Source organism: Primulina huaijiensis, chromosome 10 (genome assembly GCF_012295235.1).
Source record: "Primulina huaijiensis isolate GDHJ02 chromosome 10, ASM1229523v2, whole genome shotgun sequence".
Taxonomy (NCBI): Eukaryota; Viridiplantae; Streptophyta; class Magnoliopsida; order Lamiales; family Gesneriaceae; genus Primulina; species Primulina huaijiensis.
Genome location: NC_133315.1, coordinates 14,734,622 through 14,878,800, shown reverse-complemented (window position 1 = coordinate 14,878,800; position 144,179 = coordinate 14,734,622). Strand labels below are relative to the sequence as shown.

At 34.4% G+C, this 144,179-nt stretch overlaps 12 protein-coding genes and 1 pseudogene across 15 annotated transcripts; 2 read left to right on the top strand and 11 right to left on the bottom strand.

Annotated features, from left to right (window-relative positions):
• Positions 1-7,862: 7,862 nt before the first annotated feature.
• LOC140986193 (delta(8)-fatty-acid desaturase-like) lies at positions 7,863-9,908 on the top strand. The gene has a single exon (XM_073454254.1). The coding sequence runs from the start codon at positions 8,150-8,152 to the stop codon at positions 9,497-9,499; it is 1,350 nt and encodes a 449-aa protein (XP_073310355.1). The 5' UTR covers positions 7,863-8,149; the 3' UTR covers positions 9,500-9,908.
• On the bottom strand, positions 9,284-11,261 carry LOC140986194 (uncharacterized). The gene is made up of 2 exons (XM_073454255.1): positions 10,708-11,261; positions 9,284-10,346 (listed from the first exon to the last, which is right to left on the bottom strand). Exons 1-2 carry the CDS (start codon positions 11,052-11,054, stop codon positions 9,860-9,862), a joined length of 834 nt encoding a protein of 277 aa, XP_073310356.1. The 5' UTR covers positions 11,055-11,261; the 3' UTR covers positions 9,284-9,859.
• A 901-nt stretch (positions 11,262-12,162) lies between these two features.
• LOC140986081 (uncharacterized) lies at positions 12,163-20,240 on the bottom strand. Its single transcript, XM_073454068.1, has 14 exons — positions 19,471-20,240; positions 19,234-19,320; positions 18,621-18,730; positions 18,341-18,391; positions 17,558-17,729; positions 16,360-16,668; positions 15,811-16,014; positions 15,114-15,599; positions 14,800-15,000; positions 14,255-14,443; positions 13,786-13,949; positions 13,202-13,354; positions 13,040-13,118; positions 12,163-12,620 (listed from the first exon to the last, which is right to left on the bottom strand). Exons 1-14 carry the CDS (start codon positions 19,930-19,932, stop codon positions 12,177-12,179), a joined length of 3,111 nt encoding a protein of 1,036 aa, XP_073310169.1. The 5' UTR covers positions 19,933-20,240; the 3' UTR covers positions 12,163-12,176.
• Positions 20,241-33,035: 12,795 nt separating this feature from the next.
• LOC140985778 (disease resistance protein RPM1-like) lies at positions 33,036-35,884 on the bottom strand. Its single transcript, XM_073453702.1, has one exon. The coding sequence runs from the start codon at positions 35,882-35,884 to the stop codon at positions 33,110-33,112; it is 2,775 nt and encodes a 924-aa protein (XP_073309803.1). The 3' UTR covers positions 33,036-33,109.
• Positions 35,885-71,066: 35,182 nt separating this feature from the next.
• LOC140985779 (disease resistance protein RPM1-like) lies at positions 71,067-74,881 on the bottom strand. 2 transcript variants are annotated; one of them, XM_073453703.1, is made up of 2 exons: positions 74,750-74,881; positions 71,067-73,881 (listed from the first exon to the last, which is right to left on the bottom strand). In XM_073453703.1, exon 2 carries the CDS (start codon positions 73,835-73,837, stop codon positions 71,117-71,119), a length of 2,721 nt encoding a protein of 906 aa, XP_073309804.1. In that variant the 5' UTR covers positions 73,838-73,881; positions 74,750-74,881; the 3' UTR covers positions 71,067-71,116. The 2 variants fall into 2 exon arrangements, with proteins under 2 accessions (XP_073309804.1, XP_073309805.1); XM_073453704.1 differs by lacking the exon at positions 74,750-74,881 and adding an exon at positions 74,656-74,674.
• A 1,087-nt stretch (positions 74,882-75,968) lies between these two features.
• On the bottom strand, positions 75,969-76,802 carry LOC140985918 (uncharacterized). The gene has a single exon (XM_073453862.1). The coding sequence runs from the start codon at positions 76,800-76,802 to the stop codon at positions 75,969-75,971; it is 834 nt and encodes a 277-aa protein (XP_073309963.1).
• An 18-nt stretch (positions 76,803-76,820) lies between these two features.
• On the bottom strand, positions 76,821-77,315 carry LOC140985917 (uncharacterized). Its single transcript, XM_073453861.1, has one exon. It carries the CDS (start codon positions 77,313-77,315, stop codon positions 76,821-76,823), a length of 495 nt encoding a protein of 164 aa, XP_073309962.1.
• A 9,642-nt stretch (positions 77,316-86,957) lies between these two features.
• On the bottom strand, positions 86,958-88,384 carry LOC140986524 (flavonoid 3',5'-methyltransferase-like). 2 transcript variants are annotated; one of them, XM_073454805.1, is made up of 5 exons: positions 88,283-88,384; positions 87,884-87,969; positions 87,655-87,799; positions 87,419-87,550; positions 86,958-87,334 (listed from the first exon to the last, which is right to left on the bottom strand). In XM_073454805.1, the coding sequence occupies exons 1-5, from the start codon at positions 88,331-88,333 to the stop codon at positions 86,981-86,983; spliced, it is 768 nt and encodes a 255-aa protein (XP_073310906.1). In that variant the 5' UTR covers positions 88,334-88,384; the 3' UTR covers positions 86,958-86,980. The 2 variants fall into 2 exon arrangements, with proteins under 2 accessions (XP_073310906.1, XP_073310907.1); XM_073454806.1 differs by lacking the exon at positions 87,419-87,550.
• Positions 88,385-107,569: 19,185 nt separating this feature from the next.
• On the top strand, positions 107,570-110,931 carry LOC140986910 (large ribosomal subunit protein uL5c). The gene is made up of 3 exons (XM_073455312.1): positions 107,570-107,895; positions 108,092-108,292; positions 110,455-110,931. Exons 1-3 carry the CDS (start codon positions 107,659-107,661, stop codon positions 110,800-110,802), a joined length of 786 nt encoding a protein of 261 aa, XP_073311413.1. The 5' UTR covers positions 107,570-107,658; the 3' UTR covers positions 110,803-110,931.
• Positions 110,932-111,025: 94 nt separating this feature from the next.
• On the bottom strand, positions 111,026-119,541 carry LOC140986909 (mitogen-activated protein kinase homolog MMK2). Its single transcript, XM_073455311.1, has 6 exons — positions 119,099-119,541; positions 118,443-118,572; positions 112,964-113,101; positions 112,240-112,572; positions 111,838-112,021; positions 111,026-111,498 (listed from the first exon to the last, which is right to left on the bottom strand). The coding sequence occupies exons 1-6, from the start codon at positions 119,263-119,265 to the stop codon at positions 111,326-111,328; spliced, it is 1,125 nt and encodes a 374-aa protein (XP_073311412.1). The 5' UTR covers positions 119,266-119,541; the 3' UTR covers positions 111,026-111,325.
• A 1,654-nt stretch (positions 119,542-121,195) lies between these two features.
• LOC140986089 (probable serine/threonine-protein kinase At1g01540) lies at positions 121,196-123,424 on the bottom strand. 2 transcript variants are annotated; one of them, XM_073454079.1, is made up of 5 exons: positions 122,864-123,424; positions 122,518-122,624; positions 122,373-122,468; positions 122,060-122,189; positions 121,196-121,939 (listed from the first exon to the last, which is right to left on the bottom strand). In XM_073454079.1, exons 2-5 carry the CDS (start codon positions 122,544-122,546, stop codon positions 121,838-121,840), a joined length of 357 nt encoding a protein of 118 aa, XP_073310180.1. In that variant the 5' UTR covers positions 122,547-122,624; positions 122,864-123,424; the 3' UTR covers positions 121,196-121,837. The 2 variants fall into 2 exon arrangements, 1 of the variants encoding a protein (XP_073310180.1); XR_012176896.1 differs by having other exon boundaries at positions 122,060-122,624; positions 122,931-123,424.
• Positions 123,425-124,941: 1,517 nt separating this feature from the next.
• Positions 124,942-133,724, bottom strand: LOC140986088 (CAAX prenyl protease 1 homolog). The gene is made up of 14 exons (XM_073454076.1): positions 133,591-133,724; positions 132,858-133,005; positions 132,670-132,754; positions 132,477-132,572; positions 132,317-132,382; positions 132,128-132,226; positions 131,793-131,906; positions 131,551-131,661; positions 129,258-129,320; positions 126,775-126,867; positions 126,226-126,339; positions 126,000-126,071; positions 125,822-125,887; positions 124,942-125,295 (listed from the first exon to the last, which is right to left on the bottom strand). The coding sequence occupies exons 1-14, from the start codon at positions 133,619-133,621 to the stop codon at positions 125,179-125,181; spliced, it is 1,275 nt and encodes a 424-aa protein (XP_073310177.1). The 5' UTR covers positions 133,622-133,724; the 3' UTR covers positions 124,942-125,178.
• Positions 133,725-137,908: 4,184 nt separating this feature from the next.
• On the bottom strand, positions 137,909-143,281 carry LOC140985916 (cyclin-dependent kinase F-4-like; annotated as a pseudogene).
• Between the last annotated feature and the right edge of the window lie 898 nt (positions 143,282-144,179).

The following is a 144,179-nucleotide window of genomic DNA, read 5'->3' as shown; positions in this document are numbered from 1 at the left end:
CCAACTCCTCCTGTCTGTTGGGAAAAAGATGTTGTAGCTGAACCTCAAACAGTTTTCCTTAGCGATACTGAAGAGGAGGCTCAAGATTTTACCTGGGTGGTCGGCCTTTCCCTTTCTCCTTCCAACTAGGTCTCCACAGAGTAGCCCCAACCCAGCCCCCAGGAGCACGGGGTAACCTTTTCTTAGATGGGGTTTTCTCTGCAGGGTATGGATCGTGAAGAGCATAACTTCCCTTGCTAAGGAGGCCTATCACCTGGGCCTAGGTCGCAATCACAAGTTGTTTGAGGGGACTACCAGAGCTTTTTCGGTAAGTTTCTTTGCCTCTGACTTCAACTTTTATTTTCTTAGCAATTTTTCTAACTTAACTTTTGTTCACGAATGGCCTTCGAATGCTTGTAGCTGCCTATTAAGAGGTCGCTTCCATGACCAAAAGAGAAGCGAGCGGAGCCCGAGTCGCCAGTGAGCTCCACCAATAAGTCAAAGGTGAGTTAGAACATGCCCGACTATTGCACGAAGAGAATGTGATTGGGCTAAGGGGTGACCTCGAAAGTTGCCTATCAGCAATTAGAGGTGGCCCAGACGAGTCGAAAAAGGTCCAGGTGGAGGTCGAGGCTTTTTGTGATAGGGCAGACATTCTGAGGGCTGAGCTTCAAGCCTCATAAATGTGAGTCCGGGCTATGACCGAGGAAGCAAATACTTCAAGATCTCGGGCCGATGAAGTGGTAGCTGCCCTGGCGGCCCAGCAGAAGTCCAAGGAGGAGTGACGGGCTTTTTTTTTATCCTATTTCCTGAGTTCCAAAAGGTCGTGGATAAGAAAGTCTACTCCTACTTTGTGACTGCCTGTGATAAATTTCCGAAACAGTTCGAAAAAGTCGACCTCGTTCCTAGGGAAAGGATGATTTTCCGGATCTAGACAAGGCTATAGCCTTCCTCCCAGCTAACACTGAAAAGGACTGAGGAGGTTACAGATTCCGAGGGGCCAGAGTGGATTAAGTTTTTTTTACTTCTATATTTTGGCCTTAAGGCCGTGGTTTGTAATTTTCTTCAATTGTATCAATGAAATTTTCTTCCTTTATTTTGTTTTTATTTTCCTTCGAGTCTTTAAACTGATAAGCAGACCGAACTCAAACAAGAACCCACTACTAAGAGAAAAAATATTCTAAGTGTGGAGAAGTAGTCAGGGTTTCAAGTTTGGATTTGATGTAATCCGAACATCGAATTAAATAGCCAGATGTTTTCCCAAAAATTTCTAAGTGTTTTAGAAAATAACGGGGTTAATTCTGAACACTAAGTAAGTATTACTCAAAAATTCTTAAAAGGCCCAGTATCCTCCTGATTTAGATGAGACAAAGTGTCGGGGTTTTGTAACTCTCGGGCTTTAGATAGGAAGCTGGAGCCTCATGCTTTCTGGGACTATATAAGATATAGTGTTGGGGCCTCGTAACACCTGAGCTTTAAATAGGAATTTGGGGCCTCATGCCTTACGGGCATATGTAAGATATAGCGTTGAGGCCTCGTAACACCCGAGCTTTAGATAGGAAGCCATTGCCTCATGTCTCCCGAGCTTATGTAAGATATAGTGTTGGGGCCTCCTAAATCCCTAGATTTATATAGGAAGTCAAGACCTCATGCCTCCCGGGACTATGTAGGATTCCATATGTATTGAAACAAAGAAAACAAACTTCATTTATATATACTTGGATGATCAGTACAATTTATGAATAATATTATTAAATGAAAGCGTTCCAGAGCCTTTTGAGGGATCGTCCCTGGCCATCCTCTAGATATAATGATCCTGAAATGAATTTTCGGATTACTCTATAAAGTCATTCCCGTTGAGCTTCTAGTTTCCCAACGTCTCCGGCTAGGTTAGCTTTCTTTAAGACAAGATCACCAATCTGAAAATCCAGGGGTCGGACCCACTTGTTGTAGGTTCGCATGACTTTGCTTCGATAGGCCTCTTTTTGTATGACAGTCATTTCTCTTCTTTCTTCCACATGTTCTCACTCTTCAGTCCGGGCTTCATTATTTCCTTCTGGGTAGACTTCTACTCGGGCTGAAGTTTTCCCTATCTCGGTAGGTAACACCGACTTGTGCCATATACCAAATTGAGAAGCGTTTCCCCTGTGGCAATCCGAGGAGTAGTTCGATAGGCCCATAGAACACTTGATATTTCTTCAACCCAATTTTTCTAGACTTCTTGCAGCCTGGCTCTTAAGGCTTACCATTAGCTTGTGGGTAGGCAACCGAAATAAAGGACGAAAGTTGACAGCCTGATGTGAGGAGATAAAGATTAGCTTGTGGGTAGGCAATCAAAGTAAAGGACTGTGCAATCTTCTTCTCCTCATATAATGCTGTCAACTTTCTTCCTTGAAACTACCGACCATTGTTAGATATCAATTTCCTTAGTAGTCCAAACTAGCACACTATATTTTTCCATAAGAATTTCAACACCTCTTCTTCTGTGATTTTGGCAAGGGGCTCGCCCTCCACTCACTTGGAGAAATAATCTATTGCGACCAACAGTAACTTTTTTTGTGCCCGGGCTATCGGAAAATGTCTCACAATATTCAAGCCCCATTGATCGAAATGACAGGTTGCTTGAATAGGTTTCATAGCTAAGATACAGCTGTAATGAAAATTGGCATGTCATTGGCATCCTTCACGTGATCAGATCATTTGGACAGCATCTGAGTTCATAGTAGGCCACCAAAATCCAGCTAACAATACTTTACGAGTTAGTGTCACAGCCCCATATGGTCCCCAAAACGCCTTTTATGAATTTCTTTAAGTACATACTTGGCCTCCTCCCTGGCCAAGCATTTGAGTATTGGGCCTTGATAGGATTTTCGATATAACACTCCATTCAACACCACAAATCGAGGGGCTTGTCTTTTGATTTTTTGAATTTGGCCAGGATCCTGAGGAAACTTAGCAATCAGGATATATTTGAGCATGGGAGTTATCCATATGTCTTTCCGGTGAACCAACGAACACATTTCTATCATAGATATGAGCTCGAATTGATGAATAATACTGATTTCCTTCACCTCGGTTAAAGAGGATGCCATTTTGGCCAAGGTATCGACTTCTGTATTATTTTCTCTCGGAATCTACACTCCAGTCGGTAAAGCTTTTTGACAACTCTTGAATAGCCCTTAGATATTTCATCAATCTTTCTTCCGTGACTTCATAATATCATTTCATCTGTTGAGTAACCAACTGTGAATCTGAGTAAATGATGACCTGGGTGGCTCTTGCTTCCCGAGCTGCTTTCATCCCTGTTAGAACAGATTCATATTCAGCTTCATTATTCGAAGCTCGGAAATCCAAGCTTACGATAATCTTAATCTTCTCCCCACTTGGAGAGATTAGAATAACTCATGCACCACTACCTTCCTTTCTGGCGGTACCATCCAAAAATATCATCCACACTTCTTCCTGCCTGAGCTGAGTCATCTCGGTCAGGAAGTCTGACAAGGCTTGAGCTTTAATAGCAGTCCTTGGCCGGTACTCAATATCGTACTCCCTTAGCTCCATCGTCAATTTTACCAATCTCACTGAGATATCTGGGATGGTAATGATTCTTCCGACTGGACTGTTGGTGATGATATTAAAAGGATGAGATAAGAAGTAAGGTTTTAACTTTCTCGTGGTGTAATACTAGGGCCAGGACTACATTCTCAAGCTTAGTATATCTCGACTTGGGTCCTCTAAAGGCATGATTGACATTGTAGCCAGACTTCTGATCAGATTCTTTATCTCGGATAAGGACTGAGTAGACAACATGCTCAGTCACAGACAGGTAAACCCATTAATTCTCTGCTGGCTCGGGCTTTAGCAAGATAGGTAGCCCGACCATATGACTTTTCAGACCTTGGAAAGCTTGTTCAGAATTATCATATCATCCAAATTTCTGAGACTCTCATCATCCCATCCAAATTTATGGGACTTTCTCAATACTTTAAAGAAGGGATAACTATGATGTCCCGATCTAGAAATGAATCGAGACAAGGCAGTGATCATTCCTGTAAGTTTCTGCACTTCCTTAACAGATTTAGGGGAAGTCATTTCCAGGATAGCTCTTACCTTCTCCGGGTTGACCTCAATTCCCCTCTCTGTGACCATGAAACCAAGAAATTTTCCACTCTTAAGCCCAAAAATACACTTGACTTACTTGATTTAATTTAACTTCTTATTCTCTAAGAGTCGAGAATATCTTCATAGTAATGATGACCTTGTTTTCAGTGTCCAGCTATTACTCATGATCAAACGGCCGCCCATGACCTGCCCACTGTCACTACTGACAACTCATACTATCACCAGTTTTATTACATCGTCTCTACGTGCGCTGACTGAAATATTAATGATTTCGAGGCATAATGATCCATACACGTGGGCCAAGATCGAGGCATGTCCCGAGATGCTCGGGCAATGGTCATGATGTGAAGACACAGACAGGTTCCTTGATCCATTATCCTAGTCTTCTTATATCGTCCAGGCTAAGCTGGGAGCCCGAGTTTGTTTGAGTATGTGCTGGTCTAATCCACTTCTCTAGTTGCTGCATGCCAGAAGTAGTTTATATAAGAACATTATCTTTACCCGAGCTTGTCTTCTATCTGAGTCTGAAGATGATCCGGACTCTTTCCTGGGCATCAACCCCACTTAATTTCAAAACTTATTCATTAACCCATTAGATTTTCGGAAAATTATTTTTTTTTAAAAATATTAATTTTTGAATATAACTAATATTATAAATTAATTTTGAAAATATCAAATATAATAAAAATACATGACACAAATATAATAAAAACACATAAAAAACTATAAGATATATGAATGATCAAGATTGAAAAACTAACACAATATATTATTTTGGGAGATCGATTTTTTATTATAAATTTTGTTTCATATAAAACTGAGAGGGAAAGAAAAATTATTGGATCCGGCCCTTCATATTTCACAGACCAAACCTCGACAAAATACAGCTGATGACGACTTATTCCACAAAAACACAGCAGCATCGTGATTATTATCGTACAAGAACATAGAAATAAGTAGCCAAGTTGTGTCACTTGCACATGCAGTCAACGTGCATTATGCGATGCTGTGTCATGATTCAAAAGTTGGCACATCGCGGGGCCATGCATTCTCAACTACTACACAAACCGAAATTAAAGTTGATGGATTATCAAATGGGGATGTGATCAAGATTGTTGGATTTTTCCGAAAATCGGAATCAGAAAACGCAGTGTAATTTAAAATTTATAGTTCAAGACTCTCGAATATGATAATCGAATCTATCTGCATTCTATTCAGGGGTACTCGACCTGTTGTTAAACAAAGTCTATAAATATATAGAGTCTAGGTCACACCAATTTCATTCTAAATTAATTTTTTCCGTATTGAACAATGTCGATACAACATATGTATTTGTTTGAAATATATATAGTCCGAATAAAATTGCTTGAGTATTCGGTATATCGCTTTGCCTCTTATTTTTCAGACTTACTAATACATGTATTTGTTTGAAATATTATTTAAACAATTGTTAGTGGGGCGCCGAAAGGTTTTTCGTCACGATCACTCCGACGCTCAAATCAATCAAGTATTTACACAAAGAAAAGTGCAATATAGAGAATATATGATGAGTGTTCGTGGAAAATGTTAAGTATATAATGGTGACATTGTTATCAGTGATCCGCTATTCCTCATGATCAAGTGGTTGTCCATGCCATATCCTTCTGACACTATCATTGCTGACAACTCATATTGTTCATAGTCTTATCAGATCATCCTAATTACATGTATTGAATAACATGTCAATGATTTCGGAGTAAAGCCTTCCATACCCATGGGCCCAGGATTGACGCCTGTTCCAAAGTGTGTGTGCAGTGACTTCAATGTGAGGATACAGACAGGATCTCCGATTCAGTAAGTCTTCTTATAATGTTTGGGCTAAGATAAAAGTTCGGGCTTGTTCATGATTAGCTTCTCTTGTTTTTGCAAACTCAAAGATAATCAATAAAAGAATGTTTTTTTTACTTGATCTTGTTTTTATTCAACTTCCCTTACCATCCCGATCTATCTTCTACCACGACTCGAGCACTATATATCTTGGTTTTATCACAAGAAAATGTCTGAATTAAATATAATTTAGTCAATCGGAATATAAAATGTATTAATTAGTATAAGTAATCATGCATGTAGATGCCTAGACGACAAAAGAATAGATAGGTACACACGATGCCTGCGGTGGATGGATCACAGGTTTCCCTCTTGGATCGGACTACGAGTGCAGAGTTTTGTTGGTACCTATTCAGAANTTAAAACAGGGTAGTGTTATGTTACAAAAGCACTTGAGAAAGTCTTTTTTAGAAATTAAAATTTAATGAATTTTTGTCTTTAACTTCTAGTTTTTTTAAAATTTAAAATAAAAATACTTTTTAATATATATTGGGGAAGTTGGTGAAAAATCCCCAATCAAAACATTTTTTTTGGTTCACTCCCTACCCACAAAATTGTGGTACTATATCATACAAATTGTGGTACACTTCATGTGGAAATGTGGTACTAAAAAAGTATCCATGAACTGAACACAAAAAAAAAACGACGGCTGGAGACTGAAGGCCAATTTCCCGACATTCGCTTCTGGGTTTTTTTTTAAAAAAATAAAATCATTTAAAAATTTAGACTTATTTAAATGTTTTTTAAACTACTTCTTCTGTATCCAAACTGACTCTTAGTTTATGAAAGTTGTTAAGAACCATCTTTTTATTTGTAAAAAATATTTTTACAGAAATGTTTTATAATTAATTAATTCAAAAGAAACCCAATTTATATGCTAAATAACATGTCACTCGTATCATCCCAAAAATGGAAATCTCCCCAAAAATTTTAAGCCATAATTCAGAAAAAATAAATTAAGTCGGTCCACGTGACGGTGACAGGGTGCGCACATGGCTCGTTCCGATTCACATGCTTAGGAAGTCTCGGATGTACGTCCACGAACATGCCGTTGGTGCTCGAATCCCGTCGCGCGTCTGAGCTCAATTCCTTAGCAACCGGCCTAAATAGGATTTTGATTTCTAATGAATTTGGCCACAGAGAGGGATATTTTATTTTTTAACTTCGATCAACTCTTTTTTTAAGAAGATGATCTCTTCAAATATATTTCAAATACACTTACTTGAGGAGGTCATTATTTTTAAAAAAAAAGAGTTGACCGAGGTTACTTAAACAAATTTCTCTGCTCGTTGTATTTCTAATCATAGTGAGTCGAATTCAAGTCTATGTTTTCGAGTACCGTACCTATTGGTCTATGATCCATAAATGGTGTTTCCCCACTCCATTATATCCAATTTCATATCTCACGGATCAATATCGTGAGACGAATATTTTATTTGAGTTATCTATTAAAAAAATATTATTATTTATTTTTTATTATAAATATTGACATAACTGAAATCTGTATATGTGAAACTATTTCATTAAAGACATACTGTTTTTATATACAACGGATTAAGATAATAATCATATCCGATTTGGTAATCATTATAGAAAAGGTAAAATAATTTTAAAAATCGATATTTTAGATAAGATGGAAAAAATTCTTATTAAAGTGTATTCATATATACTTGAGCCAAATTCTAGGAGATTTAATGGAATTTACCTTTATGACAAAATTAATTAGTCAAATATGGTATTAATATTTATAATTTAAGAAAGAGTAAATGACTTTTTATTTTAGTATTAATAATGAAGAAAAAATGTGAACCTAAAAATTGTGTGAACCTTAGCAAACATCTTTCAACGAGGGGAGTACAAGAATTCTAGAAATACACCCACCAGTTCACCGAATAACACGCCGTAACAAGGATCCTATTAACATAAACTTCGGTTTTGAAAATACCAAGAACTGTTCAGAATAAAATCAATTCTCAAATCCAAGGAAAACACAGAGAGAGGGAGAGAGAGAGTACACGAAATCGAAGCCCCTCTTTAAAGGGGTTCTTTTGGTTTAACCAGCCGCCCCGTTTTCTTGATTCACATTTTGAAAGGGGTTGGTTTTCGGGGTTGAATCTTGAATTTCTTTTCTTTTTGTGTTCGCGCATCGTTTGATCTATTATTTCTTGTTTTTTTGTCAACAATGGGGGAAGATATCAAGAAGAAATACATAGCATCTGATGAATTGAAGAAGCACAACAAGCCTGATGATCTCTGGATTTCAATCCAGGGAAAAGTGTACAACGTGACAGAGTGGGCTAAGGAGCATCCTGGCGGAGATGTCCCGCTATTGAATCTGGCTGGACAGGATGTGACTGATGCATTCATCGCATTTCATCCAGGTACAGCATGGAAATACCTCGACAGGTTCTTTACAGGGTATCACCTCGAAGATTTCCAGGTTTCCGAGGTTTCCAGAGATTATAGAAGCCTGGTTTCCAGGTTCTCGAAATCCGGGATGTTCGATAAGAAAGGGCATGGGGTGATCTATTCCCTTTGTTTTGTTGCCTTGATGCTTTCTGCTTCTGTTTATGGTGTTGTGTGCTCCGGTAATTTCTGGGTTCATATGCTTTCTGGAGCATTGTTGGGATTTTCTTGGGTTCAGGTGGCCTACTTGGGTCATGATTCTGGTCACTATAACATAATGACAAGCAAAGGATTTAATAAAATGGCGCAGATCCTCACCGGGAATTGCCTCACCGGCATCAGTATTGCGTGGTGGAAATGGACTCACAATGCCCACCACGTCTCTTGCAACAGTCTTGATCATGATCCAGACCTACAGCATTTGCCTGTCTTTGCAGTGTCCTCGACCCTATTTAAATCGTTGACTTCGCGTTTCTACGGGAGAAAACTAACATTCGATTCCCTGTCAAGATTTCTTGTAAGCTACCAGCATTTCACATTCTATCCGGTTATGTGCGGTGCAAGAGTCAATCTTTATCTACAGACTTTTTTGCTCTTGTTTTCAAAGCGAAAAGTGCCTGACAGGGCGACTAACATAATCGGCATCCTTGTTTTCTGGACATGGTTCCCTCTTCTGGTTTCATGTTTGCCTAGTTGGAACGAAAGGGTGCTGTTTGTCATGGCAAGCTTTTGTGTCACCTCGATTCAACATGTACAATTCTGTCTGAACCATTTTGCAGCAAATGTGTATGTTGGAGCCCCCAAGGGGAATGACTGGTTCGAGAAACAGACAAACGGGACGATTGATATCTCGTGTTCATCTAAGATGGATTGGTTCTTCGGTGGGCTACAATTCCAACTCGAGCACCACCTGTTCCCTAGGCTGCCTAGGTGCCATTTGAGGAGTATTTCACCTCTAGTGCAGGATCTATGCAAGAAGCATAACTTGCCCTACACAAGCTTGTCCTTCTACGAGGCCAACATGTGGACACTAAAGACATTAAGGACTGCTGCTCTTGAGGCTCGGGATTTCTCGTCCCCGGTTCCAAAAAATCTGCTTTGGGAGGCTGTCAACACTCATGGATGAAGAATGTGATCTTTACCCAATTTTTCCGCTTGTTATTTCATCGTTTATTAGGTTTAATTACTAGGCTTTGAATATGATATAAACTCTGCGTTTTCAATTACAAGTTTCAATTTATGATTTCCCAATATTTTTTTTGTTTAATAAATAAAATTATCGTTTAGTCATGCAATTGATACTTGGCCTTGCAGAAAATTTGCATTCTATATTATTCTATATTATGCAGTAAAGCTCGGAGTTTATGAGCTCCAGCAGGAATAGACTACATGCATATTTGATACATTTCAAAATCCTATGTGAAGTCTCAGCTCCATTCTGTCATAGTCATAACCAAAACTCACATACAAGCTTCATGTTCCTCCACTATCTTTCGGTCTTGGATCTCAAAGAACTGGTAAGAACCGAGGTAAAGTAACACTTGATCACCAAAAACTTCTGCAATGGCACAACATTTTTCATTCGATTGGATGAAAACTCGAAATAAGTAGGCTTAGGAGTCGAGGGGCAGCCAATGGATTGAATCAACTGCTCCAACGCTAGGACATGAGACTTTTGTGGGCCGTTTAGAGCGATGTTGTGAACCTTGTGCTCATAGATCTTTCCATACTTGTCAAGCTTGTATTCTGAGGTACCATCAAAACGGCTACGGCTCTCCCATGGCATGCGGGGGATGCCTTGAACGATCCAACGTACCATTATCATGTTCTCAGAAGGCTGCCACACACTTACGATGTCAACCCACAAGGCCCTAAAGAATATCCTTCCGTGAAATCTTAAAGCCCAGAAGATCAATTTGTAGTTTTCTATACCAGCAAATGTGTTGAATGGATCCTTGAAAACAATATCATCCCTACGTAAGGAAGAAAAAGATAAATGAAGACACAGCCCAATAAATCTTAGGCTTATGGAATTGTATTTCAAAACCTCATATTTTCACGTTTCGTGCATTTTTTGAAAAGGATCTTGAATACAATTTGGCCTCGTCTCCTTATTCATAGCAGTATAATTGACTTCCAAAACCAACATGGCATGATTTTGTCACGACAGATGATCAAAACACCACCAATATAAGTTCAAAAGCACTGAATTTCGACAAAAAGTAAACAACAGATCATCCCTTTCTTCCATTTTCAATGCATTAACAGATAAAGTTCACAGATATACCGAACGATAAGCAACCATAGACCCAATCAAGAACAACAAATCAAAACCTGTAGATATCAAAGCTGAGTTCTTTGTAGAAAAGCTCGGGAAACTCCTCCCGGAGTGTCCGAATCGCGTAACCGGTATTGACATGATAGTTCCGTCTTTCCTCTTCTTCTTCTTCCCCCTCACTCTTCCTCAAAGAAAATGGCGCAGTTTCGCTCTGCTTCACATTTTCCAGGTAAATACCCTTCAAATTCAAAATCTCGGTGGAACCCTTTTCCAAATCCTTAACTTTGGAAGAAACCCTGAACCTTAAATCGCTCCTCCTGATTCCAGCAGCCATTATCGACTGATTTTCTCGTCGAACTCCAGCAAGCGACAGGATTTCCGGCGAGGTGATTAACAGAGCCATTCGTTGATATCGGATCAAAGAAAGGGATTAAAAAATCTTTGGAAAATTACTCGAAAAAAGCCATTCTTCACGAAAATTAGGATCGGTGTCTCTGCGAAGCGAATATTCGTAGGAGTGAAGAGGGCTGGCTTTGTCTCGTTGCACTTGGAAAATTCGAAGAATCATTAGTGGGTAGTGAAGCAGAGGGATGACTGGATAAGCTTCTGTTTTATTACAGAGAAATTATTTGGTTAAACAAAAACTAATTGTTTGTCATTCTAAAATTCTATTATAGTTTGATTAATTGAATATTTTTCATCAAACTAAACTATATGATACTTTAAAATAATCGAAACCTTGGAATCCACTGCCGCTATTTTTGATGAATTCTAAGTAAATTTAAAAAATCAATACAATAGTAAACTAAAAAATAAGATGATAGAAAAAAATTGAACCTCTCAGTAAAAACTATCATATGTTTCACAAAAATTCTTGTGAGACGGTCTCACGGATCAATTTCGTGATACGGACATCTTATTTGGGTCATCCATAAAAAAGTATTACTTTTTATACAAAGAGTATTACTTTTTATTGTGAATATCGATAGGGTTGACTCATCTCACATATAAATATTCGTGATACCGTGTCACAAAAGACTTACTACATATCCTATCACCCAAACTATCGTTACGACCATGAGTCCTCCGTTGAATAATTGATTTTAAAAAGTAACAAAAGGTTTTAAAAAAAGCGAATGAATGATTTGTTTAAAAAATAAATAGAATTGTAATTAAAAAAAATTAAATTAAAGTCGCTTAATGTCAAAATTGATATTAGAAAATTGATTTCAATGGATGAATATATCAAAGAAAATAATTATATATATTGGAACAAGCAAAGTTTTCAAATCAAACAATAGATTAGACAACAAATCTTAAAATCAAGAGTTAGCTCATTTACATAAACACTTACAGTCATCTACCCTTTTACAATTCGACATCATATAACAAATAAATAAGAAAAGAATTGGTATACAACTAAAAGACCTCAACAATTCACAGGATTTCAGACAAATAATTCCAGGCATCCATTTTTTTGTAGAAGTTGTAAATCAGATGAAAGTTCTAAAAAAAAAAGTTAGTGCTATCTCAAAAGCTCGGCCGCAAGAATCGTCGTGTTCGTATCCTCTATCGAAGGCTTCACGTATTTTCCGATCACTTTCTGGTGAGTCCGTTTCCGTATTCGTTGAATTTTATCTTTACTATATTGCCTTTTCTTTTCTCTCTCTTTGTTTCTTAAGCTCCTCTCCTTTCCATACATACCGTTCCAGAAAACTTCACCGGTTGATGGCCACAGCCACCGTCTTCTGGAAGGGTCAGAATCAAACTCCTCGGCCAAGTCCTCATCCATGCTCCTGAGAGTATTGAAGTTGAACCATTTGACCCACATTCGACCCCTCCGGTTTTTCAGCCTGTGTTGTTCTTGCATAACACCCGTCTCAGGGTTTATGTACACCATTTTTCTTGCACTATGGTATGCCCATACATTAATGAGTAACTCAAGCAAGCGAGAGTAGCAATGCTTGTCCTGCCAACCAACCAGAGTGAAAAGACGAGAGTTTAACTCACCATATCTAATCTCATATTAGAAACTCAGTAGCTGATAAAATCGTCTAATGACGATCAGGTCTCACAGATTTCATGCATTTAGGATCAAGTAAGATTCCTTTTCATCATTTTTTAAGGGGCGCCTTAGAACGATAGTACACCACGGGGTTTCCAAACTTCGCTTCCCTATATGTTATTTGTCTTATAGCATTAGGTCATGGACTCATGGCCATCCCACAGGGTATATTAAGTATTCAGTGATCCATAGTATCGTTCCTGGATGAGTTTTCCCGTGATTTTGAGAATTAAAATATACATATAGGGGTCCGGCCATATGCCTCACTTCTTTTTGATGAATCTTATAAAAAAACCAAAAACCCATTGCAATGGAAGAGTTACCTTGGATAAACTTAGATAACAATGACCAGTCTTCTGGTGCTCATCATAGAATATTGCATCTAGCGAATCAACAAACATTCTGGTAGCAAAAGTATCATATTAAGAATCTTAGTTGCAACGAAAGAGGATAGCATTATCGAGGCATGAGGAAAAAGTTTAAACCTTGAAAACATAACAAACTCCAAGAAGGACTTAGTTGGTAAAGACCAGCAATGCATGACAGACCAGATCCCATCTTCTGCAGACATTGGGGGAAGAGAACTCGAGTTGTGCTTGATGCCGTACATCTTTTTCAGAGCCTCAGAAAAAGCGAACCTAAAAGCTCAATAAGAAAATAAATCAGGTCTTTATCATCCTTCCCAAGAAAATATGAAATACTTTGACATGTAAATTGAGTGTTAACCAAAGGTGGTGGTAATGTTTCAACATAAATATATCAAACCACGCAATAACCCAAATATACTGTTTGACTGCTCCAGCACATGGGCAATAGAGAGAAGGAGGGGTGGGTGGGTTTGCGTATGTGAACCAACAACGTGGAATGGAAGTGATATAAAACAAGATATCATGTTTCTGCTCAGACTCCTAGCCTCGTCAGCATCCGTACACAAGTAAACTAGCCCAAAATACTCGAGTGCAGAATGACTGGTTATCTACTCAAGACCTTGCAAAACAATCGTGTTCTCCACTACCATTTGAGGGTGGGAATGTTGACAAAATACGAGTAAAAGGGATTCAACTCTTACTGGCAATTCCCAGCATTTATGGCATCACAAAATGACCAGAAATCATGTTTCAATGGGTTCCTAAGGTCCGTGTCCATAGAGGCCCAGAAGTAAAGAGTGTCTCCATGTCTTCGGGCTTCAATTGCATCCAACAATGATCTTTCAGCTGCCTTTGACAAAGATTTCTGCGAAATTCCCCATGTGAGAAACAGAGCAACAGTCTTCAAATTACACAAGTCCTGTGTTCCTTTTAGTATTCTAAATTGTTATGCATCATAAGCAAATAAATTACATAAGCAAACGGCACAGTGGAAAGGATTACAAGATTTTATGCATTCTTCCTTCATTTGGTCATCATGAATATGTGTGTGTGTGTGTGTGTGTGTGTGTGTGTGTCCTTTTCTATCAGTTAATAAAAAGGGGATCAACTTGAGAAAAAACTAGTAATTATATGACTAGATGGAAATAAAGGAAGTAATTTCATCCACACCATTTTTGCTGTCGCTCTCCACGACTGAAATCCTATCCAAGCATTTTTATGTATTCTGTCAATCCGATTAGCAATAGCAAAAATGGCTCCATAGTCCCCCAGTACAGATCGATAATAAGCATTATTTAATAGAGGAAGACGCGAAGGTCCATCTATATCATCCGCTCCGTGTCTTCGGCCTTTTGTAGACTGCAATAACCAAATTTATGGATTATTGTCAGGAAGTACCGTACAATATCAAAAGTTAGAGAAAGGGGAAATAAAAAAATCCCACAAATTGTCATCATAAGCAATAAATATTGATGTGGAATGAATCATATATGTGACAGCAAAAATAAGGCCTGAGTTCCAAATTACATACAACAGAATAAGCAAAGAAAATTGTGGTACAAATAGAAGAAATAACTTGGGGGGAATGACAATTGTAAGGATTAAAACAAAAGAGTCAATACGCAAACAAATACAGATTAATCAAATTTACACACAAAAACACTTCATTAACCAACTTATGGAAATTGGTCTAGTCCCAGAGGTGCAGAACTCACCATCCCCAGCCCTCTATACAGGGAAGTCCGGTGCAAAAATGGCCAGGTTCCTTCACCGAAATAAGGCTCATAAATACATAATGGTTGACCCGTCCTTTCAAGTTCACCTTCATCTCTTTCATGCAATGTCCGGTCAACCCTTCTAGTGCTTCGGTATACTTCATCCCATGTTCCCTGAGGTTGATCAGTTCTATCCTTCAACTGCATAAATATAAAAAAATGAAATGTATTGCCAGGAAATAAAAGTAGAATAATAAGTCGTATGTTTTCTTATTTTTAAGCTCATAAATAGAGACAAAAACCAAAATAAAAACCTCTTCATCCTCTCTTCTTTTTCTCATGTTGGCCATTTCAATATATTTATGCTCTTCCCAGATGCTATACAAGAATGTATCGTTTGTTGTAATAGAAGCCATCATGTTCTCTTTATGGGTATGATTGAATTGCTTCTCAATCTTGTCTAAAACTTCGTGTATTATACTGGTCTCATTTGGAGAATGGGTATCTGCAATAGATTCAAAATAATGCCACTGCCATTCAGCTTTCAATTTAGCCGGAATATCTTCGGCAGCATGTGATATGGAAACTTCAGATGGGAGCACGAGAATATTTTCCAAAAGTGAAGCATATCCTTCCACACTTTCTGGAACCATCATGTTTTTAGCTGTTTGTTTACCGACTGATGCAGCACTTCGAGCTAGAAGAGAGAGTTTTCCATTTGAAACCATTTGAAACATAATCTGTGTCAGAACCTTTATATCCTCCTTTGGAAAAAGATAGCCATTCACCCTGTTGCAAACCTAGAGTTGTAGCCAATTTAATTAGTGGGTCACTACGAAAGTAGAATAAGACGAGGCAATAGGCATATTCATAAAATTCCATCAAGCTTTTTAAAGTAGTAATTGAACAAATGGTAACAAGAGATAGAAGAGACGTAATCAAGAAATGTCTTGACCTATTAATGAACAGCCAAAGTGGACAACATGCAAAAAAAGATGCCAAAATACCTACATATTTACGGATCATTGATAGATCTGGGGCGATTATGGGCTTCTCAAAAGACATGGCTTTTAACAAAATCTCTGGAAAAGACTGCTCTTCACGGAAGGATCCGTAGATCACAAGATCAGCATCACTTATTATGTTGTCTATTTCTTGATTAATAGAAACATGCTTCACTGTGTCCTTTGGATATCTCAAGCTTAGAGCAATGGTCTGTGGAAACACATTGATGAAGAGGTAAGAAACAGAAAAACATGCACCTGCATTTCACACTATTTGCACAGTACTTATGCGCCCTTATAAAAAATAAATAACAAATAGAACATTCAGAATCTATTTCTTTTAGAAAAATATGGTAGGATATTCCGATGATATAATGCACACATTTTCATATGCTCTTTCATCAAACCATTAGGGTTGATAAAATTTCAGTCTAAGAAAGGTTATCTGTGCCAAACAACATGAGAACAGGGAAGTACAGGTCAAATCTGTACAGTCTCAATAGTGCTATTCTAGTATATATCATGAACACTTCAAATTGAGGATAAAACGTTCTACCTCCACGGCACTACTGAAGTTATTGGAGGAATCCCCAGCCAAGATGATGATTTTAATACGAGAACCAGAATCACTGAATTCTGAAAGAACAGGAAGTAAAGCCTGTAAAACAAGTGCATGTTCCAGCCATAGACCCCCATACAGTATCTGAGTTCCCACTACGGCAACAACAAAATCAACGGCTCCATACCCCATCATCAGGCGTGGGCTTACTTTAGAGGACACCATTGGCTTATCAGCTTTCCATGGTTCTGCAGGAGAACCAGGAATGACAAAGAAGTTTCCAGGATCACATACCGAATATGCCACCTACATTGTGTAAGTTAAAGAACAGTCAGCATGACTCTACTGAACATTTTGATGGAATACAAACTTTAAAAGAAAAAAATGGAAATCGGAACTATTCTCAGAATCCTAATGACGGCTTTAAAGCTTAAATGTTTTAGATAAACACAGAAAAGAATACTCCAATATCTTCAGAAATTAAGTGAATGATGCAAAATCAAATGCAAGGACAAACATAGGAATACTGCATCTTTACATAAATGGTCAATCAGTGCACTGCCTCGCATTTTTGGTTTAAACATAAAGAAATTTCTCCTTTATATATGTTTAGCTACTATCATTTATATTTCTATACATTTATTTCGGGCTTTGGCAAACCATGTTCTGAAATTCAATGTGTACTGAAATCCAGAACGGAAATTTGAAAGGAAAACTGATTCATTTCATAAAAATAGTTCAAGCAATGCTCAAACTACAGTGGTTTTTTGAGAGAGAAATATGACATGGATGTTCAGAGAAAAAGGAAGGGAAAACAGTATGGAGAAAGAAGAGAAAGGGACATAAACAACTTTCAATCCTTTGATTTTCTGTTTGGTTTCATTTGTTTAAGCAAACCAATGGGTAACTACATTGTTTCACAAAATGTGAATAAATTCTGACACGGTGACAAACCTTGGTCGTTTCTCTTCCACTTGATATTTTATACTTCGATCTAGTTAACATGGCAGATTCCAAATTCTCAAAAATTAAAACCATTGTAATTCCAAATGCAACTAAACTATCTTTCTGTACTAGGAAGGAGCAACAGAGAAGTGTTTACTATTTGATTAATTGAATTTGGATGAACGATATGTATACAAGCATGCGAAACTATGATGAATAACATTGCATTGAGAAGAAAATCAGTGCATACTGGCAAAACATAATTTGGGAAGATAACAACGGTGGCCCGGCTGAATACTTTTTTCCAATTATCAACCAACTCGCTCTGGCCATTAGCAAAGTATTGTCTCAACCGAGCAGCAAGTGTTTGTTCATGGATAGTCCATATGAGAGGTACATTTCTAAAAGGTTCCTGCATAAGACTGTTAAGTAAAAGTAAAATCTTTCATTTTATTGGAAAAGAATATTGTCAACAGCTAAAGGCAAGCTATTATACATGGTAAATATAAAGAAAGAAAGAAGACAAGTGATTGTCAACAAGATTGGATTTTGTAAACATAGGATATAGTCTAATCTGTAGATTCTCTTCAACATCATAAAAATAAAACACATTGAGAGACACCAGCTAGTTGATGATTTTTATTGTATGTTTGTATGTGTGTCGTGGGAGGGGGAAAGAAAGAGAGAGACTTGAAGATTAATAGAGAGACAGACTGATGTGGTTCATTCTTGCTGTTTCTCAGTATTATTTTATCTTTGAATATCAAGAAACACAAAAGTCAAAAAAATGCTAACAGGGGCATTTATAACCAACAAGGTCATGAAATCTATTACGTGTGCAATAACAAAAATCATATATGGATTATCTTATTACTTTCGAGTTGAATGGTGAAATGATCAAAATCTTCAATGACTCAAAACATCATTTAACGAGAGGCGAGAATGTTCAGCTTCATAATAAAATAAATGCAAAGGTAACGAGTTGCTAATTAGATGATTTGAGGGGTTGTCTAAATGAAGTGATGGGGCTCACCAAGATAAAACGGAGACAGTTTTCAGAGAATTCACGAGTACCCCATCGTAGCTGCAAAGCATGAGAAAAAAATCAGAATACATATCACCTCACTGTTTCACTTGTTCCTTAAAACAACTGTTTTGTTCTTTCTTGGGAGTATCACCCTAAAGATTTATAGGCCTGAACCAATATCAGTTCCATTGGCTAATAAATACTTGATACTCAGCCATCTTTAACAACTGAAACACAAAATTGATATGAAATGCATCTATCTTAAAATCAAGAATGCGGTGCATACTTTAGCCAATCTATACTAAACTTCACATTCTCATCTGTCGAGATGACGCTGAGAGGAAGTCCTCGGTCTCTCCAAATAGCTTGTACAGGACCATCTTCTAGTGAGAATACCTGAAAATACCAAATATAAATAAATCCGAGGCAAAGTATACTAACTTTGAGTTCTAAACACCATCACTTGCTAAAATTCTAGAGAAAAATGCATAAAATTGTGACAAAAAATTTCTTTGAGCCTTCAAGAATAATGCTACTAGCGAGCTCGGTAAAAGTTAGCTAAAAAGTTGAATAAATGACAATTCACAACTTTGAATACTGTTACATGTCACCATATGTACACTTGTCCTGAGTTCATACAATTGGCATGCAAACATGTTGGTCATCTGCAATCCATCTTCTCATAAAACACTTAAATTTTGAATAATAACCTCAATCAAATGCATAATAATGCAGTCCATCGAAAGCCAAAAGAAAAGAAAGAAACAAGACAATCAGAAACTAAAAGACAAAATTCCAAAAAGCTCAACCAGAACCAAGAACTGTCCTGTCTCCTCTCCTTAAATGAATTGCAATCAATGATCACCTCAATTTCATGTTAACAAACATAAGTATTTCACCTCGATTTCGTATCCAATCTCCCGCAACGCAGCAGCAACAGTGACCATTAGAATCTGATATGGATCAACCGACAGATCTGCAAAAACCTACGAGCACAAATCAAGACACTCAATTAGCAATGCTACTCCCGCCATAATCTATATTACTGCTAGCAAAAAAATTATGAAGCTATTCAGCAAATCCTATGTGAAATGAGACTCAAACAAACAAAAAATTTAGAATAATGAAATGCTTACCAGCGCAAGCTTCGGTTTTCTGTATCCAAATCTCATAACTTTTCTTGAAGCAACAGTCAGGTTGACTTCATGGACTTCCTTCTGAAACTTACCGACGATTCTTGAAGGTTCAAATCTTATATCTTCGCCAAAATCCAACTCTTTCACAAACGAAAAGTCCCCATAATTCACACCCCCATTTTGCCTAAACAAACCATGGATTTTATGAGACTTTTCAACCTCCGTCACAGAGCCAGGCAAGAAGAGCATTTGGAAGAGGAACACAACGAAGAAGAAAACAGCAACTGTGCAAATCCACAGTAAATAGTCAATCTTCTTGAAAAGTACAAGTCTTGCAAATCTTGATCTGGGCCTGTGCCCCAAAAATCCATTGCTCTGAACATGATTACTACCCCTTCCAGATGAAGAGCGCACGAAATGCTGATCCCTCTTCAATGGCAGTCCACTTTCAAGTGAACCCATTTAAACTCCCATCAAGAAAGCTATAAAACTTCAATCTTTTACAAAAAACAATAGCAATATGTACATTTATCTATCTACGCAAAGTGGAAGGACTTCTCTCTCAGGAAAATGGTAAAAGGAACTTAAATACGATACATATAATCATTCAAATGGTTAAAAATAAGAGCTGTATAGATCACTAAAGTGACGTTCTATTAAATTTGTTCTTTCTCTATTAAATTTGTTATCTACTAATGAATTCAAGAAAATGCTTGCGAGGTTTCTTGGTAGAGAGAGAAAGAGAGACGGCTAAGCAGATGACAAAGAAGGTAAAAAGATTGAATTGAGGGCATGCGTCTGCCGCAATGACGTGGTAATTGTCGTCATTTATTGTCAACAACAAATTCACGCGCAGTCTTAATGTAAAGAAGATTTCTAAATAATGTTTTACAGATTTATTTGAGATTTGGTTCAACTAAAACTTAATTTTAGTTTCCTTTGGTTCTAAAATCGATTGTTTTCGTTCTGAAACTAACAATTTTGATTCAAACAAAATTAGGAACCAAAGCCACTGTGTAGATTTGATTTCGTTTCTTGATGGTTTTAGTATTCTTCTAAATTTTAACAGTTTGTTTTCAAACGGTCGAACTCATGAAATAATTAAAATAATTAAAATTTATTCTTTAAAATTTTATTACAAAAATATTATGAGTTGACTATGTGTGAATCTGCTGGAGGGATCGAGATGGATATGTATCATCGATCATACTTCAATGCTTCAGTAACCAAATATCGTTTTGTTATGCTCTTTATATATATATTTCACTCTTACTTCTCGGTTTTTAATTAAAAGGTTTATGCGAAAGGAAATCAAATTAAGTGAAGATGTCATTCTTTTTTTGTGGAGCCATTTCACCACTAATTCCGAATCAATTTCAAACATGATCTTCTTGTCGCTTCGGTTACATGCTAGTTCAAGCCCCTGAAGAACATCCAATAGCTCAGGAACCGAACTCCGAGTTCTTGGTTTTAGTTCGGTCTGCCCGTCACAAAGTTCAGATTTAGAATTGAAACCCAAAATAAATTTTACTTAAAGAGTTAAGGTTTGATTCATGATTCGAAAAGAACCATAATTGATTCTAACACTGGAGCACGAATGCATGTATTTAATGTGTGTGTGTGTGTGTATATATATATATATATACACACACATATAAATCGATTTTTTTGTATAAGTACTTTTTTTAAAAAATAGAAATTAAATTTGTAAAATTAAAAATCAAATCTAAAATTTTCTGAATTTTAATAAGTTTTCTTATTAAAAAAATTACATATATTTAATTTGTCATACCAACAAATAAAAATTAAGGAGTATTTTGGATATTTTAAAAAAAATAATCATGACTCTATTTTTTTATTTGGCTCGCACTTAATATATAATATAAGATAATATTTATGTAAAAAAGTATTATATATTTTAGCCTGATTTATTTTGATTTAATAGTTTCTGGTGTTTTTTTTATTTTTTCAATAAAATTTATTTTATTTTTTTCTTGTATTTTTGAGATAATTCAGCATTATATCTCTTTTTTTTACTTATTTCTGTTTTGTCCCTCAAGATTCTAATGTGTCTATTATATCCCTCATATTTTTAATTTTACCCAGTTATGTCCTCAAGACCTAAATATTTTCACTTTATTCTCAAAATAACTTTGGTTAACAAAAATTGAAATCGAGTCTCGAAATGGTATAAGAACCTAGGTTGAACAATTCAGACATACTTTATTATTATTAGTATGTAACTTAAATGTTTGATGAGGATATATTTATAAAAAAATTATGGATTTGAACATATGTTCGATATTTATTATTTTCAGGTTTTATTCCAATATTTTGGAATATTTGAAATAAAGAAATCTAACCAATGTTAGATATCAGGAGTAACTAGGAACTGATTAGATTACTAAAGTAATACATAATTCAAAATATTAGATTTCTAGAAATAGATTACTCTATACTCTTGGGAGATCTTAGAGAATCCAAATGAAGATATAAAACCATGGCAACAAATTATACTATGTACCATGAAAAATTGAAGAAATCCTTGAAAAACAAGAAGAAATTCTTGAAACATTGAAATATATTCAAACAAGGATTCAAACTCTAAAACAACAACTCAGTTATAGCAATAAGATCGAGGGATGAAGGTTATCATCATCCTTTGGTATCATTATTGCATTAAAAAGGGAAGACCAAAGTAGTAAAAAAAAACTTTTAACCGACGACGATAAAATGATCAGTCTCATCAAATTTGTCTCGGAAAAAACAATGGATGAAAACTATATAAAAGATTGGTCTAGATGATCTCCTAGACTTAGCAGATGCTTTTGCAAACTTCAAGGTCGTAGATCTGAATATGAACACAATTGAGGGAGACCAATCCCTAATTAACAAAATGCCTTCTCAAGAACTGTCGAGGGAAAGTGTGAGATCATATGATACAAACACGGGATGACTCCAAAACAATTTTTAGGTTCGTAGAGAAACATACCCAGCGAGAACAAGGTCAAGGAGGAATCAAATTCCCTTGCACCAAACATCTTATGGGAAGAATGTTTTAGAACCTATACATCCTTATGGGATTATTCTCGACATTGATATATTGGACTACGAAAACAAAGATTATATCATAAATTATTGTACATTGGCCATGAGAATCACAGCAGGAATACTTGATTTGAACATGGAATGATTTATTAAACTTTTAAAAACGAGTCTTATTGGATCAGTCAAAATCATCTGAGAAATGACTTCGGCAGAGATCAAAGAGACGGTTCTAGTTTGAGAATATCTTAACGAGATATCTGGAAGAATTATTACTCTATTTAAAATAAAATTTGTAGGGGTAGATTGTTTCAATAGTCGAGAAACAGAGAAGAAATATAAATATACTTAAGCTCTATATATTATTTAATTACATTATATTTGTTTAGTGGATGAATACATTATATTATTCACTATATATAGATAAAATTCAGGAGTCGAAAAAAATACATCAATACAACTTTTCTTCACCAAATGTCAAGTCACTAAAGAGAAATGCTAATAATAGAATACATCATTTGCAATTCAAATATTCTGGCTAGAAGAGTCTCGTTTCTTAAAGGAAATTCGGCAGAATGGTGTCATTTGACAGCATTACAAAAGAACTACAAAATATTAAGGGGTATTAACAAACATACTCCCTTATTTTGTAGAGAAAATGATCTTTCAATAAATTTCATAAAATTAAACCACAAAGGCAGAAAATGAAGAGCTTTAGATTTCATTCTTATGGAACAAGTGGAAAATGTGGAAGTAGTTTTTAAAAACCAAGAACAATATGATTTTTTTTTTAAAAAAAAGACAGATCTCACAAATCTGGACAAATAAGTAAACCATCAAGAAGTAGGACGTCGTCCTAAGATTTTTACTGCATAAATTTTTTTTGTTGATGTGTAACCTTATGACTTCTACATCTAATAAATGTCCATTATTTCTATTTGCTAAGAAATTTTCTTTGAAATTTGATAATACACAGGTTAAAGTTTTATTGAAAAATAGAATTAAGTCTAAACTCGAAAAGACTAGACTATTAACATAGAAAACTTTACGTCAAATTTATATATTTGATATTGCTATTATTAAATCTCATGAAAATATTCTTGCATATTTTCTAACAAGAGATTGATACGCTGATGTCGATGTCATGAAAATACAGAGCAACTTGAGATAACACCTTGAGATGCTTCAAAACAAGTTCAATAAGTTTGCCCTAAATGTAGAAATTTTAGGTAGGCTACAACAAGTTGATAAGAGTACTGTCTCTGATCGAATTACATGTTGTTTATATGATTATACTCAGTTACGGTCTGTATTCCTCCAGGCTATTGAGAAACCACTGGCTACTCAAAATAAGAGTTTTCAAATACATAACTTTTTATTGGAGCAGAGGATTCAAGTACCCCCAAGCACATGTGTTAAGTCAAGATCATTTTTAGATGAATTGACTCAAGGAAAAACCGATGCTTCATATCCTTATCTCGAGTTATCAAATCAACCATTCATCTCGGATATTGAAGAGAGGGAGATCAACCTTATATATCAAACAAACAAAGGAAAATCTAAGTTTGATACTAATTAGTTTACAATTTCTCCATTCTATATATATCAGCTGAACCGGGAAAAATTGAAAAATAAAACAGGAATCAACACAGCTATAGCCTACATATCGGGTTGACATAGTAGGAAAATATTCAAGGATGAGGATGAAACCTAATGCCTATCCTAAGGAGGTAAAGACATGATATGATTTTGGGGTTCTTGCCTCAGTCTATACCACAACACCTAGATTCTCATAAATATCCGCTCAATCAAAATGAATCCAGGAAACTGATTCTGAATTGGAGCTTAAGAAGTTGATAAACTGTTATGAATTTTTCGGTTCCACGTAGGATGAATTCAGCATATCTCAAACCCAAATTAGCAACGATGATTCCAGCAGACCCAAAATCAGCGGTGATGAATTCAGCAGAGATCGAGAAAAGTGGTCAGCAAGACAGAAATGACCGTTTTAATATCAGAAAATGTCCAAAATCTTTCTCAATGTTTATATTTTTGTATCTAGCATATATATCATTCATGAAGCCAATAAATATAATATTTTGAAGATTAAATACAAGCTTTTGAAGGAGATTCAAAACATGGGTAGCCTGTCTGAAGAAAATTAAATAGAATAAGAGCAAGCCTAAGTGTGAGGATATACATAGATATATATACACTGTAAAGGATTAAATCATCACACACACATCACTCACACAAAAGATAGTTGAACTTCAATGAATATTTGAGTGATAGTCTTTACACAAAGACGTAAAAAATTATATTTATAGTCTTGATATAATAAAATTAAATATTATCAATGTTCAATATTTAAATAATCGAACTATTGTAGCTCAATATTTGTCTTCCACCGATCCTAACATAGTGCTGATCAAAGTTTATACAAAACTGCTAAACTTGATCTAATTGAACCCCACCACACCGCTGTTTAATTGTTTCACCAAAACTGTGATTGATCAAACCGCACCATGTAATATGGTTTGGTGGCAATTTTAATGAAAAATCGCACTGACCTATGACATAATTAAAATAATTAATTTTTTAAAATTATTTAACATACAATTTTATATTACTCATTTTATATCTAACATAAACCAATTTGTTAACAAAATAAAATTTTATTAGATTTAGAAACATTCTTAGTACAATTCTAATAAAAGTTTATTAGAATTTCAAAAGGGAAGACTTTTGAAATTATGACATCCATAAAAAAATGATCTTGCATTACATAGTTTATTTTAATTTCAATAGATTGATTTAAATTTGACATTAGTCTATATAATAAAAATAATGCTAAATTATTATTTATAACCAGTTTTTGCTTTTATTATGATCATTATTTAACGAAAAGATAGAATTTTAACCATCGAAAGACTAAAAACATTTATTCATTGTTTAGTTGATCTTTTAGATAACTTTAATTTTAAGATGACTATCAATCTAATATTTGCGCCTTGATTGTGGTAGTGAAATTGATTATTTTTCATAGCAAGATTTATGGAAAAAAATATGCCTATTAATAAATAATAATGATCGAAAATGGGCAAAAACTTGTATGAGACGGTCTCACGGATCGTATTTTGTGAGACGGATCTTTATTTGGGTCATCCATGAAAAAGTATTACTTTTTATGCTAAGAGTATTACTTTTTATTGTGAATATCGATAGAGTTGACCCGTCTCACAGATGAGGATCCGTGAGACGGTCTCACATGAGACCCACTCTCGAAACTCTCGAAAATGAAGCTAATATCATAGTGTAATATTAAATATTTGTTTCTATGTATAATTAAATGTGTCGCTCCATTTATTTATTGATAAAATTTGACATGATCTAACATCATTTTTGTATGATTTGGATTTTGGACTACATTTTTTATTTGAAATCATTCTAACTTCATATAATATTTTTATATCAATTTAAATATTTTGGTTCTACTGTATTAATAAATCAAATTTTGTTTATACCTAGCAACCATTCTTTGTTTATTGAAAAAACAACCAAAAGTATGCTATCACACATCTAATTTTACATAAAAATCGCTATTAAAAACATTTTTGAAACCGAACTGTACACAACAATTCGGTTTGAATTTAGTATGAGATCCGTCAAATCGTATCTTGATCACCCTAACTATAACTATTCATATACCCCATGAATTCTTACATAATAGAAAATGCCAAGTGAAAATCATTTCCAATTATTAAGTTAAAATGTCAATTTCATGGCATAAATAAAAGAGGAAAAATTGTGACTCAGAAAAATTTTTTTGATATATTTTTTTAAAAAAAGCGTATATGTTGTCAAAATAATTGTTTTTAAGAAAGTTGAATTGAAAATATCTTATTTGAATGTTTTCGAAGGACGTTGTCAAAATAATTGTTTTTAAAAAAGTTCAGATTTATGGATGTTCAGAGACTTCAAATGATATTACGTCACCTCTTCTACCACCTCTTGTAGGATTCACTAGAAGAATTTGATTTATACAACTACTTGTATAAACCCACTCAGCTTAGGAATTACCCTACTGCCTAACTGAACTCCTAGTCTAGACTGAAGGCATCACCTTCCAGCCAACACTTGTTTAACGTCTATGCGTTAAAGACTACATAAACAAGTTTTACGTCTTTGTACAAGACTCACTCAACTGATCTTTTAAGCTCTACTCTCTGATATATGTGAGTGATTGTGTATGGGTGTGTGAGAACTTAACAATGAATACAACACGAAAGTGTTCTCACACACTGAGGGAAATAAGCTTCTAATCTAAGCTGATATAACTTTGGAGTGTTCCCTCGACTGGGCTAATTGCTTCCTTATAAGCTGTTATGCAATATGTGTGCCCTCTCCTGTTTTTCCACACAATGTATATTCTTCTTCCGCTTCGAGTCTTAACTGATCTTCATCTTCTATGTATAGGCGAGACTTGACCGTACAGTAAGACTCAATAATTGTATCCGTTACATTTTGAATCCGTTCCTTGAATTGTGTTTTATCTTTTATTGACTCTGGAACGTTTTGTCTTTAAGCTCTGATGCAACGTTTATAATTGTACATTGATCGTACAATTGATTTGTACCTTTGTGCACAGTTGGATTCCACTTATATTAGTTGTCGTGTTCCGCAACTGGTCGGTTCCTAACTGATGTTCTGAACTGGTCAGTTGAATTGGTCTTGCGCTGGTGTAGTGAAATCAGTTGGCTCGTCAGCTGAACTGATTTCGCTGATTCAGTTGAACTGGTTGGTTGAGCTCTTCATCAGCTGGTCGGGCTTCTGAAGGTCTTCTGCTGAATCCCAAGCCTTAGCAATGGTGACTTTCAGTGAGAAGGACAAATGCAAAGCATCAGTAGTAACTGTTCTTCGATACATCAGTTGAACTGGTTCAGTTCGGTCAATCAGTTGGTAATTTCAGTTTGCGTTTTCGATAGCTTCAGTTAAGTTACTGCGCACTTAGGTAAATTTGTTAGTAACAAAATAACAAGTTTTGTTAACATCAAAATCAAGCAAGATTGCGAACATAGAATGTTCCAACAAGTATGCAGTTGAAGAATTCATTGTTGAATTGGAACAGAAAACTGAGACTGGATCCCAAGTCTTAGCAATGGTGACTTTCAGTGAGAAGGACAAAGGCAAAGCACCAGTAGTAACCGAACCTCTCTCTACTGAAATCTCAATTGCTACTGACATTATGATCGAACAAATTCAGTCCAGTTTGCACAATCTTATATCAACAGTTTTGGAAGTCAAACCCACTCAATTAATGCATACGCTGAGATTTAATTCCATCAAAGAACATACCATGAAGGATCTGAAGAAGATCACCAAGGACATAACTGATATGTTCTTTGCCGTTGACAAACTGAAGAAAGATAGAGTCACGGTACCAGCTTTGTTCCAAACCCAGGATATGCTCATCAACAGAATTGACTTTGTGCATACAAGTTTGTCCCAGAGAATGGACGCAATGCAAGACAAATGCTTAATGCAATATCTAAAGACAGTTCAGAACTCCTTCTTGTCTCTCACACGGCGGGTGTTGACAAAAAAGGGAAAGATGAACAAAAGCTAAGTCAAGATAAAGGTGGTACTTCTAAGAAAAGGACTGAACATCCAACTGATCAAGGACCAGCGGATAAGAAAGCTAAGAAATGATGTATAGTCCGATCAGTTTGACAGTTTAACAGTTCATTTGATCTTTATTCTTATTATGTACGAATCTGTACATTTCTATTGAATATTATTTTATCTACTATCAGTTCTCGTATTCTAAGTTTTGTCAAACACCAAAAAAGAGGAAATTATTAGAATTTCGGAATTTGACAAATAAAGTATTGTAGTTTGCAGAACTGATCAGCTAACCTGAAACCACTCAACTGAAGTAATTCTAACTGAAGCTACCTAAACTGAAGTTGTCTGAATTGAAGATCAATGAGTTAAATGATCGGATGCAATCGAACTGAACAAAGTTAACTGAATATGTAAAGCCAACTGAACTATTAGTTATAACTGAACATGACGACTTAAGTCAATTCAATTGATCAGTCAAATAGTCGAACTCCTGATCAATTTTACACATCATCAGTTAGCTCAGCTGTCAACGACAAATCGTATGCAGTAGACTGCAACTAACAGAAAGAGCGCCGCATAGTAGATTGCAACATCGTACTATTTTCATAAGGATGTTGACACACTCAGAAAGGACGAATAAACAGATATGTATCAATTAATGCATTCAATGTATTGTTGGGAGCAAAGCCTATATATAGCTGAGGAGTTCAGTAAGAAGAAGATCGATTCAAGAGATTTTTGATTAAAAATTTTCGAAAGAGTGAACAAGTGAACTATTCAGTTACTCAGAGATCAGTTGAGATATTTACAAAAGCTCACACTTCACAGATATATTCATAGCATTCAGGCTATCATTTGAGCGAAAACACTAGCATATTACATTGTTGTAATCGATCTTTTAAGATTAGTTGTGCTACGAAAAATAATCAGTTTATGTACTGATAAGTTGTAAGAAACTAAGATTTTCATTTTAACAGTGTTTAAGTCCAAACCGAAGTGGGTTATTACAGTTTCTGTAATCAATCAAAATATTTTAGTGAAAACATATCCTTGTGATAGAAGAGGTGACGTAAGAGTGTTTGAAATCCCTGAACATCCATAAAAATCATTGTGTTCAGTATTTCAGTTATTCTTTAAGTATTCAATCTATCAATTAGTTTATTTCCGCAGTTCAACTAGTTAACTGACTGATATCGACAACAAGATTCTTGAGTCAGTTTTTTACCAAACTGATTCACTATTTTTAAAAGAGTCCAAAAATCCACGAGTGTTTATTCAACCCCCCTTCTAAACACTCTGACCCATCAAACCGATCCTAACAGATGTTTTAATCATACGATGCCAATGAACTTTTTGAGTGTCATAACTAAAAATTTTAAACTTCCGCTGCACCTTGGGTGCGAGAAAACGGTACTGCAACATTGGTATAAGAGTCAGTCTTTCTCAATCGTATGAATTTTTTTGTTAAAAACGTGTTGAGAATTTTATTTCTAACCGTGTTTGAAATTCCAGAAAAATTAAAGCCCTGAAATTTTTGTAAATTAAATATGAATAAGTTCATTTTATAGTTTTTTATTACATGGATTTAAGCTGATATATTAAGATGTGATATACATAGTTATAAGAATTTTCAAATTCAATTGATTCACAATGATTTTTCATAAGAAATACAAACTCAAATAATGAAAATTTGGATTCATAATTATTTTAAATATGATATAAAAATAATAGTTGGAAATTTTTTTGACCTTTTAGTTGCAAAATAAAGTGATAAATGCATGTAGGTGCACTATTTCATTGTGACAATTATAACTTCCTTTAGATATCTCATTTCTCACTCAATGATCAAACTCTGTTTATTTCTTATTTTGATGATCGACAAATCCAATACTTCATTGAAATGTTTTTGTTAATAATACTTATATGAGTTTTATTGTGTATTTCTTCAATTTGAAAACAATCAATTTTAATACAATATACAACAATATCTGAAAACTGAAGAATGCTTCTAAATTTAAAAATCGAGTAACGTGTAAGTGACCAATTCAAAACTAAAAGTTGATGCAACTTGTTTCTTCTAGTTTTACAATCGAATAATGAAGGGCCAAACATTTGCCGCTTTACCAAAAGATATAGCTGATGGCAACGATACAAGTCAAATCTTTTAAACCATACAACAGCTCAAGCGCCTACCCAACAGAGACAATTATTGTACCCAACAATATCTCTCCTAATAATTGCAATCACTGAGAATCAAACTCGTGACTTTGCCTCTGATATCAATTATAAGATCGAGCGTATTGTTTTACCAAAAGTTATAGATGATGGTAATGGTACAAGTCAAATTTTTTAAATAGGAGGACATCTCAAGCACAACAATTCAATTATTATACAAAACATGATCAATTATTGTACCCAACAAATAAGTTTATGCAAATAATTTTTTTTTTATCATACAAATTTATAAGACATCTGGGTAAAATATATAGTTGATATTATACATAAGTAGAAAAAAAAATCATTTTCATCTATTTGATAATTTATATTTTAAAATAAAAAAAATCAGAAAAAATAGCATGTTGACAAAATCGGAAGTCCAAATTGATAATTGAATTAATACATTCCTCCCCATCATTAAATTCTACTATTTAATTTAAATATATTTAACATGTTTATCCAACTAAATATATTCAGAGAATTGTTTATATAATTCAATGAAAAAGTCGAATTACACCAGTTTTTGATTCTGAATAACGATCACATTATTTTTACATTACAATGATAAATAAACTATTATTTTTAGTTTATCATCATAGTCTTTATCTCAATAAACACATTTTCAAATATTGGATGTTAAATTTAATATAGATATTAGATAATCACAGTGTTAATATAACAATTTTTTTTATCATTGCCAATACATTATTTTTTCTATCTTCAAATGTATTAATCTATTTATTGTTGTATACAAAGTATAATAATTATTTGATTAATTGATCACATTTAAGCTTAGGTGTTTAGAAAAAATTAGCCACAATGCATGAACTCTCACTTTGTGCAATGACAAAACATAAGATGAGTTAACTACTTATCAAGTGAGATACTTATATATATGAGTTTCATTCAGCTTAGCACATTATATTTTTTTTTATTAACTCACTTATCCTTCATTTTTACTTTATTAACGTCGCAGTGTGGCAGTCAACCAGTATGACTCATTCAAACATTAGCCTTTGATTTTTTTAGTAAATAGTGACCACCACTCTCACCAAATTCAATTTTTAGAAGTCGATATTAGTAATTTATAAGTAATAGAAAATTATTTAATTTTTATTTCCTATCTTTTGTTTAATTGTTTAATTTTTTATGTTCTACCTAATTAATTTTTAGAATTTTTATTGATTTTTTTTAATCAAGATTAGAAATGTTTCACGCATACAATATAGACATAAACTAATATATTTTAAAATATTAATATTGAAGTATCAAATAAATATATTGATAATTATTTAAGAACTTTTTTAAAAAATATATACAACATACAGATTTAAAAATTAACATACTAATAAGTAATTGTGATGAATATCATATGAAACAAATTGTGTTAGTCCAAAAAGATCTGATTATTGTAAATGAATCTTTCTTAATTAATTAGAAGATTTTCAGAACATGTGCTGAATTACTTAGAATGTTTTCAATATAGTATGTTGATAATTGTTTTTCCGCATGAATTAGTGATTGAGTCTTTATGAACATTTAAAAAAATTCGTTGTTATAGTAACAATGTCTTATTATTTAATATACTAAATGAAACAAATTATCAATATAAAAAACTAATCAGGAAATTCAATTAGTTTGATTGACACGCTATTTAGTTTGCTGATTTAATATATGTTAAATCCACAATAACTGAGTTTGACAAGCATTCTTGTAGAATAAACATAATTACAATAGATTACTTGATTGTATTTGTAATGAAATTTTGTATATTTCATATATGCTTGATTTATTTCATTTATAAGGTTGAAATTTTATATATTATGATATATAAGATTTGTTGTATATCTTAACATCGATAAATTCACTAAAAATTTATTGATTTATATTTTAATTCTCGCTACCACATAATTCTGGTTTCCAGACATTGTGTATTCATTTGCTTGAATTTATTATTCTTTATTTTTCGAAGACCCATAATATGTCAAACATGAAAATGAATATTAATTTAAAGAGATGATAATATTTATATATTGTAATAACGTGTTTAACCCTCACTATACTGATAAAAATAACTTAAAATTAATATGTTTAAAAACATATCGTCAGGAAGCCAAAAACAAAATGTTAACTTTAATACTCAATTTTCAGAGACTAAAAAAATATCTCAATGACCCACAATTTTTAAACAAGATAGTAACATCACAATTATAAATCAAGACGATATTTTCCCCTCTATATGATGAATTTATGATTGAAAATCGATAATATTAGATATATAGATATTTAATATAAACATGTGCGGGCTCATTTAGACCTACCTTTAAATGAGCTGTGTGGGTCAAACCGAAGGACCCAACACAAATTGACGGCTTTAATCACAATTATTTTTTACCGTATTTTATTCAAATAATTTATAAATATAAACCACAAAAAAAAGTTGGTTGCAAAAAATTTTTATTTAAACACATACATTCTAGCCAACGGTCACAAGTAAAAAGATTTAAAAATCAGAATTTTTTTATAAAAAAATATATCACAATAAAATTTTTGACCATATTTTATTAAAATAATTTTTAAATATAAACATTTGCAAAACATATTTTTTAGCATGCATAAGCTATACCCAACATCACAAATACAATAAACGAAAACATGAAGGAAAAAAACAATTAATTAGACAAAAAAAAAATCACAATTATATAATAATAATAGATTTTTGAACACTGAAATATAAGATAGATACATTGTTTCACAACTTGAGCTGCTTTGGTTTCAATCCATCCTTTTCCCAAATCTCAACTCTGGGGACATGCGCAAGCTTCCACTCATGCCCTCCTCTGTGTTTCTGATCAGCAACTCTCCCATTGAATTTCTCCGACATATTCCAGATAAACGCATACTGAAGATCCCTCAGATGCTCGATTCCCTCCGGCAATTCCTCCATTCGTTTACAATCTTCTAAGTCCAATCGTACCAGGCGAGGCATGGAATCCTTCTCCACTCTCACACATCTCAACCCTCTTAAATTCCCTAGAGACAATCTTTCAAGCTTCTGAAATTTTCTGCCCTTGAAAATCAATTCTTCGCCTTCATATGCAAACATACCAATCTGTAGGCATACCATGTTGGGCAAATCTCCAAGGTTTTCTAATGGATCCTCTCTTAGTCTACTCCCCCATAATCGTAGTACAGTAAGCCCATGAAGCGAATATGCCCACCGAGGAAGCTTCTCCAAACGGCCGTAGAGACAAATTATACAAAGAAATGGCAAAGGTAGAGAAGACAAAGAGTGATCCAAATCAATCACCTCATCCTCAATGGATGAAATGTGAAGCGCCCGCAGGTTGGTAAGATTCACTAGCGACAAGCAAAGATCCATTCCATCTTCTCTTCTCAGCTTTGTGATGCCTAACCTTCGGAGTTGAGTTAGCTTCCCTACTTGTTGCACTATTTTAATGCCATCCGCTTCGTCTGCATCTATCCAACGAAGAGTTTGCAAGGATGTCAAATAAGATCCTATTTCATATGGCGCCTTACAGCCCTGTACAGGAAATGTGACTGGATTTGTGCTGTAGGACGTTCCTACTAGGATATGCCGAAGTTTGCTAAGCTTCAGAATCTCAACGGGGAATTCGGTCACTTGGGTTTGGTCGAGATATAATGTCTCTAGGTTTTGAAGATTTCGCATTGATTTTGGAATGACAGAGATATTTGTTCCGCTTAAGTTGAGATATTTGAGGTGATATAGTTTGAATACATCATTTGGGATGCTATCTATTGGAGCTTTTCTTAGACTCAATACCTTCAATATTCTGCAATGCCCCAAAACCTCATGGAAGACGAGTACTGATTCTGCATATTCTGAAAAATCCAACCAAAACAAAGAGCGAAGATACTTTACATTGTATGTCCCTTTAGATCTACTATGAATTGCCATGCGTCGGATCTTATCAGGACGTGTCATGTCCCCTTCGCCAGTTCCTGTAAACAGATTTTGTTCTCTAGATTTCAAAATGATGTATTCTCGTAGAATGTCATGGATACGAAACGATAGTGGGGCTCCATCGAGAGATGTTTCTGCTACCCCAATTAGACTTCTGTTGTGAAGCTCATTAAGATAGGCCTCTGCCATTTTTTCCTGTGTCTTTCCATCTTTTGGCTCCACAAAACCTTCTGCTATCCATATACGAATTAACTCCAACTTTGTGAGCAAATAATCTTCTGGAAAGATGCTCAAGTATAAGAAGCATGCTTTGAGATAGTATGGTAAGTCATAATAACTGAGAGACAGTAGTTTGTTCAATCTTTTGAGATAGTCTCCCTGTAATTCAAGACCAATGGTGCGCTCAAATATTTTCCAATCTTCAAAATTATTGTTCTTGGTTGCGAGGAGCCCACCAATCACAACAATTGCAAGCGGCAAGCCCTCGCATCTCTTTAAGATGCTTTTCGAGATTTCGTTTAAATAGGAAGGACATGAGTTTCGTGGAAATGCCTTTCTGTAAAACAATTTTTCCGAATTTTCAGCAGTCAAAGGAGCTAAATTATACAAATGGCCACCGGTCTCGATACAAGCAGCATTGCCTATGTTGTATAAGCGAGTCGTGATGATGATGCGGCCACGAGCATTATTTCTTGGAAATGAATACCTGATGGATTCCCATACATCGACTTTCCAAACATCATCTAGGACAATCATGTAAGTTTTATCCTTGAGAAACTTATAAACATGTTCTTTCATTCCGTCGCCATTCATTGCTTCCAGATTTTCTGGTGGTTGTAGCTTGGCTTCGCTAGTAAGCTGGTTAATCATGTCCCGCAAAAGACGATCTAAGTCGATATTCTCTGAAACAGTAACCCACACATGGCAATCGAAATTGGCGTTTACTGATGAATCATCATAGATCTTTTTAACAAGGGTTGTTTTCCCCAACCCACCCATGCCAACCACTGAAATGACCATAAGCCCATCATCAGTCTGCTTAAGCCACTCGACAAGCTGTTTCTTTGGTTCTTCAATGCCCACAACCTCCTCTTCTTCCAATAGAAGCGCATCACCTCGTGTGTCATACGTTTTACTGCTACTGCTTGACTCTTGATTCTTGAAACCATAAATGTCTTTGAATCTCAGTTGAGTCTTGGCAACATTTTCCATTCTTAACTTGATTTTTCGGAATTCAGATGCAATTTGATGGCGAAGTATCAATTTTTTTACCGAGGCATACATCTTCTTGACGTATCGTTTGTATCCATCTGCATCACAATGTAAATGGGCTAGTTTGAGCATGTATCTTTCGAGGACATCTTCAGTGTCATAAGTGATCTCGCGCACTTTCTTGACCCATTCTTTTAGTTGGGGATCAGTTTCTTCTTTCTCATCAGCAGCTCGAAGGAATGCCCTCATCTGTCCCAATTCATCTCGAATATACACGGCATTGTCTCCGATCCCTTCAAGCAATTCTTGCTCCTGTTGGAGGAAGAGAGTAAGCTGATTGAAGAGAAACGATGCCGCACTCTCTGCCATTTTTATTCATTCAAGTCCTCGTATATATGTACGTTGTTGTTATGCTGCAAGATACAAAGATTAAATGATATTTAATCAACACCTTTAAAAGATGCGACTTTAAAAATATGATTCATTTCCTAAGGTTACACTGCTCCATATCGGTCAATGAGGTGTCACTCATTTGTTTAATGTGATGAAAAACCTCATTTTTAGGGACGACTGATGGGCAAGATAGCATATCAAAACTATATACTTTTGAAATCCAAGCTTATTTCACGCAAATTAAAGAGAAAGTATGGAATTGACATTCAACAATTCAATATTCTGCCGAGAAATTAAGTTGCTAGCTTAGTATATAAATTTTAATTGAAATTTGTTTTATATTTCTACTATTTACAAATTTTTAAAATTTTAATTTTTTAAATTTAATTAAAAAATGCTTAATAATGTTATTCTTCTTTTTTTTAAAAAAATATGAGAAACGAGGCAGAAATATAATTTACAAGGTTGAATTTGGATGAATAAATATATTTATATTGTTAACAGTGAAACAATTAACGAAATATTAAATCTATACCCTATTTATTTACGCACTAATTACACTAAATAAAATAGAATTCAAATGCGTCAATTGTAGGGTGAAATTGAAATATATCATAATTAACATGAAACAATATAAAATATATAAAATAGAGTTTGAAATTTATGGTCTTGCTTCTCTAAAAGCTATAAAAATAGCTTTGAATATATTTGACAAACTAAAAGTTTGGGCATGAATGTAAGTAATGAAAACAGAGAAGCTATTATATATCAATGTATATATTAAATATATGATCATGTAACATATATAAGTAACAACCATAAATGTTATAAGAACATAAATAGTGATATGATAACACGGAAAAAATATATATTCATGTAGAAGAATTACACGAATCAAATGGAAAAATGTGTGTGTATATATATATATATTTAAAAAAATAATAATAAGAATATAGTACAACAAATTAGAATATGGTAGGCTAAAATTTTTAGGACATAATACAAATTGACACAAGGGTGCATAAATTAAACTACAAATAATGAACTGATCAGTTTCTACTATCAAATGAAGGTAACTTCAGTGGTGGAGTAGAGGACTCACCTGATGCAGTCGTCTGTGTGAAAAAATTGAAGATCGAACTGTNTATAAGAAGAATTATACCTCAAACTATGAGATCCATTGTTGTTATTGTTTCTTTCTTGGAAAATAAAATTGTGTGGAGGAGAAAGGGCAAGGATTATAAGAAGAAAAGAGACCTCAACTTTAAGCTAGCTGGAGGATCGGAGTTGACCATGCTTTCAAGTCTTTTTTTAAGTTTGGAATTGTCATCGTGGAAATTTCCTAATTTTAAATTTGACTAATAATATCAGCACAAATATATATATATGAGCACAAATATGTTTGATTTATCAAATGTACTTAAAAGTTAAATCTAATACTTCTGGAGAAATTCTGAAGAGAACATTAGGGAGAAGAGTGATCGATATATGGAGGCTAAAACCCGGAGCACAAGCCCGTAACAAACAAGAAATGATTTAAGAAAATATATTATAATTATGGCTAGATTTGTTGTGAAGACCGAGATTTGCAGTACCCTAATTTCGAAACCGACAACTTTTTTAACTAAGAATTTTCACTCATTTTGTAATTTTGCACCACATTTTTTTGAAATTCATTCAGTCGCCATTAACCTCATTTTTTCGAAAATTTAAAAGGGTACATTTGACCACTTCTTGCCACATGGTATATATTGTGACAATCCCATTCAAGAGGCTGATTATGACCATAAGATAAATAATTGAGTTGGAAGCAACCACGACCCTAGTCTGAATTTTAGATTAATGGTACGTGTACTGTCTCAATTTAGACTTTTGAGGCCTGACTCTCAAGCTCTGATCTTGTTCATTGATGGTATGAGTGTGTATATAAATACTAATATTTAAGGTCCAAAACACACAACTCGTCATATATTATCTACAGCGAGTTGAAGTACTCAAAAAAGTTCAAATCAGAGAAAATTAGAATACTTACAATCATTCAATGGCTAAAGATAATTGTGAAGGCCACGGATTTTGTAAGCATGCAAGACTGCATGCATATGTTCCGAAAATTCGAAGACATAAAAGCAAGCGACTTTAGTCCCCATAGCTTGTTGAAAACTCTTCAAAACGAGACACGGATCTAGTGTCTCTATCTGACAGCATGCTAGTTGGAACTTCATGTAATCGTACGATATTATTCATGTATAAGATGGCTAGTTTTTCCAGACCATAGCTCATGTAGACTGGTAAGAAGTACACAAATTTGGTGAGTCTATCTACAATTACTCATATACCATCATGACTAAACCGACTGCAAATTCCATGGAAAGATGTTCCGATTTTCATTCTGGGATTTCCAATGGTTGAAGAAGTTCATCAGGTATTTGATGTTCATCTTTGACTTGTTGGCACATGTGACACTTAGAGACAAATTTTGCAACGTTGTCTTTCATTCAACTCCACTAGAAGTTTTTCTTCAAGTGTCTGTACATCTTGGTACTACCGAGGTGGACTGAAAATGGTGACTTGTGTGTCTCAGACATCACTTCTTGTAGAAGATTATCAATGTCAGGTACACATAATCATCCTTTATCCCCATGACAATCTGTCTGGAGATCTGATGGTTTTCATTCTTTGATTTGTCCTTTCAATTTCATCAAGACGGGGTCTCGATCTTGACTCATCTCGATTTGTATCCACATACTTATTATATTTTTTATCATGTTAATCAATGTATAGAAACATCATTTTTGAGAAAACTTTAATATTTGGTATTATAGTCCTGATGCCTTGAATAGATGTGTTTTTCATTTTTTCTGAAAATCTGATTTCATGAACTTTTCGAATTTTTTTCTCTCTTTTTTTTGAATGTTTGTGTAAAAAGCTTGAATTTCGTGTTGGTCCTACTTGCGGTAATTTGAGATAATAAACTCGAAAATAAAGAATAAACTGGACTCCTAGATTTACGTTGAAAACCCCTAAAAATTATTATGGTAAAAACCACGGACAAGATGAAAAGAATTCCACTATATATTTTACGATGTACAACTCACTCATTGTGTTTCCAAAGAGAACACACACTCTCTTAATACAGGCGAACAAAAAACCTCACAAATATTATAGAACTAAGCACTTGAATGCTATAGGATGAGATAAAACTCGAAGAAGGGATGATTTCAGAATGAAGGGGGGAGCTCTATTTATAGAGCCTCTTGTCCGTGTGAAGACGCCTTTTATACGCATATTCCGTCTTCTAAATTATTAGTCAAACAACCCACGTTTTTGCCACCAAGATTATTAAATATAGTGTGCCACCTTTGGCCTCACATATTGCCGACATTTCTCCCACTTTGAGATTTGATTGATAATTAAACACATCTCCACACATCCTTTTAATCTTGCCATTACCTGCTGCTTACGTTTCTGCTAGGCCACTTGAGGATCTACACCACTCAAACTTATCAGTGTTCACTGGCTTGGTCATAAAATCAGCTATGTTACCTTTTGTATTAATTTTCTGCATATCCACACTTCCTTCTTCTACTACTTCCCGCACAAAATGAAATTGTACTCCATGTGTTTTGTCCTAGAATGAAAGGCTATATTCCTTGCGATGTGCAAGACACTTTGACTGTCACAAAACAAAGAAACCTTCTCTTGTTTTTGCCCGATCTCCTCCAATAACCTTTTAATCCATATTGCCTCCTTGCAAGCTTGAGTAGCTGTCATGTATTCTGCCTCCGTTGTAAATAACACCACAACTGTTTGCAGTTTTGAAACCTAGTTTATAACTCCTCTTGTAAGCGTAAACACATAACCAGTAGTAGATTTCCTTTTATCAGGATCACCTGCATAACCTGAATCGACATAGTCCTTGAGTGTAAAATCTGATCCTCCATAACATAATGCAGCATTTGATGTACCCTTAATATATCTAAGGATTCTTTTAACAATGCTCTAATGCTCTCGTCCGGGATTGGCCATATACCAACTAATTGCTCCCACTGCTTGAGCAATGTCCGGTCTTGTACAGATCATGGCGAACATCAAACTTCCCACTGCTGATGCATATGGTACTCAAGACATCTCTATCCTCTCTGCTTCATTGCTAGGGCACATATCGGAGGATAACTTGAAGTTAACAAGAAGAATGGTAGATATTGGCTTACTATCTTGCATGTTGAAGCGTTGCAAAACTTTCTTCAAATAATTTTTCTGGGAAAGTCAAATCTTTCTGTTACTTCTGTCTCGATGAACTTGCATCCCTAGAATCTTGTTTGCTGGTCCCAAGTCCTTCATAACAAATTTCCTAGCCAACTTTTCCTTCAATCCTTGTACATGATCTTTGTTGGGGCCTGCTACCAACATGTCATTCACATACAACAGCAAAATTATATAATAATCATCAGACCTCTTGAAATATGTACAAGGGTTGCACTCAGTCTATTGTATCCAAGGCTCATGATATAGGAATCAAATCTCTTGTACCAGCACCTCGGCGCATGTTTGAGACCGTACAGAGATTTGTTCAACTTGCAAACTAAGTTCTCTTTGCCTTTTTCTAAAAATCTTTCTGGCTGGAGCATATAGATTTCTTCTTCAATATCTCCATGAAGAAACGTCATTTTTACATCTAGCTGTTCTAGATATAGGTCAAACACCGCACACAAAGTCAACACTACTCTGACTGTTGTAAGCCGAACCACATGAGAAAATATCTCATTGAAGTCAATGCCTTCTTTCTGAGCATATCTTTTTACCACCAATCTAGCACGATACCTCCACTTGGTTATTGTCATCACGCTTGATCTTATAGACTCATCTGTTACCAATGGCTTTCCTCCTAGTGGTAGTGTAACAAGATCCCAAGTTTTATTTCCGTCTAATGCCTCCAACTCTTCTTGCATTGCTATCATCCACAATGATACATCTGAGCTTTGAGTAGCCTCGTAGAAACTCGATGGCTCATCATCATATAATAATAGACAATATGCAATATTGCTTTCAGTGAAATAATCTGAAAGCCAATTTGGTGGTCTTCTGTCTCGAGTTGACTGCATCACATTGGAAACCTCAGATTCAAAATGTTCTTGTTCTTCGTGCTCTGGTACTGCTTCACAAGAAATTTGACCTTCGCCTGTCTTATTCTATACCTGAAATATAGTAGTTTCTGAATTCAGTGTGCATTTGTCTCCCTTTACTTTATCTTCATCGAAAATAACATCTCTTCTGATGACAAACTTGTGAACATTAGGATCCCACAAGCGAAACCCCTTAACTCCATCAGCATAGCCCAAGAAGATATATTTTCTAAATTTTGAATCCAACTTCGATCTTTCTTGCTCATTGTACAGAACGTACACAGGACTTCCAAATGTATGCAAATGAGAATAGTCTGTCGGTTTCCCGGTCCACATCTCCATCGAAGTCTTCAGATAAATCGCCACTGAAGGAGAACAATTGATAATATAACAAGCGGTTTTGACTGCTTTTAGGGGTGTTCAAACTTCGGATAAAACCGAAAAAACCGAAAATTCAAACCGAAAAAACCGAACACCGAACCAAACCGAAAGCCGAATTTTATAATTCGGATATAAATGTTAAAACCAAAGTTTATTTGGTTCTGTTTCGGATTATATATGTCAAAACCGAACAAATCGAAAAAACCGAAATTTCATTAAATTAATAAATTTTTTTATATTTTTATTTATATTTGATATGATATTTCGTGAATGAAAAACCATTTTGAATAACTTTTAGATGATTGTTGTTTGTTTAATTAATTTAGATCTTATATTTAAATATTTTACTAAGAAAACAGGTAGAAAGTTAACATATTATATTTTACAATATATTTATATTATTAATTTAAATAATTATACCAAAATCGAATTAACCGACCGAAATAACCGAACCGTTTTTGTAGAAAACCAAACCAAACCAAAGAAAAATGGTTTGGATATCGGATTATATATTTCTAAAACCGAAAACCGAAATAAAAAACCGAAAACCAAACCGAACCGACCGATGAACACCCCTAACTGCTTCCGCCCAAAATAACTTGTCTAGACCCGCAGTCCTCAACATAGCTCTTGTTCTGTCCAACAAGGTTTTATTCATCCGCTCCGTCACTCCATTCTGTTGAGGTGTGTAAGCCGTCGTAAACTGTCTTTTGACGCCCGAATGTTGACAATATGCATCAAATTTGTCACTGGTATATTCTCCTCCATTGTCAGTCCTCAAACACTTGATTTTCTTTTCTGAATCAAGTTCAACCCGCGATCTAAAATCTTTGAAGATCTGGAAAACATCTGATTTCTTCTTAATCGAATACACCCAACATCTCCTAGAGAAATCATCAATGAACAAGACAAAGTATCTCGCTCCTCCTAGGATACAACCGGTGCTTGCCAAACATCTGAATGAATCAGCTCCAATATGCTTTTTCTCCTGGCAGTAGAAGTGGCAAACTTTAATCTGTGTTGTTTACTGGTAACACAGTGCTCACAAAAGGGTAGTGACACTTTTGTAAGTCCTGGCAGCAGCTTCCGTTCTGAGAGAATTTTCAACCCACGTTCTGACATATGCCCGAGCTTTTTATGTCATTACACTGTTAATTCTTCTCATTAACCAATTGATACAACAGCTAGTTTTGCCTCTTTGTGTGTTTCTCCCAAAAGTACACACAGATTTGCAGCAACTTTTTCCGCCTTCATAACTACAAGCGCACCCTTCACAATTTTCATTATCCCGTTCTCGATACGTGTTTTGCACCCGATATCATCCAATTGCCCCCAAGAAAAAAAGATTCTTCGTCAGTCTTTTCACATGTCGTACCTCCTGTATGGTGCGAATTGTGCCATCAAACATTTTAATTTTGATATTACCGACCCCAGCGATTTCCAAGGCATGATCATTTCTCATAAATACAGATCCTCCTGAGACTGGTTCAAATGATCAAACCATTCTCTTCGAGACATCATGTACCACGTCGCTCCTGAATCCATAATCCATGTGTCACAAAATTTGTGTCTGCCTTCTGCAACAGTTGCTGCTTCGCTGAATAATATTTCACCACCGCCTGAAGTATTGGCCACATTTCCTTGAGAACTTTTATCAATACTCGTACACTCTTTCTTGAAGTGCCCTTTACCGCCACATTTAAAACAGTAAATATTTTTCTTCTTACTTCTCGACTTAAATCTACCTCGTCTTTGGCTCCCACTGGAATCACGACCCATAAATCTTCCTCTTATCATCGGTAAAGCCTATGCCTGCTTAGAAGTTACCAACCTATCTTCTTTATTCTTGCGTCGACTTTCTTTTCCGAGAATCGCAGTTAAGACATCGTCGAATTTTAGAAACCCATAAGAATATTGTTGGTAATGTTGATGATAAGTTGATCATATGAATCTGGTAGAGTTTGAAGTAGAAGCTCCGCACATCCATTTTCTCCTATTTTATGCACTATGGAAGTGAGTTGAGAAATAGAGTATTTAGTGTGTTGATATGATCGGTCATCGATGAGGATTCCGCCATCCGAAGAGTATAAAGCCTTCTCTTTAAGAAAATCATGTTGTGTAACGACTTAACCTCGTACATCTTTGTCAGAGTATCCCAGATAACTTTTGCTATTTTTATCTCAGATATACTTGACAATACTTCGTCTGCTATAGCCAAGTGTAAATTGGCAACAACATTATCATTCATCTCATTCCACTTTCCATCATCCGTAATTTCCACTGGTCTATCTCCAATAGCCGCGAAGCAATTTTTCTTTCTTAAAACTATTTGTATCTTTATTTTCCACAGCTTAAAATTGCTTCCGTCGAACTTTGTTATTTCGTACATGCCCGCCATTATGTCTACAAGTAGACTGGGCAAAATTAATCCAACCTTAATAAAAAAATCTAAAAAAAAAACTTTTCTGATGTAGAAGATCAGTCTAGGCTGCAACCACATAGTATATTCAGAATTTTAAGAAATTTTAAACCAAGGCTCTGATATCACTTGCGGTAATTTGAGATAATAAACTCGAAAATAAAGAACAAACTGGACACCGAGATTTATGTGGAAAACTCCTAAAAATTATTAAGGTAAAAATCACGGACAAGATGAAAAGAATTCGACTATAATATTTTGCAGTGTACAACTCACTCGCTGTGTTTCCAAAGATAACACACACTCTCTTAATACAAGAGAACAAAACACCTCATAAATATTATAGAACTAAGCACTTGAATGTTATAGGATGAGAGAAAACTCGAAGAAGGGATGATTTCAGAATGAAGGGTGAACTCTATTTATAGAGCTCTTTGTCTGTGTGAAGAGGCATCTTCCGTCTTCTGAATTATTAGTCAAACAACCCACGTTTTTGCCATTAAGATTATTAAATAGAGTCTACCACCTTTATCCCCACCTATTGCCGATATTTCGAATATCATAATATCAAGTAATTTACTTAAGATTTTTTTGAATATAATTGGTAAGAGAACTTTGTTATCGGTTCAAGTTTAGTTCTACGAAGTTCACTGTTAAATCTTAAAGTCTTGAAGTTGGAACTTTGTTTCTGAAATGAGCAAAAAATTATAAGAGTATAAATGAGATGTAACTGGTTTATGATACTGAGAGATTGAAGAACATGGTTGAATTTTATGTACAAGCACACGAGAATTCGATAAGCTCTTTCAATTTTTCAAAGATTTTAAGAAATGAAGATAAACACAAGTTGTCGGCAATATTTTTAGATTTTTACGAATTTTATATATTATAAAATGTAATTAAAGAGTGTTGGGCATTGAAAAATCCAATTCCTCCAATTAATTGTTCTGCCCAATGCTCAAATAACATGAAGTGTGTCCATTCCATGTTAAAATGGAAGACTACTTTAATCTCATTTTTTAAATTTTATATATTATAAAATTTAAATGGAAGGGACAACCCAACCACTTCAAATTGGCACGATTACGGTCTGAAAATTGCCATGAAAAGTTGCCTGAATTTCCGCTGTTTTGGATTGATTTTGCTTGATTATTTCGGATCAAGTACCCACAGCAGAGGGTCCTATGTACTATTAAAAAAACTTATTTTTTTTAAAATTGGTATTTTTATATTTTAATTATTTCAAAATCAAAATCAAAATCAAAATCAAAATTATATTTTTTGTTACAAATATGTGATTAATAAAATTTTAACTTCTAAATAAAAAATCAACAAGATAAAAAAAGGAGAAAATAGTTTTTTTTTTTTAAAAAAAAACTATAATATTAAAAAATTGAATGTACCGTCGTTTTTTCTTGTTTGTTCGAAATCACATATTTGTAACAAAAAAATTAAATTTTTATAAAAAAAAAGAGTTGAAAAAATTATAAAAGAAAAAAATAATAAGAGAGACGTCATTTTACCCCACAATATATATTTGTAACCAAAAATAAAATTTAAACTTTAAATTGGATTATTAATCACATATTTTAATATAAAAAATATAATTTGATTTTGAAATAATTAAAATATAAAAATACCAATTTTTTTTTTAAAAAAATAAGTTTTTTTTAATAGTGCATAGCACCCTTTGCTGTGGGGTTCCCCACAGCAGAGGATCTTGATCCGATTATTTCCATTAAGGCTCCGAGTTTTGGCATCAGAAACATTTGGTGTAACGATCATGAGCCATTAGGCTGAACCAACAAAGGCCTCGGCCCATACCCACGCACCATTACTGGTCATGGGTCGTTAGGATGGTCCATGCCCATGCACCGCCATTCATAGAATTCTCCACACCAGGATGGTGGAGTGATACTTCCCCAAGTCTCGAACTCATGACCTCCTGGCATAAGTACATAGTTCAAAGAGACTTGGCTAGCCCAACTGGTACCAACACTTCGGAATCTAGGTACTTAAGCCTGGAGGTCATGGGTTCAAGTGTTGGGCAATTCGAAAGAAACCACTTTTCAGGATTGAGATATTCTATGAGTTGCGGTGTATGGGTCCATGCTCGACCATCTTAACGACCCATGACCAGTAGTGGTGCGTGGGTATGGGCCGAGGCCTTTGTTGGTTTAACCTAATGGCCCATGATCGTTACATTTGGAGTTAAGACCAATACTTTCTAATGGTATTAAGTGAGATTAAAATAAGTGTTGAATTTGAAATATTCTAAAAATATTGGAAATAATTTTCGATTGAAAATAATGATAATAATAATTTTTATTTGGAATTTTATTTTAAAATTTCAAGTTAAATTCAATTTCCAATGCATGTTTAGAAATTAATTTTGCATGTTATATATTACGTCGAATATTACGAATATTTATTTGATATGGACATGCAAATTTAATATTATGATTGCATTTACTTTTGAAATTTTAAATCCAAAGTATGATCCTATGGAGTTCTTCACATATTAGTTTGTTAGCGATAGGTTTTAGAGCCCACTAATCTTTTTGGAAACACTGCTGTGTCTAAGGAGTTTGATTTTTGAAGAGATTTTAGTCCTACCAATCTTTCGTGAGAGTATTATTGAAAGTGTTTGATACCCCAGGGATTAGCCCATCCAAATGAAGCTCACACCGGATCATGGCCCCCGACCCATCACTAGCCATGGTAGAAGGTCCATGATAGGTCCATGTATTCTCCTATAAATATCAAGTTTGAGTGTCCAACTCATTCATATTCACTATATTATTTTTCAGCAGCGTCCTCAGCTGGTTTCCTCCTATATCCTCAGTCTCTGACTTGAGCGTCGGAGGGGCTATGTCGGGACACCCTCCCGGCCCCCTTCTAACGGTCTTCTTCGTGATTTCAGGCTCAGGGCAAATTCGAAGCCTGCGTCTGGACTAGTGTCACTTACTGGAATCGGACCCTAAATTTTCAGTGAATATTTGTTGATTGTGTTATTAAATAATTATTATATAAAAGTAAGAGGAAAAAAAGAAAAATGAAAGCCATTTTAGAACTAGCTAGAGTTCTTTTTTAAAATCATTTTTAGCCTATGTGATACGCCTCCAAAGAGTAAGTCCATCTCCGATACGGATAAGAGCCAATTAAATACGAGAATCCTAAGCCAAGAAATCATTAAACTCGACTGGTGGTCTGCATGCCCTCGTATTAATCCACTATTCCATCCAACATTTCATCGGATTCCACGAGTTCTTGCCTCCAAGACCTCAAATGATTCTTCGTGATAGTTTCTGTATTTAACTTTATCAACATCCAAAAATGCAAAATTAAATGGCTCATCCTCATAATGCATGCATTTTCAATTTCAGTTTTAATAAATACGTAATTTTAATGTATAAATATCTTAATTCATATAATGTTTAATACAACAAATTATTTTTTACATTATCATGTGATGTGAACGCGCTGCAATAGATGAGCCGGGTAAGGGGCTCCAACGGATCAAATCAATAATTTATAGTGTTTGGGAATTTGAGTGGAGATAATGACTGCAATAGCACCTGCGTACAAGAAAAAGAACTCGTGAATGGGCGCCGGAGGAGTTTCCGGCGTAGCCACTCCGATGTTAAAGTCAGCAGGTTTTCAGATGAACACAAGCAATATTTAAGAGAAAATATGTATGCTTGAAAATAAAGATTTCAGAATTTGTAAATGACATTAATATCAGCTATTTATAGTAGAAAATGGGTAGGTACCTCGTTTCCCTTGCCACCTACTAAGTATGGCAAGTCAACTGCTCATACCATAGCTTCTGATGACTTTTAGGACACTCCAAGCACAAGTGGTTCTGACAGATTAGACGGCCTATATCAATCACATTCGAGTGTGGTGCAATTCTCGAGGTGGCCTGGGTAGTAAGGTACCCGGCTGGTTGTCCGAAGGCCCGGGCTTTTGGGTAATTACCCAGGAGGATAAAAAGTGCCCGGGTTTTCAAGAAAGTATCATGTTCGTTGGCTCTAATCTGGGTTATGCAACTAGCTTCCCGGGTCATTCATGACCCGGATCCTTATGGGGTATCATCATGCAACAAGTTGCTTGAGAACCATGTCGGCTTCAGATTCAGGATTTTGTGTGCCGCGTTTGCCTTTTGGATAAATGGCAACCTTGTCTCAATTGCTTCGCATCTATGCCAATTACTACTGTCTAAAAATAATAATATATATTAAGAAATATTAGTATGTCTTCATAATATTTTTGCTTTATAAGTAAGAAATGTAGAGATCCGACATACATTTCAATCGTGGTGAAGGGCAAGAGCAGACGATAGAACGAGTAGCCGGTAAAGACTCCAATTTTGATAGTATTTTTTGTGTTCATAATTTTCGACGACATTGATATAAACAATCTCTCGTGTGATGGTGCATTCATCATGCTCCTATCAATTTGTTTGCTAGAATAGTGATTTTTTTTTTTTTTTACATTTTTAGGCATATTTTATCGAGAAAATAAAATATTCTATAACACGACATTATATTTGTCGACAGTGGTCGTTCTTGTTTCTTTGAGTTGTTCATGCTCCCTAAGATATGAACTTGTCCCCAAAATGTACTGCTTTTGAAAGAAACGGTTCAGTAATTGTTTCTCAACCAGCTAAACACGACTCGACCAATGAAAAATAGTTTTTCAAGTGCTGAAGGATCTGACTAGACTAGTGAGTTAGTATATATTCACTTGCGTAGTATTTTAATAAACCCTGCAGATGTATAAATAAGTCAAATAATAAGCAGCTGTAAATAAAGAACATAAAATATGTAGAAGTTCGAAATTAAGATTTTTGTACATCTCTCCTTTTTCTACACTCAATGAAGAAAATTACTAAATGACTTTAGTTATGGATGACAATGAACACATACTCATATTAAACTCGTCCCGAACAGTGAAGTGGGTTGAAATGGGTCCTAGGTTCGAGGCGAATTTGACCCAATGAAGTGGGTCGGAATGGGTCCTGCTATTTAGTGAACCCATCCCGGATCCATCCCGCCTATTATATATTATCTCTATATTTATATAAGTATACATGCATGATTTAATTATATTTTTTATTATATTGAAAGATAAATACATTAATTCCTAATTTTATTCGCAATACTCTATCATTGAAATAAATGTATATTATTATGATATTTTAATATAAAAATATATAATTACGAAAAAAATTGTATTAGTTGAATATAAAATAATAAATTTTAATTGTGATAAATTTTTTTGATACTAAATATTATTAACATAAAGATGCAAAATAAATTTTATGATTTATTAATTTTTAAATGTTTTATTATTATGTAATGACTACCATTAATATTTTTTTTTAAATGAAAAAATTTATCATGTCCAACCTTTATTGGACTTATTAGGTAGTGAGGCAGGTTTAAAGTGGGGCGAGGTGGGACCCAAGTTTGTCAAAACTCATCTAAGACTTGTTTTGTTTTTATTTATAACTTTGGTTTTACACAACTTTGTAAAAACTAAATTCAATTTTGACTTATCCAATGCATTAATAGAAACTCTTAATATCCTCTACTACACATATACAAACATCAATTATCTATTGAAGACTAGGTTGAGACATAAACAAAACATAACTATCTTGAACACAATCTTCTTCAGTCTTGTATAGTGCCTTTATATGCTTGACCTCTTTCGACGGTCAAAACTTTATCAACGATCACCTGTACTGGTATCCAACATAAAAGTAAGTTGTTTTTTGTCTTCTTTTCCTTTGTAGTCGCCTAAATTAATGCTCATTGGCATGTATTTAAAACTTGAATTTAACAGCTTGTAAAAAATTGATTCATTAGACAAAAAAAAAACATGCACGTATTTTCGTTTCATTAGGAGATATTATTGAACAATTGGAGACATCGACTATTATGCATTAATTGGTCAAATGATTTTCTGAATTGTTTGGTTGTAGGCAAACAGACTGACTTGATGTGCAAGCATACCAACTAAAAACCAATATGTAGTTTGAGCTCTTTAAGTAGTCCAGCTTGAGACTTGGGAGCGGCTTGATCTTATAAAAAGACGTGCATCCTGACTTTAGAATAGCTAGTTGGAGGAAAATGCAGTCCAACAAGAATCTTGAGGATCAGGCAGTCCAGTTTGAAACCTATGAGTGCAAGAAAATAGCAGTTGCACCGTGGTGATATCCCGGAAAGAGGGAAGAACCCGTGTCATCCTAGGACTCGGGCAGGAGGACAGATCCAAGAGTGAAAGTTAGGTAAGGCAAAAGCCAACTTGGGTAAGGGAAGGCGTGGTAAGAACCAACTCGTGGAAAGGAAGTGCTCTTTATAAGCCATCAATGGGTTTGTGACATCAGGGAAGCTGACGGAACTAGAGCATATTCAAGAGAGCCCGGACGCTCAGCTTAGCCCGGGCAATGTAATGAGACTTAGAGGACTAGGGATCCTTTCTGTGTCCTTGCACAATGATCATTGATCGAGCATTCCTAGACAAGTTTTGATCTTGGGCTCATTGGTGTGGAGGTCCATACTCCGAAATCATTGACATGTCATTTAGCGCACGTAGGGTAATGTGACAAGACCAGAAGCACATGAGTTGTCAGGTGTAACAGTGTCAGAAGACAGGGCATAGGGAGCCATCATGTCATGAGGAGTGGTTGTGCACTGAAAACAATATTATCATTGACTTCCCCCTATAAATACACATGTTTACTCAATCATGAAACATTCTATCCCACAAAAATATTTGTTACACAATTACTCGATATACATTCTCTATATTGAATTTTTCTTTGCGGAAGACACTTGACTGATTTGATCGTCGAAGTGATCATGCTGAAAACACTTCTGGCGCCCCGCTAACGTTCTTTGCATTTAAAGTGCGCCGATCTTTCTTCCCGGTGATCATCTGTTCGAACGATCATATACCCGAGAAGAATTACTCGGCCAGTTAATCGCCCACGCAACTCACCTGATTTACCCGGCCATCGTTAGACCAGGCTCTGAAACAATCGATGTTGTTTGGTATCACTAAAACTGAAGCATTTCAATCTAACACCAAATATTATGCATTTCAATCGATTTTTAGTCTTATATGGTTCCATCAACGGTTTTTTATTTTTAGGAACCGAAGCCGTTGATTTTAATATTTATGGTTAATATATAAACAAGCAAGTACAAAACCAATAAAATTAATGAATTTATTACACTTGAAAGATCCAAATTAAGATCTAATAATCATAGTTTACCTTCTTAAATTTCATATTATTTGGTAGCATAACACAATATGATATTCCTAATTCAGTAAACAAAAAAATAATTTTGGAGAAAAAAATAATGGCATAACCAGAGTTTAGAAACAGAGAAAAAAATAAATAAAATTTTCTGGTAAGTAAAATTTAATATTTTATTATTTTAAATTTTATTTCAGTAAAAAAATTAAATAATGTAAAAAAAATGATATTATTTTAAAAAAAATTTGCTAAGCAAAAGCCCGCTTTGCCCATGTTTATGTATTTTCTTTATATCTTTTAGATTGATATTACATGTACATCTATATTTGTATATCAATTTGTACAACACAAAAAATCCAATACAAAAATTTAATTTGTCAAAATCTCACTATATATTGAATACAAAATCTCGCAATATAACAGTATAATTTCGCGATATAGTGGTTGTAAATATCGCTGCAACGATATATTGCTTGTATCTTTAGTATTATTCTGTATTTTAACACAAAAATTTTATGAGACGGTTTCACGAGTCAATTTTGTGATACTGATCTCTTATTTAAGTTATCCATGAAAAAATATTACTTATTATTATAAATATGATCATGACTGACATGTATTTTAAATCATTAAATGTGAAACCTTGGGATATATATAACTTGGTTGAAAATTTTCTTGTTCAAAAGAAAATTGTATGATAATATTTTTATTAATGAACTAAAACAATCATTTTTCCTTATGCCCAATTAAAGTTCTCCAAAATTTGTGGATAATTAGATGCGTATTATCCATGGACGATATTTTATTACATGGGCTATCCGATTTAGTATTCACTTGCTAGCATCTCATTCATCAAAATTTGTAAGGAAAAGTGTTTGAAGAAACTTTTAGGAAGGATTTCGTAGATTTAGCTAGGTGGAAGCGTTATGAGGCATTTGTGAATTCCAGTTTTAGCTTCAATTTCTGTAATTTTTTACAAAAGTTAGATGTAAGATTGCCATGTTTTTTTTTCCTCTTTTTATTTTTGTTAATAGTTTGAAGTTACAATTTGACACTTGAATCTTTAAAAAATTTATCACATTCCACAATTATTCTTAATTTTTATAAATATTTTTCGAGATTTTTAAAATGCTAAATTTGATTTATATATCAGTTTTTAAAGTTTCGAATGAAACTCCTAAAATTCCAACCATGTTTTATTTTACAAACATTTATTTTTTTGCATTTCCAGAATTTTTTTTACATATTTTTGTGAATTTATACAAAATTTTAAATTATTTGATACCAAATATTCAAAATCTAATGATAATTATATAAATATATTGACAATGATGTGTGTACCAAAATTTAGATAATTAAAAAGATAAATGTTATATAGATTAAAGATATTATTGTCATTTTACTAAAAATTAAATTTGGAATCAATTTTTCTAAAAAAAAAACTCAAATTTTAGCTTATATTAAGTTTAAACTTTTATTTCCAAACACTTCCTACTTTCGCTTCTCACCTACTTCAAGAAAATCTTTAAAAAAATCATTTCAAAATAAGTAAAAACTCTCCCAAACATTATGTTATTAAACTTTTGTTATCGTAAATTTAAATCAAATATTAAAAGTTCTCACTAATTTCTATATATATATATAAACCCTCTTAAACCATGATGTGATCAAATCTAAAGAATGATCACCAAAGTTTTTTCTCTACATGGTTGGTGACTATATATATATGCCTTGCTTTCGATAGATATTTAGCAATATTGAATCATTCATGTTCTAAGGCAAAAAATATCTTTACTTTCATCTTTTAGTCATTGAAACTCTGCCTTTTTTTTTTTGTGACAAAAACATAGATTATGCATCAATAAAAGTCATTGAAACGATGAAAATAGTAATTCACACAAGAAAATTGCAGATAAAATAGTTTTGCCCAACACAAAAACTCCTGTGAGACGATCTCATATGACAATTTTGTGAAACATATACTCTATATGGGTCACATACGAAAAAATATTACTTTTTGTGTCAAATATATTAATTTTTATTGTAAATATAGACATGATTGCCCGTCTCACGAATAAATATCTGTGAGACCGTCTTATGAAAGACCTGCTCTTTGCACAATTATCTAGGCTTAGAATTTCTCTGACGTATTCACAAATTCCGACATGCTGAAGATTGCTTAAATGGTCGATGCCCTCCGGCGACTCCTCCATTTGTTCACAATCCCATAAATCCAATCGTACCAGGCGAGGCATGGAATCCATATTCTCCACTCTCACACTCTCACACATCTCAATTCCCCTAGCAACAATCTTTCAAGCTTTTGAAATTTTCTGCAACTGAAATTGTCGGATCAATCAATGATGTAATTATTGATTTTATGCTAAAATAATCTCAACTAAATTGATAGAATAATCTTGTTCTTTTAGTGAGGTAGAATATGATTAATAAATTATTTTGATTAATCATGACTTTGATTATATCAAAGTAATTTATTAGAGCTTCATTTAATTGGTATGATACGATAATCCTTTAATTTATGAAAAAGAGATAATACCGTATATATCTTTGTTTTGTTATTATTTTATCTTTCTATACTACTTTATATATAACGTACTATGGTAGAAAATTTTCACCACATACAAGAATACAACAGTCTCGAGTTTGAGAGAACATCGGAGAAGGCTTGAAGGTATGAAGCTTGAAGTGCAGATCCGTTGCAACCAACAGATAGTTAAAGCACAATTCAAGGATAATCTTTATTCCTTTATGTGTTGTAATTAATTAATCCGTGTTAAACATGTAGAATGATCATGATTATGTTGTTTCAGATTATTAGAATCACATGAAACTAATTTTGTTATTCAATTTTCTCGATTTTGGCTAACATATGGTATCAGAGACACGACTTTTGATATTGTCTCGCGTATTTCGAATTAATTTGTTATTTTAAACATGCTTCTAGTTTACATCGATGTTAGATTTATGTGATTCTGGTTTGAATGAATTAATTTATTTTGAACAGTTTATGGCCCTATTTTTGGTGAAATTGTAACCAAGGGGGTGAGTTACGACTCCATGTATCCTCTTGTTTATTATCATGCAATTTTTGATGTAATTATTTGAAACTGGAGTTTTCTTCCAATGTTTCGAAGTGCTGGAGGACTTGAATGTAATTACGTAACAAGCCATGAGGACCAAAGTCCATGGTCAAGCACTAGGTCAGTTGCATATTGTCACTCAGTCACTGAGTTCGTTAGAAGGCAAACATTTTGCATATACTGTAACTTTTGACAATTTCAGAACTCAGATTCTCAAGGACGTAAGCGCTATCAGAATGCAATGCCATTCTCTGACCGCCGATCAACTCAAACTCAAGAATCAATCAGTAAACATGAATGTTGGACTATTCAGTCAAGTGAGCCAACTAAGGCAACATATCGACCAATAGATAGATGGTCTTCAAACCACCCTTGAGAGCCAGTGGCAAGAATTACTTGCTTAAATGAAAACAATTTATATCATAAACATATCATGAAGAAGCACTGAAATTTCATCTAGTTTTCTTGTTCAATTGATATAAGTCTCTAATTTTTAATCATTTAAGGGGCGATACTATGACATAGTTATAATCCCACCATGCATGAACCATATCTTATCAAAATTCGGAAATCTTTATTGACATAAGTCCCTCATTTTTACTTTCTAAGGTGCGATGCCAAATAACGATTATAATCTCACCATGTAGAGTTGTCATATTTTATCATAGTTCGGAAATCATTTCCCATATCAAGTCGAATTGTAACAATGCTTCAGATCAAAATCTTAAAACATAACATGCAACGAAGAAAGAATAAGTTTTAAACGAAAGGAACATACTCTTGAAATGAAGGAAAATAATTTGGAAACGAAGGAAACATACTCGTGAAATGAAGGAACATAACCTTGAAACGAAGGGAGCATACTCTAGAAACATAAGAACATACTCAATCGAAGTTTTCAAAAACATAACATAGAACAAGAAATCTCATACATATATACTTTTGAAAGCGTAAGTCCACTTACCAAAACAAGTGTGAGTTTTTCAAATGAAATCATAGAATGAAAGTATTTTATGTATATCAAATATTTTAAAACAATAGCCCATTTACCAAAACAAGTGTGAGTTGTCTAGTTTCAAGGGTATGACTTGGATATTTATCAGGCCAGATTCTTGGTAGAACTTCGGGTATTCGCATGAGATTTTCCAGGTATAATAATCAACTTCTCCAAAATATAAACCACGTGAACAGGTAGGACATGCATGGAATTTTTGAGTCTATTTTGTTAAGCCGGGTGAAGTTGCTAAGATTTCGTAAAGTTTGTATCTAGTGGGGAAGGCTACCTTTGGTCTATCCTCTATCTTATCTTTCAATTGATAGCATCTAGATTGCGATTCTATTCTTTTCTTCCTTTAATTGGTCAAATAAATCATCGATACGTAAGGGAAAATTGTTATTTTATTCAGCACTCAGTAGTCGATACCCTAATCTCCTACTCATGTCTTTCTTTTTTGATCACGAACAAAATCGAAGCTCCCATGGAGATGTATTTGTTCAAATTTTTTGCTTGCCAATCCACTCATGAATTGTTCCGCAAATTCTTTGAGTTTAGCTGGTGTCATTCGATAAGGTGCCTTGGGTATCATAAACATATCATGAACAAGAAGTACTGAAATTTCATCTCATTTTCTCATTTTACTGATATTAGTCTCTAATTTTAATATTCTAAGAGGCGAGGTCGTGACACAGTTATAATCCCACTGTGCATGGGACATATCTTATCAAAATTCGAAAATCTTTATTGATATCAGTCCTTCATTTTTACTACTTTAATATAGCGATACCATATAACAGTTATAATCCTACCGTATATGGGTCATATCTTATCATAATTCATAAATCACTTTTCATATCTAGTCGAATCATAGCAATGCTTTGGATCAAAATCTTATAACAGAACATGAAACTAAGAAAGCATAATTTTGAAACAAATGGAACATACTCTTTAAAAGGAGGAACATAATCTTGAAACAAATGAAACATACTCTTAAAACGAAGAAACATACTCGATTGAAGTTTTCAAAAACAGAACATAGAACAAGAAATCACATACGTATATGCTTTTAAAAGCATGCTCTCACTTACCAAAATAAGTGTGCATTTTTCATATGAAATCATGGAACGAAAGGATCTTATGTATATCCAATATTTTAAAACAATATACTACTTACCTGATTTTCAGGATTTTCTTGAATATAAAAAATTCTGTCAACTTCTAGAAGCATTGGCGACATATTGAATAATCAGATCAATATGAGATTTGGTCCACATGTTCCAAAGGAAGGGGAAAAAAATTACGAATGTTGGAGATCGGATTTGGACGTCACTTGAAACAGTTATAGGCGACGAACATAAGCTGTCATTTTTCTCCCCTAAAATATGTGCAGTTTTCTTGCATAGGTCGGGGGTGGAATTAGAACCGTTGGACTGACCTGAATTTTTGATGGTTAATTCAAACGTAGTTATTCTGAACTGTGGAGATTGGACTTGAAGCTCTGCGTCAGTGAAAATAAGGTGTGGAGTGTGGCATTTATGGTGTGCTTTCTTCCAAGTGTATAGAGATATTTATAAGAGACGAGAAATCTGAATAGGTGTCATCAATCTCGAATTTAAGATCGTTGATTGTTTATTTATTGACTTTAATCAACCATGAATTGGTTTTTTAATGACTATTTAAAAAGACCTTTAAATTGGCGATTCAGTATGTTGCTTGATGGTTCATCATATTTTCAACTTTTTGATGTTTGATTTTTATGGTCTTCCTCACTTTTTGCATGGCTCAACTTCAAAAACATTGTATGGTTTTGTTTAAGTTTTTGGGTTTTCACAGCTGGACTTAGAAGTTGGTCTTTATATTTAATTTTTATCATTTTTCATTATAACGTTGACAGACATCAAAAATTTCTGATGTGGTACTTGACATTACTGACATATCTAACGCTATTCTAGCACTCCAAAGAAATATGAATAAAAATAGAAATAAGGACCAACTTAGTTAACTAAAACACAACTTGAAAGATTATTGGACTAAAAAAGAAAAATATATATCACATGACCTAATTTGTAATTTTTCTTGCCGGTAGACTCAAGCGTGTAACGAAATTTAAATTACATGGACAAAAATTGAATAAAAATTTAATCGCAATATTTTTATTATGATCATTTTTAAAAATTATGACCAACAAATGTTCGTATGTGACATATTCAAATTCCACCCCATGTTAGAATATAGTGATGCAAATTGTGTTATCAGATGAGCTATATATTGACCATCGACTAAACCTATTATTTTATGTCTCTGCTTAAACTTTCAAGTTGAAAATAAACATTTGTCTTTCCTTTTTCATACGGCTATATTTTGTGATGAGCATATTGATTGGGTAATTTTAATTGATAAGAATATAATGTTTCGCCTGTATGAAGTGTGATTTTTAAGTGAGGTATATGAATTTCGACTTGCATAATAATAAGATGATGATTAAAAAATATTCTTATATAAGTTTTTGTTGGTTTAATTAATTTATTTGTCTCCAATAAACTATTAAGACTATTGATTTTGAAAATAAATATATTTTTTGTTTATGAGATATCTGATACATATATTGTAAATATCACGCCACGCCAACTGATTATATGTTAAAGGCATTGGTTGTGCGAGAAATGCACTACAATGAATATCTTCAAGAGATTGTAAATATGTTGTAAATAATTTGAATTTTATGATTAAATAATTTGAATTAGCAAAAATGAGATCTTTATGACACAATTTCTCATTTGTCATTTTTGTAAACAATGTTACCAATATCGAGAGAAGGAATTTATAAGTTAAAAGAATATTTTTGATATTGATCTTCATGTAATATAAAGTGAACATGAAGTTCAGAGTTTAATTCTAAAAATATATTATTTGATCATGTGTGTAAGATTGTTTATACTGTCTAACTTGATTGATGTTCTAGTTGAACAATTTATACAATTTTTCTGAAGCGAAGAATTACTCCGTTAAAGAAAAATAGCGAGTATTTAAAACTACAATTTGTAGTAAATGTCAATAAAATGATTAACAAATGACGTGATATATGAGCACATTTTAGCTCCAAGCTTCTAAACCAAAGTCGGCTATGAGAAAATAATTTCACGTGTCGTAATATATATATAAATTTTCGATGAAATACTTGGAAAAGACAATTCTGTCTATGATTATGAACTGAACATTTTCCGGAGAATATATGTAAGTTGTAGTACAAAGAAAATATAAACAAATACTTTTATAAGTTATCTCTATTTGTGGTTGTTAAACATTTTGCCAACCTGAAGATGATGAAAAAGTATTTCTCTTTTTAGGTACTCTAGAATAAAGCATGTGATCATATACTCTACTTCATTGTCTTAATCGACATATATTTTCACTATATGATATGTGTACATTAAAGATGAATAAGTTCATTTTGTAGTTTTTAATTACATGGACTTAAGCTGATATATTAAGATGTGATATACATAGATATAAGAATTTTTAAATTCAATTGATTCACAATGATTTTTTTATAAGAAATACCAACTCAAATAATGAAAATTTGGATTCATAATTATTTTAAATATGATATAAAAATAATAGTTGCAAATTTTTTTGACCTTTTAGTTGCAAAATACTGTGATAAATGCATGTAGGTGCACTATTTCATTGTGACAATTATAACTTTCTTTAGATATCTCATTTCTCACTCAATGATCAAACTTTGTTTATTTCTTATTTTGATGATTGACAAATCCAATATTTCATTTAAAAATTTTTGTCACTACAAAAAAAAGACAAAAGACAACGGTTTTTAACCGTTGTCGTAGGTAAAATAAAACCGTTGTTAAAGGCCCTGTGGTTAAAAGGTGTGCTCAACGACAACGGTTTTTAACCGTTGTCGTAGACGTCTAAAGACGACGGTGAAAAACCGTTGTTGTAGGTCTTTAAAACCGTTGTTAAAAGTCATGTGGTTAAAGGGTGCACTCAAAGACAACGGTGAAAAACCGTTGTCGTACACGTCTACAGATGACGGTGAAAAACCGTTGTCGTAGCATTGAAAAATCATTGGTAAAATAAATATTGCGACGGTTTATATATGAAAACCATCGCTAATTAGCGACACTTTTGCTCAACACCGTCGCTAATTAGCGACGGTATACATATGACTTCCATCGCTATTCAGCGACGGTTTTGGCACATAAATTCCGTTGCTAATGTTTTACAGAAAATAAAAAAAATACGTTTACAATTTAATAATTATAATAATAAAAACTTTAAATCTTTGTCATATAATAATAATATTTATAATCTTAAATTTAAAATTAATTTGTGGAAGACAGAAAAATTTTGTGGAAGAGACAAAAAAATTCGTTTAAAAAGAAAAATTTTATGGAGGGAGAGAAAATTTTCGTTTGGTAAGAAAATGAACAAGTGCGCCGATATTTATAGACAATTTGTGACGAGTTTTGTATAAACCGTCGCCATTGGCGACAGTTTTAGCTTAAACCGTCGCTACTGGCGACCGTTTTTATAAAACGGTCTCTAGTAGCGACGGTTTTATTAAAACGTCGCTAATAGCGACGGTTGTATAAAACTGTCACAGATTATAAATTAGCGACTGTTACTACTGTTGCGCATTTAAATTTGCGACAAAATCTATTGAACCCATAGCGACGGTTTAATAAAAATGTCGCTAATTTGAACCAATTTAATAAAACCGTCGCTAAATACCGATTTTTTAAAAAAAATTAGAACAATAACAACAGTTTTTGACAAAAAAAACATTAAAAAACGACAACGTTTTACAAAACCGTTGTCGTAATTTTACAAAAACCACAAGAAAGACAACGGTTTACACAAACCGTTGTTGTAGCCCGAAAAAACACATTCATAGACAACAGTTTTTAAAAACCGTTGTCGTAGCCTAAAAAAAAAGCTCATAGACAACGGTTGTTAAAACCGTTGTTGTAGCCCAAAAAAATGCTTTTAGACAACGATTTTTAAAAATCGTTGTTATAGCCCAAAAAAACACATTCATAGACAACAGTTTTTAAAAACCGTTGTTGTAGCNAAAAAAAAAAAAAAACACGCTCATAGTCAACGATTTTTAAAACCGTTGTCGTAGACACATCAACGACAACGGTTTTTAAAAACCGTTGTTGTAGCAAAAAAAAACACGCTCATAGACAACGGTTTTTAAAAACCGTTGTCGTAGACACATCAACGACAACGGTTTTTATAAACCGTTGTCGTAGACATATCAAAGACAACGGTTTTTTAAAAACCGTTGTCTTTCAGCGCGTTTTTATAGGATACGACAACGGTTTTTGTTAAAACTGTTGTTAAATGAAAAAACACAACGATTTTAATAAAAACCGTTGTCTTTGATGTGTTGTTGAATGTATATTTTCTTGTAGTGTGTTAATAACACTTACATGAGTTTTATTGTGTATTTCTTCAATTTGAAAAGAATCAATTATAATTAAATCTACAACAATATTTGAAAACTGAAGAATGCTTTTAAATTTAAAAATCGTGTAACGTGTAAGTGACCAATTCAAAACTAAAAGTTTATGCAACTTGTTTCTTCTAGTTTTACAATCGAATAATGTAGGGCCGAACATTTGCCGCTTTACCAAAAGTTATAGTTGATAGCAACGATACAAGTCAAATCTTTTAAACCATACAGCAGCTCAAGTGTCTAACCAGCAGGGACAATTATTATACCCAACAATCTCTCTCCTAATAATTGCAATCAATGAGAATCAAACTCGTGACTTTGGCTCTGATACCAATTATAAGATCGAGCGTACTGTTTTACCAAAATTTATAGATGATGGTAATGGTGCAACTCAAATTTTTAAATAGGACGGAAGCTCAAGCACAACATTTCAATTATTATACCAAACATGATCAATTATTGTACCCAACAAATAAGTTTATGGAAATAAATTTTTTTATCATACAAATTTATAAGACATCTGAGTGAAGTATATAGTTTGTTGGGGATCGATGTATAGTTTAGAGGGGGGGTGAATAAACTCTTTCCTTTGATTATAGCTTTGCAAAGGGTGCTAGAATCATGTTAGAGATTGTAGCTATTCTTGTTCAATGTAAGTCCAGCATATCACAATAATAAGTGCGGAAACGATCCGATGGAGTAAGGTGAAAACAGTAAGAACAGTAGGCAGTAGAACAGTGGTTGTTTCTGGAAGTTCGAAGATCAAATCTTCTACGTCTCCCCTTCTTCTGTTTCCAGAATGTATCATTAAAAGACTTTGGATTTTACAGTACACACTAGTACACACCCACTTCTGTAGGACTTATCCTTTGCCTACTGAAACTCTTAGTAACTTAACACAATATAATTTACTACAACAAGGTTCTGGAAATGACTCTTTTCCAGATTACAAACTCTTCTTCAAAAATATATTAAAATGTTTTGCTTGAAGAGGTGAAGAAACAGCAGTACAAAATGATCTCCAAAGATCAGATGTAAGATAATAAGCGTGTACTGCTTTTCTTGTAAGTTGAGCTAGAAAATAACGATTGGTTCGCGGTTGCTCAATGTAACGTTGGATAGATAATATGTTCCTTGAGAAAATAATCAGCGTTGTTCTCTAAATGGGTTTGATTCATGTATATATAGATAACTTGAATCCAACGTCTATGATCAAAAACGACTCCTTTGACTTCTGATAGAAACAGCTTTATTTCCCAAAAAGGATCTTACATAAAACTTTCAACACAATCAGTCTTGTTTTATACAAAAACTGGTAAAACGAATTAAATGACTACGTACAGCATTTAATGGTGCAATTAATGCTTAGTACTAGGTAAAGTAACGGTAACATTTAATGTTGCCTTCTCTCTTTCCAGTTAATACAGTAGACTCAGCAAAATCTTTAACTGTGCTTGTGTGCTTCTGAAAAGCTACAGAATAACCATTATCACACAGTTGATTAATGCTAATCAGATTATAACAAAGATTCTCAACCAATAGTACATCATTAATAGTTATGTTACCATGGATAATCTTACCCTTACCCACGGTTTTACCTTTTGAGTTATCCCCAAAAGTTATCTTTGGTCCAGTACAACTCATTATTTCTGAAAGTAGATTCTTTTGTCCAGTCATATGTCTGGAACATCCACTGTCTAGATACCATGTGGAGCTGTTTATTTTGGCTTTCTTTTCCTGTTCCTGCAAACACAAATTTTAGTATCCGGTATCCAATCTACTTGGGTCCAAGCCTTATTAGTCCCTTAGAAACCCACATTTGTACAATTTTTGGTGATTTTGCACTTCGGGTATCCATAGAGGTGTGTGCAGCAGAAGGTCTGTTATTTTTAACAGTATGCATCTTAGAATGTTGTTCTTCCCTTCTGTTTTTGTTGTCTGGCCTGTATCTCTTCTGAACAGGTCTAGAATTATAGTACTTGTAATTTTTAACCTTCATAGGGGATTGTCCTCCTGAGTTGATCCTCTATTGGATCCAGAACTCTGGTGAACTCTTCCCTTATGTTCAACATAACCCAGACCATAATGCTTCCTTCTGTTCATCTGATCTACATTTCTTTCAACTCGAACAGTTAGTACTTACGGTTCATATACCACAATGGATTTAACAAAACGAATGTATTTTTCTTTGCTTGTATCCAGTTCTCGCTTAGTACCGGTTTCAAAAGTGCTTTCATTATTGCTGAATCCGAGACCACTCCTATCTCCGGATTGCTTCTGCAATTCTCGCTCCAATGAAACGGAAGACTTATTCCATGCATTTACCAGAACAGAGAGCTTCTGGTTTTCAGACCTTATTGTCTGGTAATCTGCATTCACTCTTTCATTCTCAGTTCTTAACTTACTCATCTCAACTTTTAAATCATTGCAGTTGTTCTCTTGCAAACAAGCTGTTCTCTTGCAAGCAAGCGAACTTACTGACTTGATCCTTTAAGTTTAGATTTTCAATCTTAACTTCCTCGAATGATTGAGAAAGTCTTGAGTACTCCTCCACCATGTCATGCAGTGCTTTAATTAAATCAGTTCGTGTAAACTCATTAGAGTCAAAGTCAAATACCTCTCCAGATGTCGAGGTTGAATCAGTGTCTGCCATAAGACATTTGATCTCTCTGCATCGCTATCAGTAGAATGACTTTCTGAGTCAGAAGATTCAGAACTAGAGTCTGCCCATTTTGATTTGCTTTCTTCAGCAATCATCGTTTTGCGGTCTCTTCTGGACTTCTTGTCATTTCTTTTGTATTCTTTTTTCTTCTGATCATCCTTCTTTGGCTTTGGACAATCAGCAATAAAGTGACCGATCTTTCCACAATTAAAACATGCCATGTCACCAGATGGTGAATCCTTCTTGAAGTTCCGGTTGGGACCCTAATAGGCTCGATGATTCTTCTTCATGAATCTGGAGAACTTCTTTACAAATAATGACATCGCGTCACTGCTGATCTGTTCAACAGTCTTTTCAGATGTGCTGTCAACGATGACAGCAGGTAATGCTTGTGGAACAACTACAGCAGTAGCAGGAGGAGTAGTAGCAGTAGTAGTGGCAGTAAGGGCCTTGGTAGGTAGATTTGAAGAGGGCTCTTCTTCGCTTCTCACTTCCAGTTCAAACTCATAGGCTTTTAAGTTTGCAAACAAGTCATGTAGTTCTAATTTGTTCAGATCTTTAGATACTCTCATAGCCATGGTTTTTACGTCCCATTCTCTGGGCAAAGCTCTCATTACTTTGAGCGCTCTCTCTCTGTTGCCATGCTCTTTACCCAGAGCTGCTAGCTCATTGACCAAGCTACTGAAATGTTTATCAAACTCATTCAGAGTTTCACTAGCTTTCATTTCAAATTTTCAAACTTCTGCATTGCTACAGACAGTTTATTCTCTTTCGTCTGCTCATTTCCTTCACATATTTGAATGAGCTTTTCCCAGATTTCTTTCGCAGTAGAGCACATCTTGATCTTGCTGAAGGTGTTCTTATCGAGAGTTTTAGAAAGGATGTCCTTCACGACGTTTTCAAGATTGGGTTTCTTTATCTTCGCCAGTCCATTCGCTTCTTGGTTTTTCAACCATTTGCGGGGCACCATCAGTAACAGCAATAGCTGTATTAGGCTTTAAGATCTTTAATGGGCCATCTGTGATGACATACCACATGTCATCATCTTGAGCTGCAAGGTGAGCTTGCATACGGATATTCCAGTCATCAAAGTCTTCTTTTCAGAACATGGGAACCTTGCTAAAATGTGCCATAACTGTTGTAAGTTTTCGGAACAAGAGAAATCTGCTCTGATACCACTTGTTGGGGATCGATGTAGAGTTTAGGGGGGGTGAATAAACTCTTTCCTTTGATAATAGCTTTTGCAAAGGGTGCTAGAATCCTGTTAGAGATTGTAGCTATTCTTGTTCAAATGTAAGTCCAGCAGATCACAATAATAAGTGCGAAAACGATCCGATGGAGTAAGGAGAAAACAGTAAGAACAGTAGGTAGTAGAACAGTGGTTGTTTCTGGAAGTTCGAAGATAAAATCTTCTACGTTTCCCCTTCTTCTGTTTCCAGAAGGTATCACTAAAAGACTTTGGATTTTACATTACACACTAGTACACACCCACTTCAGCAGGACTTATCCTTTGCCTACTGAAATTCTTAGTAACTCAACACAATATAATTTACTACAACAAGGTTCTGGAAATGACTCTTTTCCAGATTACAAACTCTTCTTCAAAAATATATTAAAGTGTTTTGCTTGAAGAGGTGAAGAAACAGCAATACAAAATGATCTCCAAAGATCAGATGTAAGATAATAAGCGTGTACTGCTTTTCTTGTAAGTTGAGCAAGAAGATAACGATTGGTTCGCGGTTGCTCAATGTAACGTTGGATAGATAATATGTTCCTTGAGAAAATAATCAGCGTTGTTCTCTAAATGGGTTTGATCCATGTATATATAGATAACTTGAATCCAACGTCTATAATCAAAAACGGCTCCTTTGACTTCTTATAGAAACAACTTTATTTCCCAAAAAGGATCCTGCATAAAGCTTTCAACACAATCAGTCTTGTTTTATACCAAAACTGGTAAAACGAATTAAATGACTACGTACAGCATTTAATGGTGCAACTAATGCTTAGTACTAGGTAAAGTAATGGTAACATTTAAGATTGAAACGATCGAGTAAAAAGCCGTTAAGTACTGATCTAGTGAAGTCAAGTTCTACTTAGTTCTGCTTCTGTTTTTCTAAGCCGTTAAGTACTCAAGGAGTAATGCTTTGTTAAGGCGATATGAGAACTTCTGCTTCTTATACTGTTTACTGATTATACCAATACGATCTACTGGTTTTGACTAACATCACCACAATTAAATTAAGTCTAACATAGTTGATATTCCACATAAGTAGTAGAGAAAAAAATCATTTTCATCTATTTGATAATTTATATTTTAAAATAAAAGAAAAATTAGAAAAAATAGCATGTTGACAGAATCCGAAGTCCAAATTGAAAATTGAATTAATACATTCATACTCATCATTAAATTCTACTATTTAATTTAAATAGATTTAACATGTTTATCCAACTAAAAATATTGAGAGAATTGTTTATAAAATTCAATGAAAAAGCCGAAGTACATCAGTTTCTAATTCTGAACAACGATCACATTATTTTTATATTACAATGATAAATAAACTATTATTTTTAGTTTATCATCATAGTCTTTATCTCAATAAACACATTTTCGAATGTAGGATGTTAAATTTAATATTGATATTAGATAATCACAGTGTTAATTCAAACAATTTTTTTATCGTTGCCAATACATTATTTTTTCTATCTTCAAATGTATTAATCTATTTATTGTTGTATACAAAGTATAATAATTATTTGATTAATTGATCACATTTAAGCTTAGGTGTTTAGAAAAAATTAGCCGCAATGCATGAACTCTCACTTTGTGCAATGACAAAACATAAGATGAGTTAACTACTTATCAAGTGAGATATTTATATATATATATTTTCATTCAGCTTAGCCCATTATATTTTTTTTATTAACTCACTTATCCTTCATTTTTACTTCACTAACTTCGCAGTGTGGCAGTCAACCAATATGACTCATTCAAACATTAGCCTTTGATTTTTTTTAGTAAATAGCGACCTCTGCTCTCACCAAATTCAATTTTTAGAAGTCGATATTAGTAATTTATATGTAATAGACAATTATTTAATTTTTATTTTTTGTCTGTTGTTTAATTGTGTAATTTTTTATGTTCTACCTAATTCATTTTTAGAATTTTTATGGATTTTTTTTAATCATGATTAGAAGTGTTGCAATTATACACATAAAAATAATATATTTTAAAATATTAATATTGAAGTGTTAAATAAATGTATTGATCATTATTTAAGAACTTTTTTTAAAAAAATATATACAACATAATTCAGATTTAAAGATTAATATACTAATAAATAATTGTGATGAATATCATATGAAACAAATGGTGTTAGTCCAAAAAAATTAAATATGATTATTGTACATTAATCTTTCTTAATTAATTAGAAGAATTTCAGAACATGTGCTGAATTACTTAGAATGTTTTCAATATAGTATGTTGATAATTGTTTTTCCGCATGAGTTAGTGATTGAGTCTTCATGAACATTTAAAAAAATTCGTGTATTTTGTTATAGTAGCATTGTCTTATTATTTAAAATACCAAATGAAACAAATTATCAAGATAAGAAACTAATCATGAAATTCAACAATATATGGTTACTCAATTAGTGCTTTCATTATGATATACGATTTGTTATACATCTTAACATCGATAAATTTACTAAAAATTTATTGATTTATATTTTAATTCCCGCTACCACATAATTCTGGTTTCCAGACATTGTGTATTTGTTTGCTTGAATTTATTGTTCCTTATTTTGCCAAGACCCATAACATGTCAAACATGAAAGTGAATAATAATTTAAAGAGATGATAATATTTATATATTGCAATAACATGTTTAACTCTCACGATAATGATAAAAATAACTTAAAATTAATTTGTTGAAGAACATATCGTCAGGAAGCCAAAAACACAATGTCAACTTTAATACTCAATTTTCAGAGACTAACTGAAACGACCCCGATTTTTTTTTCTAATATCTAAACCATAACTTCTAAATTCCTAAATAAAATAATTTAACATAATCATGAATCCTAATAAATTAACAATTTAAAACTCAAGTGCATAAAATAATTCCTAAATCATCACCTAACCAAAACATCCTAAATTGTCCTTTGAAAAGATCACTAACAATAAAAATAAAGCATAAGAATTATCTAATAAAAATCATTAACATAAATCTTTAAATCTTAAATCTAATAAACTAGTGCGGAAACATAAAGGTCCTCGGGTGTGTACTGCTGCACTCGATCGACTCAATCGTCACCGCCTCCAAAAATCATCAAATCCTACATCATACAAACCTAGTGAGTCTAATGACTCAGCACGTTCTAAACATAGATAACAAATAATACATATACAAGCACATGCATTTAAAAATCCTATTTTTATTTAAAATAGCTTTTGAAAATAAATAAACCATTTTAAAATCCTTTAAAAATCATTCAAGGATAATTAAATCATAAATAGAAAAATCATTTTAAAATAACTTTAAGCATAAATAAATCATTTTAAAAAAAATAGCTTTAATCCTCATCGTAAATCATATATCATAAAAATTATTTTTATCATAAGCTTTCAATCATATATCATTTTGGGTGAAGTTTGATCCTTGAAAGTGACTAGCTTTTATCCTTTGGTCGACTGCAGTCTTAGCTCCACATGGTCCATGGGGGTGTGCACTAGGCTCCACCGTGGAAATACGTTCGTCGGGGCTCCCTCGGGGGCCTTCTCCCATAGACGGGCTCCCTCTGGGGCCTTTTCCCACGTATGGGCTCCCTCTGGGGCCTTCTCCCGTATATGGGCTCCCTCTGGGGCCTTTTCCCCTCACGTTATCCCCACAAAATCATATATCATAAATCATATCTTTTGTCACAGTCAATTCACATCCCTCAAAATATTTTTCATTTTCTTTTAAAATCATAAAATAACATAGCTTTCCAAAAATAACATTTTAAACATTAAAAATTGCACAGCTTTACCATAAATCGTAAAAATACATATTATCATCAAAATCATCATTTTAAATCATAAAATATCATTTAACATGCGTTATGATCCTACGGGACGCTGCCAAGCATTTTAGTATTTTCCTAAGTGTAAAAAGACCGTTTTGCCCCTGGACGTAAAAATTCTCGAATTTATCTTTGTCTCACTTTTAATGACATGAGATTATTTTAAATAATTATTTAAGCTTAAATTAATTTTCTCATATTTTTATTTGGCTTAAATCGATGACTTTTAATTTAATCATTAAATATAACATATTAATGCGTTTTAATCCCGAATTAAACCAAACCTTAATATAAAATTCCCAAATTAAAAACTTAGACTTATAATAATTATTTAAGCTTAAACCTAATTTTTCATAATTTTATAAAGCTTAAAACTAGGCGTTTCAATTAACTTGTCAATTAGCGTTTCGTGAGGCGATTAAATCCCGATTAAATCCAAAACTCGTTATTTTGACCCCAAATTTTAAACACAGCATTTTTAATATTTATTCTACCCTTCCAAGTCGTGAGCCACCCCCGTGGACCCATGGATTCATTTTTTTGTTCTTAAATTTTCGAAATTGACACATATACGAACCACCCGAGCCATCTCCCAATTTACTCGAGCCATGCCCAAGCCACCTTGAGCCAAACCCGAGCCAACCCATCTAGGAACCCTAATGACCAAGCCTAGCCTAAAGAACCAGCCCCTAAGTCGCTCAAACTCACCTGACCAATAGACCCAATTCTGCATGTGTGTGTGTGTGAGCTTCCTTGCACTTCTAGGACTCCTAACCCAACTAGGACACTTCCAGCTGGTTAACCATCGACCCCTCTGGACCCTTACTGACCCTATACCAGTCCCATACCCGAGCCACCCCCAGCCCGAGCCCCTGAGCCACGCACGAAGCCCTGCATCAGCAACAAGGCTCGCTGTCTCCATCTCACGTAGGAGTCCCCTCTCGCATGGAACTCTCTGCCCAAGCCACCACCGAGTCCTATACACCCTAGCCATCCCTGGACCATGTCCAGACCTAGCCCAGACCAGCCCAGCCCAAAGAACCCACGCACGAAGCACTGAACCAGAACAAGTTGCGCACGTTCCCTTGCTGGTTTCAATCACGTTTCATGTTTCGCCCGTGCCACCTGCCAACCCAGCCGCTCCAGCCCCTGGCCCGACCCCTGCCCAACATCCTAGGACCATAAAGGACCAGCCTGGCTCGCGCCCAGGCCAGCTGCGAGCCCCCTTTTCCCAGCCATACAAAACCTGCGCGTGAATATGGGAGGAGTCCCACTTCGGGTGGACTCCTTCCCCAAGCCTAGAACTCGAACCCTAGCCGCCCTAGGACCCTACCTAGCCTTCGAACCTGACCCTGGACAAGCCCCCAACCAGACCCTGGCCAGACCCGTGCCCCATGCAAAGGAACCGAACCACTTGTGTTTTGCACTCACCATGAAACCTACGGCCCTCTTCTCCCCTTTTTTTTTTCTTTCACGGTTGTTCCAGCCTATTTCCTTCTATCAATTTATCATGTTTTAATCATAATCAATCATATTTTACCATGTATTGGCAGCGTGTCCGTTGGAATCAAAAACGATTTCAAAACAAGCGTAAAATCGTAAAAACGTCGAAAATACGTATCATATCGTTAAATAATCGAATACCTATTTTATTCAAGCATAAACAATTAAAACACACATATTATGATTTGTATGATGTTTTAAAAGGGTTTAAGAAACGTGCCTTTGCGTTTATAACGCTCGAATTTTCAATCGTCGGCGAGGAAGGACGAACGGGCAACGAAGAACACAAGCTTTCTTCTCCTTATTTTTTTTTTGAAAATTATCGTGTGTGCTAGGTTTGAATGATTCTCGGCTGATAGAGGTGTTTTTTTATGAGGTTTAAAGACCTAAAAACACTTATTTATAATTTAATTAAAATATTAAAGGGACTTTGGTTTTGGGCTTGCATGCTTAAGGTAATTGGGCCTATTTAAATTAATTAAATTGAGCCCAATAACACTTAATTAATTTAATAATAAAAGTTTATAAAAATTAGTTTCCATAAAATAATATTTTTGATCTTTTAAAACTCCTTGTTTGACAAAAATCGGCTGCCCGGGAAAAATCGAGCTCGACTCGTAAAATAATTCGAACTCCAACATTTTTAGGAAAATTAAATCATTTTTAATCATATTAGGAAGCTTTGCCACTATTTAAATAAAAATACATATTCTTGTCTTAGTCGTTCCCGGTCTCCTTTTCCCTGCCTATTATCGAATATTCGGGTAAAATCCTTAATTTCATGAAAACATGTCACATAATCATTTAATCATGTAAATCATACATTTAATTATATTATAAATATCATGCTAGTATTTAAAATCAATTAAATAAAACAATTAAGTAATTAAAATAATTTTGCATGCATGTGGTTTACGTAGGTTGGTTTTTCGGACGTTACACTAACAAAATATCTCAATGACCCACAATTTGTGGACAAGATAGTAACATCACAATTTTAAATCAAGACGATATTTTCCCCTTTATATGAGGAATTTATGATTGAAAATCGATAATATTAGATATATAGATATTTAATATAAACCTGTTAGATATATAGATATTTAATATAAACCTGTGCGGGCTCATTTAGGTCCACTTTTATATGGGTTGACAAAACTTCAACCCAACCCACTTAAATTGTTTGACGGTGTGGCTTTAGTTTCAATTCACCCAAATCTCAACTCTGGGGACGTGCGCAAGCTTCCACATATGCCCTCCATTGAATTTCTCTGACATATTCACGAATTCCACATGCTGAAGATTGATCAAATGCTCGATGCCCTCCGGCAACTCCTCCATTCGTTCACAATCCCATAAATCCAATCGTACCAGGCGAGGCATGGAATCCTTCTCCACTCTCACACATCTCAACCCTCTTAATTTCCCTAGACACAATGTTTCAAGCTTCTGAAATTTTCTGCTCTTGAAAATCAATTCTTCGCCTTCATATGCAAATATAGCAATCTCTAGGCGTACCAGATTGGGCAAATCTCCAAGGTGTTCTAATGGATCCTCTCTCAGTCTACTCCCCCATAGTCCTAGTACAGCAAGCCCATGAAGCGAATATGCGCACCGAGGAAGCTTCTCCAAACGTCCGCACAGACAAATCATACGAAGAAATGGCAAAGGTAAAGAAGACAAAGAGTGATCCAAATCAATCACCTCATCCTCATTAATGGATGAAATGTCAAGCTCCCGCAGGTTGGTGAGATTCACTAGCGACAAGCAAAGATCCCTTCCATCTTCTCTTCTCAGTTTTGTGATGCCCAAACATCGGAGTTGAGTTAGCATCCCTACTTGTTGCACTATTTTAATGCCATCCGCTTCGTCTGCATCTATCCAACGAAGAGTTTGTAAGGATGTCAAGTAAGATCCTATTTCATACGGCGCCTTACAGCCTTGTGCAACAACTGAGGATGGATTTGTGCTGTCGGACGTTCCTACTAGGATATGCCGAAGTTTGCGAAGCTTCAGAATCTCAACGGGGAATTCTGTCACTTTGGATCGGTCGAGATTTAATGTCTCTAGGATTTGAAGATTTCCGATTGATTTTGGAATGACAGAGATATTTGTTCCACTTAAGTTGAGATATTTGAGGTGATATAGTTTGAATACATCATTTGGGATGCTATCTATTGGAGCTTTTCTTAGACTCAATACCTTCAATATTCTGCAATGCCCCAAAACCTCATGGAAGACGAGTACTGATTCTGCATATTCTGAAAAATCCAACCAAAACAAAGAGCGAAGATACTTTACATTGTATGTCCCTTTAGATCTACTATGAATTGCCATGCGTCGGATCTTATCAGGACGAGTCATGTCCCCTTCGCTAGTTCCTGTAAACAGATTTTGATCTCTAGATTTCAAAATGATGTATTCTCGTAGAATGTCATGGATACGAAACGATAGTGGGGCTCCATCGAGAGATGTTTCTGCTACCCCAATTAGACTTCTGTTGAGAAGCTCATTAAGATAGGTCTCTGCGATTTCTTCCTGTGTCTTTCCATCTTTTGGCTCCACAAAACCTTCTGCTATCCATATACGAATTAACTCCAACTTTGTGAGCAAATAATCTTCTGGAAAGATGCTCAAGTATAAGAAGCATGCTTTGAGATAGTATGGCAAGTCATAATAACTGAGTGACAGCAGTTTGTTCAATCTTTTGAGATAGTCTCCCTGTAATTCAAGACCAATGGTACCCTCAAATATTTTCCAATCTTCAAAATTGTTGTTCTTGGTTGCTAGGAGCCCACCAATCACAACAATTGCAAGCGGCAAGCCCTCGCACCTCTGTAAGATGCTTTTCGAGATTTCGTTTAAATAGGAAGGACATGAGTTTCGTGGAAATGCCTTTCTGTAAAACAATTTTTCCGAATTTTCAGCAGTCAAAGGAGCTAAATTATACAAATGGCCACCGGTCTCGATACAAGCAGCATTGCCTATGTTGTATAAGCGAGTCGTGATGATGATGCGGCCACGAGCATTATTTCTTGGAAATGAATACCTGATGGATTCCCATACATCGACTTTCCAAACATCATCTAGGACAATCATGTAAGTTTTATCCTTGAGAAACTTATAAACATGTTCTTTCATTCCGTCGCCATTCATTGCTTCCAGATTTTCTGGTGGTTGTAGCTTGGCTTCGCTAGTAAGCTGGTTAATCATGTCCCGCAAAAGACGATCTAAGTCGATATTCTCTGAAACAGTAACCCACACATGGCAATCGAAATTGGCGTTTACTGATGAATCATCATAGATCTTTTTAACAAGGGTTGTTTTCCCCAACCCACCCATGCCAACCACTGAAATGACCATAAGCCCATCATCAGTCTGCTTAAGCCACTCGACAAGCTGTTTCTTTGGTTCTTCAATGCCCACAACCTCCTCTTCTTCCAATAGAAGCGCATCACCTCGTGTGTCATACGTTTTACTGCTACTGCTTGACTCTTGATTCTTGAAACCATAAATGTCTTTGAATCTCAGTTGAGTCTTGGCAACATTTTCCATTCTTAACTTGATTTTTCGGAATTCAGATGCAATTTGATGGCGAAGTATCAATTTTTTTACCGAGGCATACATCTTCTTGACGTATCGTTTGTATCCATCTGCATCACAATGTAAATGGGCTAGTTTGAGCATGTATCTTTCGAGGACATCTTCAGTGTCATAAGTGATCTCGCGCACTTTCTTGACCCATTCTTTTAGTTGGGGATCAGTTTCTTCTTTCTCATCAGCAGCTCGAAGGAATGCCCTCATCTGTCCCAATTCATCTCGAATATACACGGCATTGTCTCCGATCCCTCCAAGCAATTCTTGCTCCTGTTGGAGGAAGAGATTAAGCCGATTGAAGAGAAACGATGCCGCACTCTCTGCCATTTTTATTCATTCAACTCCTCGTACATATGTACATTCTTGTTATGCTGCAAGATACAAATATTAAATGGCGCTGCTGCCAAATTATTTAATCGTTTTGGTCAAGGTTTTCACATCGAGATTTTAATCAAAATATGATACCACACAACATAACATGTACTAATTAAATCCAAGAAATCCTAATTTCAATTAAGAGTATTGCTATATATAACAAGATTTATGACACAGATATAGTTTTGATATGTTGTAATCTATCTTGGTCACCTCTATGTCGATCAATAGAGTTTATGGTTTTGCTTATCTAAAACTATAAAAAAAATATTTGAATATATTTGAAATTAATCAATCAACGACATGAATGTTGAGTTAAATTGAAAAGAAAAGAATAATTAAACAAATAATAGATGAACAATGATATTCAACGATGACAAACTAAAAGTTTGATCATGAATGTAAGTATTAAAAACAGAGAAGCTATTATCAATATATATATATATATATATATATATATATGATCATGTAACATATATATATATATAACAACCATATATGTTCTATGAACATAAAAATGTGATATTTAAATGATAGGAGGATAATACAGAAAAAATATATATTCATATAGAAGAATTACACGACTCAAATGGAAAAACGTATTTTAAAAAAATAATAAGAATATAATACAACTAAGAATATGATAGGCTAAGATTTTTAGGACATAATACAAATTGACACAAGGGTGCATAAATTAAGCTACAAATAATGAACTGATCAGTTTCAACGATCAAATGAAGGTATCTTCAGTGGTGGAGTAAAGGACTCACCTGATGTGAAAAAATTGGAGATCGAATTCTACAAAGAAATTAAGAGGAAAATGGTTTGCAAAAGAATCAAACATTATATATATAAGAATTATACCTCAAATTGTGAGATCCATTATTATTCTTTCTTTCTTGGAAAATAAAATCATGTGGTGGGAGAAGAGGATAAGGATTACAAGAAGCAAGAGACCTCAACTTTATATAAATAATACTTCCCTTAGCTAGCTGGAGGGTCGGAGTTGACCCAACTTTCAAGTCTTTCTGTGTGGACTTGTCGTCATCTGGAAATTTCCAAATTTTTAATTTGGAGACTTTTCTGTGTGGACTTGTCATCGTGGAAATTTCCTAATTTATAATTTGGAGAGATTTGTTGCGAAGACGGAGATTTGATGTACCCAAAATTTCGAAACTGACAATTTTCACTCATTTTGTAAATTTGCACCACATTTTTTTGAAATTCATTCAGTCGCCATTAACCTCATTTTTTCGAAAATTTAAAAGGGTACATTTGACCACTTGTTGTCACATGGTATATCAGACTCTGACAATCCATTTAAGTGGCTGATTATGACCATAAAACCAAGTAATGACAGCTTGCAACCCCCCTACCCCTCCCCCTCCCCCTGGATTATTTCACCTACTGCCTGCACGGGTAATGAACCCACCTTCATGTAAAAAAAAAAAAAATTTGACTCAGAAAAATCCGAGCGGTTGGATCGACCCCTGCGGGCGCTCGGATTGGATCGATCCCTGCGGGCACTTGGTCGACTGAACCCCCTTACCCTGCAGCCTATATAAGAAAGATTTGAATTTGGACACGTCATAGACTAATATGACGATGAAAAGATAAATAAGATATCTTTAATTCAAAATTCTATTTTAAAGTAATTTTATTTTAAAATAGTGTAATTTTTGCATCAAATATTATATTCATCTCCAACCCATCTACTTCAAATCTTACTCTAAAAAAAATATTCTAAGAATATTCTTTTTTTAAAATATATTTAAATTATTTCTTATTAATTATTAAATATATATTTCTAATTTTATTAATATAATTATAAGTATCGTTTAATATTTATTTAAATTGTTTAATTTAAATTGTTTAATGATTATTTAAATTGTTTAATAATTATCGTTTAATATTTATTTAAATTGTTTAATAATTATTAAAAATTTATTTAATTGTTTAATATTTTACGAATTGAAACATTTATTATTTAAATGGATAAAATATAATAATACATGACATTGAATTAAAAAAACATAGTACAAATACATGACATTAAATTAAAAAATACATTACAAATACAATTTCAAATATTTGAATGACCATATTCATCCCATAAATGATCAATCAAAGCATTTCGTAATACAAAGTGGGCGTCTTTGTCTTTTATTTTTTTATATCGAGCCAGAAATTCTTGAAATCTGATATGTTCATTGACAACAATTTCTACCACTGGAGTCGGTGCTTCCCTCGCATCTTGAATTGGTGCACTAAGATCACGTTCATCTTCGATTATCATATTGTGCATTATAATGCATGCTTTCATTATATCATGCAAATGATTTTTCTTCCAACCACGGGCGGGAGATGCCACAATTGCAAATCGTGATTGAAGAACGCGAAATGCACGCTCCACATCTTTCCTGCATGACTCTTGTTTCATCGCAAAATAATGCTTCTTTGGACCACGCGGATCATGAATAGTCTGCACAATAGTTGACCATTTCGCAAAAATACTATCAGCTAGATAATATCCAGTATCATATTCTTTGCTTCCAATATTGTAATGAGCTGGAGGAGTAATTCCTTGTGCAAGATTGGAAAATAGACTGGACGACTCTAAAACATTTATATCATTATTGGTTCCGGGTATACCAAAATATGCATGCCATATCCAAAGATCATAATCAGCCACCGCTTCTAAAATGATTGTTGGAGAACCACTACGACCTGCATATTGTCCCGCCCAAGCCGTGGGGCAATTTTTCCACCTCCAATGCATACAGTCGAGACTTCCCAACATTTCAGAAAAACATCGTTGTTTGCCAATATAGAGTAGTCTAGCAACATCATTGGCCGTAGGTGATCTCAAGTACTGCTCAGAAAAAACTTCCACTATAGCTCGACAAAAGCATTGCATACACTGAATTGCAGTCGATTATCCTATTTGGATGTATTCATCAGTAGCATCAGCAGGTAAGGCATATGCTAGCATTCTCAATGCAGCAGTTGCTTTTTGATTAGTCGACAGCCCGAGCCGTCCTAAACTATCACTTCGTTGTATGAAATAAACATCGTCATTCTGTATACCATCTACTATCCGAAGGAAAAGATTCCGAGACATTCGAAATCGTCTACGGAACATTGCTTCATTATATACTGGATTTTCAGCAAAATAGTCGTTAAACAACTTACGATCAGCAATTTCACGGTCGCGTCGAATGAATATGTGACCCGAAATTGAACTTCCATGTGTGACTTCTTTTTCTTGTTGGATGATGTAGGAATCAACCAAATTTTGTTCTCGAGATATAGTTGTCAGTATTGCATTACTTCTGTTTTGGAGATTTTCGAAGAATTGAATATCATCTTCATTATCTGACAATGAATATGAGCTAGACGATATTGCATCAAATTGAAAAGTTGGATTCATTTTTGTGATATGAAGAATGCAAGATTTATGTGTTAGTAGGATAATACAATCCACATTATATAATGGTAGATTTGGAATGGTAGGTGCATTTAGAACGGTAGATGGATTTGGAACGGTAGGTGCATTTGGAACGGTATGTGAATTTGGAAGGTTATGTGTATTTGGAACGGTAGATGAATTTGGGATGATAGGTGCATTTGGAACAGTAGGTGAATTTGGAATGGTAGGTGAATTTGAAAGGTTAGGTGCATTTGGAACGGTAGATGAATTTAGAATGGTAGGTGAATTTGGAACGGTAATTAGATTTGGAAGGGTAGGTGGATTTGGAACGGTAGATGAATTTGGAACGGTATGTGAATTCGGAAGGTTATGTGCATTTTGAACGGTAGATGAATTTGGAATGGTTAGGTGCATTTGGAACGGTAGGTGAATTTGGAATTGTAGGTGAATTTGGAAGGTTAGATGCATTTGGAACGGTAGGTGAATCGGTAGGTGCATTTGGACCGGTAGGTGCATTTGAAATGGTAGGTGGAATTTCTACTATAAATATACTCCTGATTGTTTGAATGAATTATCAAACATTACAAATCATACTCCAAATAATATATTTCTTCAAAGAAAATCAATGGACTCCAGTAGCCGAACATCTAACTACTCTATCGAAGAAGATAAGCTATTATGTCATGTTTATCTTGACGTCTCGCAAAATCCTATCATCGGTATAAACCAATCCAAACATCGATTTTGGAGTCGTATTGAAGAAGCTTTCAATGGCAGCAGATCGAATAACATGTAAGAATGCAATAGAAGATCAATGCAATGTAGCATGCAAGTTATCCTCCGTGCTGTTAGAAAATTATGTGGCTGTGTAAGCATAATTGAAAAGCTGAAGCCGAGTGGCGCATCCGAGGAAGATATGGTAAGTCTTTAGTTTTAAAATATTCTAGATACGCTAACTTTCTTTTTATACGGGTTGGATATTTTTGTGCAGTTGAACCGAGCAAAAGACTTAATGATGCAAGATAAAAATTTCAGTCGAGGATTCAAATTTGAACACGTGTGGTCTATCATGAAAGATTGGGAGAAATTTTCGGCCAACGACAGTGCACCGATACCACTATCAAAACAACATGTCACAAATTTGGATTCGTCACAATCAGATAATCAAGATCCGGAATCTCCAATGTCAGGTTCTCAAGGAATAGATTCATTTTCAATTAATTTAAGTAGTGATGAAAATGCATGTGGAACTCCATCTCAGCGACCACTTGGAGTGAAAAAATCCAGATTAAAGAAAAAAAGAGAAGAAAATGTATCAGATTTAATTTCTACGATAAAGGAAGGTCATCGCGATTTTATCAATGTACTACAAAAGGGAGCTACCGATATGCAACAAAATTATGATATTAAGCTGTTAATGTTGCAAAATGAACAAAAAAAGCTAGAAATTTGTCAACAACAAATAGCATTTCAAGAGGAGAATAAATTTTTATACATGGATCTGACCACAATTGGTGATCCAGAAATGCGTCAATTGGTTCAAAATGAAAGAGCAAGAATTATGCAGAAAAGAGAGGAAGAACGTCGTCAACGTGAAGGCAACACATTTGGAAAATTTTTTGGTGATTTTGGAGGATCTGGATCTANCAAAATATTTTTTTATTTAATATATTAATTAAATGCTTTTAAATCATTTAAAATATATTAAAGAATTCATATATTATTAAATATATTATTTATTAAATTAATCATAATTTAAAAATAATAAAAAAGTAAATAAAAAAATTTTTTTAAAAAAATACAACACCTTGTGTCAAATTTTGACGCAGGGTGCCTCCTGCGTCAAATTTGACGCAGGAGGCGCTGGGCGCTATTTTGGAATGGTTGGAGAGCATAGGACAGCAAAATAGCGTGAAATGCTATTTTCAAGTCTCGGTTGGAGATGCCCTAATTGAGTTGGAAGCAACCACGACCGTAGTAAAATTGTATTGTCTCAATTTAGACTTTTGAGACGCGACTCTTAAGCTCTGATCTTGCTTATTGATGGTACGAGGGTGTCTATAAATACTAACATTTAAGGTCCTAAGCACACAACTCATCAGAACAATAATACACTATCTATAGTGAGTTGACGTACTCAGAAAGATTAAAATTGGAGAAAATCATAATACTTACAATCATTCAATGGCTAAAGATAATTGTGAAGGTCACGGATTTTGTAAGCATGCAAGCCAAATGCATCTAAATGCATGCATATGTTCCGAAAATTTGAAGACATAAAAGCAAGCGACTTTAGTCCTCATAGCTTGTTGAAAGCTCTTCAAAACGAGACACAAACCTAGGGTCTCTATCTGATAGTATGCTAGCTTGAACTTTATTTAATCGTACGATATTATTCATGTATAAGTTGTTTTTCCAGATCATAGCTCATGCGTACTAGTAAGAAGTACACAGATTTTGCGAGTCTATCTACAATTACTCATATATCATCACGACTTTATCTAGACTTTGGTAAACCGACTACAAAGCCCATTGAAATATATTCTCATTTCCATTCTGGGATTTCCAATGGTTGAAAAAGTCCCTCGGGTCTTTGATGTTCAGCTTTGACTTGTTGGCACACGAGACACTTAGAGACAAATATTGCAACGCCTTTTTTCATTCCACTCCACCAGAAGTTTTTCTACAAGTGTCTGTACATCTTGGTACTACCGAGGTAGAGTGAAAATTGTGACTTGTGTGCCTCAGACGTCACTTCTTGTAGAAGATTATCAATGTCAAATACACACAATCGTTCTTTCATCGACATAATTCCTTTGTCATATGTAGATCTGATGATTTTCCTTCTTTGATATGTCCTTTCAGCTTCATCAAGACGGGATCTCGATCTGTTTCCGCCTATTTATTATATATATATTTTTTTATCATATTAATCAATGTATAGAAACATGATTTTCCAGAGAACTTTAATATTTGGTATCAGAGTCCTGATATCCCTGCCTTGCATATATATGTTTTTCATTTTTTCTGAAAATCTAATTTCATGAACTTTTCGAATTTTTTCTCTCTTTTTTTGAATGTTTGTGTAAAAACGCATGAATTTTAAATATCATAATATCAAGTAATTTACTTAGGAATTTTTTAAATATAATTGGTAAGAGAACTTTGTTATCGGTTCAAGTTTAGTTCTACGAAGTTCACTGTTAAATCTTAAAGTTGGTACTTTGTTTCTGAAATTTTGATTTGAAATAAGCAAAAAATTTTGAGAGTATAAATGAGATGTAAGTGGTTTATGATATTGAGAGATTGAAGAAAATGGTTGAATATGATGTACAAGCACACGGGAATTCGATAAGCTCTTTCAGTTTTTCAAAGATTTTAAGAAATGAAGATAAACACAAGTTGTCGGCAATTTTTTTAGATTTTTACGAATTTTATATATTATAAAATGTAATTAAAAAGTGTCGGCCATTGAAAAAGCCAATCCCTCCAAATAATTGTTCTACCCAATGCTCAAATAACGTGAAATGTGTCCATTCCATGTTAAAATGGAAGACTACTTTAATCTCATTTTTTTAATTTTACATATTATAAAATTTAAATGGAAAGGGACAACCCAACTACTTCAAATTGGCACGATTACGGTCTGAAAATTGCCATGAAAAGTTGCCTGAATTTCCGCTGTTTTGGATTGATTTTGCTTGATTATTTCCATTAAGGTTCCGGGTTTTGGCATCGGAAACATTTGGAGTTAAGACCAATACTTTTCTAATGGCATTAAGTGAGATTAAAATAAGTGTTGAATTTGAAATATTCTGAAAATATTGGAAATAATTTTCGATTGAAAATAATGATAATGATAATTTTGAATTGGAATTATATTTTAAAATTTCAAGTTAAATTCAATTTCCAATGCATGTTTAGAAATTAATTTTGCATGTTATATATTACGTCGAATATTACGAATATTTATTTGATATGGACATGCAAATTTAATATTATGATTGCATTTACCTTTGAAATTTTAAATCCAAATTAAGTATTATCCTACGGAGTTCTTCACATACTAGTTTGTTAACGATAGGTCTTAGAGCCCACTAATCTTCTTGGAAACACTGCTGTGTCTAAGGAGTTTGATTTTTAAAGAGATTTTAGTCCTATCGTAGGAGTACTATTGAAAATATTGATTGTGTTATTAAATAATTATTATACAAAAGTAAGAGGAAAAAAAAGAAAAAAAAAAGAAAGCCATTTTAGAACTAGCTAGAGTTCTTTTTTAAAATCATTTTTAGCCCATGTGATACGCCTGCAAAGAGTAAGTCCATCTTCGATAGAGAGAAGAGCCAATTCAATACGAGAATCCTTAGCCAAGAAATCATTAAACTCTAAGACTGGTTGTCTGCATGCCCTCGTATTAATCCACTATTCCATCCAACATTTCATCGGATTCCACGAGTTCTTACCTCCAAGTCCTCAAATGATTCTTCGTGATAGTTTCTGTATTTAACTTTATGATCAACATCCAAAAATGCAAAATTAAATGTCTCATTCTGCATAATGCATGCATTTTCAATTTCAGTTTGAATAAATACGTAATTTTAATGTATACATATCTTAATTCATATAATATTGAATACAACAAATTATTTTTTACATTAGCATGCAACAAGTTGCTTTAGAACCATGTCGGCTTCAGATTCAGGATTTGGTGTGCCACGTACGTTTGCCTTTTGGATAAATGGCAACCTTGTCTCAATTGCTTCGCATCTATGCCAATTGCTACTGTCTAAAAAATAATAATATATATTAAGAAATATTAGTATGTCTTCATAATATTTATGCTTTATAAGTAAGAAATGTAGAGATCCGACATACATTTCAATCGTGGTGAAGGGCGTGCAAGAGCAGACGATAGAACGAGTAGCCGGTAAAGACTCCAATTTTGATAGTATTTTTTGTGTTCATAATTTTCGACAACATTGATATAAACAATCTCTCGTGTGATGGTGTACATTCATCATGCTCCTATTAATTTGTTTGCTAGAATAGTGATTTTTTTATACGTTTTTAGGCATATTTTATCGAGAAAATAAAATATTCTCTAACACGACATTATATTTGTCGACAGTGGTCGTTCTTGTTTCTTTGAGTTGTTCATGCTCCCTGAGATATGCAATTGTCCCCAAAATGTACTGCTTTTTAAAGAAACGGTTCAGTAATTGTTTCTCAACCAGCTAGACACAACTTGACCAATGAAAAATGGTTTTTCAAGTGCGGAAGGATCTGACTAGACTAGTGAGTTAGTATATATTCACTTGCGTAGTATTTTAATAAACCCTGCAGATGTATAAATAAAGCAAATAATAAGCAGCTGTAAATAAAAAACACAAGATATATAGAAGTTCGAAGGAAAAAATTTTGTACGTCTCCCCTTCTTCTACACTCAAGGAAGAAAATCACTAAAAGACTTTCGTTAGGGATGACAATGAACACGGACCTGTATTAAACTCGCCTTGTTTGGGGCTGGTTAGACCCAGTGAAGCAGGTCAGAATGGGTCCTGGTATTTAGTGAACCCGCTTTGGACCCTTCCCGCTTTTTATATGTTATCTATATATTTATATGAGTATACATGTATAATTTAATTATAATTTTAGTTATACTGAATAATAAATACATTAATTTCTAATTTTATTCAAAATACTTTATGATTGAAATAATTGTATATTATGATATTTTAATATAAAAAATATACAATTATGAATTTTTTTTGTTATTAGTTGAATATAAATTAATCATTTTTTTTGTTACTAAATATTATTAACATAAAGATGAAAAATATGATTTATTAATTTTTAATTGTTTTATTATCGTGTAGTGACTACTGTTAAAAATTATAATTTTGTTAAAAAATTAAAAAATTTATCGGGCCCAACCTGTATTGGACCTGCTAGATGGGAGACAGGTTTAAAGTGAGGCTAGGCTGGACCTAGGTTTGGCAAAATCCAACCAAGACTTGTCTTGTTTTCATCCCTAACTTTAGTTTTACAACACTTTGTAAGAACTAACTTCATTTATATAACTTATCCAATGCATACATTGAAACTCTTAGTATCATCCGCTACACAAATACAAACATCAATTGTCTATTGAAGACTAGGTTTAGACATATCCAAAACACAATTCTATTGAACTCAATCTTCTTCAGTCTTGTGTATTGCCTTTATATGCTTGACCTTTTTCAACGGTCAAAATTTTTTCAACGATCGGTATTGGTAGCCAACATAAAGGCAAGTTATTTTTTGTCTTCTTTTCCTTTGCAATCTCCGAAATTAATGCTCATTGGCCACCCAACTCACACGCCAGGTGAATCGGCCACCCAACTCACCCGATTTACCTGGCTATCATCATACCGGACTTTGAAATAACTCGATATTGTTTGTTATCGTCAAAACGGAAACATTTCAATCTAACACCTATTATATGCATATTTGATTTTTAGTTTATTGAGAGAAATAAAAAAAAAACTAATTAGTTTAATTATATAAATCATTTGTCTGTTTATTTACAAGAGTTTAAAACTCAAGACAAAATTATGATTTCGATTTATAGTATTATATGTGTTCCATCGAAGGTTTTTTATTTTTAGGAACCGAACCCGTTGATTTTAATAATTATGGTCAATATATAAACAAGCAAGTCCAAAAACAATAAAATTAATGAATTTTTGACACTTGATAGATCCAAAATAAGATCTAATAATCATAGTTTACCTTCTTAAATTTCATCTTATCTGGTAGCATAACACAATATGATATTCTTGATTCAGTAAACAAAAAAAAATATTTTGGAGAAAAAAATAAGAGTTTGCAGTCACAGTGGCATAACCAGAGTTTAGAATCAGATAGAAAAATAAATAAAATTTTCTGGTAATTAAAATTTAGAGGTGTCAAAATGTGACACGACCCGTCAACCCGACACGACCTAACACGAAAAAAATCAGGTTCGGGTTGGGGTTTTTCGGGTTTGGTCGGGTTCGGGTTGGGTGTGTTCGGGTTAGTGCTAGGTTGGACAGGTTTCGGGTTCGGTCGGGTTGGGTCGCGGGTTCACCCGAAAACTTTTTTTTTTGAAAATATTACCTATATTTTTATATATTGTATGTTTGAACAAAATTTATTGTATATTTATATGATAAATTTTCATCATTTAATATTTATTTGTATTTTTTTATTTTTTTAACAATTGTTTATTTGATTTAGTAAATATACTTTTAATTTTCGACCATTAAACTTTCAAATTTAAATCAAAAATTTTGTTATTATGTGTTTAAATTAAAATATTACTATTTTTTTTTATTTTTTCGAATTTTTTTCATTAATTTTTTTAAAGAAAATAAAATAAAAAAAATTCGGGTTAGGCGGGTTAGACGGGTTGAGTCGGGTTAGACAGGTTCGTGTTCGGGTTGGGGGCGTTCGGGTTGCTTCGGGTTCGGGTTGGAAAAAAAAAATTCGCGGGTTGACCCGAAACCTGACCCACCCGACCCGATTGACACCCCTATTAAAATTTAATATTTTATTATTTTAAATTTTATTTTAGTAAAAAATTAAATAATGTAAAAATAAATTTTTTTAAAAAAAAATTCTTGATAAGCAAAAGCCTCTTCGCCTCTATAATGGATATGCCCATGTTTATGTATTTTCTATATATATTTTTAACACAAAATTTTTGTGAGACGGTCTCATGAGTCAATTTTATGAAACCGATATCCTATTTAGGTCATTCATGAGAAAATATTACTTTTTATGACAAAAAAATTATTTATTATTGTAAATATAAGCATGGTTAAATGGATAAAGATATGTGAGACCGTTTCACAATAGACATACTAATTTTTAAATAGTTAAATATGAAAGCACCTTGGGATATATATAATTTCGCTGGAAATTTTCTTGTTCAATGGAAGATCGAATGATAATATTTTTATTAATTAACCAAAACAGTCATTTTTTCTTATGCCCGATGAAAAGTTCTCCAAAATTTGTCGATGACTAGATGCATATTATCCATGGCCGATATTTTATTACATGGGCTTTCCGATGTAGTATTCACTTGCTAGCATATCTCATTCATCAAAATTTGTAATGAAAAGTTGGGGTTTGCTGAGTTGTAATACTTTATTGTACTTGTGTAATTTGCTTTGAGTTTGAAAGTGTTTGAAAAAAAATTTAGGAAGCATTTCATAGATTTTAGTTAGGTGGAAGTGCTCCGATCGAGTTGTTTGTGGATTCTAACTTCTGCTTCAACTTCTGTAATTTTTAACCAAAAGCAAGAGGTAAGATTGACATGTTTTTTTTCTGCTTTTAATTTTTTGTTAATGATTTCAAGTTAAAATTTGACATTTAGATCTTTAAAAAATTTATCATACTCCACAATTACTCTTAATTTTTATAAATATTTTTGGAGATTTTTTAAATGCTAAATTTTATTTATATATCAGTTTTTAAAAGTTTCGAATGAAACTCTTAAAATTCAAATCATGTTTTATTACAAGCATTTATTTTTTTTGCATTTCTAGAATTTTTTTTTTCTACATATTTTTGTGAATTTATACAAATTTTTTCATGTTTTTTTTATTAATATTATATAAACTTTCAAACATTCATGTTATAAAAAGATAAATTATTTGATACAAAATATTTGAAATGTAATAATAATAATAATTATATAAATAAATTGACAATATGATGTGTGTACCAAAATTTAGATAATTAAAAAGATAAATGTTGTATAGACTAAGAATAATATTATTGTCATTTTACTAAAAATTAAGCTTGGATTGTTACGAGAAGTTGTAAAATAAAAATCTTTTAGTGGATTATTTCTTAACTTGAAAAAGGTGTGACGTATGAGTATTTATCTCTGAACATCCATAAATATATGTCATCTTTATATCACTTTACATTATTATTGTTCACATATCGGTTGTTCATTGTTAACTGTTGCTTTCCTTCAAACATATAAGTTATCAGTAGTCGAACCATAGTGTTACCGCACTTATTTATTTTTCAGTGGTCCAGTGAAGCTACCTATTCAAGAATTTGTTTTAACATCCTAAAAAATGTTAGGGACAACTCAAGTTTATCAAAGTTTTTAAAATAGTTTATTCACCTTTCTCTAAACTCTAATTCGATCCCAACAGAAGTGCTCAAATTGCTAATGTCTTGAGAAATGAAAAAAAATAGCAAAAAATTTAAAGATACGAGATTAAAACTAAAATTTGACTGTTTAATCAAAATTGCAATGAAACAAAAATATAAATTGAAACTCCTCAAAAATGAGTGTGGTCATATCCAATAGTCTCCAAATCATATTTTCCGGATTCATATATGAATTTTGACTTTCACAATATGAATAATGGCGCATGTTGGAATTATAAAGATTAATACACTAAATCATGTAATTAAATAATTTTATTTTCATTTGAAGTTGATTTGTTTCATTCTGAACTTGCTCATGATCAGATAAAAAATATCATATACAAACAAGAAATGATTAAAGAAAATAGATTAAAATTTTGGCTAGATTTTTAATTAATACAATTTAATTTGTTTATTGAATCACACCTGAATAATTTTTTTCTAAAGTAAAAAAAAGAAGCCATTTTAGTCTATGTGAGACGCCTGCAAAGAGTAAGTCCATCTCCAATAGAGATAAGAGCCAATTCAATACGAGAATCCTTAGCCAAGAAATCATTAAACTCTAACACTGGTTGTCTGCATGCCCTCGTATAATCCATTATTCCATCCAACATTTCTTCGGATCCCACGAGTTCTTGCCTCCAAGACCTCAAATGATTCTCCATTTCTTCATCGTCGGAGAACGCCACGGTTCCGCTCCACAGGGTGTTGTCGTAAGCTATAATTCCTCCAACCTTGATCAATTTCAATAACTCCTCGTGATAGTTTCTGTAGTTAACTTTGTCAGCATCCACAAATGCAAAATCGAATGTCTCATTCTCACCCTGCATGCATATTCATTTTCAGTTTTAATAAATACAAAAATATTAGTGTATAAATATTTTAAATCAAACCAAATTAATTTTTACATTAGCAACAAGTTGCTTGAGAACAATGTCGGCTTCAGATTCAAAGTACTGGATTTTGTGTGCCATGTTTGCCTTTTGGATAAATGGCAATCCGGTCTCAAATGCTTCGCTATCTATGTCAATTGCTACTATCTAAAAACAATAATACATAGTAATAAATCTTCATAATATTCATGTTTGATAAACAAGAAATATAATATAGAGATCAGCTCAAAAAAATAAATTAAATTACGCACTTTTCCATCGTCGGGAAGGGCTAGAGCAGACGATAGAAGCGAGTAGCCGGTAAAAACTCCGATTTCGATAGTCTTTTTCGCGTTCATGATTTTCAGCAACATTGATATCAACAATCCCTCGTCTGCCGGTACATTCATCATGCTTCTGCTCAATTTATTACATAATCAGTGAATAATTCTTTTACATTTTTGGCATATATTTAATCGAGAAAAAACAATATATTCTTACACGATATTATATTTGTCGATCGTCGCCATTCTTATTTCTTTGAGTTGTTCATGCTCCCTGGGATATGCACTTGTCTCCAAAATGTACTACAGTTTTTTTTAAAAAAAATTAGTGAGTTAATTACTATATATGACTGACATGCAAAGGTAACATTTGTATCTAAGTTTGAAGCCAATTAATCAAGAAATAACAAAAAAAAAAAACTGAAATTTTTTACGAGTATTTATCTCTTCATGTCATATTCCTGTGAGATAAAAAATCATTCATGATTTCGAATAGAAAATTCTCTTAAATTTTGGAATAAAAACTTTAGAATAAGATAGGTTCTATAAATAAATAGCTGAGAATTATGATTAATATAATTGTGGGAAAGCACACAATTAGTAAGGGAAATGTAACCTTGGAAAGAGCACGGCTCTGCAGAATGGTTGCCATATAATTTTCTCTCATTGTTTGAATACATAAGAGACAAGCATGAGATCCTGAATTATTATTATTATTATGTGCATGAAACTTCAATTTATAAAGATCTTAATTGCCCAAAAAAAAGAAAAAACAAAACTAGAAATAAATGCACCAAACAACCTTTAACCATCACATTAATTGCATCTTTTGCGTTCATATGACATAAATGCTAACAACCATCTGCAATTATGGATATGACTGAGTCCACTTTCAATATATAAATAATAAATAATAAATAAATATATAAATATATATATTTTGATATGTAGTTCAGAGATCGTGTCCGTTAAGAAAGTGATATTCATCTGTTGAGTGTGATGAAACATATTCGAATCTTACATTTAATAGGTAAGTGTCATCTCATTGGTGAATACGGTATGTGGCATCGTATCAGAACTAATATATGTGTGTGTATGACTGGTTTATTACCAATAAGTATATACACACACTTATATATCATAAATATATAAGCGTCATCAAGAATCAAACTCTGGTGTGTGGCACGGCACACCCGCACGGATATGTCCAACGTGAGTCGTGTCGTTCCCATACGCAAGCCGAGTCATTTCGCTAAAGCAACGCACAGACACCCTCACAAGCGTCAACTTTGCAAGGAAAATGCATCTGATACGCCAAGAAGTTATTGAATTTTCTTATTATTGTGCGGCTTGTGTTGATCACTAACGCCTTGTATTGTCTGGCGTGTTTGTCAATTATAATATTGTTATATTTATTGATTGTGATATGTCGATCACTTTTGCTGAATATGTCGTGAAACTTGTTATAAACCATTTAATGGTCCAGCAAACTAGTTGCTAGGTATGGAGGGTTCGCAAGATAGTTGAAATTTTGTGCCAAAAATTGACAATTGAGGCAGCTCAAATTTCTCTGTGAAACAATTTCCTCCAAGAAAATTGGTGTGCATTTATTTGACACGTACATAGGAGCTTTATAAACTATCTCGGTTTTATTCATCCCAATTAGCTCGAGAGAGCAAATATATATAGAGAAGAAAAATATTGAGTGTTGAGTGTTTTCTTGTGTGAGTTACATAAATTGTTTTCTCAGTAATATTCGGGGTCGGGATTGTGTGAGTTTGAGTGTTTTGTTATAAGCACTTGTAATATTTTTTATGTTAAAAAGATTTGCAGTAGCTCTGTGCATGGACATAGCCTATATTAGATTAACCACATAAATTTTTGTGTTCTAGTTGATGGTTTTTTCCGCAAGTTTTTCGGTATTATATTATGGTCATGATCCGACGTAATCCCTATACCAACTCCCATCTAAGCGGGTAATTTAAAAATATATATCTAGTGATATAATTATGATAACTAAAAGAACTAAATATTGTCTGGTTATTTTTTTTTAAACATATGTGAAGCCCAATTAAGTTATGACAGAGGACATTCCCCTATGCGGCATGGACCCAGGATAACGTCTCGTGAGCTAAATTTTATTTGAAAAAAATCCTAAAAAATATGTGGATGAAGATGTTTTTTATATTATTTTTATAGTATATATGTACTTTTTAAAATAGAATTCATGTTAATATAAAATTATATTGAAATAGATTCATTGTTGAAATATTAGACTTGAGAGAAAATATATATATTGAAGAAGAATTTAATTAGAATGCTAAGTCATATACAATTTTTGTAGAATCCAAAATCAGTACACTTAAAACCCATGCATTGTTTAATTGTCAAATCATTTATTTAATTTAAAATGAGTTTTAGCGATGCATGCTTTATCCAAATGCATTATTTTAAATTTATTATGTTTATGTGATGCACGTTAAACGTTTTCTTGAGTTTCATGCGATTATTCGATGTGGGATCGAGGAAAAGAGACCAATGACAATTTTGATAATTTTTAAATGTGGTATTTTATTTTTTAAGTTAAGGTTGGGCATATTAATTAATTTAATAAGTTTCAGCATTTTAAAAGCCTAAATTATTTATTTAAGGGATTTAAGGATTTTAAAACTTTTAAAGTTTAGCAAGTGTGCATTTTATTTTAAATTAGGGGAATAGGCTTAGTAGTGAGAATTAACATTTTAATTAGCATTTTCAATTAATATTGTTAATGGTATAATTAAGCCATTTAATTCTCTAATTAAACCTAAAACTCATGCACACACACTTTTACACACACTAATACCGATATCACACACACACACACATTTTATTCCACAATTCAGATTTTTATTTTGAGAGAAACCTAGGGTTCTTCCACCATAGAGCAGCCGCCCCTTCCTCTGAATCTTTCCAGCAAAATTTTGTTGATTTTATTGCAAGAAAACCGTTCCACGAGAGTCCCGGATCAACCTCGCATCTTTCCCCGCTTCGGTGTCGTCGTTCGGTAACGTTAAAAATTTAAAGGCACGTATATTCTATCTTTTTTCCTGCGTCGATCATGTCATAGTATGTGTTGCATTGTTTTATGCGCAAAAATCTATGTATTATGTGCAAGTTGGGCAGAAACATGTTGGATCGATTTTGAAACGTTTTTAGATCTAAAATCTCAAAATTTACCGTTCTTTTGAAAACTGTGATTTTTCGGTTGTGATTTTGAGAAATCTTTCAACATAAAAATTGTAGAACTTTTTGATACCTTTGATTTGATATAAAATTCAAAATATTTGGATGAAACTTGAGTGAGTTATAATCTTTTTCGTGGGACTGCTCAAACTGCGTTTTTTCTGGAATTATGTTATGGATGTGTTCTCGAGGCTTTATTGTTGCAGGCTTCGTTGGGGATCGATGGGTGATCATTGCTGCATTTAGGTATGCTTAGTATGATGTTGGGTTGGTATTTGGTATGCCGGTTAGTGTCGATAGGCACTTGAATTCATTAGAAGTCGTAGGAAACGATTTGGTGTCAATTTCCGTGTTTTTTTGTTGTATTGTGGCGTAGGTTGGATGTCGTTGCTTCGAGGTGTTTGTACCAGTGGTGTCAATGTAGTAGCATCCTAGGATGGGTCTCGGGGTGCCGGTTCATAGTCCGTACAATAACGTACCGTGTTTTTTACTACTTAAAATTTGCGGAAAAATTAAAAATTTTCTTAAGTAAGTCGTGAACCTTCAAAATCCGAATAAAATAAACCGTATGCTACTAAAGTAGTTGCAACAAAAGTTCTAGAAATGAACTTTGACAAACGTATTTGCTTAAAATCTCGTAACCAGTAGCTAAAATCAGAGCATTAGACATTTCATAAAAACTTAAAAACTTGGGCGGTCCTCGGGTCTAGCCTCCTGCTCAGTCCAAGCCTGCTCCTTGTTCCCCACCCCTAGTCTCCTCGAAATCATCCTCACCTGCATCGATCAAGTCTAGTGAGTCTAAAGACATAACACGTATAAACTGGAAGGTAGCAAATACTACGTCATAAAACTACATGCATCTTCAAAATAGGACGTACATACTATAAAAATGAACTTGAACTTGACAACATGAGCATACTTGGAACTTGAACATAATAGCGTAACATAGATGTGCCATGGTCATAAAACTTTCGTAAACATACTTGCATCTTACATACTTAGGCATATATAACATAATTTTGCGTAGAGACATGTTTCAAAGCATGTGACCCATACATAAAATTGCCTGATCAGACTAAACCACAGTACTGGGCTGACAGGGAAGATCCACTGCCACATACATGAGATCCCCGTTCATAATTTAACGGATGGATTGGTCCCTGGTCATGCTTTACCGCTTTCCAATGCTGATCTAAACCCGGTCATGCTTTATCGGGGTGGAGAGGTCCTCGGCCATGTTCACCGACTTCTAAACCCGTTCATAGTTGGAGAGGTCCCCGGACAAGTTCTCCGGCTTCCAAACCCGTTCATAGTTTGGTCACAAGACATTTAGCATACCTCTAAATTTTAAAAATACTTTCTTTTTGCACGTCAACATACTTACTGGGCATTGAGGGATTCGTTGGATCTCGCTTGGGGACACTGCTGCAACATACTAGCATGAGTTTAAATACTTAACTTGCATAACTTAGACGTAGGTACTCGAGCTCACCACCGAAGTAAATAAATAGCGTATGACATTCTAAATCTCTCGGGACTTGACCTCGTTTAATCGTCGTACTAAACCATGCCATAAATCCCAAAGCAATCAATATAATTTTACCCAAAACTGGAGTACACGGACCCCGTGCTCGGGTCCGTGCATGGGTCCGTGTAAGTACTGTAAAATGCGAGTGAAGAAAAGAGAAGGCATGGACCCCGTGCCTAGGTCTGTGTAGGGGTCTGTGTAGACACTGATTTTTGACACTTCGGAAGGAACAAAGGCACAAACCCCGTGCCAAGGTCCGTGTAGGGGTCCGTGTACCTGCGGGAGAAGAAAACCAACGAAATTTTCTGTACATGTGCTGCTTAACATTCTAAACTCGATTGTACGGACTATGAACCGGCACCCCGAGACCCATCCTAGGATGCTACTACATTGACACCACCGGTACAAACACCTCGTAGCAACGACATCCAACCTACGCCACAATACAACTCAAAACACTGAAATTGACACCAAATCGTTTCCTATGACTTCTAATGAATTGAAGTGCCTATCGACACTAACCGGCATACCAAATACCAACCCAACATCATACTAAGCATACCTAAATACAGCAATGATCACCCATCGATCCCCAACAAAGCCTACAACAATAAAGCCTCCAACATGATCACCCTAGGTTATGGATGTGTTCTCGAGGCTTTATTGTTGCAGGCTTTGTTGGGATCGACGGGTGATCATTGCTGCCTTTAGGTATGCTTAGTATGATGTTGGGTTTGTATTTGGTATGCCGGTTAGTGTCGATAAGAACTTGAATTCATTAGAAGTCGTAGGAAACGATTTGGTGTCAATTTCCGTGTTTTGAGTTGTATTGTGGCGTAGGTTGGATGTCGTTGCTTCGAGGTGTTTGTACCGATGGTGTCAATGTAGTAGCATCCTAGGATGGGTCTCGGGGTGCCGGTTCATAGTCCGTACAATCGAGTTTAGAATGTTAAGCAGCACAAGTACAGAAAATTTCGTTGGTTTTCTTCTCCTGCAGGTACACGGACCTTGACACGGGGTCCGTGCCCTTGTTCCTTCCGAAGGGTCAAAAATCAGTGTCTACACGGACCCCTACACGGACCTAAGCACGAGGTCCGTGCCTTCCCTTTTCTTCATACGCATTTTACAGTACCTACACGGACCCATGCACAGACCCGGGCCCGGGGTCTGTGTACTCCAGTTTTGGGTAAAATTATATTGATTGCTTTGGGATTTATGTCATGGTTTAGTACGGTGATTAAATGAGGTCAAGTCCCGAGAGATTTAGAAAGTCATAAGCTATTTATTTACTTCGGTGGTGAGCTCGAGTACCTACGTCTAAGTTATGCAAGTTAAGTATTTAAACTCTTGCTAGTATGTTGCAGCAGTGCCCCCAAGCGAGATCCAACGAATCCCACAACGCCCAGTAAGTATGTTGACGTACAAAAAGAAAGTATTTTTAAATTTTTGAGGTATGCTAAATGTCCTGTGACCAAACTATAACGGGTTTGGAAGCCGGAGAACGTGTCCGAGGACCTCTCCAACTATGAACGGGTTTGGAAGTCGGTGAACGTGGTCGAGGACCTCTCCACCCCGGTAAAGCATGACCGGGTTTAGATCAGCATTGGAAAGCGGTAAAGCATGACCAAGGACCAATCCACGCGTTAAATTATGAACGGGGATCTCATGTATGTGGCAGTGGATCTTCCCTGTCAGCCCAGTACTGTGGTTTAGTCTGATCAGACAATTTTATATATGGGTCACACGCTTTGAAATATGCCTCTACGCAAAATTATGTAATGTATGCCCAAGTATGTAAGATGTAAGTATGTTTACGAAGGTTTTATGACCATAGCACGTCTATGTTACGCTATTATGTTCAAGTTCCAAGTACGCTCATGTTGTCAAGTTCAAGTTCATGTTTCTAGTATGTACGTCCTATTTTGAAGATGCATGTGGTTTTATTATGTAGTACTTGCTACCTTCCAGTTTATACGTGTTATGTCTTTAGACTCACTAGACTTGATCGATGCAGGTGAGGATGATTTCGAGGAGACTAGGGGTGGGGACCAAGGAGCAGGCTTGGACTGAGCAGGAGGCTAGACCCGAGGACCGCCCAAGTTTTTAAGTTTTTATGAAATGTCAAATACTCTGATTTCAGCTACTGGTTACGAGATTTTAAGCAAATACTTTTGTCAAAGTTTATTTCTAAAACTTTTGTTGCAACTACTTTAGTAACGTACGGTTCATTTTATTCGGATTTTGAAGGTTCACGACTTACTTAAGAAAATTTTTAATTTTTCCGCAAATTTTAAGTAGTAAAAAGTACGGTACGTTACAGTTTTTTTACCATTTCAATGATTTAAATACAATCAATTATTCATAATGAATAAAATTTTATTTAATTAATTATATACATGTGTTTGAACAATTAAATATTCCTATTTTTATTTTTAATGAATGTTAGGTATTTATATGTCTTGGTGATGTACTTTAAGTCAACTAAAATTCAAAAGTTCTAGAATTTTGCAAACACGTTCTTCCAGTAGATTGTGTTTAGCAGACCTCTCGTGTACTTTGTAATTTTAGAAGAACTGATTTGGGTGTACCAAACTAAAAAAGACAACATTCACTAAATATTCAGAAGTCTTCTAACATCTACTGAATTTTATTTTTAGTCGTTTAACAATATAATATATGTTTTCTAAAAATATGAAGAAATTCTATCAATAAATTAGATAATCAGATAATGTTCAAAGAAACAAAAAAAAAACATTTTGGTCACTGAATGTAATGTCGCATAATTTTATTGTTGCATACTATATTTGAAATATGACGAATGATACGTGACATCCAGTACTATTTTATGGCATCTGACGGATGGATTATACCCGCTAAAATATGAATATTGAAAATCATCTATAAAAGGTTATTTAAAGATTCAGCAAACACTAGACTTTCGATCAATTTGCAACATAATTTTTTTCAAAGATTCAAAACTTTGCTGAAAATATTCTAGCACACGCTTAAGAGATATATCAGAGCTTTTCAGAGTTCATTTGTACAGAACTTGCACTCAAAATTTTTTCAAGTTTACATTTTATATTGTTGTGAGATTTTAACTGATGGAAAGAGTTTTTCAGCTCAGAAATCTTGTAAATTTATTTTAGAAGTTTTAGCTAAGAGTTTCAGTAGGTAGTGTACAAATTCTCCTGAAGTGGATTTTACAAAAATTGTAGAAGCAAAGTCTTTTAGTGGAAACCTTCTGAAAATAGAATAAGGGGAGGCGTATAAGGATTCAGCCTTCGAACTTTAAGAAACAAATCTTGTGTGACTTATTTTCTGTTACACTTTAGTTTGTCTATCTATTGCTCAAGTTCTACTAATTGTCACGTCGGTTCATGAAGTTCTTTTAGACTCATTCCGCACTGTTATTTAAGTTGTCTAATGAACTTAATTTGAACGTTGGGATACAATTTCAGCTATTGACACCAGTTGAGATCACAGCTACTCAATTTCAACAAGAAAAATTTGTGATGTGTTTATTCAATCCTCTTATAAACACCTCCACCAATCTTAACAAGTGGTATCAGAGAGGGCTTTCTCAACCTCTGAACCTATCTATAAATCAATGGCGCCATTCAACAAAATTCATTTTTTTTCCAAAGAGGAATTTGATTATTAGAAGATCGGAATGGAAGTTCATTTAGCTGCACAAGACGATGATATATGGTACTTCATTACTGACAGACCTATCGAGATTATAAAATCCAACACTACAGTTGCCATTACTGATGGACACCTCAGATGATTAAAAAGCATAAATCAAAATGGTCTGATGATGACAAAAAGAAAGTAAACATGGATAAAGTGGAAAAAAAAATCGTGTACAAAACCCTAGAAAACAACATTTTCAACAAAATCAAGATGTGTACCATTGCAAAAGAAATTTGAGAAAAACCGATTCAATTTTATGAAGGCAATGATTAGACAAAAGAGAACAAGATTATTGTTGCAATACAAAAGTTCAAGAATATCAAGACAAAGTCTGGCGAATCTTTAAATGATTTTGATGAAATATTCAGTGGTATTATTATCGAGTGGACATCTCTTGGAAAAGATTATACCAAACAATTGCTATGAGTGAATCAAAAGATTTAAACAAATTTGATTTGTGTGACTTGTTTGATTATTTGAAAGCGTACCAGTTTCAGCTTTAGACCAAAAGCATATAAGAATCCACTTCTAATCATCCGACTAAAGCTCTTACTGTCGTCGTTGTTTGTAAGGCATGAGATTTTACCCCTGTAATTAGACATTACTTAATTCACAGAATTGAGATTTCAGGAGCTAAATTGCAATGAATAGGATTTGAGTAGAAAAAGATATGGGATAGCATGATATTAGAATGGAGACCAGCAGATGTCGCGCACATGCGCGGAGAAAGGCGCGCATATGCGCAAGGGGCCAAAATGCCGAGACGAAGGTCTCGCGCATATGCGCGAGCAGGGCAGTAGCCAAGGTTCCAAGACAGAACTTTTGGCGCACCACGCCGCGCATATGCGCGAGGTGGTGGATTTCAGAAGTGCTAGGACAGCACGTTCGGCGCATATGCGTGGAGATGGGTCGTGTATATGCGCGAGCAGAGGAAAGCTGAAACGCTAAGACAGAAAGTCTCGCGCATATGCGCAAAGAGGGGACGCGCATATGCGTGTGGCATGTTGAACAGAAAATCAACACTTGTCCTTGCCATGCTTGTTGGAAGTATATAATTTGTAAATCCCTTCATTTCTTTCAGAATTCAGCAGCAAAAACCGAGAGAATCCATTGCTAATTCCTCAAGCTTCTTCGTATAGTAGAAAATTGATTGTGAAAGATCCGATTATCAGATTTTCGATCCAAACACAATATCGTGCTCCTCTCGTCAAGAACTTCGAAAGGACATGTGGTATTGAAAGCTTCAGAACCGATAGCAGAAAGATCAAAGTTACCCAGCTTTTGTACTGAGAAAAGAAAGATATAAATCAATGTTAAGCCAGGATTGATGACTCGAGTCAGATATGACCTGAGTTTCCCAAAACCACATACTTTATTGTCATTGTTTTGATATGTAAACTCTTGACATTGTATGCTTGTTCTATTGATTTATAGAAAGCATGAAATCAGGGATACATTGTGACAGAGTCTTTGGCAGAGGTGCCAAGTCACTGGATGTTTGGTTTATATCGATGGACTTAAGAATCAAATCAGCTCCTATTGTAGACACTCGATGTCCAGGAATAAAATGTACCACCACCTAGCAGGGGATTGTAGGTGGGAGACTGTTGCATTCTTATTCAGATCGGGATCCCTAGATTAGAGTCGAGTCAGAGATTAAGAGTCAAAGAGTTTGATTTACAGATTTGTATTGATTTATGTTTCGTAGATTACGATACATGTTTGATAAATGTTTTCCGCTTTCGTATATGCTTATATGAAATGCATGTATACGTTGTTTATATTGGGATATATTTCTCATCGGAGTTATCCGACTGTTGTTTTGTTTGTATGTTTGCATGATAACAGGTGGGACAAGATTAGGGTCGAGAAGAGGATGAAGAATGAGATTAGAGTGGAGATTCGGACTTAGAGATAGATATAGTTGTTCATTACTTGATATGTAGATGATGAACACTCGTTTGTTTGATTTTATTTTGAACAATGTTGTATGTTGGATCATGTTATAGATATGGAACTTGATCTTGTACAGTAAATAAAATGAAGCATAACTTGTAGTATTTTCAACATTTGTTATGATGAGTTCGCCTTTTAAAAAAAAAATTTATGACCCAACTTATTTGATTGATCCATTTAATCTCAAGAATGATTAAGACAATGATTAGCGTCCGGATCCCCACATTGTTGAACCCATTCAGGAGAGATTTTCCAAACAACTCAGCAATGTAGTGATGTCATTGTTTGTCAAAAACATTTCCAAGTTCATGAAGAAAATTTGTATAACATTTCAAAATGAGAACCAGAATTACAAGAAGGAGTCACCAGCTGGTGATATGGTCTGTTTCAATTGCGAAAAGTTCGAGCATTTCATTGCTGACTGTCCCAATCCCAAGAAAGACGATCATAAGAAGAAGGGACACAAAAGGAATGACAAGAAGTCACGCAAGGATTGAGAGGACATGATTGGTGAAAGAGAGTAAGAGCAAGTGGGCAGAATCTAGTTCTGAGTCTTCTGATTCAGAAAGCCAATCCAGTGTTAGTAATATTGAAAATGTACAATTCCTGATGGTTGATGCTGATATAGACACGACGACTAATGAGGAATTTGTTTTTGAATCCGAAGAATTTACACGAATGTATCTCGTTACATTGCACAACGTGGCTAAAAAGTATTCGACGCTTTCTCAATTATTTGAGGAAGTCAAAACTAAAAACAAAAGATTGACTGATCAAATCAATAAATTCAATTTTTTTACAAAAGGATATTTGTGTAGATTTAAAGGTTGAAGTGAGTAATTTAAAGACTGAGAATGAAAGAGTTATTGTAAATTACCAGTCTCTACTTAATGAGAACAAGAGATTGGTCCTATTGGTAAATGTGTGGAATAAGTCTTCAATTTCTTTAGAAAATATGCAATATTTAAAAAAGCAATCAAGAAACAAGACTGATATCGATTTCAGTAACAATGAAAGTACTTCTTCTTAAACGAGCACTAAATAGCATCTGGATATGTGCAAAGGAAAAAATATTCACATATATTGTTCTCACTAGGATGGATGTCGCAGACAGCTCCATATTCATCTCTACTAAAAATCCGAGAAACTCATGTAATTTATTCAACAAGTATATGAATCCCTTTCATGTACATAACCACATGAATAGATGTCTCATTCCCGTTATCGTTAAGCAGAAATATTAATGTCATGTTCACCTGATTGCCATCCACACACAAAACAATAATGCCTTCTAGAGTGTGAGTAATAACCCAATGAATGATATGTGGATACAATGGATATTGATCAGGTAAATCCACATGCAAGCGGTAAATGGAATAACAGTAACTGCACTGCACAATAAATGCGACGCAAAAACAGCTCGAGTAACAAGCAAGGCTCGACTACACTGCCATGACCTTTCCTCCGCCAGTCTATTACTGTGTGTCGGTCAGCTCTTCAGGAACTACAGACATACTGCTCCTTATAGCCTTCAACATTTCAATATCCGAACAAATTATGTTATGCTGAATATACTTAAATCCATATTCGTGCTTTAATTCTTCAACACACTATCAATTTATCAATTTGACCGGAATAGTGTTCTTCAAATTAATCATGTCGAGATGTTACTTATAATTTAATATTTACTACTTAGACATGTGTTATTCTATCATGATTTATCCAAACTCTCTGTAAAACATGTGATATCAAAATTTCTTACAAAAATTGTTCATATTATACAAAGGTTTAAGAATAAATGGTTTTGCGCTCATGAAGTGACGTATAAAAAAATTTCACCAAGTATCTTTTTAAGTTATCCAAGGCATGTAATTCCTATATGTACACATGCATATATTTTAAATTTGAGTACTTTCATAACATTTATTTTAAACAATAACAAAACATAAAAAAAGAAAATTACTATGATGTGCAAGGTTTGGGCATAAACATGTTGGATCGATTTTGAAACGTTTTTATATCTAAAATCTCAAAATTTACTGTTCTTTTGAAAACTGCGATTTTTTGGTCGTGATTTTGAGAAAACTTTCAACATAAAAATTGTAGAAATTTTTTATACCTTCGATTTGATATAAAATTTGAAATATTTGGATGAAAATTGAGTGAGTTATGATTATTTTTGTGGGACTGCTCAAACTGCATTTTTTTCTGGAATTATGTTATGGATGTGTTCTGGAGGCTTTATTGTTGCAGGCTTCGTTGGGGATCGACGGGTGATCATTGCTGCATTTAGGTATGCTTAGTATGATGTTGGGTTGGTATTTGGTATGCCTGTTAGTGTCGATAGGCACTTGAATTCATTAGAAGTCGTAGGAAATGATTTGGTGTCAATTTCCGTGTTTTTGAGTTGTATTGTGGCGTAGGTTGGATGTCGTTGCTTCGAGGTGTTTGTACCGGTGGTGTCAATGTAGTAGAATCCTAGGATGGGTCTCGGGGTGCCGGTTCATAGTCCGTACAATCGAGTTTAGAATGTTCAGCAGCACATGTACAAAAAATTTCGTTGGTTATCTTCTCATGCGGGTACACGGACCTTGGCAAGGGGTCCGTGCCCTTGTTCCTTCCGAAGTGTCAAAAATCAGTGTCTACACGGACCACTACATGGACTTAGGCACGGGGTCCGTGCCTTCCCTTTTCTTCACACGCATTTTACAGTACCTACACGGACCCATGCACAGACCCGGGCACGGGGTCCGTGTACTCCAGTTTTGGGTAAAATTATATTGATTGCTTTGGGATTTATGTCATGGTTTAGTGCAACGATTAAACGAGGTCAAGTCCAGAGAAATTTAGTATGTCATAAGCTATTTATTTACTTCGGTGGTGAGCTCGAGTACCTACGTCTAAGTTATGCAAGTTAAGTATTTAAACTCTTGCTAGTATGTTGCAGCAGTGGCCCCAAGCGAGATCCAACGAATCCCTCAACGCCCAGTAAGTATGTTGACGTGCAAAAAGAAAGTATTTTTAAATTTTTGAGGTATGCTAAATGTCTTGTGACCAAACTATGAATGGGTTTGGAAGCCGGAGAACGTGTCCGGGGACCTCTCCTACTATGAACGGGTTTGGAAGTCGGTGAACGTGGTCGAGGACCTCTCCACCCCGGTAAAGCGTGACCGGGTTTAGATCAGGATTGGAAAGCGGTAAAGCATAACCAGGGACCAATCCACCCGTTAAATTATGAATTTGGATCTCATGTATATGGTAGTGGATCTTTCCTGTCAGCCCAGTACTGTGGTTTAGTCTGATCAGGCAATTTTATGTATGGGTCACACGCTTTGAAACATGCCTCTACGCAAAATTATGTTATGTATGACCAAGTATGTAAGATGCAAGTATGTTTACGAAAGTTTTATGACCATGTCACGTTTATGTTACGCTATTATGTTCAAGTTCCAAGTACGCTCATGTTTTCAAGTTCAAGTTCATGTTTCTAGTATGTACTTCCTATTTTGAAGATGCATGTGGTTTTATTACGTAGTACTTGCTACCTTCCAGTTTATACGTGTTGAGTCTTTATACTCACTAGACTTGATCAATGCAGGTGAGGATGATTTCGAGGAGACTAGGGATGGGGACCAAGGAGCAGGCTTGGACTGAGCAGGAGGCTAGACCCGAGGACCGCACAAGTTTTTAATTTTTTATGAAATGTCAAATACTCTGATTTCAGCTATTGGTTACGAGATTTTAAGCAAATACTTTTGTCAAAGTTTATTTCTAGAACTTTTGTTGCAACTACTTTAGTAACGTACGGTTCATTTTATTTCGATTTTGAAGGTTCACGACTTAAGAAAATTTTTAATTTTTCCTCAAATTTTTAGTAAAAAGTACGGTACGTTACAGTTTTTTTTACCATTTCATTGATTTAAATACAATCAATTATTCATAATGAATAAAAATTTATTTAATTAATTATATACATGTGTTTCAACAATTAAATATTCCTATTTTTATTTTTAATGAATGTTAGGTATTTATATGTCTTGGTGATTTACTTTAAGTCAACTAAAATTCAAAAGTACTAGAATTTTGCAAACATGTTCTTCTAGTAGATCGTGTTTAGCAGACTTCTCGCATACTTTGTACTTTTAGAAGAACTGATTTGGGTGTACCAAACTCAGAAAGACAACATTCACTAAATATTCAGAAGTCTTCTAACATCTACTGAATTTTATTTTTAGTCGTTTAACAATATAATATATGTTTTCTAAAAATATGAAGAAATTCTATCAATAAATTAGATAATCATAATGTTCAAAGAAACAAACAAAAACATTTTTGTCATTAAATGTAATGTCGCATAATTTTATTGTTGCATACTATATTTGAAATACGACGAATGATACGTGACATCCAGTACTATTTTATGGCATCTGACGGCTGGATTATACCCGCTAAAATATGAATATTGAAAATCATCTATAAAAGGTTATTTAAAGATTCAGCAAACACTAGAATTTCGATCAATTTGCAACATAATTTTTTTTTCAAAGATTCAAAACTTTGCTGAAAATATTCTAGCACACGCTTAAGAGATATATATCAGAGCTTTTCAGAGTTCGTTTGTACAGAACATACACTCAAAATTTTTTCAAGTTTACATTTTATATTGTTGTGAGATTTTAACTGATGGAAAGAGTTTTTCAGCTCAGAAATCTTTTAAATTTATTTTAGAAGTTTTAGTTAAGAGTTTCGGTAGGTAGTGTACAAATTCTACTGAAGTGGATTTTACAAAAGTTGTAATACCAAAGTCTTTTAATGGAAACCTTATGAAAACAGAATAAGGGGAGTCGTATAAGGATTCAGCCTTCGAACATTAAGCAACAAATCTTGTGTGATTTATTTTCTGTTACACTTTAGTTTGTCTATCTACTGCTCAAGTTCTACTAATTGTCACTTCGGTTCATGAAGTTCTTCAAGACTCATTCCGCACTGTTATTTAAGTTGTCTAATGAACTTTGAACGTTGGGATACAATTTCAGCTATTGACACCAGTTGAGATCACAGCTACTCAATTTCAACAAGAAAATTTTGTGATGTGTTTATTCAATCCTCTTATAAACACCTCCACCGATCTTAACAAGTGGTATCAGAGAGGGCTTTCTCAAACTCTGAACCTATCTATAAATCAATGGCGTCATTCAACCAAATTCATTTTTTCTCCAAAGAGGAATTTGATTATTAGAAGATCGGAATGGAAGCTCATTTAGCTACACAAGACGATGATATATGGTACTTCATTACTGACAGACCTATCGAGATTATAAAAGCCAATACTACAGTTGCCATTACTGATGGACACCTCAGATGATTGAAAAGCATAAATCAAAATGGTCTGCTGATGACAAAAAGAAAGTAAACATGGATAACGTGGGAAAAAAAATCTTGTACAAAACCCTAGATGTGTACCATTGCAAAAGAAATATGAGAAAAACCAATTTAATTTTATGAAGGCAATGATTAGACAAAAGAGAACAAGATTACTGTTGCAATGCAAAAGTTCAAGAATATCAAGACAAAGTCTAGTGAATCTTTAAATGATTTTGATGAAATATTCAGTGGTATTATTATTGAGTAGACATCTCTTGGAAAAGAGTATACCAAACAATTGCTATGAGAGAATCAAAAGATTTAAACAAATTTGATTTGTGTGACTTGTTTGATTATCTAAAAGCGTACCAGTTTCAGCTTTAGACCAAAAGCAGATAAGAATCCACTTCTAATCATCCGACTAAAGCTTTTACTGTCGTTGTTGTTGAACCCATTCAGGAGAGATTTTCCAAACAACTCAGCAATGTAGTGATGTCATTGTTTGTCAAAAACATTTCCAAGTTCATGAAGAAAATTTGTATAACATTTCAAAATGAGAACCAGAATTACAAGAAGGAGTCACCCGCTGGTGATATGGCCTATTTCAATTGCGGAAAGTTCGGGCATTTCATCGCTGACTGTCCCAATTCCAAGAAAGACGATCATAAGAAGAAGGGACACAAAAGGAATGACAAGAAGTCACGCAAGGATTGAGAGGACATGATTGGTGAAAGAGAGTAAGAGCAAGTGGGCAGAATCTAGTTCTGAGTCTTCTGATTCAGAAAGCCAATCCAGTGTTAGTAATATTGAAAATGTACAATTCCTGATGGTTGACGCTGATATAGACACTACGACTAATGAGGAATTTGTTTTTGAATCCGAAGAATTTACACGAATGTATCTCGTTACATTGCACAACATGGCTAAAAAGTATTCGAAGCTTTCTCAATCATTTGAGGAAGTCAAAACTAAAAACAAAAGATTGACTGATCAAATCAATAAATTCAAATTTTTTTACAAAAGGATAATTGTGCAGATTTAAAGGTTCAAGTGAGTAATTTAAAGACTGAGAATGAAAGAGTTATTGTAAATTACAAGTCTCTACTTAATGAGAACAAGAGATTGGTCCTATTGGTAAATGTGTGGAATAAGTCTTCAATTTCTTTAGAAAATATGCAATTTTTAAAAAAGCAATCAAGAAACAAGACTGATATCGATTTCAGTAACAATGATAGTATTTCTTCTTAAACAAGCACTAAATAACATCTGGATATGTGCAAAGGAAAAAATATTCATTAATATAAGCTAGAGTTTACATTACATTAAAATATTCGAACATATTACAATTAAAACTAACGATTTATCTCGTTGAGGTTGTAATTTATTCAACAAGCATATGAATCCCTTTCATGTACATAACCACATGAATAGATGTCTCATTCCCGTTATCGCTAAGCAGAAGTATTAATGTCATGTTCACCTGATTGCCTTCCACACACAAAACAATAATGCCTTCGAGAGTGTGAGTAATAACCCAGTATGATAAAAACAAAAATAAAAACAACATGTAACATAATGAATGATATGTGGATACAATGGATATTGATCAGATAAATCCACATGCAAGCGGTAAATGGAATAACAGTAACTGCACTGCACAATAAATGCGACGCAAAAACAGCTCGAGTAACAAGCAAGGCTCGACTACACTGCCATGACCTTTCCTCCGCCAGTCTATTACTGTGTGTCGGTCAGCTCTTCAGGAACTACAGACATACTGCTCCTTATAGCCTTCAACATTTCAATATCCGAACAAATTATGTTATGCTGAATATACTTAAATCCATATTCGTGCTTTAATTCTTCAACACACTATCAATTTATCAAATTGACCGGAATAGTGTTCTTCAAATTGATCATGTCGAGATGTTACTTATAATTTAAAATTTACTACTTAGACATGTGTTATTCCATCATGATTTATCCAAACTCTCTGTAAAACATGTGATATCAAACTTGCTTACAAAAATTGTTCATATTATACAAAGGTTTAAGAATAAATGGTTTTGCGCTCATGAAGTGACGTATAAAAAAATTTCACCAAGTATCTTTTTAAGTTATCCAAGGCATGTAATTCCTATATGTACACATGCATATATTTTAAATTTGAGTACTTTCATAACATTTATTTTAAACAATAATAAAACATAAAAAAAGAAAATTACTATGAGAAGGGCTTTTGGTGTAATCACTCTGACGTTCAAGTTAGTCAAGTGTTCACTCAGATAAAAAAATAGTATTATATGATAAGTTTATACTGAGTGCTTGTTAAAAATATTAAGTGAATATTCCCCAGTTGTAGAGATCTATGCTCTGAACTTCCCTGAGGACTCACCTCTAGAATTACACTGCCTTGAGCTATAGTTTCTCTCACAGAACTGATTTCAAGAAACCAATCAAAACATCCAAAATATTCAGTGCAACACTGAATATTTGTTGTGAACTCATCCAAAATGCGAGCACTCAGGATTGAAGAAGCAAGAGATACAACACAAGATTTACGTAGTTCGGTCATTAATCGACCTACGTCCATGGGAGGGGCTCTTCTTTATTGATCAACGATAACAGTACACAAAAACAAGAAAATTCAAACACACTACAAAATTCACTCTTGATGTACTCGCTCAACTTACAACATACAACACAATCTTGAATTCACTTTTAATGTGCTTCTATTTCTTCCTCAGAGTCGATCAACAGAATCTCATAAGAAAAGCAACAAATTACTCTGCGAGCTTGGCTTCTAGCTTCTATATGTATTGGATCATAACTCCTCATCAATTCAGTTATTCCAGCTGTTACAACCGAAACCAACTCTCCATTCTTTATTTTAATTCATCAACACTTGTTTTGGCATTTTAGTCAACTCACAACCATTAAGCATTGGTCAACTTGATTTAGATGACACACTGGACTCACCCCAATGATCAGACAAACATGGATATTTACAGGAGAAGAGTTAATGATGGTTTTGTTTTCAGCGTCCGGTCACAGCTCATGATGAGACGTCTGCCTATGCTCTGGTTTGTATGAATATAGCAGTCTAATTGGTGGCTTCTCGGGTTGATGTATGTCGGGATGGTTTAAATGAGATATTCCTTATTTACCCAGATTGGATCTCAAACCGACCACTTCTCTGAACTGATTTTATTCAATTCCCCTAAATTTTCTTATTCCTCTTTTACAACGTGATTTGAGGAAGGCAGTGAGATACATACAACTAGTTGACCATTTTCATAACGTGCACAAGATACAAAGTAATTGCGATTATATAATTAATAGGTTTCTTTTGATATGATATTATGGATTTTATTCATGAGACGATCAACCATGTGCATATTTATCAAATAAAATATTTTTCTCACAACCGTCTCATATATATTTTTATGTTACATGAGCTTATGAAAATCTCAACCTAGAGCTTGACAATCTATACTACTTTATTAAGTTTGAGACACTTAGAGTAACTAACTTTGGTGTCATGGTCGGTTTTAATAATTATATATATTAACAAAATGTTAAAATTAAGATTTAAGGTATATATAGTTCGGTTGATAGAGTCATTGTTTGTTGGGGTTTAGGTTGTAAGTTCAATTCTTATTGAGGTCATTTTTTTATTCTTTTATTGTTGAATTTATTTTTTAATTTATATATCAAAATTACAGTTTAGTCCCTCACTATTTCTTATAATTATATTTTGATCTTCGTTTTAATATAAATTAAATGAATTATAAAAAATATTATACAAGCACGCCACACGTGCGTCGGTATACCAGTATTTATGAATGTTGAAATTCCGAGGTGACAATTTTGGCACCGATAAATAAAAGAAAGTTAACCGAAAAATATCAAACCAACCAGAGTGAGTCTCATGTGAGACCGTCTCACGGATCCTAATCTGTGAGACGAGTCAACCCTACCCATATTCACAACAAAAAGTAATATTCTTAGCATAAAAAGTAATATTTTTTTGTGGATGACCCAAATAAAAGATACGTCTCACAAATACGATCCGTGAGACCGTCTCACACAAATTTTTGTCAATCAAGTATTATCCCGATAGTTAATCTTAATTCCCGGGCACAGATCATCTTATCGTCTTCTAGGCCACACGAGTGAACCACCCCACAAAGAGAGCAAACCAGCAGCTCGCTCCATCTCCGATGGCGTTATCTCCAGGCCTGCTACACTCCACTGCCTCCACGTTCCACGGTCAACTGGCTACTCATTCCGTTCGACTGCCTTATGTTCGCCGCGGTGGCTTCTCCGTGAAATCCATGACACCGGTTGTCCTGGTGGAGAAGACGGATTCCGAGAAAGTCGAACGTCTAAAGTCCGCTTACCTCGAGAGAATCGTACCCTTACTCAAAGATGAGTTCAATTACACCAACATTCACCAGGTATTATTGTTTTTTCACACTGCAATTTTTCAGTTGCATTTTCTGGAAAGAGTTGAGATTGGTGTGGTAGAAGGGGCTTCTTGATTTTGTGCTTGGGGATTTTGAATTAACGAATTGAAATTAATTGGGAAAGCAATTAGCCGGGGGCAGTCGGGCTAGATTAACAATTATGGGTATCTTGCTTGTTTTTTTTTAGGTTCCAAAAATCAAGAAAATTGTTGTGAATTGTGGGATTGGAGATGCTGCGCAGAATTCGAAGGGTTTGGAAGCAGCGATGAATGATTTGGCACTTATTACGGGACAGAGGCCTATTAAGACGAGAGCAAAGAAGGCCATCGCCACCTTTAAGATCAGAGAAAACCAGCCTCTTGGAATAGCCGTCACTCTAAGAGGAAATGTGAGCCGTTTTACCTATCAAAGCTGCATTATTTTTTATTTTGTTCTCGGCAAATTCTGTGGATTTTTTCAGTGTACAAGTGATAGAGAATTGAAAATCTTGATAGACAAATATTAAACAACAAGTTATTTACACATTATCCACAGCATGATAGAGTGATAAGAACTGAAAATATGACTGGAAAATATTCAGAGACTCCAGTTAGAAGTTGAGTGACTATGGCTCCCCATTTACTCTAGAGTTTAGTCCATGCTGTTGTGAGAGATTATTCACGCAACTCCTCAAGGTTGTGTTTAGTTGAGATGATGTAATAATAGAATGATATGTGTTGAGTTGTGGATAATATGATCCAGTGGTTTGAGTAGTAATATCAGATAATTCTTGAAGTTATCGATCTGTGATAATTGAATTTAGGATAACAAAAAATAAATTAAAATGTGAAATAACATTTGTACCGTTTTTAGAAACTACATTTATATTTATATTTATATTTTTTATTTTTGGCTATTGCATGTTCCCTCCTTTTTTAACTGAATCAACTTTTTACCATCTTGTGCTATCTTCATATTCTTCACCATCAACCATTTTTCCCTATCCTTTTTTTCAAATGGTGCCTATCATTTCTGCCACTTTGACGGCCATATCTATAATCTCCATTCCATTACCCATCATTTTCATATTTAGTTTTAATACCAACGCACTCCCTTTACCATGCACATATCTAGCAATTTCCTCGGCCAACACTATAGTACCACCCAAGTATGTTTATGTTCTATTTTTGCTTTCACATGGAAATTTTAATTTTAGTTATTTTCAGAAAAGTTTGAAAGGTATTTTATGAGTGATTTTAACTCAACTTCACTGTTCCAGATCAGCCTTGCAGTTGTTGCTCATCAGTTCCTGTCTCTTTTCTCGACCTTCTCTCTCCATTCTTGTTCACATGAGTTGATTTCATTTTTTTAGTTTCATCTAACGTAAATATTTGTTACTATGGTCGAATTGAAGTGGATAATTTTTCTATTCATTGTAGCGCCTTGGAGAAATAGATATCTTCATTTGGGGGCATTTATGGAAATATGTTATTTGAGTTTCTGGTGAAGAGGGTTGTGCTTGTAATTATACCATGTATTGGAGTGTGATATGTAGTTTGTGATGATTTACATTTCTTAGGCGTTTAGTGATCAGCCCAAAAATTGTAGTAGTATCTGGCCTATTGATATTTTGCTGGCCAATGAAAGATGACCAAATAGCTAATAGTGCGAGTTATCAATCAAGCCCTGCAACATGGATGGTTTTTCATAACAGAACTGTGTCATGAATGCATTTAGTGTGGTTTGCTCGCATATGAGATTCAAATGACAAATTTTGTTGGTACAATATGTAATGCATTGTAACAAAACTTGAACATTAATTTTCCTTCCCTGAATATAAATTGGATGATATCTTTATTTTGTAAACTAGTTTTGTAAGAAAGGCTCATCTCACTGCTGACTTCTAAGCTCATAAATTTTCCACTTCTGTTTTATAGGGAGTCCAATCATATGTTGTTTGTCATCTGTTAACCTGTAATTCTTTCAAGTTACATTTGGATTGGAGGATTTGGATTTAAGAAATTATTTGAAGGAAGGATTTAAATGACTCCATGGTTAGAAAGATTTGAAATCCACCGGAATGGTCCAAAAAATGACTAGTCGAGGGTTTAAAATCCATTGTCAAATGGATCTACCCAAACAAACCAATGGATTTATTCAAATTCATCAATCTAAATGTAATTTCATTGACGTTGAATTTCTCGCCCCAGACAATATCGTAGATATGATGCATCATTTTTAAAAGGAAACCAGTAGTATATCAAATATGAACTTGCTAAGCTTGTGGTTCAGGGATAAGAATTCTCGACTTTTTGTATCACTCAAATTAAACGAATTGGCTTCTTTGTGGATATGATTTGGTATCAAGTGACGCCGATTTTTTACTGTACTCTGGATACTAATGCATATCTCAATATTATTGTTTCTACGGTTGGGTGTTTCAACCGACCTCATCCAATGTGGAAGTCTCCTCAAGTATCATATTAACATAACCTCGCGTGCATCTGCGACCAAATTCATTTCCTCTTGTTCTCTTTGTGCTAATTACTATGCCTCATCTGTTTATGGCAGGTAATGTACTCGTTTCTTGATCGGCTCATCAATCTGGGGCTTCCTCGCACACGAGATTTTCAAGGGGTGAACTCCAATAGCTTCGATGGAAATGGTAATTACAGCCTTGGCTTTCGTGAACAGAGTGTGTTCCCAGAGATAAGTTATGATGTGCTTGGTAAACCAAGGGGGATGGATGTTTGTATCTCGACCACAGCTGAGACAGATAAAGAAGCATACAGATTACTGGCTTTAATGGGTATGCCATTCAGAGAAGGTAGTGGCCCAGCTACCGAGGTACGAAAGAAGAAGCTCAAGTCTCATCATTTTGACTCAAAAGCAAAATCAAAGCAAAGAACCAAAAAGTGAATTGAGCTCATGTACCTTTCATTCCATGGTTTTCTTTGGCATTCATTGTATAATGAAAGTTGCTCACATACTGGATAATCTCACATACTTTGGTAATTAATTAGTTGATTCTTGAATCATTGTTTTTCACAGCGTTAAGCTTTCTTTATTTGAGCATCTGAAAACTGGGAACTTTCAGTAGATATGAAACGAAACACTACATGCATGAAGTGAGCACAATCAATGAGAAGAAATCTTGATTTTATCACGCAAAAATTACAATTGACACCAATTTATAGCAACAGTTGCTTCTAGACGGTAGAAACATTTAGTACAGCTCTTCGTACAACATTCACTGCAAAGATAACAAGGAAAACCATAATTCTTGCATCTTAATAACAAACTTATCATCATACAACAGTAACAAATGTACTTCACCAGTTCTCCACTAAAATTATTTCTCATTTCCAATGGGGGTCCAAAGAAGATTTCTACATATGTCAAGAGTAATTCAGAGACAGGATACGTAGCACGATCGCTTCCCTCAATGAGTTGGGTCGGGATTGAATTTCACAGACTCTCTCCAAATGAGTTCCTTAATGTTCTCTTCAGTGAAAGATGGCTGCTCAAAGTCGAAAACAAAAGGCCTAGGGCAAACGGGCTCCTCGTTGATATCATGAAGAGGTGCCAAGTACGGGTGACAGAGTGCCTCATCAACTGCGAGTAGAATAACAACGTAAAGCCACCAAAGTTGAACTAAAAATGTTTACTAAACAGAGTTTCTGCTTCTCAATATAAAAGAATCATTCAGATGAGGTTGTAGAAGTGAAGTGCCATGTTCATGATTGAGGCATATTTCATATCACCCACCTTTCAGATGACTCCGAAGTCACGCCTTGATAGAGATGAAGGATTTAGATAGTTCAAGTATTAGGATCCAAAATCATGGTCAATTCCACGACATTATAACAATTTGCGCAGGGTTTAGCTAAAGGTGGCAAATGTAACTTTAGATCACTGTTTAATAAAACGACTTAAAAAGGAATATATACATACCTGTAATACGTCTGCTTGGGTCAAAAACTAGCATTTTTTCTAATAAATCCAGAGCCCCCGGAGAAGTGTTACGAAATCTAGCAGAGAATTGTTGCCTCGGGTATTGTGGGAGCTGTCTCACATATCTTCTGGCATTGTCACTCCTAAGAAATCCGAGACTAGCATCATCCGGAGAGCCAATGAGCTATTGCGATTACGAAAAACATAACGAGCAACATCAAGAAGAAACTAACATCAGTTTTTAATACATCACGAAAAACCAGATGAACAAGAACAAGAAGAAATCAAATCAGTTTGTTTTTATATATTAAAGTTTTCAAGAAACGAATGCCTGAGATAAAATTCAAATAAGCCAAAAATTTTGACATGTACATCTGGTATAATTTTTTCATAAGAAAATACCTCTGTGATAAGTTTCAACTGATGTACATAATCTTTGCCAGGAAAAAGAGGCTGTCGCGTCATTATTTCACCAAGTATGCAACCTACAGACCATATATCAATCGCTGCAGTGTATTCTGAACAATTCAGAAGCAGTTCTGGTGCGCGGTACCAGCGAGTAACAACATATTCCGTCATAAAATCGGTTTCAGATGTTGTCCTTGCAAGCCCAAAATCTCCAATTTTCAAATCACAATTGGCATTGAGGAGCAAATTACTTGGTTTCAGATCACGGTGCAACACACTTGCAGAATGAACATATTTGAGTCCTCGCAGGATTTGGTAGAGAAAGTACTGCAAATTTGTATTAAAAACAAAGAAGTCTACAGCATTATATAGAAGTTAAATTCAATTACAAATTAATTAAACTAACTTCTATAAGCACACCAACTAAATTTTCTTTTGCAATGTATCTAGTAGCTCCTATTTAGTTTCTACAGTGACGTCTTTTCTCTTCTATTTATTGAAGGTGGTCAAAGAAGAAAAGGTACATGCGAAGTAGAAGATGACACTCAGTAATGTAAAAGCGCAACTCATAAGGAGCTTCCAAATTTAAAAAAAATTGCTTTTCAATAAAAAGCCTTTCAAACAAAAAATTACGATACACAGAAATGACGTGTTCAGATCTATCACTACTGACACCCGAAAGAGAAATTCTGTATGCCATAAGAAAATGAGGCCTAACCCGACAATGATCATCAGCCAATTGCTGGTTGGACCGAATAATTTGATGAAGATCAGTGTCCATTAGTTCATAAACGATATAGACATCATTGAAGTTCTCCTTTTGTGGCGGTCGAATGATATCTTTAAGTGCAATAACCTGTTTGAGTAGAATGCAAAACCAAAAAATAAGGCAATTGCTTAACTGAAGATTCTTTCAAATATTCAAGGCCGCAGAAAATGCAAATAGACATTAATAGGACATTGTCTTGATGTCATTAGCATGCCACCAAAATTCAAGTACACATGGATAAGGAGAAACAAAAATTCAGACAAACTGATAACTCAAGTAAACTGATTTAATTCGGTTTGTTAAGAAACAGTCGCTCATATTTTTGGTTTGAAAATATGAGTGAAATGTGTAGGTACAAACTGATAACTCAAGTAAACTGATTTAATTCGGTTTGTTAAGAAACACAGTCAACTCATATTTTTGGTTTGAAAATATGAGTGAATGTGTAAGTCAACTATTGCCCCACAAGTGTAAAGCTCCCAAAATTTGAAACTCAGGCATTTTAAATTTACGAAGTTCATACTGGATTGTTGCCAAGAAACTCAAAATTTAATGTATATATACAAAAATGTATATTTCAAGATAAATATTTTCAAGATACGCAGATTGTGATAATCATCTATCCACAACCAAAATAAAAAATTTAAATCTCCGGATTTCAACATATCCTCATTTTCGAATTTTGAAGATGGAGATGGAGTTCAAGTCAATCTCAAACCCCTCCTCAACACCTATAAATAGGACCTCTTGCCGTTCAAAATTTACACCACTTTCTTCACATATTTTCGAAAAAAAAGGGAGGAACTTAGACAAAACGCTGCAGAATTTCTTTCAAAGAAGCACAAGATTTCGAGGTTTAAGAGAGGCAAATTTTCGAGAATCACCCCCTTGCTTTTCACGATTTTTGAAGAAAATTGATAAGTGGACTTTTCGTTTCAAAGATATGTATATGTTTTAAATCGATCGAATATATTTTTCGTTATATGATTTGTTTAAAAATAATATGTTTCAAACAATGTTATGATCCGACTAGATATGATAAAGGATTTCCGAACTATGTATGGCCCTTATATGTTGGATTGTAATCATTGTATGACTTCGCCTCTTAGAGAACTAACAATTAGATACTGATACCAGTAAACTATGGGAAAAAAAGATGAATTTCCATGCTTCAAGTTTGTGAGTTTCAAGTTTACGAGCTTCACGTTTATGATATGATTANTTGTTGTGTGTTCGATCGGCCTCCACTTGTTGAGTATTTCACCAAACACTCATCCTTACTCTCCCTCTCCAGATAAGAACGTGGAGCAGTTAGACGAATAAGAGCAAAATATGTTTTGGGGCTTGTCAACAAGATGTTCCAATTTAAGAACTTATTTTAGTTATGATTATTTCAAGCTTTAATTAAGTTGTAAAATGCTTTGGAAATTTTATTTCGTTTTTGAGAATTTCTCGTTGTAAAGATGAGTTATTTATGAAATAGATTGGATTTGATTTAAACTGTATTACGAGACATGTTTTACAATTATGTGATTGTTAAACGCCGGTGTCGTTGCGCTTTTGTCTCGGGACGTGACATTTAAGTGGTATCAGAGCCGTCAGGTTCATAATCCTGAAGGAAATAGTTTTTCAAAAAAATAAATAATTCGTGTCGAGAATAGAAGGATCAGCGCGTCCGCGCAGTGATTTGGGTGCACTCACACTATAGGTAAAAAATTTCACTAAGCCAGACAAAAAAGACGCCGACACCCCTGCGCCCACTTTGAAGTGTGCCCGCGCTAAGTCCGTGCAAGGTCAAGGAACAAAAATCTCTCATTTCTGCTTCCTAGACCTGGAAAGTGATGAAGTCTGGTGAAAAAATCTATCTAACAATGGTGACCGAAGTAAGAGAATGAGTTGAGCTCAAGCTAGAAGAATTTAAATGGTGCGAGAATTTCCAGACGTTTTTCCGGAAGAGTAACCTGGAATGATCCTGGACCGCAAGGTAGAATTCGAGATTAACTTGGTTCTGGTGTTGCGCCAATATCAAAGGCACCCTACCGAATAACTGTAGCTGAACCCAAGGAGCTAAAAGAACAATCCCAAGAACTGTTAAACAAAAAGCAAATCAGACCAAGTGTCTCTCTTTGGGGAGAGCTCCAGCCCTATTTGTTGTAAAGAAGAATTATGTAAGTATGAGGTTGTATATCGACTACCTTCTAAATCAATAAGATCACAATCAAGAACAAATATCCTCTTTCAAGAATAGACGACCTATTCAATCAATTTAAAGGAGCTATAGTTTTTCGAAGCTCGATCTGTGGTCATGCTATCATCAACTGAAAGTCAAAGTAGTTGACATTCCAAAGACAGCCTTCAAAACAACGTACAGACATTACGAGTTAACGGTAATGTCATTTAGATTGACAAATACTCCAGCGGCTTTCATGGATCTCATGAACAAAGTATTCAAGACAATCTTTGACAAATTTGTAATAGCATTTATCGATGGCGTGTGAATTTTGGCTAGAGAGAAATATGAGTTTTGTGTAGAGAGCGTCACTTTCTTTGGTCATATAATATCAAAGGCAGGAGTATCAGTGGATCCCAAGAAGGTAAAGGCAATTTTAGACTGGCCTAAACCAAAGACTTTAACAGAAATTCAAAGTTTTGTAGGGTCGGTAGGCTACTATCGAAAATTCGTCGAAGGTTTTTCTTTGATAACCATACATATCTCTTACAAAACTCACACAAGAGAACTTCAAATTCACGTGGTGTGAAGAGTGTGAAAAGAGATTCCAAACGTTCAAGAGAAGTTCGCATCCACACCAATAATATGCTACCTACCGAAGGCAAGAGCTTTACCGTTTATAGCGACACATTAAATGGAGGTTTAGGATGAGTACTCAAGAAAAAAGAAAGGGTAACCACATTTAAAGTCGTACGGGAAAAATTATCCTACTCACGATCTGGAGTTAGCCGCCGTATTTTTCGCATTAAAAATTAGGAGGCATTTAACGGTACCGAGTGAAAAATATTCACAGATCATCAAAGCCTTAAGTACTTATTCACTCAGAAGGGATTGAACATGAGACAGAGACGATGGATTGCATTGTTAAAAAAATTACAACTTAACAATAAGCTACCATCCAGGCAAGACAAACAAGGTAGCTGATGCATTAAATAAAAACATAGGCAAGATGATCCTAGTATCACTCTCTGCGCAACCATACCTTAAAGAAAACGTTAAGCTAAATCAGGATCGAGACCCGCTTTGACGAAACTTAAAGAACAAATCAAAGAAGAGAAGTCTCAAGATCTTTAGACTGGTGACAAAAGAGTCTTGAGAATGAAAAGACGATTGTGCGTACCAGACGTTGATAACTTTCCACAAGAAGTGATGTCTACATCGCATAAATCAAAATTTCCAACCCACTCTGACAGTACAAAGATGTATAGAGACTTGAAGAAAAATATCTAGTTGAGCGGAATGAAGAAGGACGTATCAGAATTCGCCTCTAGATATCAAGTATGTCAGTAGGTAAAAGCTGAACACCAACGACCTGGAGGACTACTCCAGGAAATCCCAGAATAGACATGAAGCATATTTCCATAGATTTTGTAGTGGTTTGCAAAAATCAAGACAAAGTCGTGATGGAATATGGGTAATCGTAGTAGATAGACTTACAAAATATACGCACTTTCAACCCGTTAGCATGAACTATAATATGGACAAGTTGACTACCTTATATATGGACAATATTGTGCAATTACATGGATCGCGCTTTTGGAAAAGTTTCCAACAAGCCATGGGAACCAAGGTCACTCTCAGTACGGCTTATCAACTACAAACCGATGGTCAAACTGACAGAATAATACAAACCCTTGAATATATGCTAAGAGCATGTGCCCTAAGTTTCAGTAGGAATTGGAGCGAGCATCTACCGTTAATTGAGTTCGCCTACAAAAAAAGCTACCATAGCGGCATTGGAATGACGTTGTACGCAGTCATGTACGGGCGGAAATATCGATCACCTTTATACTGGGATGAAAATGGGGGAAAAGTTATGATTGGGCCTAAGTTGATCCAAGCAACAGTGGACAAAGTAACTGTCATCAGAGAAAAACTTAAGACTGCCCAAAATCGACAGAAAAGTTGGTTGATCTGAAAAGAAGACCAGTGGAAATATATGTCGGTGAAAAGGTTTATGTAAAAGTTTCACCCATGAAAGGAATTGTCCGATTTAGCAAGGCTGAAAAGCTAAACCCTAGATATGTTGGACCTTCGAAATTCTGGAAAAAATGGGAACATTGGCTTATAGATTAGCGTTACCAACCAATATGTCAAGGATCCACAATAGTTTCGCAATTAAGAAATACATTATGAATCCAAGCCATGTTCGTGAAGCGGGACCACTCCTGATCGAAGGGAATTAAAAGGAAGAATTGAAGTACGAGGAAATTCATATTCACATAGTGGACACCAAAGATCAGGTACTTAGGCGAAGAACTATTTCGTACGTCAAGGTGCAATGGTTTAATCATACTGAAAGATAAGCCACCTAGGAACTGAAAGAGAAAATGCGTGAGCAATATCTTTACCTCTTTGAAAATCAAGTCAACTCAAGTTTCGATAACGAATCTTCAAATAAAGAGAGAGGGGTGTAAAGCCCACAAATTTTGAAACTCGGCATTTTAAATTTTCGAAGTTCGTACTGGATTGTTGTCAAGAAACTCGAAATTTAATTTATATATACAAAAATATATATTTCAAGATAAGCAGATTGTGATCGTCATCTATCCGCAACCAAATATAAAAATTTAAATATCTGGATCCCGATCTTAGAATTTTGAAGATGGAGATGGAGTTCAAGTCAATCTCAAACTCCTCCTCATCACCTATAAATAAGACCTCTTGCAATTCAAAATTTACACCACTTTCTTCACTAATATTTTCAGAAAAAAAGCTAGAGGAGCTCAGACAAAACGCTTGTTTTGATCTTTGCACTAGAAAGCTAAGAATATTCACCAGATTGGAGGGTCTTCTTTGGTAATCAAAATAAAAAAAGCACTGATTGTGGGATTAAATATTACTCATGGTTATCCTTCATGATATTCCATTAGCATACATCACCAGATCTAATAATTTTCTTACTCCACACATGGGATTTTACTTACTTTGACTAGGACTGGTTCATTGCATTCGTTCTGTAGACTACATACTTTTTTGACCTAATAAGAAGAAAATCACATTTTTATATTTTCCTGTCCGACAAATTCCAAGGAAATTTGCACAGCAGGTGACTAAAACAAGTGATTGAAATATTTACGAAGCAACAAAATCTAAACATTTATAAGTTCATTCAAGAGAAAGGAAGCACTGCCAAGACCCAAGCAAGATAAAATAGCTCTATCAAGATTTAATTCTATAGGCTGGTAGGATAATTACATTGTCATGATCCATATGGCGCAGAAGTTTAATTTCTCGAAGGGTCCTTTTAGCATCAATTCTGTTGTCAAATGCATTGCCAATCTTCTTAATAGCCACCTCTTCACGTGTCTCGGAGTTCACAGCAGCACTGAAGCAGATGAAATATCACATTTTCCTTCATGCTAATAATGAACGGGAAATAGAAGGAAAACAGATAGCAATTGCGACACATCACATGTCATGACATGCTAACCAGTGATTGAAAACCACACCCCATAATCACAAGTGACCAAAAAATTTAGAGATTTATTCAAAAATCTAAAACTGAAAGCAACGATGATAACAAAATCAAATTTTCTTCCATGATTTTGCACCTCCGGATGCAGGGGACGACGTTCAAGTAGCCTTTTTTACACGTAAACTAGCAACACCAAGAAGAAGAAAAATAAGAAATAACTCAAAATATTCCAAAATTCAGTATCCTGATCAAAAGAGACATTGGTTCAAAATTACAAAATTCAGTATCGTGAAGATCTGGGAGCAGATCAGACATACAACCATCAAAACTCGGAATCAAAATTTATTCCCAAATCAATTTATTTCAGAAAACTAAAATACACAAAGCACAACAAACTCGAGATCAAGAAAAAACAACAGATTTTCTCGATTCTCACCAAACAATGCCATAAGCCCCACGACCCACAGGCCTGATCGGAACATACTTGCGGGAAACTTCAAAGAGATTCCCATACACATTGTACTGGACATATCTTCCTCCATGAGCGGGCACCCCTTTGATATTATGCCCACCATGATCACCGGCACCAGAACTTGACTCCATAGAAAGAAAAAACAACACTCAAGACCAAAAACCCAGCTCAAAGATTGAATCTTTGATCAAGTTCTTGGCTTCTTTGGTGGTAGTGTCGGTGCCTCTGAAAGCAGAACGTGATCCTCTTACATTTCTTTGCCTCTGGGCCGTGTTATTCGGTGGTGAAATACAACTTTATTTCGATTTCTTTATAATTTTGGGAAGAGAAAGTGGTGTTGGCGTGTGAACTTTTGAACTGGAATGACTCGAGATTACTCGTGAAATTAATTGACTCCTTTGAGAGGGACGATGGTAGGTTGGTTCTATGAATCTTCAACCATACACTTGGCCTTGGATAAAGGTTGACTATAGATATAATAAATAATATTTATATTATTTATTTTTAAAGTAAATATAAATATATAATAAAAGTAAAAAATAAATAGTTATAATAGTTACTTTTAAAGTATGTTTTTTCAATTTGGTAAATATTTATATAAAATATGTGTTTAAATCAATTGTTTTATTTAATTTGACTGAATAATTTTTATGTTTTATTTTTTTTTTTTTTAGTATTTGTAATTTGGCAAGAATAATTTTGCAAAATAATGTTGGTGAACCTCTCAAAGTGCTTAATGGGTTGGAAAAAGGTTGACTATAGATATATCAACTAGTCTTCGCCTGTAAATTAAATATAAATATAACAGCAATTATAATTTATTTATTTTATTTTATTTTATTTTATTTTTTTGAGGGAAATTACTTTTTATTTGAGTATATATATGTTGTTGGGAGACAATCATTGGTAGCCAGACAAGTATTGAGTAATGTACCAATGTTGGCTTCCCATAAATAATGTACCAATCGAAATTGCCTAGATTTTAGTTTAAAGTTCCATAATTTGGTGAGGAAAAAAAAACATTTAATCATATAATTGGTAGACTCAAAAACATTATTTGGATTTCAAATGAAAGACATTTTATTATAAATATCTCTATTCGAATATTAAAATTAATAAATAATAACTTATAAATCTATGAGGGTATACGTACCACATATTAGACAAGCTTTTTAGGATGTTACGCTTCTTGAGTTTATAACCTAAAATTAGTATTCTAATAGAGAGTCTGTGTAGCAGAAGAGACGACCTAGAAAATACCCAACATCGAATCAATGTCGATAATAAAAATTATAGGTTAGATTAATGTGCGTGATTTATGCACTGAATACTGAAAGTTGAGTGAAAATCGTCTAGAGTAGACCGCCGTTGACGTCGACTTCTTAAGAGATCTGCAATGTTATATATGTCTCATATCGAATATTAAAACTAATACATAGTAGCTTATAAACCCATTAGCGTATACCACTTATTATGCAAGTCTTTTGGGATTGTACCCCCTCTTAAGTTTATAACTTAACATTGATACTCTCGTTGATAATCGGCATAGCGGAAGTGGAGACCTAGAAAAGGGTTACCGTCAGATCAGTGTCGATAAAAAAAATTATAGGTTTGATTAAGATGCATGATGCATTAACCAAATACTGAAAGGTGTGTGAAAGTCGTCTAAAGTGATCTGTCATACAAGGTGTATTATCACTATTTGTTATGTGCGTGTGCATTTGTAAACTCATTTTAAACGAAACAACATGGTCAAATTTTACAAAGAGGGGATATCGAGAAGGTCAAAACCAACTATTTTGTTCGCACAATTTGGAGGCAATATTCTGACATTCTATATACAATTACTTATGTTCAAACACCTTAATCAAACATTATTTTATGATCCATAAATCTTCTAAAAAAAAAATGTATCATCTCAGTCTAACAGAATAAGAATTTCAATCAAGGTTTAATTTTCAAACTAAATAAACGAAAATGGGTTCACCTAAAGGGTATGGCATGCTTATAAAGTCTAAAATATATATATATATATATATATCCAACAGATTTACGATGGTTTTTCCTCTGGTGTACATAAATGGCCTAAGTCATATGCTCGACTATGCCCAGCTTGAAAAGGAGCAACTGCAACAAGAATGGTTTATAGGGGCCAGCCATAAATGCTGGTATAAAAGGCCAACAAACATGAGTTGATTCAAGCATTTTACATGGGATTGAACTTCCATTCATAGGAAAAGATTACACATGCACTGTCATGCTCGGCCTCTAGTTGGCTCTCATTCGAAACGACATACGACAAAGGGGTGATCTAAAAAGTCCCAAGATTTGATAATACCACCGAGCTTATAGGACGACATGGTTTCTTCTGATGTCCCCTATGTTAAAATCAGAGATACCTACAGTGCATGCCTTGTTAATGGATGATCAATTCTGGAACAGGACGATTACCTTTCTCGGTGGGAACTGGACAAATCTTGAACAATTTGCCGTTCCTGCATTTTCAATGAGAGGAAGAATTTCAAAAATAAAAAAGGAACCACTTGTTTTTTTTTCTTATGAAAGTGACATATTTATCATGGGTGTAAGCCATGCATCATGAGAAAGGAAGTTATCTGCCTCCAGCATGTGTATCACATGACTCACTTTGGGTCTCTTCTGAGCATCAGGATCCACGCATCGAAGGGATACCAAAATAACACGTTACAGCACCTTCGAAGCAGGCTTTTTGGGAAGTTTAGGATAAGCTGCTACCTCGGATTCCCGGTTCCCAATCATCATTTTCAGCCAATCAATCAGATTGACCTGCCATTTTTAGTCATAAATAATGGTTAGAAATAAACAACCTCACGAATTCAAGAAAAAAAAAAAGAAAAAGAAAAGAAAAGTGTCGAGATTTTCTTGCTGTTAAAACATTAAACTGACCTCTTTCTTAGGACGACTGTAGTCAACAGGAGATCTTCCGGTTATAATTTCCATAATCAATATTCCTATGCTGTAGATATCACTCTTCTCATTCAGCATACCAGTGCAAGCATATTCGGGAGCAACATAACTAGTATACCACAAAAAAAAGGTCAGTACTTCCCAGCTACAGAAGTAACTTACTACGAGGAAACATGAAAACAAATACATGTATATATAGACACACATATAATGCGTGCGTGATTCCCATCACACGCGAGTTGTGACATGAGTTCTGTCTGAATTCAGAAGTTTTGAAATCCCATAATCTGACAACTTGGGATTCCATTGACGATCAACCAGTATGTTGCTGGACTTGACGTCACGATGAACAACCTTTGGTTTCAGACCCTCGTGAATGTAAGCCAAGCTATAAGCAATTCAAAGGTCATGCAATGCTCGAATTATATTTAGCATACACTTTATCTGTCCCTATAATTATGTTCATACGGATCTCTCATGTTAAAGGGCTGATTTCTCCTATATCACCGTGAAGCCTCTGGTCTAAACTTTCTCCGCTTGACCCCTGAAAGCACACGAAATAAAGCATGTGAGGGATAAAAACTAACCTATACAGATTTTTGAGTCAAAAAGGCAAGTTTTCTACCGCAAGAAGCAAGGAATATTCCCCAAAAATACTAAGAAATCATGTTTGTTTAAGTACACAATTAATTAGCAATGCAAAAGCAAGGTATAGCAGATATGAAAGAACTGAATTATCAAGTGTTATAATTTTGAAAACAGGACTTGGAAAATTTTGCATACTTGCAATTCAACAAATTCTTTATAGCAATTCTTGTGTTATCAACCAACACACCATAATAAACGATACCATATCCGCCTTCACCAATAACATTCTCATCAGACAACCCATTAGAGGCAACCTCGAGCTCTTGTAAAGTATACCATTTCCCTCAACCCAAATGCGACACCTCGAGCAAGGATCCACTGCCTCCAACTAACCCAGTTTCTGTCCCACCCGTAGCTCTGCTCTCACCACCAGATGGCCCTCTATCGGAAAACACAACTTTGTGTTCTACCTTCCCAATATCTATCTGTATCTTCGGAACCATCAGAAAGATAAAAAAGAAACCGAAATCAATTGATACCAGTATTCATAAAGATGTTAAAAACCATCTAACTGTTATAAATAATCCAAGTTTTTATTCTTAAAATACCAAAAGGGAGAAATCATCGTTTCATTCACTGACCAGCTCTCATGGATAGTGACTCAAAGAAATCATCAAACTACTCTGGTTAAAGTGTCATCTTACACAAAGAAAGAAACGGAATAAATTATTGCAACAAGATTATAACTTTACTTACAAATACCACACTTGCAATCACATGAATCTAAAAATTACAATGTCATGATTCTAGTAGTGCATAAATATTTTTTTCTCAAGCTCCATATCTTTGGATTTCTTTTTGTTTTATTTTATTATAAATATACCATAAAAATTAAAAATGTCAAAATATTGTGCATGTAATTACTAAAGGTGGTCGAACCACCTATCAGGGGTGGGTGGGCTAGAATCTTTATACATAAAAAATGCAGCGGAAAATTGAAAAACAAAAGCGTACGTTAAGGTTTTGGTGCCTTAATGTCAATATTGATGAAGAAACTTTAAAATAAAGATAGATGACTTTTTTGAAAACTAAGTTAATACTTAATGATTAAGGTTCAGATTCCTATTGTAAGGAACTTTGATCTTTCGAATACATCAATTTTTATCCCCAAAATACTTTTTTNTTTTTTTTTTTTTTGAGAAATGGTGTGCAAAATAAGAAAACAAACGCAAAATTAAACACAATGTTATGCTTTGGTAGTACAAACCGACACATGCATGAGTGCTAAAAATAGTATTACATTATCAAATGAGTAAGAGAGGCATGTACAAATCTAACCATAATTCTTCGTCATGCTCCTCAATAATTATATTAACTTGTAATTAACGAGAATAGAATATGTGACTTTGTTTTTGAAATCAATTGTAGAATCGAATATGTGATTTTGTTTTTGAAATCAATTGTAGAATCGAACGTTGTTTTACAAAAAGTTATAGTTTGTGAGAGTTATATAACTCAAATTTTTAAATCTCACAACAGTCTTAACAAAAAATAAAGATAAAAATAAACTAACATTTTGAGAATTTGACAAAAATAAAAAAAATGCGAAAGTTATAACCGGAATACGAGTTTACTAAAATAAATTTTTATCAAACCAAAAAAGGACACCTCTACCCATTTATTTGAAATAATCACTAGAGGGCCGATGCTTAATATATGATAGTGATAGATAATTTCGTTTATCATCATCCAAATCATATAATATTTTTAGTATTACAATAAAGTAATTCGTCCAAGAATTCACAATTTTTCATGTTCTATTAGGCTTGCTGGGAAGCCTGATGAACCAATTGACGATATTTATCAATTTTTCTCACTCACAACACACATCCTCTTGCTTCAATTTTTCATATCATGTATCAAACAATACCAATTGATTAATTGCAACACCTCCCCTCATCATACCATACAAATCTATCAATGGTTCGAAAACTAATGCTAGATAAATTGATAATCTTTGTTATCATAAACTTATAATTTACTAGAACTATAAATATTACTATTGTCAATCCAAGTTTTGTTCCCAAACTCATGAGCCATATCGGGCTCGACCCTACGCGCTCATGGAGTCGATGTATATTAGAGGATTGTATTCTATTAACATTTAATATTAAACTTACTTCAAGAAAGATATGTAAAAACAAACCCTCCACCAGAAAGAAATCATGAACAGAGAAGAGGGGGCAAAAGATTCCCGCCTCAAAACCTTTAGCTGAAGACAAAACGTTCATGAGAGGAGCTATGAAATTCTAATCTGGAAAATTCTGGACTTTTCAACACCTCAAGTGACAATCATAAGCTGTTTTTGTGCACCATACTCAGCATTCATTTAATGTGAATGGAAAATTTCTCATAGATTTGACATAGGACACGCCATTACAAATCATTTTTGGTGATCAGACCAGTATATCATGATGCGTATAGATGATCCCACTGTCCATGCTTCGTGCTTAGTCTTCCTTCTTATCGGTTTCGTCGATAGCAGCTAATCTTTCTACTAAGGGAGGATGAGAATAGTGATAAGCAGAGTACCAAGGATCCGTGTTCATGGCTGAAAGATTCTCTTCCTGTCAAAAAAACCAGCTCGTATAGTTATGTATAGGTGTAAAAATGGAGTCCCACTATGCCTAGAGCCCAGGTGCCCTCCTTGTAGGCTTTCAATGACTATGTACGGAGTGATAAGGGACCAAAAAAGTTCAAAAAAAAAGCTGGGAGTAAGATTTGAACTCTTTACATTGGTCATAAAGGAAACTTGTGGGTGGTTTATACGAGTGAATGACTTGGCTGTTTTTGCATAAAGGTGACCAGTTACATCGAGTCTCAATCGCAACTAGTGGGTAAAAGGTGGCCCAACATGTGATACAAATCATCAGAGACGTGAAAAACTATAGCATAATCAATAGCTAAAACTCTTTTAGAAGAGTAGAGGCCTCAAAGTAAAAGAAGCCAATTGTAATCTTGTTAGTATTACCATCATGACAAATCCCCATCCAGGAAACTGAAATCTTGTTCATTCTATATGTTATCATAATCAGTAAAGTTCGATGTAAATGAGGCTCAATAGTAAATAAAAGGGTAAACAAAAGAAATCACCTGCAGTTTGACAAGTGCAGCTCGAAGAGGTGAAGCGTACCCGAGCTTCTTGGCAAAAGAATCAGCCTTCAAAAATGAAACAGAAAGTCAGATTTGACCGATGAATCGACAAACTCCCAACAACAAACATAGAATTTCTTATTCCATACTGATACACGCCTAAATAACAAGAGGTTACCTGGAACTCGAAAGACCGGCTGACTAGGTTAAGTAAGAAGCTCACAATATGCTGCAGAGGAATCACAGTATGCTGCATTGACAAAGACAGATTCAACACATGTACAGGTCCCAGCACACTGATTAACTTTATTTCCAAAAGACTGAATTTTCAAATTTGTACAGATAAGCCACGTGTTCAACTGAACACTTGTGAAGTTGAATACTATCGTATATTTCTTTGATACCTGAAATATAACAAGTCCAATAAGGACGGGTTGTGTATCAAATCCAAAACTATGGAAAAGATCTTTCGAGTTCCTGACAAGTGTGTACCCTCCGAACTGTAACAATGTGAGTACCTGCATCAAAGTGAAAGATGCATTAAAAGTATCCATATCACTACGGCTTTCGGAGAAGTAACTATGACTTGAAACACAAAGTAAACATTAGCTTGTACATACATGGGTAAGAGAGAACGTCTTGTCCTCGTGTGAATCAATATATTCTATAATCTATAGAAAACTCATGGTAATAGTTAAAATATTGATCCAACCAATATTTGCCCGTGAATACATTCAGATGATGGTAAAACTCCATACAGGTATGATGCTACTGTCTTAGTCCAAGAAGGATTTTTCTGTAGAGATGACCCAACCCCCATTCTCTTTAGCACAAGAATTGAATCAAACATATTCCATGATTAATGTAACGAGGGCACCGTGATCACCATTTGTTATGTGAACCGCAACTCACATTATAAGACAAATTAGCTACATCTAGAACTACTGTAATACCTGAACTGCGATGAAGGAATACAGGGTATGACTAAGCTTCCAGTGACCAAGTTCGTGGGCAATCACGGCTACAATTTCCTCGTCATCTTTACACTGCATTGAATCAGTCAATAAGTGAATTACCAGGAAAAAAAAGAAGTAAATGATTAGAGATCCTGGACCACTGCAAGACAAAACAAAAGACATATAGAAAACAGGATGATCACTTGCATTCAATCATCATGATACTTTTGGCATTGAGCAACTTAATGATCTTTTGCTAAACCTAGCACTATCAACTTAAATATGCACAAGAAATAGAGTCCAACATAAAAATATATTGGCCCAGTTTTTTTAACTTCCAAGCAGAGATTTCTCTCACTGAAAGTTCATAGCAATTTGATACTCTTTTGAAATTAACATCACATCACTCAGCAGCCACTCAATAACACCTGGTCATTACCAATATCACTTATCATTCCCAATAAACATATCACTTCATCATTCCCAATAAACAGACAACGCAAATACAATTTTCAAATTCAAAAATCTCATTCACTTCAAAACAAAGAAAAAATAGACCAAACAAAATAACAAAAGATTGCATCAAGCATAAAATTTTATACTACACATTTTTAAAAAATCTTTTCAAAATTTTCAAGTTGGAATAAACAAAAACAGAAAGCCGAACCAAATGCTACCATTATTGCTAAAACTTCGTCCATGGTTCATCAATTGTACAAAATCTAATTATCTGCCTCACCATAAGGCTGAAAGGGTCACTGAAACTAGTCATTATCTTGTTACTCTAGAAAATTTTCCTTTTAACAAATACCAAAAGTATATCATTGTCAACTCTATTCGTATCTGTATATGTTACAACAACTCAAATACAGCTGGGCTCCAAAAAGATGGCCGCATAAGAACAATTATGACTCCACTAATCAGTGATACTAAACATTTCCCCACGAGTGAAATGGTTTCTATCAACACAAAAATGATCAATCAAAAGCAGATGCTGCACAAGAATAAATTTTACGTCACTGTTAGACAAGATTCGGATATTAAATTAAATGTAACCATCAAATCACATGATTGAGCTATTTTTCATTTGAATTGATGTGAATGTTATTGAACTCTAAATGCGGTTTTCAACTCCTTTATAATTTTCCATTTGTAGACAGAAGACATAAAAATCAGTGCCAAGAAGCCAATACATTGCTGTCTAGCTCAAGTAATGTGAGTGACATTTAATACCATATAAGATATCAAAAAAGTCAAAATTTTGGCCAAACCCAGGTTTCAGTCAGGCCAGACTGCTCACTGAACAACACTGTCATGAACCGAAATGAGAAGTCCTGAGCATGAAATTTCGAGAAGGAAATAAAAATATCTGACACGGGAGACATTGCAGAAAAAGAAAAGTCTGAATGCAATTAGGTTCTGTGGATGGAATTTTAGGGTTGAAGGATGATGACTTGTACTGGTTGAAGGAAGACCGATTGGCTGCTGAAGACACAATATAAAATGTCTAAGAAACACTTTAAGTTTTAATTCAATTCATACATCATTACTTCTATCATCTTTAGTTGGTGATGACTTCCACACAAGTGAGAAGCATTCGGGTTAATCCTTTCTCTTTCTCCATGTTTTATTTATTTGATGTGTTTTAAAAAAATACAAATAGAGTTTTCAGAGAATCAATGTAGACTACACTGAATTCTTATCAAATTTGATCGATATTTAACTTCAATTTATATTTCATCATCTGTTCTTATAAATCTATCATATCTTCTTGAACTTATTCTTTCGTTAGTCATCCAAGACATGGTTATTGTGTGAACCATGCTGGATCATGTTAGCTCTTTTGGATGATTGAGTAAATTTGTGGTGCACACCCCATGCTAAAGACCATTTAATTGGTTGTGTGAGTCATCCTATTAATACTTGTTGAGTCTTCAAATAACTAATTAAGCTACAAACAATAGATGATTAGTTACTTATAAATACATGATTACAACCAAACAAGAAAAACTTTTGTCAGATTTTAGTTTAATATGAACCCTTGAAATCGATTTAGTAAATTGAAAGAGACCACCATTCCAATGAAAAGGACCACCATTCCAATGAAAAGAGAGATCAATTAACTAACTTTACGTCATTAGTCTTTCACATATTTAGCTCTAATATTGTGATAAGTTAAATTTTTATTTAAATATTTCATTTTTCACTCTAATTATTCATCTCAATTTTATTACTTTAACATTTTCACACTCACTTCTACGCTATTATTTTCATACTATAATATTAGTACACTCACTTCTACTTTATTATTTATGAGTTAAAATGATCAGATGGGATTAAACTATTAAACATTATGCATACACTGAATAAATAACAAGGATGTGCAAGGTACTCTACTACTTGAGTCGTGTTCATTGCAGAATTTATTGAACCTAAAGAAGGCAGAAAATATCGAAGTTTCATTTGGGACGTCCACATACCTGCTGTATCAGTGTGTCATAAAGTACAATCCGCTTGTTCTTAAAAAATCCATACATGTATGCCTGAACAAAATGTTTAACATTAAACAAGCCCATAAGATAAGCTTGAAAAGATGGAAAGGACAAGAATACTGAATAAAAAGATAAGAGAAACAAAATTAATAAATATCAAATGAGTGAAACAGAAAATTTTTCCTCTCCCCTGTAAGTAGGGAGAGTACATACTAGCTTTGTTGACATATTCTTCTCATAACACTACACCCTATAAACCATTTCAGTTTTCATGTTGAACTATAATAAAAATCTAAGAATCTGTTGGAACTTTTCAAGTTCGTAATCTTGATTTTGATGTTAACAAAACTTGTTATTGTGTTTCTAACATATTTACTCAAGTGTGAAGTTGTTAACACAAGAAGCAAGCTGAAACTGAATTCTGCACAAACTGAATTTCTGGCGAGCTTCGGTGTTTTGATTATATCTCCCAGCTGGATGATCCAAATGACAATCCGCCAACTTAACTGTTAAGAAAACTCAATTTGGAACAAGTCGTATTTCACGTCAGTTGGGCAAAATCGGATGTTATCATGGTCTAACTGATCGATGAATTACCGAACTGATCATACGAAAACAGCAATCAGTTGGGTTTGAGCAGTTGCGGTATTTTGGTCATATCTCTCAGCTCGGTTATCGAAATGAAGCGATTCAGTATGCGTTGGAAAGATAAGACAAAGATATACAAATCATTTTCAGAAGTCAGAGTCTGAATCGAAGCTTAAGATGCTGATAAATGACGATGCAGCTACTGGTTCTGCACAAACTGAAATCAGTTAGGCTGATTTCAGCCCACCAACTGAAACTGAACAAGACTAGTTGAACTGAACCAGTTGAAACTGAACCAGACCAGCTGAAGACCAATTGAACCAGACCAGCTGAACTGAACCAGACCAACTGAACCAGTTGAACTGAACTGAACCGAACCAGCAGCTGACCAACTGAACTGAACTGAACCAGCTGCTGACCAGTTGAACTGATCGACCAGTTGAGTTGACCAGTGGGGAAAATGCCCAGCAAGACGAATTTGACCGTTGCAATTTCAGAAACAGTACAGAAACTTTCCAAACGGTCATATTCTTGTGTCTAACGTATATATCATTGTTGGGGCTTATAAATACATCATCTTGAAGATCAAACAAGAGCTTTTGAAGTGGATTCAAAGCATTGGCAGTTAACATGAAAAAATCAACTAGTTGAGAGCACAAGCCCTTGTGTGTGGATACTTGAGATGCACACTGTAAATGATAAATTCCTCACACACAATCACTCACACATATACAAGAGACTTGAACTTCAAAGATTAGTTGAGTGAGTCTTGCACAAAGACAATAAACTTGTGTATATAGTCTTTGCATATGAGACATTAAACAATATGCTGATTGTGAGGTGCTGCCTACAATCTTGAGTGCTAGGAGTTCAGTTTAGGCAGTGGGTAAGTCCTAGCTGAATGGGTTTGTACAAGTAGTTGTATAAATCAAAGTCTTCTAGTGAATCCTACCCAAGGGGAAGAAGGGGTGACGTAGGAGCATTTGAAGTCTCCGAACATCCATAAACAAATTTGTGTCCATTTGTTTATTGCATTTAATTATCATTTTTATAGTTTTAAAGATGCATTGTTGAAGCATTTTATGTGTTCTACAAATACCAAAATATTGCATATCAAGTGTTTGATAAAATGCTTCAACTAAAATATTTTTACTCATTCAACATGCATATATTTTAAATAGTTTACAAAATGTTTAATCGGTTTCTACGAAGGATTATTTCGAGTGTCTTCCGCTTGGTTTGAACACCAAACTCGATTTAATTCATCGGTGTTCAATATTTCAAAAACCGAGCTATTGTAGCTCAACGATTGCCCCCCTAATCGATCATAACAGAATCATTTCGGTAACCATCAAAACCCGAATACTTCTTCCATGTGTTAATTTTCATAGAATCATTAATTGATCAACCTGATACACAAACCAATTCCTCTTCATTTCCTCACTCCATGGCTCATGAACACGCTTGTCTACGCTAAAGACCCGGACAAAAGGCAACGAGATTTTAACAATGTATGATCCAACACAGCAAAGAAATATCAAGGGCAAAACTTACAAACATCAATCTTAAAGTCCATTTCATATATTTTAAGTGTCAAGATAATCAGTGCTATGAATAAATGACTGGGAGGTTTCATGGGTCTATTTACTTCTACATGCAAACAGGGAAGGAAGAGAAACAAAACAGTTCTCACATTACTATGGCTTGACCTTGTCGATCCATCAACAACAAACAATTTCTTCAAGGGAAATTTCAGTGATGAAGCAAGGCTCTCAATTTTGATCCTAAGATTTCCATCTGGAAGCTGCTTGTTCACCAAAAAATAGAGAGAGAATACAAGCAGTAAATACTCTATTCAGCATATCAATATGACCTTACAGAAAAACAATATTGATAAGACGAGCTCTTTATCCTAAAAAAATTCCCATAACTTACAGGAGTGAATTTGTTGAATAGGGGGGCTATCAGAATTGGATAAATGGTCATCATCACAAGTGATACGACAAGCATAAATGCCCACAGATATATGGCCAAGTATGGACCTCCTTTCTGCATCCAAACACATATCACTGTCAATCAGCAGTTCAATTAAAAAGGTTAATCTGAACATGAAGAATGGAAGGAGATTAAAACACAATCAAAAGAAAACATGAAAAGCATTTTGAAATGCTTCATGAAAATTAATGGAAAAAGGTAGAAATTATGATGCAACAACCAGATAACGGTTATCTTTGAAGCCGACAACATGTAAATGCTACAAATTTAATTACCTGAACTATAAAAATGATGGCAGCCACAATAGGTGGACCAATCACTACAGCCAAGGCAATTCCTTTAATCATATCCCTTATGAATAGCCATATTGTTTGCTGCAAAATGGAAAGAACATAAAAGTTTATGAAAAAGAACTACAATTCATATGAACAGATAACATGACCAAAGATCAGAAAAATGAATACCTTGTTGAAACCATGGCGGGCTTCAATCACAAAGGTTGAGTATAAAGAAAATGGTAAGTCAGTTAACTGCACGAGGATTTTAAAACAAAAGGTTAGAAAAAAGCATAAGAAAAAATAATATATGGAAGTGCGTGCAACTGCACTCGAGTATTGTGTGCACCTGTGACCAAAACATTACACCAGCTAAAAATGCAAGAGTGTGCAGTATCTCATTTTCTGCATTGAGGCCAGCATACAGCAAAAATTCTCCAGACCTCTGCAATCATAAGAAACCAAAGAACGCATGATGACAATGCCAACTGAGTCAACTGCAAATACAAGATCGATAGAGAAAGCCTGAGACAGCAATATACCTTCCAGAACCAGGGCAATACCCCAAAGGACAAGATCGCGGAGTCCATGAGTATGGTTACAAATTCATGAAGAAAATGGAAATGGCTGAAAAAAGGAAGCAAAAATAATAAAATACAAACTGAGGAAGTAAAGCAAGGTATTAACACTTGAACTAAAAATATTCTTGCTAAAAAAAAGTCACCATAACCTTTTGTCGATGCTATAGGCACGAGATTTTTCAAACTTTTCTTGGCTGATTACTCCAACCAAAGGCTTCGGAAGAGTTGGCAACTTAAGAGCAGCATGTTGCCGTATATCAAGATAAGTCTCAAAAATATAAACCATTATCATGAAACCTGAATAGTCAAAGAGCAAAATTAGAACAAAGAGCACGGATCAAGGGATATGGCAGTACCATTCCGAACTCCCAAAACCAAAAAAGACTGCAGCACATTTCTACCATTATAAATAAAAAATTGCAGTCTTCCTGCATTCCCATTTGCACTAGAATGAGAGCACGAGCTTACTACACTACACTTGCTCATCCTATAGTCCTCAGCTTCACATTTCCAAAGGTACTTATACCCAATCACAATTTCAAATAAATTTCTTCCCATTCAATTCCAAAACCCACTTGAGTAAACAACCCTTTGAGAAAATTAAAACTCGTTCAAAACCCTAAAACCCACCAACATTCAAGAACGCGCTCGAGAAATTACACCAGGAGGAAATCTGGAAAAACCACACCCTGTGCAAAAGAAAACAACTGACTGAAGAAACTAAATCATATCACAAGACAAAAACAGAGATACCAACTAATTCGCTCATCAAATCCAACAAAAAATTCAAGAAAACACAATAACACGATTACGAAATTGCAAGTTTACACTTCAACCAATGGGCGTGAGTAGTTTATCCAAATATATTCAAATGAAGCATACCAACGACTGCTTCCATGTAAGGAAACGCCATTGCAGACTTGCTTTCTTGGTAAGAAAGAGAGGTTTTTGGGAGATGGCTTTGGGAAGACGTATCTTTGAAAAGGGTGAATATGGCAATTGGAGCTGGTCGAGTGTTTCTCAAATAATATATGTATATATTATTATATTATTATTATACTTATAATTATGTGACTTTATTTCTGAATTTTTATTTGTATCATCGTTGAATTGTGAATTTTGTTAGATGTTTTATTAATTGTTTTTTCATGTAATCGCTAATTAGTTTGTATGTGGTTTACATTTATAAATTACTTGAATAAAACATGAAAAAAAATCATTGTTATATGCATTTTTTTAGGGTTTCTAATTTTCTGATTTGTAATCTGTTGGAACATTTAATATTCGTAATCTTGATTTTGATATCGAAAAAAACTTGTTATTTTGTTTCTAATGAACTTAACTAAGAGCGCAGAAGCTGAAACTGATCAGATAACGAGTCAAAAATTGAAGCTATCGACACGCAAACTGAAAACGTCAACTGATTGCTCAAACTAAACCAGTTCAACTAACTGACCAGCTGATAGGTAATTCAGCAAAAGACCTTCAGAAGCCCGACCAACTGATGAAGAGCCCAACTGACCAGTTCAACTGAAGCAGTGAAATCAGTTCAGATGACGACCCAACTGATTTCATCAAACCAGTTCAAGATCAGTTTAATTGACCAGTTCAGAACATCAGTTAAGAATCAATCAGTTCGCAGAACACGACAAGCTTTATTCAAATGGAATCCAGCTGTGCGCATTAAGGAAAAGCTTTTGTCCAGTCAAAGGACAATAATGAACGATGCAGCAGATTTTAAAGCCAAAACGTTCCAGAATGGTTGTCAGAAAGTACAGACATATTTTGAGGAACGAATTCAAATTGCAACGAACATATTTTATGAGTCTTGGTGTACGGTCATATTGCCTCTACAAATACAAGATCAAGACCATCAAGAAAAATACATCAGTGTGTGAAAGAAGAAGGACACGCTCAACTCATATCTGCTTACAGAAGCAATCAGCCCAGATCAGAGAGAACACTTCAAATTGTTATCAGCTTAGTTTAAAAGCATTTTTCCCTTGGTGTGTGAGAATACTTTCTTGTTGTATTCATATATCATTTCTCACACAAGCACACACAACATCACTCACATATAGAGAAAAAAGAATGTATTGATAAGTTGAGTGAGTCTTGCACGAAGAAAATAAATTTGTGTATGTAGTATTTCTCACAAAGACGTTAAACATGTGTTGGCTGAAAGGTGTTACCTTCAGTCTAGACTAGGAGTTCAGTTAGGCAGTAGGGTAAGTCCTAAGCTGAGTAGGTTTGTACAAGGTGTCGTATAAATCAAAGTCTTCTCGTGGATCCTACCCAAGGTTGTAGAAGAGGTGACATAAGAGTAGTTGAAGTCTCCGAACATCCATAAACATATCTTGTGTTCCTAACTGTTTAACTATTGCTTTAAAACTGATTTGATCAGTTCAGTTGATATCAGTTCAGTTCTTTCCATAACTGAACTGATACAAACTCGAACCGATTCATCTTATTTCAGTTATTCAGTTCACACAAACAAAAAGGCTTTAAAACTGATCAGCTTTCTTAACGAAAGATTACTTCAAGTATTTTCCACTTGTTTTAATACCAAAATCGATTTAATTCATCGGTGTTTACACTCTTAGAACACGAGCTATTGAATCTCATTGAGAATATTGTGTTTGAAGCACTTTTCGCAGGTGTGAGAACCGATCCATCATAATCCATTTGTTTGTAATGTTGGCTATAACTTATGCGTTTTAAAAAAAAGTTTTTCGCTACCAAACATTTTTTGGGTATTGTTTTTAAATTATTTGAATAAAACATAGTAAAAGATCATTGTTATATGTCTTTTTCGAGTTTATAATTTTCTAATATCTTTATTTTAAAAATTATACGTTTAAATAAAGTTATATGACTTTTACATTTATAAATTATTTGATAAAAACATGGTAAAAATCACTATGATTTTCTTTTTTAGATTTTATAATTTTCTACTCTCTTTATTCTACTTGTGGTCATTAGCCAAAAATTATAAATAACATTTATACGTCTTTTTTAGATATAATTTTCTAATCTCATTATTCTACTTGTGGTCATTAGCCAGAAATTATATGTTAAATAAAAGTTATATGCCTTCTTTTAGAATTATTAATTTTTTTAATCTCTTTATTCTACTTGTGGTAATTAGCCAGAAATTATATGTTAAAATTAAGAGTATGTCTATTGTGAGACTGTTTAATGGATATTTATTCATGAGACGTGTCAATCATATCCATATTTACAATAAAAAATAATAATTTTTTGCATAAAAAGTAATATTTTTTATAGTTATCCAAATAAGAGATTTGCCTCATAAAATTAACCCGTGAAACTATCTCGTTTGAGTTTTAGTGTTAAATTATATCTTTAAAAAAAGTATTAACTATAACATGTGGTTTAGTTTCCAATATCTAATTCGTTTTTATATTCTTTTTAAATATTTATGGTTTATATTTATAAATTATTTTAATCAAATATGGTCAAAAAATTTATTATGATATACTATTTTAAAAAAAAAATTTCTAATTTTTAAATATCTTTACTTCTAATCGTTGGTTAGAACTTAAGTGTTTAAATAAAAAAATTTGCACTCAACATTTTTTTTTGTGGTTTACATTTATAAGTTTCATGAATGAAACACAAAAGATTATTGTGATTAAAGCCGTCAATTTGGGTTGAGTCCGTTGGGTTGGCCCAATCCACCAAACAGTTTAAATGAGCTGGTTTAAAATTTTGTCAAACCCATTTAAGGTTGACCTAAATGAGCCTGCGCGGTCCAGGCGTGCCTTGGTGAGCGGGTTCAAGTTGGCCCGCAGACTTGGTAGGGAATATTTTTTTATACATTATGGATTTATAGTGATATGTGTATTTTTTTTAGTGAAATTTGTGAATTTTTTTGTCAAATAATTTGTCTAAAATAAACAAGTGTGAAATCAATAATTAGAAATTTTGTTGAGATTTATTTTATAAATATTTACTTATGAAACGATAATTTAATTAATTATAAGAATTTTTTATATTTATTTTTTTGTGGGTCGGACCCCTACCAACCCATCTTGGGTTGTGTTGAGTTAGAGATTTCCAGCCTGCTGAGATGAAGGTTGGCCCAACCTGCCGAGGCAAATGAAGGGTTTTTGGCGATCTTATCCATCCCTGTATAGTACTTATTTCTCGGTTTTTCTTATCGGTGACCGTCTCTGATCCCCTTCTATTACGTCTCGAGCCCGAGCTTGCGCCTGCGTGACTACACAATGGTCTCCTATAACAAGTACTTCGTATTCGTCCTCGCTTTACGAAAATGATTAACCCAAGTTATCATATAAGTCCATTGTAGTCCATTATAAAATCATTTATCACACTTAACTTGTTCGACAAAACCGAAATGAATATCAAATCAAGTTCATATTAAGTTATAAAAAAAATTATTTAAAATTCTTAACTTGTTGATGACATTAGAGAGCTACCTCGTGTGAGATATAGGTAAAACAAATTCTAGATTTATAAAAACTTGCTACAATCTTGGCCTTTTTTTTTCGCTGACAATGATCGATAAATTCGATACAGTCGAAAAACATTTGGAGAGATGCACGCGAAAATGTGGAGGGAAACTAACTGTCCATACAGAATATACTATCAATACCTTTGCCAATGAGTTTATGGTGTCTGCTTATTAAAATGGACTTTATATAATGAAAGACAGTTATAAAAGTTTCTTAATTAATATCATCATAGACAGAAACTTTAATCTCCACTCGTTTTTTATTTATTCATTAATCATTTCTCAATNACACACACACACACACACATGATTTTATTTTTATAAGTTATAACATTGTCATTTTCTATGTTTCAAGTTGACTCTGTTTTATAATTTCTATATTTACATCATCATTTTTTTATTCAAATTCCAATCAATTAATAAAAACTATATATTACAATTCATTATTTAACTCTCCACGAATTGAATATTCAAAATTTTTCTAGATAATCTATATTATACAAAGACAACCAATTCTATTTTTAAAAACAAAAACATAGACTATATATTAATTCTATCCCAATCATAATAAGATCTAACAAGTGATCCAACCGCATGCATCGCCTACACCATGATAATGTGGTGGTCTTCAATACCCTGATGAGGTGAACTTTCAAGAGCATCTTCATAGCTTAAAAATGGCAGGACGTAGTAACAACTCTGCAATATTATAGAGAAGATATCAAACTCCATTTTAATTTAGAATTTAAATAGTTTTTAAGATAAATTTTTAAAAACAAAACGGGGAAAAAAAGGTGTCTAAGAGCCTCTATCGTTGTAGGCCTCTTGGATGGATCCCAAACACAAAGAGACTATATTTAGCGAGAAAAACTTGTGAACACGGAGATTGAGAAATATAATCTTAAAAACAAATATGATATCAAAAAAAAGTTTGACTTACTTTAATAAGATCAATTGCATCTTTGCTAATGCCGGATGTCAATGCCGAAAGGTGGAAACCAGGAAGATAATATATATAAAGTTAAAAAAAATATGTATAGTACATAAAAATAGTGTTAGGGAGGAAATCAAACACTCACCTGCGGAAACTTGTAAATCATGGCTTTAGCGAGTGCAAGGATCTCCGGCCATTCATTCTTGGTCGGACTCCCTATCACGCAACTTATTTTATGAAGTTCATCTGCTTCACTTCATAAAAATATTCTTTTGAGAAGGCCAAAACCAAAGAAGAACATAATGCTGAATGATTCAGAGGTAAATCATGAATTGTCTTGATGCAAACCAGACAAGAATATATGTTCCAATGAGCACACCATTATCTTCAAAGGAGGACGACGAATGTACGTACCTTGAGCCCGGAAACAGAACACGAAGAGTAAACAGTTCAGCCATTATAGCACCTATAGCCCACATGTCTACCAAGCAAAAAGAAAATATAATGTCACAAGGTGAGAACAAATTTATCATCAACTAATTTGTGTCGTATACGCACCGACTGGCGGACCATAAGTTGGAGAACGAAGTAGAACTTCAGGGGCCTAATACCTGCAAGATAAAACCAGGTTGAGTGCCAAGAAAAATCGTAAGTTATTTATATGAGAGAGCATCAACTACTCACCAGCGTGTTGTGACATAATCTGTAAATAGAGGGTGAGAATCAATCTCACGGCCCATACCAAGATGTGCAATTTTTATGAGATCCTTTGATGCCAACAAGTTTTCTGTCAAAATAATTGAACAAGATGTTTTGACCAAACATTACAAAGGCAATTGAACACTAGATTTTACATACTTAACAGACTTCGTCCAATCGATAAACTAACTAACAGAGCTTGATGAAGACTACAGTTAACCTGGCTTGAGGTCGCGATGGAAGTATCCACGTTGATGCATGTGTGCAAGACCTTCAAATACTTGGAAGCACCATATTCTCACTTCAGATTCAGAAAATAGTTTTCGACTGTTGTTAATTACTTGAAGTAGATTGCATTCTTCAAAGACAAAAGATTGTAAACAGGCAGGAAAGCAAATGAAGACACACGATAAGGCATAGTTTAGTACACATGATAGGATAAACATGTGATATATAATATAAGGATAAGTTAAGGATAAATAAGATGTAGGATATTGTATTTAATGTTTGGTATTATTTTAATAAGAGTGATTAAATTTATATATTAGATTGTAATGACAAAATTAACCTTATCATAAAAACTTTATTTTTCATTGTTATTGAGATCATGCACTTGTATATCTCAATTCTTAAATTACGATATATATATATGCGTGTATGTATATATATGTTTCATTGTCATAAAACAATTATAAATAAATTCTTTATCAAATAATCTTATATATTTTAAATTTTTAATTTGATGTGTCCAATACGCTAGTTCGTTTTTCACTTTTTTATATATTTATTTTATTTATATTTTATGTTTTAATATTTTTTATTGTTTCATGAGTTTATAATTTGATTATGGATATTTTAAAATAAAGTATTGGTGAAATTTCGAAATATCTCAAGTTTAGTAAATAGTATAGATTCATTTTAATACTAACTATTTAATTTTAAATTTTAATAACAAAAATATATTTTTAAAATTATATAAATTATGTATGTTCTAAAACAATATCAATAGCAATTTTTTTTCGAAAGAATATCTAAAACTAATTTAAATCCCAATGCTTGAGAAATGAGGGCAATAATGTCATTTCATAGAGTTTATTATTTATCATGTAGATATCCCTATACATTAGAGGGATGTCTTCTCCATAGTGAACCACCATTATCACGGGCCCATCCAATTTTTATGGGATATTAAAAAATGAACCAAACATGGGATGAATGATGATAAGTTATTAATTATTTAGTTATCAAGTGTACCAAACTATGCCTAAGGGAATTAATAATAATGTGTGTATTACCATGTATTCAAAAAAAAAAGTACAAGTCACCATATTCCTGGATAACTTCTTTGAGCTTTGTTATATTTGAATGGTTCATTGCTCTCAGCGTCTGTCAAGAAGAAAACCAATACATCACGTCGAACAAAATGAGATCCAATGATAAACAAACAAAGAAACAAATCACAAACCTTGACTTCTCTCAGGTTCATGCACTATTCCCACGAACGATATTTTATTTTCAACTTCTTAATAGCAACCTGTGCATCATGTAATTGATTAAATGTTCGCTTTTTTAGTTTATCTTTGAAATCCAAAATATAGCTACACCTACCACTTCACCAGATTTCTTACTCACAGCCTTCCAAACATTTCCATACGAATTATGTAACAAACCTTTCCATTCTTCCAGCTAAAGAAAGTATTTATTGATGAACTGATGCGTAAACCTCGACGACGATTTTGAATTTTGTATATATACTGACTGAACAAGATAATGATCACCCCGACACCTGCAAGTTTGTGTATGATCATCGATGTAATACCTCTTGTCCCACATCTTAAAAATTAAAGATTTAAAATGAGTTTATAATGGGCTTATAATGGATTTCTATAACAACTTGGGTTAATCATTTTTATAAAACGAGGACGAATACGAAGTAGTTGTTGTAGGAGTCCATTGTGCAGTCACGCAGGACGCGAGCCTGAGCTCGGGGCATGACAGAATGGTATCAGAGCCGATCACCAGCAAATAACACCGGGAAATAAGTGCTATGCAGGGCAAAGTGCTATGTGCATAGAAGCCACATGTTGAACATGCGGGGAAAAGTACTACACGACGGGAGCCATCTCTTGAACCTGTAGGAGTCACCTCTAGATTCTCGGTGCTAGTGGATCGAAGGGTCAGGCCGCGACAAGGACGTCTCATTCTGAAGGAGGGGTGATTATAATACCTCTTGTCCCACATCTTAAAAATCAAGAATTTAAAATGAGTTTATAATACGCTTATAATGGATTTCTATAGCAAATTGGGTTAATCATTTTTGTAAAGCGGAGACGAATACGAAATAGTTGCTGTAGGGGCCTATTGTGTAGTCACGCAGGACGCGAGCCTGGGCTCGTGGCCTGACAGAATGGTATCAGAGCCGGTCACCAGCAAAGAACACCGGGAAATAAGTGTTATGCAGGGCAAAATGCGACGTGCATAGAAGCCACCTCTTGAACATGCGGAGCAAAGTACTACATGACGGGAGCCACCTCTTGAAACTGTAGGAGCCACCTCTTGAAACTGTAGGAGCCACCTGTAGATTCTCGGTGCTTGTGGATCGAGGGGTAAGGCCACGACGAGGACGTCGCATTCTGAAGGAGGGGTTATTGTAATACCTCTTATTTCACATCTTAAAAATTAAAAATTTAAAATGAGTTTATAATGAGATTATAATGGATTTCTATAGCAACTTGGGTTAATCATTTTCGTAAAGCAATGACTAATATGAAGTAGTTGTTGTAGGGTCTCATTGTGCAGTCACGCAGGGCGCGAGCCTGGGCTCGTAGCGTGACAGAATGGTATCAGAGCCGGTCACCAGCAAAGAACACCGGAAAATAAGTGTTATGCAGGGCAAAGTGCTATATAGATATGAAGCTTTATATATGTTTCGGACTCGAGTTTCGAGGAGATCGTTCTAAAATCTACTTAGATATTTTTTGTTGAAAAATTATTATTTGCATTACAAATAATATAAATGAATTAACGCTCCAAATTCCTGTGTTTTTTTTTATATTTTTAAAATTACGTCATTATTTTTCTATACAAATAAATTCCAATCAATTAAAGGCAAGTTCAAGAATGTATACCTTTTAAGGTGGTGGTATGGAGCGTACGGAATTATGTCAGCAATTTTTAAAACGATATAGATTTCAAAGAAATAAGTAGAAATAAATTATACTTAAAATAGTATTATTGGCTCATCCATGTGGATAATTTGTTGATGTGGATAATGATTATGGATATTTAGTTGATGTGGATAATCTATTAACTATATTAATTAATAATTAATTTTTATTAAATATAAATTGATGGAGTTGATGATCACGAGTCAATTGTTATGACTTATGAGTTCGATTATCCTATCTCATCATACTGAGCTTGTGAAGCACCGTTTATACATGATAGTTAGTGATGTGATCCGGGTGAAATGGACGAGCCGGGTCGAATGCTCCGCCGGATCTACTATCAAAATAATGAAGGAAAATGAGAACAGGACGTATGGATCAAAAGCTTGCTTCCTGGACAATGATATCAAGATCTGCAACCAAGAGAGTAACTACGTGAATGGGCGCCGGAGGGGTATCCGGCGTGACCACTCCGATGCTTAAGTCAGTGAGGAACTCAAGCAAGAAAACCAATGTAACCCAGTGAGGGCTGTGTGATTAGTGAGGAAGATGGGGAGTAAATAATAAATGAGAGTATTTAATGTGTCGATAGATCATAAATGCAAAGATAGAACCTGGTATTTATAAAGAAGAATGTAATAATGACCTTGTTCTTTGTGCTGATCATTAATTATAGTAGGGCGGCGAATTATACCCTATATTCTGACATGTCAAATCGTATACTAGTCACATCCAGCCCACTTAATTTTGTCAACCATTTATATTATTGTCAGAGATAGGTCGGCTGTTCACACCCTGCTATGTCGACGTAATTAATGTGGCACTTATATCGAGGACACCCGGGCACCTTATATCCCAGGAAGTAAAGTTAGAATTCGGGTATCCAATGGCCTGTCTTAGGGGCGTCCCGGTGATTTACTTACCCGGACCCTGATGAGCCCTTCCTGCAAACTCTTCTTGCCGACTTATTTATCCCTTGCCCCAGGTTGTCCGGGCTTTGAGTTACTTATGCGGACTGATCATGCTGTTCCAAGTCATCCATGACTCGGGGGCAATACAGGTCCATGCACTGGATATTACTTATGTCCCTGACCCGGGCACTATACATGTTCCTATCCCGGGTCTTACCCGAGACCCGGGGACATCAAGGGGCATCATCACTCCATCCTTAAATAGTCGGGCTAGAGTCATACTCGCTGTCCCGATTAGTCTTTGTGCCCGGTCAGGAAAATACTGTGTCGTTTTATCTTGCCGAGGTGATAAGGATAATGTCATATTACCATTGCTGACGTAAGCCCTAGGATTTATATTGTCAGAAAACTCTTCAATTTCCACAAGAAATCATTGCAACGCCTCAAATGCCGAGCCTGTCTTTTCAAATATCCCGCACAATCATTCCGCCCAACTTCCGAGGAAAATCTGGTTCGTCCGATTCGTTCTGGATCAACGGTGTAGATGAATCTTTCCCCCTATATATAGTAGGTGATCGATTTTTCAAAAACCATTTGCAAATTCAAACTCGTAGCGAAGCTCTGCCAAATTTCTCTCTCAAGCCCTCCGTCGTGTAAATCTTAACTCCGGAAACCAGTTACCTTTCATCTTCTTTTCTTGTAAGTTCCTTTTCCTTTGCTGCTAGTTTATTTCCATTCTTCCAACATGTCAAACTCTACTTCTTCCACATCTGCGCATATCCCCATAGGTATCCCTATTGTCTCTTCCCGACCTCCCCCTAAACCCAAAGCTTCTTCTTTCCGTCCTCCCGGTACTCATGGCAAAGGGAAGGATAAGGTAGCAGTGCCCTTGTGGTTCTCTACCGTGAAGTCTACCCTTCGTCCGGGTAATATAGAAGAAATTAGATCTTTAGGGTCCATTCCATCCACCTACAAAATTCAAATTCCCGGATCCTCCGATCACCCTGATGCTTTCTGCATTATGGCTGCCACTTTTATTTTGTTTCGCATGAAGTCCCTTCTAATCAACCCTTCTATTTTCCATTACTTTTTTTTCTTGCCGATTTAATGATTGGGTCTTTTCTTTCATGGCTCGGATGCATTATCGGTTTTTGACTGACATCCATTCCTCTCTGAAGGGGTGAAAAACAAAATTTTTCTTTTTACAACTTCCTATTCCCTTAACTTGTTCAACCGGATTTTTATCCGCAATGCCCGGGCAA

Excerpts from the sequence above, each read along its gene's own strand:
- LOC140986910 (XM_073455312.1), top strand. The coding sequence starts at position 107,659 with ATGGCGTTATCTCCAGGCCTGCTACACTCCACTGCCTCCACGTTCCAC. Across the intron at positions 107,896-108,091 it reads ATTACACCAACATTCACCAG|GTTCCAAAAATCAAGAAAAT; the intron begins GTATTATTGTTT and ends GTTTTTTTTTAG. Across the intron at positions 108,293-110,454 it reads CCGTCACTCTAAGAGGAAAT|GTAATGTACTCGTTTCTTGA; the intron begins GTGAGCCGTTTT and ends TGTTTATGGCAG.
- LOC140986194 (XM_073454255.1), bottom strand. The coding sequence starts at position 11,054 with ATGGCTCTGTTAATCACCTCGCCGGAAATCCTGTCGCTTGCTGGAGTT. Across the intron at positions 10,347-10,707 it reads CTCAGCTTTGATATCTACAG|GGATGATATTGTTTTCAAGG; the intron begins GTTTTGATTTGT and ends TTCCTTACGTAG.
- LOC140986088 (XM_073454076.1), bottom strand. The coding sequence starts at position 133,621 with ATGGCGTTTCCTTACATGGAAGCAGTCGTTG. Across the intron at positions 132,573-132,669 it reads TATTGCCCTGGTTCTGGAAG|AGGTCTGGAGAATTTTTGCT; the intron begins GTATATTGCTGT and ends TTATGATTGCAG. Across the intron at positions 132,383-132,476 it reads GTGTAATGTTTTGGTCACAG|TTAACTGACTTACCATTTTC; the intron begins GTGCACACAATA and ends ATCCTCGTGCAG.
- LOC140986089 (XM_073454079.1), bottom strand. The coding sequence starts at position 122,546 with ATGAACATAATTATAGGGACAGATAAAGT. Across the intron at positions 122,469-122,517 it reads ATTATAGGGACAGATAAAGT|CTTGGCTTACATTCACGAGG; the intron begins GTATGCTAAATA and ends AATTGCTTATAG. Across the intron at positions 122,190-122,372 it reads CGTCAATGGAATCCCAAGTT|TTATGTTGCTCCCGAATATG; the intron begins GTCAGATTATGG and ends GTGGTATACTAG.
- LOC140986524 (XM_073454805.1), bottom strand. The coding sequence starts at position 88,333 with ATGAGAGAAAATTATATGGCAACCATTCTGCAGAGCCGTGCTCTTTCC. Across the intron at positions 87,970-88,282 it reads AGAGCCGTGCTCTTTCCAAG|TACATTTTGGAGACAAGTGC; the intron begins GTTACATTTCCC and ends AAAAAACTGTAG. Across the intron at positions 87,335-87,418 it reads TCAAGCAACTTGTTGCTAAT|GGTGAGAATGAGACATTCGA; the intron begins GTAAAAATTAAT and ends ATATGCATGCAG.
- LOC140985918 (XM_073453862.1), bottom strand. The coding sequence starts at position 76,802 with ATGCAATGCTTTTGTCGAGCTATAGTGGAAGTTTTTTCTGAGCAGTAC.
- LOC140986193 (XM_073454254.1), top strand. The coding sequence starts at position 8,150 with ATGGGGGAAGATATCAAGAAGAAATACATAGCATCTGATGAATTGAAG.
- LOC140985917 (XM_073453861.1), bottom strand. The coding sequence starts at position 77,315 with ATGAATCCAACTTTTCAATTTGATGCAATATCGTCTAGCTCATATTCA.
- LOC140985778 (XM_073453702.1), bottom strand. The coding sequence starts at position 35,884 with ATGGCAGAGAGTGCGGCATCGTTTCTCTTCAATCAGCTTACTCTCTTC.
- LOC140986081 (XM_073454068.1), bottom strand. The coding sequence starts at position 19,932 with ATGGGTTCACTTGAAAGTGGACTGCCATTGAAGAGGGATCAGCATTTC. Across the intron at positions 13,355-13,785 it reads ATAAATGCTGGGAATTGCCA|GTTCGCTTTTTCTGAGGCTC; the intron begins GTAAGAGTTGAA and ends TTGAGCTTTTAG. Across the intron at positions 12,621-13,039 it reads GTTATCTAAGTTTATCCAAG|GACAAGCATTGCTACTCTCG; the intron begins GTAACTCTTCCA and ends GTTGGTTGGCAG.
- LOC140986909 (XM_073455311.1), bottom strand. The coding sequence starts at position 119,265 with ATGGAGTCAAGTTCTGGTGCCGGTGATCATGGTGGGCATAATATCAAA. Across the intron at positions 112,573-112,963 it reads TGGCTGATGATCATTGTCGG|TACTTTCTCTACCAAATCCT; the intron begins GTTAGGCCTCAT and ends ACAAATTTGCAG. Across the intron at positions 111,499-111,837 it reads CCCAAGCAGACGTATTACAG|TTGATGAGGCACTCTGTCAC; the intron begins GTATGTATATAT and ends TTCTACTCGCAG.
- LOC140985779 (XM_073453703.1), bottom strand. The coding sequence starts at position 73,837 with ATGGCAGAGAGTGCGGCATCGTTTCTCTTCAATCGGCTTAATCTCTTC.